Source organism: Juglans regia, chromosome 16, assembly GCF_001411555.2.
Source record: "Juglans regia cultivar Chandler chromosome 16, Walnut 2.0, whole genome shotgun sequence".
Classification (NCBI taxonomy): domain Eukaryota; kingdom Viridiplantae; phylum Streptophyta; class Magnoliopsida; order Fagales; family Juglandaceae; genus Juglans; species Juglans regia.
The window spans coordinates 25,875,009-26,016,782 of record NC_049916.1 but is presented as its reverse complement, the minus strand read 5'-3'; the positions used below and the strand labels follow the sequence as shown (position 1 = coordinate 26,016,782).

Below are 141,774 nucleotides of genomic sequence, written 5' to 3'. Positions count from 1 at the left end.
TGAGTGTGTGGATGCATTCTCAATCAGCTGTGCTATAGATAAGCCACTGTTCCCGATTGATTCGTACTTTTTTTTTAATTTTTTTTTTTCACCTATGTCCCCGTCGTAGCCCAAATCCGTCGTCGCCATCGCCAATTTGACCTCCCACCGCAGCCACCGACCACCACCATCGAGCCCGTCCTATTCCCTAGCCCGAGGCCCGTAGCTCCTCCGCACGCACACTCGTAGCCCAACCCCACTTACCCACGTCGCGGTTCACATTCCGCCACCTACAGCCGCACATCGCTACCCACAAGCATGCTGGATGTCCACCCCTCGGCCATACCCTCCTTCCCCAACCCACACTGATCATTTCTCTCTCCCTCACGGCCAAATCTGCACCACTAGACTATCGATTGCCGCCATCTCGACAGTCGACAACACCTTGACAGTCGACGCTTGAGGATGGGCGAGGGGGGGAGACCTTGGGCGACAAGGGTGGTGGGGAAAGTAAAAATAAAATTTAAAATTAGAGGGAAGTGGGTTTTGTTGTGGGATGTTTTTGATCATTTTACTCCGTTATGTTTTGGATGATCTCAAACAATGGTTGATGTCAATACTTTTTCATTCTGAATTTCTCACTCCCTCCCTATAATCTCTCGTTTTCTCTATATAGAGTTCTAGATGATGCAAATTTCACATATTTATTTTGAGAAAAAATGGATGCATCCTTAAAAAGTGTTTTTTTTTTTTTTTAAATCATCAATTTATCTATTTTTTTATAAATAAAATGTACAAAATCTGGACACTTAGAATTATATAAATCATTTATCTATTTCATAATAAGCAGTGCGGTGTATTACGAGACGGTTCTGATAAGGACAAAAAAATATTATTTTTTATTTTTTTATTCATTTTTTTATATTCTTAAATATTTTTTTTAAAATTTACAATATCATTTAAAAACTCTTCCTTAATCACTAAATATAAAATAATAATAATAATAATAAAATTTGTGGGGACCCAACTCTCTAGCATTTTTCATTTCATAATTCATACTTTTTCTATTTAATTATGATGGTACATAAAAAGATAGTCATTTTAACTATATTATCTGCTTAATTGCTTTTGAGCACGTTGGATACCATACAAGCTGTCAGGTTTATCATTTCGATGTTTTGGCAACAAATCTTCTCTCCATTCAAGAATCTCTTTGGCCAACTTGAATGATCATGGCCAGCTCCTCTTTCCTTTTTACAAGTCATAAATATTGACATTCTTCGACTCTATTCCCTCATCCCTAAGTATGGAACTAAATCATAAGATCAAGATTGGAAACATATAAATATATATATATATATATATATTTATATATATATATGTGCATACGTGGAAGGAATTTTCAGCAAAGAAGTGTAAGATACAATTTAGACAGTGAATTGAGATGAAAGTTGAATAAAATATTGTTAGAATATTATTTTTTTAATATTATTATTATTTTAAAATTTAAAAAAATTGAATTATTTATTATATTTTGTGTGAGAATTTGAAAAAATTATAATGATGAGATGAAACATTTCTTGTATCCAAACGGAACCTAATGATTTGCACAACAAGTCTAGCGCAACCCCCTTTATAAAAAAAGTGAATCCATCGTAAATAAAATAAAAAAAATAAAAACTCTTTATTTTTAATAGAACTCATTTTTTTTAACAAAGTGTTAGCACAAAACTTGTTTATTTGGAGTTAATATAATTAGCATTGCCATTGAACAAATATGAATGCCAGAAAAGAAAGCACTGCTTATTGCTTTCAAGAAAAGTATTATAAAAATGGCCGCCAACCAAAAGAGAACAGAAATGATAACCATAGATTGCAGCTCAGTGGACTCCCTAATTAAGAAAGACATGCAGTCAATAACCTAAAATGCTACCCTCTAATAACTGGAGTTATATCTACCAATGTTCTAAGGGAAGTTCATGACATTATGCAAACCATGATCTATGGATATCAACCATCGATTTCGTTTATGTTTCATGAAGTCATGTGATGATCACTGATGATGGTTGAGCACCCAAAAGTTCTAGAGAGGCTGCTTTAATTTGCTTTGCTAGTTAGCTAGGCTCGTTTAGTGGATACTAATCCCTCTCATTGCTTAGTCGATCCTTATTAGCTCGGCATGCATAGGTTTTCTTGTGGCAACATGGGATGCCCTCTCCTTACCTTCCCAAGAGGAACAAGTTCCCAAGGGGGCATGACAATGCAAATTGAAAGAAAAGCTTCAAAGCAAAAAAGATAAAAGAGAGAGCTTCAAAGCAAAACCCAAAAAAAGAATAGATCAATCATAAGGAAAAAGAAAGGACGAAAAAAACCCATGAGAAGAGACTCATGAGATGCAAAGACTAGGGAAACCAATACGCACTCCCATACATGCACACATGCACTAGGATTAAATTGGGTTTAAGCTAGCTAATTAATGACAATATTATGTACTCTCACGAGCGACCAGTCTCACAATGTTTTTCTTTTCTTTCTATTTTTCTCTACTCTTAAATGCAATAAATATTATTTTAAAGATAAAATAGATTATGAGTTCTGAACTATCTAGTTCTGTGTGTGTTACCTTTCTACTTAATTAGCTCTTTCATATATAATTTATAGTATTGTCCAGTGTCCATTCTTCAATAAATTATGCACCGTGAGAAAAGTCATATGTTAAAATTTATAATTGGTGGGAAACATTTTAAATGCCTTATAAAAAATTATTTAAATTTAAGCTAGCTTCGAAAATCTTTTATAGGTCATGAACCTTAATTAGGAACATACCTTTGAAAATTTTTTGAGTTCTCCAAAAGGGATCATCAACATGGTTGTTGGTGGAATATTGGAAGGAGCATGTAGTCTTATGTCTTATATATATATATAACCTAGCTAGTATATACACTACAAGAAAAACATGCATTTGTGACGGATTATTTACGACGAGAATGATTATTTACAATGAAAACAGACTCATTTTAACAGGAAATAATTATTTTTGTAAGAGATAACTAGCTACAAATAAACAGTTTTCTTGTAGTGATATACGACATGCTTCCTAGCTAAATAAAGGTCGACTAGTAATAAAGTACTCCATTTATTTGATTTTTTGATCTATTAATTTCGCGGTAAGAATTTATTAGAATTAATTAACTTATCTAGTCTATCTCCAGAGACCTAATTAGGTTATAAACACTAGTCACCACACTTGTCCGATATTTGTGGAAGGGAACAAAAAAAAAAAAAAGTGTTCGGATAACGTCGAATATCGTTTCCCATAAGGGATTCCTCGCCACACCACTCGTAGCTCCCCAACTATGGAAAGAAATTTTATTTCTTGCCTTTATTCACTTTGAGGAATTAAAAAAAGGCTAAATCTTTTTCCAACTTCTATCTTCATTCTTATTCCTGCTTTTTAAATCTCTCGTGATTTGTCTTTTAGACGGAATGATTCTTTAGGTTTCAATTGGGACATTTACTTGTTTGTTTTTATAACTCTTCTTAATTCATCTAATTTAATCATTTTATCTAATTATTATAATTTTTTCAAATTTTCACGTAAAATAAAATAAACAATTTAATTTTTTCAAATCTAAAAATAAAAATAATATTAAAAAAATATATTCTAACAATATTTTATTTAATTTTTAACTTTAATTTTAACTCATTTTATTTCACCTCTTCTTATTTGAAAAAACAAATGAAAGTCTTGAACTTTTAGATTTGTTCAACTAACCCCCTCCTCCATCAATCTTCTCTTAGTAACTTGTTAATCTTTTTGTTTTTCTCATCTTCTCTTACATTTTCTATGCAATCATGCAATTGGCCTCGTTCCAATGTTGATATGAGATAAGGATGAAAAATTTATGAATAGTAATAAAACATTTTATAAATAATAGTAAAATAATTTAAGTACAAATATTTTATGAAGTTTTAAAAAAGAGGAGAGAAAAATTAAAATATAAAAAATTATAAAATTTAAATATTATTAGAATATAATTTTTTTTTAGATTTGAAAAAAATTAAATTATTTTTTGTGTTTCACTGTTTTGTTTAAAAGTTTGAAAAAACTATAATGATTAGACAATGATTAAATTAAAAAATTGAAATTAAAAAATATTTTTATTGAATGATGTTTAAATGTTGAGATGAGATAATGAAATGGAATGCAACCATCTCAACATCCAAACAGAGACCTAAAGGTTTTTCCTTTCGAGTTATTAACACTGATAGAGAAGTTTGAAATAGAGATTATAATTTGAAAGTTACATTTTACAACTCAATTATTTCTAGATTCTTTTGTTTTGAATCAGGTATTTTGAGGATTGCGAAAAATTGGTATCAAAATTCAGGTCTTTCGTTCTAAACACCCGCTTACCACCCTCTCTAGTTCTAACTTCAAAATTGTTTCCTTCTTGATATATATACCTAAGGTGGAATTCTTGTATGCATAATAATAAAAGAAAGTCAATGATTGCAACTCTAGGGATTTTAATAATAGTAAATAACAATCGTCAATTATAAGCATTATCATCATGATTGGGTCGGGTGGAAAAATTTAACTAGGATACACTATACAAACAAATGTGCACAAAATTATGTTGGACAGTGCCTTCTGTATGGAGTGGAGTGGAGAGAATACAGTGCAACGGCTGAAAGCAAAGTCACTATGAAGCCAAAGAGAAAAAAAAGAAAGAAAAAACAATTGAAACCTCACCCTTCTCTCTCTTTCTATCCAAGAATATTATCGGATAGATGCGTAGCTGCATAAAATACACCTTGCATCAGCGATACATCCCTCCCCAGAAAAAGCGTGCTTTCTTTTTCTTTTTCTTTTTTTTGTTTCTGACTTGCAGAAATGCAGACTTCATGGTTATCTTAAGGATTCCTGCCGCCTAAGAGGGATGCCTTCAACATCAATTTGGCCATCCTCTTCTGAGTGCTTAGAATTAGAATGTCGCATGGACAAAGACGTTGACAAACCTGTACATGGTTTGACTACGTGATAAATTCTTCAGAATGCCAAAAATGAGTTCAACAGTTAAAAAAATCATCAACCAAGCCTACAATTTCCTAGTGTGTAGGGAAAGACATTGGGCCCCTTGTCAATTAACTATCACCAAGGCTACAAGAAGCTTTGAAGATCGAAAGCTCTCACAGGATGAGATTAGAAATTTATTTTTCACTACTTTAATTCATTGGTCGATTGTAATTGACTTTAATGGCATGTCTTTTCATGACTTATTTATATCGTTAAACTAGCTCACATAGGCCACTCTTGTATGTGTTGCATATACTCGGGCCTTTTGTCTATTTGATGCTCAATCAAATTTTGTTTATGGATCAAAAAAATTAACTATCATCATTTGATTAAAGAGAAGTGATATTTACAGTCATAGGGTGTGAAAGTCTCGCACACTCCCTTTGAAAAAAGTGAATAAATCTAGGATCCACATGAAAAAATTATTTTTTAATAATAAACCCTACTTTTTTTTCAAAGGGGGTGCACGGGATTTACACACCCTAAGACTATCTAGCATTCAGAAATTCTACATGAAAGCTAGCCTTACACCACACACCTCCACCCAATCAACATGTGATTTGTCATTTTTGTCATTCAATCTTAATGCTTAAATATGTGTTTAAATAAAATGGCAAAAATAACAAATCACATGTTGGTTAAGTGGAGGTGTGGTGTAGAACTTCCTTGTAGCATTTCTCACCTAGCATTACTCTTGATTAAGGTGCCTTTTGGATAGTGAGTTGAGATGCGTTGAGATGAAAGTTGAATAAAATATTGTTAGAATATCATTTTTTAATATTATTATCGTTTTGAGATTTGAAAAAGTTAAATTGCTTATTATATTTTGTGTAGGAATTTGAAAAAGTTATAATGATGAGATGAAACACTTTCATTATCCAAACGGGGCCTAAATGGGTTCGCAAAAACGATATAGGGAAACATACCATCCACCATATCTTTTGTTTTGTGAAGAAGAAATGTTCCAGAAAGGATGGTCACAAAGCCACACATTTCTGTGACTACCTGGGTTGGACTCTGCCTATCCCAGTCCTGAAAGTAAATTCAAATTCCACAATGTCAAAGTAAATTCAAATTCCACAATGTCATCAATTCGAGATCATAACATGAAAATTCCAAATGATTTCTAGGAAATAACAGCAATCTATAACAGGCCTATCAGAAAAAGGACATGAAACAAAGCCCAGTGGCATATTATGCAGAAAAAGCCATATGAACTTTCTTTGTCGGACCTTACTACCTAGTTTTAATTAATTCTAAAAGTTAATAGCAAGAGAGAAGTTTTGGTTAACTACAACATTCTCAATTCTCAACATTCTCAATTCTCAACATCCTACTTCACAAGCTCACCAAAACTTTTGAATTTTTTTTATTTAACACAAACTTAAGTTGATGTATCTGATCACCAAATTTATGATGTTCGACAATTTTTAAGATTTTGAACAAGGATCAATAGCAACAGATGCCCATGTAATGCAGAGGAAGAGGAAAGAAAGTGATTCAATAATACTTTTCAGAAGAAGAATATACCTTAAACATGATCACACTAGCCAAAATAGTCAGTGATGTGAACATAACATAGTATATGGGAGATACGACAGCCGTGTTAAAAGTATCAAGTGCCTGTATTGGAGAAAATAGGGAAAAAAACAATCAAAGGAACCGTTGCAAACAGTAAATATCAAACAACAGAGGCCCAAAAGGTTAAGCAAAATACTTGACATTTTGAAGTACTTATGACTGAAGAAATATAGTCGCATGCATGCTTGAGAATGAGTTAGAATTTCAGTTAACGTTTTCACTTCATTTCCTTACTTCCACAGCAGACAACTTTGAGAGGGCTCATTTGATTATACATTCCATACATCAGTCATAATGGAAGAATAAGTTTAAATACGCCATTTCCATGTGAAGTTTGATATTAAAATAATTGAAAATAGGGAAAACAAAACTACCAAAATTAAATTAAATTAAAAGAAGACAAAAGGCACAGACAGAAAATACATAGTTGTTACCTTGTTTAAATAATTCATTTGCGTAAGAATACAAGTAATTACAACTAAAGTGAATGCCCAAGTTTGGGGATAGATTAATTGATTCATTCCCGAAAATGTCAACTTCAGAGCAATTCCAAGTGCTTTGACGCTCATGACCTGTCAAGAGCACCCTTATAAAAACGCTAAGAAGATAGAAGTTATAACCCAAAGACATCAGCAAATTTTCAATTAAATACTGACACATACCGACAAAGAACCTACAAGGGAACAAACTCCAATGTAAACCATTATGTGTGTCTGGCCGTACTGTGGGATAAAGTAGAATATAAGAATAAATGCAGCTGTTATGACCAAAGCCGCATACAGGAGAAAAGCTGCAAGAGAAACAAAAAGGATAAAAATATATAAACAATATCTGAACATGAAAAGCCAAAAATGATTTAATCAATTAACACAAGCAATTCTGGGTAACATTACAATTACCTGGCTCCATGGCAAGATCCCAAACTTCTGACACAGATTCAATCTCGCGCTCTTGAGGAGCATGCAGAACAATTGTAACGGATCCCACAACACACAGAACACAACCAAGAATTCCAAAAATATGTAGCTTCTCACGCAAAATAACGTGTGCAAGTGCAGCACTGCAGACAAGTGTAATAGTTAGCACATAGCACGGGGGAATTACAGTTATTTATAAAGAAGATTTTATATCATGCCTGATGATAATGCTGAGAGCCCCAAGAGGAGTGACCAGTATAGCTGGTGCAAATGCATAAGCCGCAAAATTAGCAATTTCCCCAACGATCACTGTTGAATGGCAATCACCCATGAGTATTCTCATTCTTGATTAAAAACCAAAACAACTTTCACGAAAGAGAAGCGCTACAAATACAAATGGATTATACAAAAGTAAATGCACAAACTGAAGTGGCTTCATGTGATCTGTTAGATCTACTTTATAATAAAAGTAACTTCACAATTTGACGTACCACAACATACAACGTCATTTTGTAGACTTACTTTTATGTAATTCATTAGTGGCTAAAGTATTTCCCTCCAGGAAAACCCAAAAAACAACTCTCACAACAATTTTATCCAAACAACTTTTCAAATCTGCCCGGCCACTTTCACAAACTCCAATACCAAACATCTAAAGAAATCTTTAAAACAATTTCTCATTTTTCCTATCCACATTCACAAAACCCAATAAAAAAAGACCTCAAAAATTGTTCCAGCAATTCTCAAAATTTCTTATAACCAAAGATGGGTTAAGCAACTTTAATGACAAATAATCTAAGATATAAAAAGCTTTCTTTTGTGGCTGGTGTTTAGGAATGAACATGCAGGTGTCATATGAAGAAAGCAGTTATCAGAACTTTATCAATCAACCCTTTCAAATCTGAGGCGTCTTTTGATTGAGATTTAGAACAGTTTAGTTGTTATCATGGGTAGAAGAAAAGGCTACAGAGGTCACCTATTAATCATATTGCAAGAAAATAAATGATAACCACATAATGATTTTACTTCGACTTTAAATAACATCCCTCAATGTTGTTTTGAACATTATGTAAGCCAGAAAAGATATTGCAAACAAGCCATTGAATTTCAGATTCTTTTTTTCTTTTTTGACAAAGTACAAGAAAAACAAGCCATTGAATTTCAGAATTGTTTAGAAAACTTGTACTTTTAGTGTAACCAAGAGTGATGGAATAGAGAGAGACACTTTTGAAGCTTCTCTTTTGTTTGTATTCTAATAGGATCAAGTGATTCACAATATATATCAGGGGAAAAGAAAAATGAGAAAGGAGACATCCATATATGGTCCTTATGTCACTCATTATAAATGGAAAATTTGAGTTCATTTTCATTGTTTGTAAGGAGTTTCTTTAGCAGTCGCTGAAATATGCTAAAGCACGAGGAAGTCGCTTATTTTCTCCGCATAATTTCATTCTCATAACTGTCTCCATTGCTCTTGCAGCTAAAAGGAATTATTGAATTTAGATGTGCCATGTTGTAGACGTTTGTATCATTTTGAGTCGGTACTTATAAAATAAAGCCTTCCGCTACACAATATTTTATTTCCAAGGATACAGATAGTAGAGCAAACTGATAAAACACATGATGCATCACTTTTTACAATAGGTAACAATCTGATTCTAATAGTGCGGACCACAAATAGAAGTGAATTAAAGGGAAAGTAGAGCAGTAAATCCAGTCATTGATCAATGACCAAAGCGAGCCATAGAATACTCACTTGTTATCATGCCCACCCACCAAAGTGGCTCATATAAGTAAGAATAGCCTCCAACACCTGTTGAAGACATCAATGGACTTAATTTCAAGAATTACGCATGGCATTAACATAAAACTATATTCAAATTATCCAATAATAAAGCACACTCAAAATAAGTAACACAACTCCCACTAGCACCAGTGGATATTAAAGACGGATGATGAGAGTGCATGGAAGCTGCACCAGAAATGTCGCAGAAACTTATTCAAAGAGAACATGCAAGATGTATACATGTCCATATACACATGAGAAAAGAATGGAATCAAATTTCTCAAAATGAGTAGACTCCCTGATCCTCAATACTGCTCTACTACACATTTGCACGCACATCAGCAGAGCGATCAAATATCAATAAAGCGACACCGAATTTGGTTACTGGTCCATCCAACATTGTTATGACATTAAGAAGCATCTGTTTAAACTTTAAACACAATTTTCCACTCGATCTACTGAACATACAACTGGACATCACCCCCCAAAAAAAGAAAAAAGAAAAAAGAAAGAAAGAAAAAGAAAACAAAAGCAAAGAGGGAATGACCCATGGATTCTTCACTTCTAATTTAACCAAATTCATAGGTCAAGTAATTTCCTATACATTGACGATTCTAGTCTACGGAACACACAGCAGGCAGCGGCAATTGAACTTCTTTTCATATTGCGGGGATTATTTTTCAAAACGAGCAATAGGACCGACATTTTATCTCATTCACTCATTCAAAGTAAAACATGAAGACAAGCAACAAAGTCCAAAATTATAGAGCGCAACCACCCCCCCCCCCCCCCCCCCCCCCAAAAAAAAAAAAATAACGGAAATTAAGCAAAATGGCCGCGAAAGTTATTTGAAGAATTCAATACCTGCCCTGATTCCAGAAGCGGCGGCCTTTTTCAAGCCCTTCTTCTTGATAATGAAGCTGGCGCCGATGAAGAAGCTGGAGGAGAGAGCGAGAACGAGGCCCTTGATGTTGTCAGAGGACATGCCCTCGCGCCAACTCGTCGGCGGAGTCTGAGTGGCCGCCGAAGCCATGGATAGAGAGCAGAACAAAAACCCTAGCCTCCACCGGCGACTCTATCGGTAGAACCCTACCCCAGGGAGGATCATGAAATGAAATTTGCTGCTTATGTGACTCACTGATCTGATCACCCGGATACGGGAGTTAGAACAGTGAGTTAGATCTCGAGATGTAGTTATTGATTAATAATTAAGAGAAGGATCCTGTCGCCGCTTTGCTTGGAGCAGTCGCTGGCCTGGCCACAGCTGTGAGTTAGGTTTCTTGGATCGAAGAGAGAGATAGAGAGAGAGATTTTGGGGGTGATTCGGTGTTACCAAACAAAAAGGACTCCACTCCGACTTCGGGTCGATGACTGCTGCCTCCGTATCCCCATCGTCTTCTTTCTTTCCTTTTTAACTCCTTTCTTTCCGTTTTATTTCTGTATTTTTCTTCGCAAAAAAAACAAAAAAAAAACAAATATATATATTTATATATAAGTCTTCTATTGGATTTATGAACTTGATAAAAAATAAAAATAAATTTTGATTTAAAATAAATATTTTATTTTAAGGTAAAAACATGTCATATCAATTAACATAAAAAAATATTTATAGGATTTATGCATCCATTTTAATTGGTTTTATTTATTAAAATAAAATTATAAGGGTATGCATTAGGTTCAGGATTTTTATTTACCGTATTTATATTAAAATAAAGTTTAAACTATGGACATCTCAACTTAATAAATGCCAATGGTAAGATATTATTATCATTAAAGCATTGTCACATACTCAGATCTCATCCAAAATCTAAAGCCATGGAGAGATAAATATATTGCTCACTAAATATATTGATAAATTGGTCCAATACTAATAAAGAACTTAATTAAGATGTTAGAACAAGCTGTGGACAACAAAGGTGTTGGAGGTTGCGAATACTCATGCTCTGAGGTTGTTTGTTCTCTATTTTCCTCCTGTTTCTGTTGTTCACATACTTGATACTTCGTCCTTAAACATGAGGAGTAAGATCAAGTGAAGAAGAATTGGCTGAGTGAGTACTGAGCTCAGCCTTCATTAAATTGTCTGGACTGCAAGTTTATATGCTTTTGGATTGAGATCACTTTCTTCCCCAATATTTTCCCATTTTCAATACTCTTTATTTTGGATTCATCAACTGTAAGATCATGATTTGGATTTGTGGTGATGAAGAGTTTTTATGGGTTGCATAACATAGTAAAATAAACCTTAATTCTTCTTTACATATGGTTGAAGAAGCTCATTATTAGGGTATTAAAGACGAGTTGCAATAACTAGATGGGGGACCAAAAGGGAGAAGGTGCCCTTGGGCCAAGTTTTGAGGCCATGGGAACATGGGATTGGCAAAATCTCCACAAATTCAGTCAGACAAAATGGGAATCGGCCACTTGTCTATAGGACTGTTCATCCAGTTTTCGCCCCGAAAAATCAGGGTATACCTGAATCGGAATCCTAGTGAATCGATTCCGGTTCCGGGTTGAACCTTTTTTTTTTTTTTTCCATCATCATCATCGAACGGCATCTGATGAAATTGCTAAATAGCGGTGGATCAAAGCGTTTCATCGCCCCATCGTTCTCTCGTGCAAATAACAGAGTCACCTCGATGGTATCCACCTAGATGAGGATGCAATGTCCAATCCATGTGGGAAATCCACCTCAATTGGCAAGAAATCCCCACAAAGTAAAGTTTCGGAGAGCTTATTTCCGCACCACATGCTCAGATGGAGAGGGAGGGCCTGGAGAAGACCTTTCCGTTTGGCAGGAAATCCACTTCTTTGTTTTTAAGTGCCTGGCTGCCCAATCCAGTTGGCATGAACATGGAACCTTTCAAACCAAATCTTCTTTTATATAGAAGTGATCAAAAGGGAACCTGTTAGTCAAAATGATAGGAAGAAAACTGTCTTACTGGCATGAGTGTTAATTAAGATAGTGCATTCACTATGTCACTTAAATATTAAACTTCTCCCATAAAAAATGAATCTTGGGGAAAAAGAATAAGGTATTATTACCCTCATAAATAATAGCAAACTGACAAATCTAAGTAACATGAGATGTCTACTAAGCAATCACATAAAACAATCCCCATGGAGAGATAAATGCAGACATGTGCATGTGGTTAACACTGCAAGTACAAGGAACTAGTCTAAGAGGTAAAGTGGTTGTGGTCAGAATGTCAATTTCCTGCCCAGACATGTTCAACAGTGAGCAGCAAAGCCTCTGCACTCCCACCGTGGACCCGAGAATCTCCTTCTCCAACGACTCCTTGGAGATTCAACAACTTGCTACCAAGCATGAAAACACCTACAGAGAAGCACCCGTTTCCTCGGAATTCGATTTCTGTGTGAAAAACTACACCATGATGTCTGCAGATGAGTTGTTCTTCAAGGGCATGCTGTTGCCTTTGAAGAATAGCTGCATCAATCAGCAACGAAAGATGACTTTAAGAGATGAACTCTCTGTCGATGATGATTATGAACATGTGTCTCCGAGGATACCGAAGAATGCCACCCGGTGGAGGGAGCGGCTGGGCTTAAAAAAGGGTCTCTCCTCGTCTAAAAAATGTGATGGGAGTGATGAAGTGATGGAAACTGTAGTCGAAGAGAAGAGGCCTGTGTTTGTTCATGAGAATGCTTTCGTTAGCAAGAAAACGCAGGTAAGATGAAACTCTTTTGTTGAACTGAAACTTGCAGATCTAGATTCAGATTACAGTTTGGCAAATGCCTACTGTATACACATACAAACAGTATTTACTAGACTATTGAGATTAGTTAATTATAGTACTTTTATCTTTAAATTTTATCATTTCAACGGCACAGGTTGATATGTCACGTTTTAAGCGGTTTCAGAGATCAATCATTTAAATGAAAAATTCAGAATGAAAAACAATATTTCTCATTAGTTTTTATGTTGCAGGAACTACTTACTCTTTGAGGCCTTGACGGAAGGTTAAGTTGCAGGAGCAAATGGAATATGTTGGGATCAATAACAGATAGAAGTAAAGGAAGTTCTAAAGAAATAGCAGCGGTAATCATGATGGGAAAGGGACTGATTGTCTTATTTCTTGCTAATAATTGGTATTTCATGTTTGCTAATTGTGAAAGGTATGGTATGGAGAGTGGGATCCATGGTGTATGTTGAGGTTTGATTTAGGGCTCATTTATTTTCAAATCAAAGATGAGATGAAATTAAAGTTAAAAAGTTGAATAAAGTATTGTTAAAATATATTTTTTAATATTATTTTTATTTTGAGATTTGAAAAAGTTGAATTGTTTATTTTATTTTGTATTAGAAGTTGAGAAAGTTGTAATGATTAGATGAGATGAGATGTTTTATGAAAACAAACGAGGCTTTAACTGCTTTCTTTGCTAATTCTTTTGATTTTATCATCCCGTTTGACTCAAATAAACCCCCTCCTACCTTTTTCCCATTGGAAAAGGAAGGATTATTTGATTAATCCAAACTATCTATTCATTTCTTAACCATTGTTTCAGTGATCTATTTATGAGATGCATCATTTCGTCTTATAAAAATAATATCATTTTATATAAATACCCTCATTTTAAAATATGGTTATAAAAATATCGTAAAAAAATAATTGTAAACTTATCATTACTCTTTATTGGTTAATTCTTATTTTTGAAAATGTTGTGAGAGACTGCATTTTGAATGGAATTCTATTTCTTTCCATTTACATGAAAAGAATTGCTAACAGCCCAATATCTTTTAGCGTTTATTGGCAAATCATACATAGATCATCGCATTTCCCATCAAACTACAAAATTATAAATACCGTGGATTGCATAGATATATGTTGCATTTAGCTAACGTTCCAAGTAATCAGACCACCCCCACCACCCAACACACACACACACACACAAAAACTGGAATTGATAATTAAGAGTAAACCAAATCTCTACTCTAATCAGCTCGTTCAGAAGAACATAAATGCTAAAATTTTATAGAAATAACATCAAAATAGATTGAAATTTGCATCTTTTTTCCCTAATTCTAACGTATCCAACAGAACGCCTTCTTGCAAAAAAACATCACGGTAAAAACTCAGAAAAATGGAACATTTTTAGATAGATTATCACGCACCATTACATTGCAGATTCAAACAAATGGTATGGAATAAAGAAAGCAGTTTATTTGATAATTACTGTGTCTAGAAACACACTTTAAATAAATTCTTAAAACCAGAAAGGAGGAGGGGGGGGGTGGGCCTGTTTACTACCGCAGCACACTATTAATGCTATTTTCACAAGTTATTTGGTAAAACAAGATTTGCTGAACTATGTACAACAGAAGCAATTTCCACTATAATTGAGGCCTTGAAAGAATAACATCATGTAATCTAACTACGCATATATTAGATCACGATAATTACAAGGGAATTTTCTGTGTGGGTTGAAACTCAAAAGAATAATTGGATATTTACAGTTTGTTTGTACAAAATTACCGTCTTGTCTTGTCCTGACGGGAAAGAATCGATCGGCAGTTTCATTAACTTTACATCTGCATCCAATAAAACCAGCATAACAGCTTTGAGAAATCGGGAAGAAAATGGTATACCATGCCGGCAGTAAAGCAAGCAATTCAGTTGACAGGCAAGAAGAACGTTTCATGTATTCTAGAAACTTATCTGTTGGGTCCGCAAAAAAATCTTTAACAAATAACAATGAAAAGACTATAATTTCACACCCTTCAACCAAGTCCTTATAAAGAGTGAGTGAATTCTGGTAAAAAAAAAATCGAATAAAATAAAAAAGCAATCTTACATGATACATGGCCCCCTCCAAAGCATCAAAGAAAGCTCTTCATCGATAACCTTTTATGGATGCAAAAGCAGTAGGTCTTTACTAAATTGGTCAAGGGTACCCTCTGCAGATCGTTTCGTTTAAAGAAGAAATACAGTGGATATTATAACCAAGAAATAAATTACAGATATATAGATTGAAATCCGATGATAGATAAAATAAACCACACCATTGATCTTGTTCCGATGACTGAGTGGGACCCAAATATTTCTCCATGGACTCTTTCTTACGCTCAGGATCCAGGCTGAAAGTGTGAACACAGCAGTTAATTTTAGGCTCTAGAAATTTAAATGTGGATAAACAATAACACAATGCCAGAGCAACTAACATAACCTCAAAATAATAACCGACCTATTTCTGAAGCCAAGAAGTGTACAATGGACAGCACTTGCACATGCAGAAGCTGGAGCTATAGCAGCAGCAGGAACAGCTTGAATGGCAGATGCCAAAGCAGATACAGCACCAGCTCCACTCTGATACTTTTTCAAGGGAGTCCGGACTAAGGCAGAAGCAGATTTTCCCAAGCCATCACTAACGTTTTCATAAGCCTATAATTTTGAGAACATTAAAACCTTCACTGAAAATAACAGCACACATTGTTTCCCAAGAACAGTAGTCAATTGCCATCATCATCAGTGACATGATTTCAACATCCAACATGCCAAAATGCATATCATAAATGAAGAATCTCTCAGATAAGAAAGGAGAAATTTCCCTTAAAAAGCCTTTGTGAGACCCTAGTGTATCATCAATCCACATCTGTCTATGTAACCTTGATGCATCAGAGGCTAAGTTTTGTGACAAGAGGAGAGAATTTTTTGTGGCAAGAGGAGAGGATTGCATGAACATGAAGTACCTCGATATTATATTGAAAGCTGTAGCACTCAAAATCAAGATACTTCTCAAAATCAATCCCGAAAAAATAGACAGGGACAACATATGTATTCAACCCAAGCCTACTAAACAAGCAACTTGAGGTTAAGTTGACCAGGAAAGACTTGGAACTAAGGAAAATATGTATAGTGTATATGCAACACATACAATAAGTAAGAAATAAGGTCACATCCAAAACAAAACAAAAAAGGGAAAAATATAGATGACTGTACAATCTAGAACTCCATACATGCAATGCTAAAATAATAAGCTTTATATAAAGACACCAAAACCGAAGTTGACATCTAATGTAACACACCTCTAGGCAGCTCTTGGCAAAGAGAAGCCATTGTATATATTTATTGACTGCTAAGATCCCTGGATACAGGATGTGATTTTAATGCTAATTGCTGCAATTAGGAGTCTCAACCTTGAAATCAATTGCTTCTAATTAATGCCGGAATGTACAGAGGGTTGATAAGGGTTTGAAAGGACAAGTTCACATGAGTTTCCACGTGTTTAAGTGAACACTCGGGCATAAACACTAAGGCCCCGTTTTGGATTGAGAGATGAGATGATTTTAGATAAGTTAAATAAAATATTGTTAAAATATTATTTTTTAATATTATTATTGTTTTTGGATTTGAAAATGTTGAATTGTTTATTATATTTTGTATGGAAATTTGGGAAATTTGTAATGATGAGATGAGATGAGTTGATATCACTTCTTAATCCAAACCGGGCCTAAGGCTTACCATATCTTTTCAACTTTACAAACACACAAGTTCATCCAACAATTTAATATTGCAAGCTCCCCAAGTACTGATGTACAGTCAAAACATGAAGGGATTTTTACCCTTTGAAGTCCTTGCTGGGCATCTTTAGGCTGATCAGATCGTACATTTGTCTTCATTTTACTTCCTCCAGCCCATGGTACAGAAGGAGGAATGCTAGTAAGAATATATTCCGCTTGGTGCAAAAGGTCATGAGCCCCAGCAGCCAAATGTACTCCAAGTCCAAATGCTTCAAGTGAAATGCTTTTAAGAAATGCAGCAGTGCCTGCGAAAAACAGATTACCCAGTTGTCATTGTGGAGAATTATTTATTATTACCCATCAGATATCATGTGAGACACAACAGAGAAGATAACATCACAGATAGTAATACAAATTGATTTGACCAAAATCCCTCCCACCTCTATACATATACACTTACTCTCAAGTCTCAACTACCCAAAGCATTTCACCACTAACTAACCCTTTGAAGCATCCAAAGCATAACTGCACACTCATGGGATCATTGCAGAAAAGATCAATTGGTTGGAAATGGCGAATTACACTTGAGGCTCTCTCTCTCACACACACACAGAATAGTCTCTCACAATTCAGCCGAAACAGCACTCCAGATAAAGCTGAATGGCAGCAGAGGATTCTCTCATCGAGAAGTCTTGGGAAAAGGCTTTGTTGACTTGGTACAAAGTTTGACAGAAAACAAAGTCTGACCAAATCGAATAACAAGTTTCTCCCATCAGGGGAAAAATCAAAGTGACCAACAACAGCTATTAATCACAACCAGGCCTCCACTTTAAAAACAATTTTGCACTCCACAACAAAAATTTATGGTCATCAATTCAAGAAACATCTGTTTTTTTTTTTCACTTATAAAAGAAAATATATATATATATATATATATAGGAAAAAAAAAATCTGTTTTTATTTCTACCTCCAGTGGTAAATAAGTTTCAAATACCTCAAGTAATAAGTTCTCTTACTTACTACAATCAAATTCTTAAAACTCCAAAAAAGCATTAGGTGCTTTTGGGCTACCATGATGAAGGAGCCTGGATTTTTCGGGTAGGATGCAATTAGTTCACTGATTTACCTCTTTGCATTCCCTTGAGCACTCTCCGATCCCTCTTGTAGTTCTCAACAGGTAAAGAAACCAGCTTCACAGCACCAGAACCAACAGCAACTAATGATCGGATAGTAGGAAGGCCTTGCAATATTTTATGAACCTACATGATAGAGGCATACTAATTTACTCTTTTTTCTATCGGTAGACATAATAATTTACTTTTGATACACAATAGTTCAGAAATGGAAAGCATACCTGTTATATTCTAATTAAATAAAATGAATGCTGCTAACCTGGTTTTGTGAAATATCTTCCAACCACTCCCCTATAATTGTGTCACAAACACTGCCCCAGCCATAGATACCAACAGCATGGACATGCTTCAGTTGAAGCTCAACACCCTGTATCAGTTCAGTTAAGTATTATCCCACATTCACACATCTCAAAATAGATCTCTTATTCCTAATCTTCAGCTCCTCTTTCTCTTTTTTTATTCATAAATTTACTTGCGAACCCAAGAGGACTCGAATCCCAATCATTAAATTATAAAAAGAAGTAAAGTCTTACCTTCCAGGGAACAAGATTTACAAGTTCTACATACTTCCCACTTCTTAGTGCCGCAAGATCAACATGGTGGGGACTATAGTCAACCCGAACAAGAACAGGCCATATATCAAATTTCTGAGATAAAGTTGGATATAATCAGTATATAAGTTTTTACTGCTATAAAAAACAAATGCCCTCAATGAAGAATTGCAACATGAATTATACGGCAAACTAATGAGTTGCAGGTTCACTCGAGTTCCAAAAGAAGAGGAGATTGCCATGACAAATTTAATTCTATTTTGCCAGCTTCTGCAACACTTCCCATTAAATCTTTTATCTACCAAGAGTATATAACATATAAAGATTGACCACAAAACTTAAAATTCACAAAAACCAAAGGCTTTCTGCCAAAAAAAGGACAACGTAGAAAACCTTTAGAGCAGCATAAACAAGATATAATTCAAACCACTTGCCTGAAAGTAAGGAAGGAATGCCTCATTGGCAATTGTATGGCCATGCAACAATTTTGAACCATCTGGCTCTTCATGACAATCAGGAGATTGGTCAACTGATGAGTTCTTTGCCCCAAAAAAGTTGATGAGAAAATCAAGTTGGGACTGATGAAGATGCAATAGAATGGGAAGGAAAGCAATGCGTAACCTGAAAGGAAAATGATAAGAACCAGCACTTACAAGCACATTGGTAACCACAATATCTCCCTCCACATTTACAATCAAACATTAGAAAGGGGGAACAATCTGTACATAATTATTTTTTTGACAAGTCAGAAGATATTTTATTGATATTGAAATAGGCATAGCCCAAGTACACAGGAAGTATAGATGTGATTACACCTAGTTAGGAACTAGAAACGTTGCAAGGAAATCATGAAATCTGTACATAATTATTTACAAGACTTCAATACCACTTAGCAGCCTAACACAAGGTCAAAGACATAATCTTAATATGAACAAGGGAGAAGCAAATATATTGTTGTCATTAAGATTTAACCCCATGAATTGATATTGATTTTTTTTTTTTTTTAAAAAAAAAAAACCTAACATACAAGCCAGAGGCATTTCTTGCATACAGTCATGAAAATTATCAAACAGCTAATGTAAACCTCGTAGATAACTTCAGCTTAAAAATGAAAGTTCTGATATAGAATAACACAATATAATAGCACTCTACAGAAAGCCTAAAAGGTTAGTATCGCCTTTACTAAAGAGAATCCATATAAAACAGAAGACTTACCGGTACTCCTCGAGAGGAATTAGAGGATCTGGTCTGACAGCTTCTAAGTCCAGTTTCAATGCTTTTGATGAAGATTCTCTAGGATGATCTTTTGAAGAATTATAGCCTAGCACCTTCGAATCCAATAAATAAAGAAGTTTTCAGACTCTGTTCAAGAAAAAATAAAGGTTAAGGACATGTGAGAGTACAATTATTTCAACATTACCAGTTTCCATGGTGCATCCCTGCTCCTATCGTAAAGATGAAAATCTTGAATTGAAAGGGAAAGTTTAGACACATGTACTCCACCAATTGGGAAAATGTCATATTGAAATTCCATCCCTGATAAAGAAAGCTCCAGACACACAGTTTTGTCCCTTCCATGATACTTAGCATAATGCTCGCCATCGTCTCTAGAATCATGCCAGTCAGAACCAGCATACATTCTCCATCTGACATCAATGTTCTTCAAAAGTACACGTCCTGTAACCTTTCCGATATCATCATGTTTTGTATTGTCAATAAAAGGGAGTTTTGCTTCCACAAACTGTTTCACACCACTTTGCTCACTTGACTCTGCAATGTGGTTTTCTACAATGCTTAAATAGGTGTCCCCATACCATCCACTATTTCCTTTTCCAAGACCTTCATGCTCCGCATTCATGGATCTGCATTTAGGTAACTCAGGCATAGATTGTCTGCCTATGGATAATTCAGACAGAGGGCGCAACTCAGATAAACAATAGCCTTCTATAAATTCTGGAAAGTTTCCTTCTTCTAAAAATGAGGTTTGACTGCTTTCCAGTCCCAATTCAGGCACCGACCGATTGAAGGACAAATCATGGGATAATCTTTCAGGAGTTTCAACATTTAAGCTACATGCATCTCTAAGAAGACTTTCATCAAGTGAAACACAAATGTGGGATTCAGAAGAATCAAATTGGTAGGTATGATAGTTATCAAACTGAAATGCATCCTCACATATCTCATCCATCAAGCCAACCAACCCAGGTTCACTTATTGCATCTTCACTTGCAGTATGAACTTCAGAAGTTGATGGCCCAGATTCACCACTGACGGTTCTAGTTTCACCATTGTAATTTTTCCTCTCTTGTGCCTTCTGGACGTTGTCCCACCTAGCCTGCAAATGCACAACTGATTCCTCCAAATCAGGAGCAAATAGCTGCTGAAGTTGAGAAGCCAAATGGATCAGACCAGAAGTGGTGTCATGGCAAGTTTCCACGTAAATGTGAGATTTAGAACATTCCACCTCCCAGAGGAGACCATTCTTACAATTATTTCTCAAGATAACTTCGATGAGTGCCTCCCGAGCAACTCTAACATAGCCAACCTTGTGAAGATGTTCAACACTGTAAGTGCCATCAAGATTATTGGGCTCTGACACTGTACAAAGTAGAAGCCCAAGATCTTGCACTCTGATTTTGCACTCGTTACCAATTGAGTTTGCCATAGTTGAATTTGATACATTGAAGGAAGATGCAGCTAACAGACAAGCAACTTGCTCACCAAAACATTCTTTTTCTTTGGCACTTGAAGAATAACACTTAGGATCTGGAACTTCAATCCCGTGCACCAAATTCTTTAAGTAGGGCTCATAACTCAATCCAACATCAACCAAGTTAAGGAGAAAAGTAGATCCACATGATGCATTCAAATCCCCCTTCTGCATACTATTGTTACCTGCTTGTTCAGTCTCAGGAGAAGGCAAACTGAAAAAGGAGGATATTGCATCTAACCAATCCAAGCGACCACCTGTTGCAACAATTGTACTACATCTGACATTTATAGATGTAAAACCGTGAAAACTATCGGGCTCCCACAGGTATACAATATCAGAACCAGCCCTTCTAAACGACAATGCATTGGAACCTCCTCCATCACCACGTTTCATGGTAGAATCACTACACGATATTAGAAGAAACTCTCGATCAGGAATCCCATTGATGGAACCCCACAATTTGCCTTCTCCATGGGCTAGCCAAAAAAAGCTGGCATCCTTAATACCTCCAACGTTTGAGACAGACAGCAATTCAAACTTCTGAATTTTAAGTTTCAGACAACACCATGATCCAGGAAGTTCACGCTGCATCGAGCCCACATAAATCTCTTTCACGTCTGGGCTCATTAAAATTTCTACCGTATCACACTCCACAAAAAGTGATGTTTGAGACACAGAAGATCCTTTCCTAGAATTGGCAGCATCAGAATCCACACAAGAGAATCCACTTATCACCTCATTTAAAAAACCATGTAAGACTTTGTATTGAGAACTACCAAGATTAATTGTAACAGAACATAGATGAACATGCAGGCATAATACAGAGCTCAGAATCATCTCTTGTCGAGTTTGAGACTTTAACCCTTCAAGATCTTTAACAGTAGACACAGATGCAAACTCAAAACCCTTCCCCACAAATTTATGTCTATTCCTTGATTCTTCTAAAGTGGCTAAGAACTTTGCCCTCCTTGCTATCCAAGGACCAGTCGCATGACCCTCCTGCCAAAGCATACTAATGACAGCAAGACCACCTTTTTTGTTTGCCATAGAGAGAATGTTTTCAGAAGAAAATTTCTGATTCTTTACATTACAGGAGTCTATTCCAACCTCAGCCTCACTTGCAGGAGAAACCAAGTAAATTTTAAGATCACCAACATGCAAATGCAAAGACCTCGTAGCCGTCAAAGAATGTTTTTTCTGTAAACTTGCATCTGAATTTGAATTGCTGTCTTTATCTATTCCCTTGTTCAATGCTGACTGTGATGAAAAATCAAGAACAAGAAACTGATCCCAGGAAGAGTAGCCTCTACCATCTTCGCTGCTCTCAAAATGGAAACACAGAATTACACGAGCGTTGGGCATAAGTATATTGACACACAACCTTTCTGTTGAAGACAAGCTTGTCATGCAAAGAGTAGAACCTCTTCTGATACCATCTGGAGATGATCCTTGCTTCTCATTGAAGAGCCGGGGTGGAAACTCATTCCTTTTGCTGTCCATCTCAACATATTTTATCAATTCCACAGATAGATTCATCAGTGTATTTATTAGAGGGAAGTTCACCCAGAAAACAAAAGGTGCTAAGTTCAACGAAAATAATGTTGGCACGGTAAAACTGCCATCTGATGAGCTGGAACATGCAGAAAATTGGCAATGAGTGACCCCTGAAGTTTTAAGCAATGTCACTTTGACTATGCCACCCCTACTTCCAAAAGGAAAATCTGCAGCAACTGAACTGTTTACTTCATTTGAATAAGAATCTTCAGCAGGATAGGCAAACGGAGGAAGAGCACCTTGAACTTCAGCTTGCAGTTGATGAATCAAATGCTTTTGACTGGCATTATTATCGGTACATGTCTTCCAACCAAAGTTCGTGGCAGTATTTATACTGCTGTAGTAATGAGCAACCACAATACAATCCACCATTCCTTCAAACTTCATTTCTTGAGGGCATACCTGTTTACCTTATCAAATGTTTCAAGTAAGTGTAGAGGAACATCATGCCAAACAACCAGTGTAGAAAGCATAAAATGGACTTGAACTGAAAGCACATTTATTACCTGCAATTGAAGAACAATGTCTCTCCATTCTGAACCTAAATGATGAACATTAGCCTGATCACCTGGAGGATCACACAAATGCCTTTGGTCTTCATCATGAAATGAAAGCATGAAAGAAATTTCCGCAAGAGCTGCTCTCACAGTGGTTTTAACATGCTGCTGTTCTGTAACCAAACAGTAAAAGGGGGAAAATCAAAGTTTTACTCACGATATCTACAAGTAATTTATATAGAGTCTGAAATCATAGTTATGAATAGACTTTTGAATGAGGCCCTATTAGAAGCCTTCAGTCCCAAACTGTCTCTATCTGAAGGCTGGAAATTGCTGCTGAACCACAAAACAGAAATGAAAAAAAAAAAAAAAACCAAGATAGAAACTGAAAAATGGTGGTTCCAAAGATTTGAATGCAAGACCGTTTAGACAAAGACCATTTTATCTGATACCATATTTCAAGTAAGGCTACATAACTAAAAATATAACATAAGAAAATCAACATTTAAGGACTAACATGTATAATAAAATGTAGTAGGTATAATTAGATTTTGCACAAGCTGAATGGACCATGGCCTCACCCAGGTGTCACCCACGCACTAAAGACCATTTACAGGAAAAATACAATACAATATGATAGGTCAAAATGCAACACAACTTATATGCAACTTGAACATGCAATCGGGATTTAATATGACACCAAATCTTTTAGATATAACACGACGGTCAACATTAAAAAAGACTTGGCTTCATGTGAATGATTAATACACAACACAGAAGCTAATCTGACATGGTCAATGCTCAAGCTATATAATGGGGAGAAAAGCAAATACCAGAGGGAATATGCAAAGATCCAGAAGCAAGGCTGGATGCAGCAGTAATTGCACTGAGAACAGAAGATGTCCAGTTCCACATCCCACTGCTAGCCAAAGTCGATCGGGAACTTCTCATCCCATCAAAACATTCAAAGAATTGATCCACACTGTACACAGGAAACATAATGGCATACTAAAGGCATCTGCATTATTTGAAACTGTGATAGTTGACCACCAACCAAGGCAAGAACTAGGAAAATAGTCATGCAACAAACTATAGAGTTTGTAACATTAAGTTGTCGTTTACATGTGTCCACTACTTGGCATAACCGGGAGAGATAATATTTGAATATGCAAGTATAACAAAAGGCTGGCTCATACCAGCAAACTCGATATGCCTTTAACAAGTATGAAATCTTTTTTGTTTTTTTTTTTAAATAATGGGCAACAAGTACTGAATTTGCATGTGAGAAATTTCCAAGATTCTTTTTTTAATCATTGAAGAAAATGTATAAGTTGAAAAACTCTGACTAGAAGATTAAAAGAAACTGTACCTGGGCTATGCCTATTTCTATGAATATATTATCTTTGATTACCGATCAAAAAAAAAAAAGAAGAAGATTAAAAGAAACTCTTAATGTTTTGTACAAGAGCATCTATAAGTTTCTAATGCAATTCCAAATTTGTTACTTTTTCTTTCTTTTTGGTAGGAAGTGAGCAATCAGTTTAGCTTGATATAATCATTTGCAAGAAATATAACAAATAATCAACGTCAAGTGCCTCTAGTGAGAGTGTAAACACTAATTTCCCTCCACTGCAGCTGTAAGAAAAGCATTGATGTCTACAGAATGATCACTAACCTTGCCCCAAAATCAATTTCTTCTTCAATTCCATCTTTCTGGTTTTTAGGGATGGAAAATGGCACCCAATCTGATATGACATGTGACCCGGGTAGAAAATTCTCAGAGACTGAATCCTGCAGGTGCAAAGTAGAGGTGTCCATTGAAGAGGCACCACAACTTAGCATTGCCTTGTCAGTAACATGTCCAGTAGAAACTGGTGTTGATGAGTTGCAGTAGGATGCAGCATTGATGTTAAAAGAATTCGTTGGATTATGATGCATTTGACCCTCACAATCTTCGTCCAGTTTCTTTAAAGTTCCCCATGAAAGCAAGAGCCATTTTATTGTACTGGGCTGAAGTCTCAATTCCACAGGATCAATATGAACATCTGCATCCACTTTGTGAATGTCTAAGGACCCATTCTTCCAAGGAATACTTAATTTTACATTCCCAGAAAATCCACCCTTTTTCCCTGTCACAACAGGAGTGGTAGTATTTAAGGGACTGCCCCCTGAAAAATAGTCACCAAAGCTCGTTCCTGATACACATGGAGAGCTTTCTTTATTATTGTCACCATCAATTCGAAGAAGCTCAAGTACCGCTTCTTGAAATTTCACAAAGTTTGTCAATTGACTTATTCCAAGAAAGCTCTCAACTATTGTACCACCATTAGAATTGGCATCTTCAGAAACACAAGTTCCACATTCTGTTTCTAATATTCGAAGCACTAGGGTTGTGCGAATACCCATATTCTTTTCATCCTCCAAATATGGATCAAATGCAACTATTAACTTCTTTATCCTGACATGGAAACTTGTAAGCAACCGTTTGACCAGCTTTGCAATTGTCTTAACACCTTCATGAACATCCCCAGAAATAGGTTTAGCAGTGTCATCCACCGAGTCATGTGCAAGCTTTTTTGAGTCAGAATGGAGGCCATTGTTGCCATCCTGAACTGAACTCCAAGTTTCACTTCCAGCTGGTGAATCATTCTTCAAACAAGGAGCAAGCACAAGTTCAAGTTCATCTATCTCCACCAGACAATCTTCACCCTTCCAAGGCATTTTAACAAGTAAAGAGCCAATGGATCCTTCTCTTATAATAACTGATGTTGCTGCACCCAACTGCTTAGGGCGGGGAGGGAGGGATGGGAAGAACATGGCCATAAGAAAACAATAGAATGACAAGCAAATCAATTTGAGGGTCAAATTAAGAAAGCAATGAACAAAATGACTTAGCAACCTTCTACACTCGAAATTATATGAAACCTCAGTTAACGGTAGTTGCAGTTCTAATATACTGATATAGTGATATCCTATACGTCTACAGAATAAAATATGACCCCAAAGTCAGTTGATAGTTAATTCGAACTTTTTTTTTTTAGTAAGTGTTGGAAATTTTATCACTAGATGAATGCGCAAGTGTGAATATAAAGATTACTGATATCCATTTACTAACTTGCTCATACGATGTCACATTCAATACCTCCATATGAAACAGGCAGAGTTTTCTCCATTCCAATCCAAGAAATATTTCACTAGACCAAGTGCTACCGAACCCCCGCCCCCCTATACAAAAAAGAGCCTACAAAGCCTGCGGTGCCCAATGCATGTAACTTGCTTAACCAGCAGAAATCTCCCGTTCTTTTTTTAAATAAACATAAAGAAACTTCCAAAAGGAAAACATGTATACAATGCCAAAGCTAACAATTATCTTTATATTTTTTTAAAAACCAATCACACCTTCTCATTGAGACAATCGACATTAAGCGCGAGATCGCTAAGCTGAATAGTACCCTCGCGAAGTTGCACGTCAAGCTGATCTAGGTCGATATCCCCTAATATGAAATGCCCCAATTTCTTCTTCAACACGAACTTGCAAACCCTCTTCACGGCCCAACGCGAGAACATTGCCTCGGCCGACTTCGCAAAATTCCACGAAAACATTTTTAATTTTTTTCTATACAAATTCTGGAATTCTCAAACTGGGGGATTCCCTACTTTGCGTGGAAATTAGGGTTTTGAGGGATTAGGAAATTAAGACTGTCCCCTTCGTCGTCGTCGGTGTAGTAGCTCGTGATGGAGGTCTCCCTTCCATCGAGCATAAGAAGAGGAATTTTTCTGTCTGCATAGGAATCCGATTAAATTGTTTATATGTAATCGAAATCGAGTTTTGATCTATTAGGGCTTTAATTTTACGTTTTAAATTCTTTGAAACAAGGAAAAGTGACGGAAAGAACTTAAAAAGTTAAAATAACGGAAGGAAAATGATAGAGCCACCGCTGGTGGCTCCCGCTGGAGTCACCGCGGGCTCTATCATATGTTTTTTGATATGTTTTTTTATAATTATTTTTATATATATATTTTTAATAATTTTAAATATTTAAAAATAATAATAATAATTTATAATATTATTAAAAAATACTTCGTTATGAAATAAAATAAATATTTTTTAATAAAATACTTATGAAATAAAATATTTTTTAATTATGAAATAAAATATTTTTTACTAATTTTTTTAATTTCATAATTAAATAAATATTTTTTAATAATATTATAAATTTTTTATTTTTTTAAAATATTAAAAAATATTAAAAAAATTTTATAAAAAATAATTATAAAAAAAATACATAAAAAATATATGATTGAGCCAACGGTAGCTCTAACGGAAGCACCAGATGTGGCTCTAACAATACTCAATAACGGAATAATTTGAACGGTGACGCGTCATGTACAGTTCCAATCTCTGGCGGCTGGCCAGTTCAGGTGTTGTGCATTGCTGATAATATTTAGAAGGAAAAGCTAGATTCCATCCATTGACGTAAGAGTAATGATATATACATAATAAATTATATAATAATATTATAAAATAATATTATTTTTATAAAAATATTTTATAAAAATATCTTTTATTTAAAATATAGTTATATAAATTATTTTACAATATATTATGTATAAATTATTTTCCTTGACAGAAACCTTACGGCCCTTACCACTTGAAAAACAGATTACCACCATCAGGCTTTAATGAATAATACAAATTATATTTTTTTGATAATTCAAAACTATAATCAAAGATATAAAATATAAAATTTCTACAAATTAAAAACACAAAACATATATTTTTTCCTAATCAGAATACTAGTTTGACCGCAGAGAGAGAGAGAAATACGTCGCTTGAGAATTTTTTTGTAATGATGCATAGGTTGTATGTGTTGACATATGCACGTAAATTTTCAACACTTTTATCGTAAATATAGCTTTTAGTGTGAGAAAAATTAAAATGGTTTGACAATCAAATAGAACTCTTAGAGTATTAACATTGATTTTGTTGAATTTATCTCTAAAATTTGATGAAAAATATATATTTTTCATAAATTCAAAATCTCTCTATCCATAACCCTACATTAAATTAACCATTAGATTAGTTAAAATAATAATATAATATTATTTTTTAAATAATAATATTTTTAATTTATTTTTTCGATATTTTACAATTACACTAATTATATGTTAATTAATAATTTAATTTGACACTAAAATTATTATTTTCCAGTTTAAATATATTGTGGCTCAAAATTGGGAAACAATAATTTAAATAAATAAAATAATGATTATAGAGTGTGAATAATTAATATTCAAATTTGGAAATGAACTTAAATGTATTGTAGCTAAAAGTTGAAGATTTTAGTGTATATTGAATCCAATACAGTAATTTTAAACACAAATTCGTCAAATTTTGAATATGATACTCATTTGATGAGACCAATATCAATGCTCTTACCCGCCGCAGGTAAGATATTTCAAGAGATTTTTTTTAGCTAAAATATTTATTTTATTTTATACATGTGTGTGAGAAGATATGAGACCACAACCTCTCCATAATCTTGTTAGAAGATGAAAGAGATATGACTTTTTTAAAAAGTTTTTATTTTAAAACATAATTAAAAAATAGTTGTTTTTCCATCACTATTCAATTTTCAAAATTATAATAATTTTATTATAGTTACAAGATACAAGAGATAATATGGTGGGAGGTCCTGGTATTCATCCTAAACCAGATAATACAACACAAGGTAAAAAAAAAAAAAAGAAGAAGATCTAGGGTCAATGGCTTGACCCCTCACCCATTTCTCACGAAAGGAAATCGCATGAAACAATTTTGATACAGTTCGATAAACAGACTATAATGCTACAATTGAAAGTCACAATGAATGAATCCGTACTGCATGTTATTGATCTGGACTGATTGAATGAGACTTTCACTACTTTTTCCCTATGATCCTTAGTTAGGAGGAGTGATAATATAGGAAGATAGTAAGCGAAATAAGAGTCGAATCATCGACAGGCAACCGCCAAGAATTGCGAAGATGTGTGAAGACCACGCACCACACTAGAAGAGTGGAGGTTGGTCAGATTTAAGAAATCCGAGACTATTAACCCCAACAATGCCACGTGTGGCGGCGCGTGAGATCCATGCACAGTTTGGATTTGTGCATGAGATGCACGTGACATTTTTTTTAATGATTTGCTCATGCAGTTTGAAGGATTGGCGGCTGGGAAGTCTTACAATGCGGTGCGTAGTGATCGTGGATGGTCGAAAAGCAATAAATCGGCACTTTTCTATATTACGGTCAGAGAACGAAAAAAATCAAAAAATGACATGGTAGGACAGTGTTGGAACTACACAGAAGGGGAGAAAGGGTGAGTGGATCAGATCTGGACGGGGTAAGTAAGATTTTTAAAGGACCAAATCAAGCTTCCTCGTTTCCTTCACATATATTTTTTTTGAAAAAATCTTATTTGCAGCCTACTGTTGGGAGAAGCCCCAGCACACTCAACGTGCTGTGTTGAAAAAAAAAAAAAAATTTATGTGAGGTGTGTGGAGAGTGCAATGTACAGTAGGCTGATGAGTAGCATTTCTTTTTTTTTTGTTAAATTGTTTCCTTCACATTTATGTACGTTTTTCTAACTTATTCATGTAAAGGGCGTGTTTATCATTTTTGAATTAAACCTTTTCACCATTTACAGCATTAGAGTTATGACTACATATTATATTTATTACTGAAAACAAGGACACGACATTAAATATTTAAACAAAAACTATATTATTCAAAACTCTAGTTTCAACACCATACACTGCTATTCTTAATATTTCTTATCGATTTCTTTCTTTGGAAAAATATTCTTATCGTTTATAACGTTTCAACACCATACAAAATACAATATCAACTTTGCGTTATATTGTCCAAAAAAAGGAGATGAGGTTATTTGCAGATGATACCAATACGACAAGTGTACTGACTGCCGGCCGAGATTGAATAATGTTATAAATTGGAGAGAATGTAAATATTGTATAATCATTTAAAAAAAAATTATTATTAAAATTTTAAATTTTTTTATATAAATTATATATTTATTCAAAATTTTAAAATAATTATACTATTCTTCCATGCTCAGAATTCCAATCATCATTTTTGGATAATAAATAGTGAACATTTCTTGATCCAAACGGCCCATAATCGGGTAACGACGAAACCGAGCAGCGAGGATAGGACGGAACTTTCCAAGTTGGATCTTTCTGCCCGTAAACAGAAAAATTATTCAACTCCTCTGTTTTCACAAAGAAAAGAGTCGTCTACGCGAAAAGCTTTAACAAATTTAGAGCGTAACCTGTTAATTTTTAAAGAACAAAACGGAGTTGCGATCACATTCCAAACGAAATGGAGCTCAAACCTGGCCTATCAGCTCTGGTCACTGGTGGAGCCTCTGGAATCGGTAAAATGAAAAAGTTTTTTCGGAGTATTATTTGATTCTCTCTCTCTTTCTTAGGGAATCTAGAACTTCCTATTAACGTAGCCGAGTTGACGTACCAAAATGAGTAATATAGGCTACCGATGAGCCCTTCACTTCTTTCTTTGTCCATCGCTCGCGTTGATCTTGCAGTTGAGGGTTCTGTTCGGCTGTGAGGGTTTGGACTTGATACGGAGTTTGAATTCTGTAGTCTTGGTTTCCGTGCTTGTGTTTTATTTTATTATTTATTTCTTACTTGAGGTTCATAGGTTGTGTCCAATTTGAACTCCACTGGAAGAAGTAGCAATCGGACCGTGGCTTTAGGATGGGAGCTTATGGTCCAATTTCGAAGTATCAATTTCATGTAATCAAGCACAGCCTAGAGCGTCTATAGTTTTTACTTTCTAGTCAATAATATTTAAGCATGTATAAATACTACTAACTTACTACAAACTGATTGGTTCACAATGGAAAATCGGTAATAATAAATATATTGGCAGCTTGTCAATTCAAAAACTGCTCATAGCACCGATTCAAAATGGTGGATATCTGGCGTTTTATCATACGCAAAAACTAATATCCATCATAAACATCTTGGGACTTCTTCTACTTGCAACCTGGTCTAAAGAACACATATCGTCCATGCCACCGACATGATAGAATTTGATTTGTAAGAGAAAATAAATTTTATTTGCTTGCATATTTTACTCTCTTGAAAATCAAATTCTACCATGTCAGCAGTGCAGATAGTATAATTTTTCATATCTTGTATACTAAAAATGGAATTTATCCAAAAGATGCAGCATGTCATATAACTTGTGCATGCTCTAGATATATCATTGATGTAGCATGTCATAAAATTTGGTCATCTCGTGGCAATTGATATGTAGGTAAGGCACTTTGCTTGGCTCTTGGAAAGAAGGGAATATTTGTGACAATTGTTGATTTCTCTGAAAAGGGAGCGGAAGTGGCATCCCTAGTTGAAAAGGAGAATGCAAAGTTTCACTCCAACTTAGAATTTCCTGCTGCTATGTTTGTAAAATGCGACGTGACCAACACAAGTAAGAGAAATAATATCTGTCTCTCACAGATATTCTCGTCTCAGTACTTCTCTCACTGAGTTTTATATTTAAGAAATATATATATTTGTATGTATCATTTTAAATTATGAGACTGCTTTTAGGGTCCTGAGTTTTATGTTTTAACAATATAAATACGCACACATATGCACATATATACCACTGTTAATTATCGGTCAGTCGCAATATTACCTAACATCAAAGTTTCACAAAACTTCCACCATACTTAACCATAACATTTACGTGCTTATCTTTCTTTTAGTTGTTCTGTGATAACTTAACAACAATGTGAATTAAGATAAATATGATGAGCATTGAAGAGTTTTAAAAATCGGAAAACATTGCAACTAATCACTAGTTCAGGTGGTTTGATTGCTCAAGTATAAAATTCATTAGGATATCCAAATTGGCACAACTGTTTGGGGTGAGAAAGTGCAATTTTTCACACACACACACAAATGAAAACTTATTATACTGGAAATATGTATCTGCTTCAAGCTCAGTACTGAAGAGCTAGAGAGGGACCCTTTTATTTTTTGGTATTTCAGGGTTAACAAGGTTGCTGTCAATAATAAATTGAAAATCTAGCATGCGTTTGTGTATGCACACACAAATACGGACACGTTTGGGTTTATATTCTTTTGCTTTTGTCTCTTTTTAAACCTGTGAAGTAGATAGATAGTTTCTTCAATGTGTAGATTTTTTTCCTTCCATACGTACACTTAGCAGTGCCTTTAAGTAAAAATGTAATCTTCATGGGATGAACAGGGGATTTAAATGGTGCTTTTGAGAAGCATTTAGCGACTTATCAAGGATTGGACATCTGTATTAATGGTGCTGGAATTGGCACTTCAATACCATTCCATAAGGACCAAACTGATGGCACTCGAACATGGAGACACGCCATTAATGTAAACCTGATTGCAGTTATTAATTGCACCCAGCTTGCGGTATGTAATCTTGTAATATAATGTTTTTACACTATGCTGCCAGAAATAGTTTTGACGATGATGAGGCCACTTTAAATTCTTTGAGATGCCAAGTTGTAGAATTATACTAGGAAGTTATCATTAAAATCCCAAAAGTTTTTCCTTGACCTTATTACTGTGCAAAATTCGTTATCATTTGCCAATTCTTCACCAATAAAACGAACTTCCACAAGCCCATCTCTGGGTCATCTAACAATTTCTTAGAAAGAGTAGCTGCCTGGAGGCAAGATATACAATAAAAAAGACTTTTCTAAGTTGTATTTCCTATTTATGATTGATAAATTTTATTCAAGAAAAGAAAATGTATTGATAAGTTGGGGATGTTATGGATTCATGAGGAAAGGATTTATATCAATTTTATCATTTTATTGACTCATTGAATTGTAAGCATCAGTAATCACGTACAGTTCTAAAATCAGATTAAGAACATGGAAGCTATGCAAAAGCCTGGTGTAATTATAAATATGGGATCTGCTTCTGGTCTTTATCCGATGTACGTTGATCCTATCTACTCTGGCTCAAAAGGTTTGTTCATTGTGTTACCGATTTCCTTTCTACACTTGTTTCGGTAAATTTATGCATTTTATGATAAATATATTATATAAACCTATAATCCTAAAATGTATTTTAATATTTGATTTGTGGCTTCTTTACATATTCGTTAATACTCTGTGGTTATGTTGTTGCAGGTGGTGTTGTCATGTTTACTAGATCACTTGCACCCTACAAACGTAAAGGGATTCGCATCAATGTGCTTTGCCCTGAGGTAAGATTCTTAATGCTTTCAGTTACATGTTAACTCCAATTTTTTGGAAATTCCAGTCTTATGAGATATGATCACCATTTTGTTGATTATGGCTGATCCTGGTTGACCTGTAAATTGAATAGGCATGTGATAAACAACTACAGTGTTTTTGGGTAGATCTCTGTAAATTAACACCCCTTTTGTAATGCATCTTTTAAACTATTGATTTGCATAATAGATCTCCCTAAATTGTCATGTTTAAGGATTGCACCAATGTGCCCCCGCCCCACCTTTTAAATCACTCAGTTTGTATGATGGAAATTGTGACACGTGTTCAACACATACACTTTAAACCCACAATGCATTTGGACCCTAGTTGACCTGTAATTATTGTTAAATTTTTTTTTTGGGAGTAACACCAATTGATATGTTCCTTTCGATGGCACCAATATACCTCTTGAGTCATATTTCTTGCAGTGAAGCTCTTTTCCCTATCATATTTTCCTTCTGATTTTTAAAATAATGCAAATTTGATCCGGTATAGTCATAACAATTGCCTTGCAATATAAGCTTGTCCTTCTAACTGGAAGTAGTCACTTGTTTGTTCTGCCCAGAGAATGCCTTCAGAAAATCTTTGAGCAATTTCAAATGAGTCAAACATATCTAAACATGCCACATTTCCCTTTGGACCTGTGGCCACTTAACTGTTTAAAGATAGATGAATGCAGAGTTATCAATAAAGTCTTAGGGGGTGGGCAGCTGGGCCCCACCACCCGCTACCCCGCCCCCGTCTGCCCCACCCCACATGGAACACCCCATGCGGGGGCGGGGGGCGGATTGACCCTAGCGGGGCCCCGCCCCCGCTCCCGCTCCGCACTCCTCCCATTTTTAACATAAAAAATTATAATTTTTAATATTTATATAAATATATTGTATATAGATATATACAATTTGTTAAAAACTTGAATTCAATTTCAAGTTAATGGATTGCCTTGACCTCCTAGGCCAACCGTTATATAGGAGGCCAAGACATTACAATAGTGATAATTAAGTAATGTGGGACTTAAATATAACTCTAATGAGTTTATATTTCTTTTAATGTATAAATTTCAATTTATACTTTAAATTATATTATAATTTGGGTCTAAAAAATATTTTTAGACAATGGGTTGAGCTTGAGGCGGGGTGCGGTTTCAATCCCACCCCCCGGTAGTGGGGCGGGCGGCAGGGAAGGGGTGCCCCCATCTTGCACCATGCAGTCAGCACCCCTAAAGTCTAATTAAAGGACTAGAAAAAGAACTGGTTGAACTATGGAACTCAAGAATTTCCGTACATTTTTTTTTTGTGGTTATTATTATTATTATTTCGTTATGGGATGACAAGTAGAGTAATTTTGTTTCTCTCTGTCTGTGATTTGATAACATCAGGATTTGTCTGGTAAGTTTTATATTGCAAATAGCGGTAATGGACCTATGGATTTTGCTTGCAGTTTGTTCAAACAGAGATGGGCTTAAAAATTGATACTAAATTTGTTGATTTAATGGGGGGCTTTGTGCCTATGGAAATGGTGGTAAAAGGTAAGCCCAACGTATAATCTTTCCTTCAATGAAATTTTATTCCAGTGCTTATTTGTCAAGTAGATTTCTACTAACAAGTTGCTCTTTTGTATTTCTAGTGGTTGGAAACTTTTTCAAGCCCCTCGTACATTTCCTTTTCTTATAAGATGCAAGGTTTTATTTTTTGTAGCATTTTGATACTGACGCACTGAAATGTCTATATTACCTAGTCTCAGCTCTTTTTGGTGGTATATGTTGGGGTTGGGGCGGGATGGATCTGCAATTTTTTTTGGGGGGGAGGTTAGAATACATTTGTTTTGGATATATGGTATGATGGCTTTTCAAATGCTTGGGCCCCATGATATTTGTTAAATACAAAAGCCAAAATCAGAGAGTATATATGTCTAGCATCAGTGGCTAGGAAACTTAGTGTTTTGCATAATGTCAACCTTACATTGTTCTAAGTTAAGAATTTGAAAACTTTGAGAAAGGCCAGTGGGTAGGCTTTGCCACCTGCTTCAAATATCTTGTATATATATATCTTCGAATGTGCTAGGTTGGTACTTTAGGTATATTATTTATGCCACCATGTGTTTACTCTTGAAGTTAATAATATCCATACTGAATAAAAATCTTACCCAATTTTTAAGGCCAGTGATTTCTTAACCTAACTTCTCTAAAAGCAATTTGTGATGTTTCAAGATATTATGCCTTTTAGGTGCTTTTGAACTTATCACCGATGAGAGTAAAGCTGGTTCATGCCTCTGGATTACCAATCGTAGAGGCATGGAATATTGGCCCACTCCTGTGGAGGAAAAAAAGTACTTGGTGCGTTCTTCAAGTTTCAAGAAAAGGTTTCCGCTCAAGGTCTCATCAAATTTCCAACTTCCCAAGAGTTTTGAGAAAATGTTAGTTTGCCAAACTTTTATCTTTTAAGCTGTAAAAGAAACGAAGTATAATTCTTGGCTCATCCCTTTTGTGTTATATTGTTGCTTTATGTGAACCTATTGAGCTCCAGCGAGAATATGTACAAGCAATTTTTTATTTATTATGTAATAGTTGCTACAGCTTTTATTTGTTAGATTTCAGGTCCAACTTGACTACTTTTGTTGGTGTGATTTGAACTTGAAACTCCCCCTTCAATCAGATGGCCAACCTGACCATCCATTTAGGAAACTCTGTGTACCACAGTCCTCTTATATGCCAAGGACAGCCATTCAGTTCAACTAATAAACTCCTTCAGTATACCCGAGATATTCTTGTGATTGCTTCTATCTGTTTTGTGAAGAACTTATCCTCTTTTAAGTAGTGGAATGTGTAAAGAAAATAAATGAACACAAAAAAATTTTGGGGAAAAAATTAGGGGTGATCAGGTAGGGTTAGAGACCACATTAGATGAACTCTAGCAAAATTGAATGGAGAAGTTTGAAAAAATAAAAAGCAGCTATTAATAGTGGCACCTATGTTTTTTTTTATTTTTTTTTATAAGTAATAGTGGCACCTATGGTAGCATATTTACAGTTCTCATACACTTTGTTTGTTGCAACAACCTGTAAAACTCTCATGAGGCGGGGTTGTTTTAATCTTCTTATATCTTCACATTTTGTTACCACTTCATATCTTCATATTTTTTTATTGATTTTGTTGGCACTTCATAACTTCATATAATTAACTTCAAGAGCTTATTGTTTATTTACTCTTGAATTTCTTGATAGGCAAGTGGTTTGTTCGTTCATTTCTTTTGTTACAAAAAAGGGGTTTGGTTGTTGCATTCTGTAAGTTACTGATTTTTTTTTTTTTATTCTTGCTCTTCAGAGTTGTTCACACCTTAAGTCACAATTTTCGTAATGCTACCCGCATTGTGAGCATGCCATTGAGATTGCCCATCAAGCCAAATCATGTTCTTGTGAAAATCATTTATGCTGGTGTAAATGCTAGTGATGTAAGTAGTACTTTCCTTGAAAGGATCATTTTGAGTTTATAATTTTTCTGTTATCAAAATTACTTTTATGCATACGACTTCCTCTCCGTCTCTCTGGATATGTCTAAACTCCATCCCCCATTCTGTTTTTCTGGTTCTGATGGTTCAACTAAATTAGCAGCTGTCTTTTGTAGTAGCACTGTGGAATGTGGATATTGCTGTTAATGTTAATATTTGACTGCAAAACATAGTTAATAATGTGAGTTGTTAAAACATTGTTTCTCATGCAGTGATCTTAGGCACACTAGTTTATACTTTGTGGGAGAAGGCGTATTTTATTGTTTTTTTTAGGTATGGTATCTTGACTACATGAAAGATGTTATTTTTGTCTCTGGTAGTTTTTTTCTATTTAGTACATGTGTAGTCATCGGACTAATGCATGGTTTTGAGGACTTGCTGAGATATCGAATTAAGCATAAAGCTTGTTAGAGTTTATACCAGTTTTCTTTTTGTAATGTAAAGTTCATATGATTTGGCGACCCTTTCTCATCATCTAGTTATTTCACCAAGAGACCTTGGTAGGTAAGTAAAAGCATTAGTCTGTCTTCTTTGCTGTGGTGAGAGAAGGATTATGTTCCCCACTGGCGATGGGAATCTCTGAAACAGAAGTATAGTGAAGTGTTTGTTACCAAGCATCATGATGTCGAGTTCTTATTTCCCCATTTTGTACAATAACATTAGTCTCTCTCTCTCTCTCTCTCTCTCATGTGTGCACAATCAGTTGTTTGTTAATGTATTCTGCTGAAGACTATTTTTTTTTTATAGTTAATAAGAGTTTTTATTCCAAGTAAATAGGAATAGCCCAAGTACACAGGATGTATACAAGTGAGTACACCTAAATACAAGCTAAAGCAAAAACAGTACTAAAATAAAACATGACAAATGTTCCCATCCCTTACAAGATTCTTCACCCAAAAACTTAAAGTTCTAAAGAAAAAGTCCCTAAACTCCCCCATAGAACGTTCACAATCTTCAAAACACCTCCCATTTCTTTCAAGCCATAAGCACCAAAACAAGCATAAGGGAATCATCCTCCACACTGCTGCACTGCCTCTACATCCCACTGAACCTTGCCAGCAAGCCAAAAAATCCACCACATGGATAGGCATCACCCAAGCAATGCCTACCCTTGCTAAAATATCATTCCACAAAATTGTCGCCACTTCACAGTGAAGAAAAAGATGGTTACCAGATTCACCATCCTTCTTACACATAAAACACCAATCAACCACAAAAAAACCTCTCTTCCTCAAATTTTCTGTGGTTAATATTTTCCCAAGGACACAAACCAACAGAGAAAAGCAACCTTACTAGGCACCTTTGCCCTCCAAATACATTTCCAGGGATAGTCTTTAACTCCCTGACTAATTAATGCCTTATAATAAGATTTTACAGTAAATCTGGAGTTATTTGTTTGCAACCGCAGCAGGCTGTCCTCTCTATTCTGATCAGGGCGTTATTTGTTTGACAGGTAAATTTCAGCTCAGGGCGTTATTTCAGTGGCCAAAATAAAGACCAAGGCTCCAGTCTTCCATTTGATGCTGGTTTTGAGGTTAGGAATGAATGATGCTATTTGTCGATACTCCATCATGTGGTTGAATAGTTATTCTTTAGTGCTAGCACGCCTACCTAGGGTGGCTAGTTGATATTCATTTCACTTTGATTTTGCAGGCTGTGGGAATAATTGCAGCAGTTGGGGACTCTGTGACTGACCTGACAATTGGCACCCCTGCTGCAGTCATGACTTTTGGAAGTTATGCTGAATTCATAATGGTAAACTATCTCTGAAGAAACTGTTTTGATGTTTAGTAAAATTTGTGTTCATATCTATTTCAGATATAATTGAGAAATTCCACTTAATGTTGGATATTGTACCTGGGTTAGGTTCCTTCGAAACACGCCCTCCCTGTGGCAAGACCAGATCCAGAAGTGGTTGCCATGCTTACTTCAGGATTGACAGCATCCATTGCACTAGAAAAGGTTACTCTACACACAAACTTGATTTTTTTATCCTTTTAGATGGACCCTTATCATCATATCGGCCATTATAGCTTCCTGTTCAATTCCTTGCATATCTTTACCGTTTATTCACAATATTATTTGTTCTGAATTCCCTATTGTTTTCAATATGGTTTATTCAGGGACCCCACCTTTACCTTCATTTAACAATATTTTTCTCATGCGGAACTTTTAGGTTGGACAAACGGAATCTGGAAAAGTAGTTCTTGTTACTGCAGCTGCGGGAGGGACGGGCCAATTTGCTGTCCAGGTTTTCTTTTGACTATTGAGATACTTCTCTATGGCATATCTTTGCTATTTTATTGTTGAAGATTTCATTGTTTGTGCAATAATGAATTCTTGTCCACATGCCAGATAGTGACATAGAAAGTTTAAATGTGCAATATGGAACATAAGGAAAAAAAAGATCAATATGGAAAAGTAGACAACTGGTACCTGTACTCCATTTTGCTCTGATTGTCCTATTGACATCTGCTTTTCATATGTTATGATATTCATAATACAATTATTTATTTGACAGAAGCAATGAATGCTGGGAATAATAGCATCAGTTTTCAATGTTATTGGTTCCGATTTTTACTCATTTTTCTATTATTAAGATTATATTTCTTAGATTGAAAGGTGATTAGGAATTCATGTGTCTGCAGCTTGCAAAATTAGCCGGAAATACAGTGGTTGCAACTTGTGGAGGTGAGGAAAAGGCCGTGCTCTTGAAAAAGTTGGGAGTTGATCGGGTCATAGACTACAGAGCTGAAGACATAAAAACTGTACGTCTCTTTACTCAGTTTTCTTTCTGTTTTCCCTTTTTATTTTTTATTTGTAGTTGTACTTGGTTGGTTCAGAAGCTTTGTGACATGCACTTGGACATTAGTTGCCTGTGTTATATATGCTTTGCATCTTGCTCATCCCAAACCATGGAGTATTGCTATGTTTGGTCACCTAAGTTCATATGCAGGGAATCTTTACATCTGAGTTTTTGGTTGATGTTGACATCATTTGACTTTTCCAGGTTCTTAAGAAAGAGTTTCCCAAAGGTGTTGATATCGTCTATGAGTCTGTGGGTGGTGACATGTTTAACCTGTGCTTGAATGCTTTGGCAATCCATGGACGACTTATTGTGATTGGAATGATATCACAGGTTCTTTTTATTCTTTTTCTTTCTTTTCATTATTTATCTAGTCATCATTTTTTATCAAGCTTCTCAGATGGCTGGTGTTTCATTGACATTGATTCTGCTTAATTTATTACTTAAATGCTGTTAGAAACTGTCTATTAGTAGGGCTTGTCAGTTCATTGGAGTATGATTTAAACTTCATCTTAAATATTTCCATGTTTAGATATGGAGATCTGTTAGTGAATTCTATATGAATCTTAGTTTTCTATGCTATTCTTGAAAACAAATTTACACAGAGACACATATACGCATGGATAATTTCTTATTAAATCTAAACATAACTGGATTTGATACGAGTCTAGTTCATATAGTTCTCTTAATATGGGTGAGAAGTAATATTTCACATAGTTCATATAATATGGCACCTCCCAAAGTAGCTTTTTTCGTGTGGACAGTATCTTTGGGCAAGATTCTCAGAACTGATAATTTGAGGAAGCGGATAATTATTATAGCAGATTAGTGTTGTATGTGTTGGGGAGGGGGCGAGTCGGTGGATCATCTCTTGTTACACTGCGACATAGCACGGGCTTTATGGGATGGGGTGCTGGGTAGAGTAGAGTTGGGTTGGGTTATGCCAGAGACTGTGGTGGCAGCCTTGGCTAGTTGGCCAAGTATGGGAGCGGTACATCAGATTTCAGCAGTCTGGAAAATGATTCCTATGTGTGTCATGTGGTGTCAATGACAGGAACGTAATGCGCGGATGTTTGAGGACAAGGACAGATTGCTAGAGGAACTTATAGCTTTATTTTATACCACTTTACATACTTGGTCCTATGCTGTTGATTTCAATGACATGGCCCTTCATGATTTTCTTGTTTCCCTTTCACCCTCCTAGTCGGGGTTGTTTTTTGTATATACTGGGCCTACTGGGCTAGGCCTATTCTTGGAGTAATATACCTTATTTACGTATAAAAAAAAGTAAGTAATATTTCACTGAAAGTATTTTATTGTGATAAGTGTTTTTCTGTGGATGTTTCCTTTTATTTTTCTGAGAAGGAAAAGTTCATAAATAATTGGTTTAAGTAGTAAGGATTCTGTATAACAATTGCACTAATGGTTTATAATTTTTTAAGGCATATCACTCGTTGTTGTCCAATGAAGTTGGAAATATGAAGGAAATAAGCTTTAGACTCCAAAGTGTCATGCTCATTGTTGAAATGTTTTAGCTTATTGAATTTACCCATTAGCATACAGATCTTAAGAAGTCAATAAAGCCTTGCCACTTCACTTAATTGTGAATAGATGTGTTTATAATCGCACTTTGTATCCTGTAAAATTAATCATAGATCAGGATGTTGAATTGTAAGCTTACTTAACTTTAGGGTATGATGGATGAACAATATTACATGGATTCCTGTCGCAACCTCTAGAGTTTGGGTTAAGTTGTAAGGGCCTTGGTCTTGATGGCATGCTCCCTCCAAGTCTAAGGTTCTAACCCTGGGTGCAAACAATATATAGGGGTCACATCCCATTTGTGAAAAGCTGATGATTCACCTGATATATGTGATGGGGATGCATTACACGGGCCTGGAGTTTAACCGGATAAAAGACATGTTGCATCTACACTATCTCCAGGATTCCTCATCATTTAAAAAAAAAAAACACGGATTCCTGTTAGCAATATGTATCAATGTCTTTATATTCCTACTTCAATATCTAACAATAAGTTACCTCTGGTGCTCCTTTTCAAGTTCTTGAAAAGTCTTGTTCCACATATCTAATGATTGACCTGCAGCTTTGGAGAGCTCTCATGTATGGAATGTAGCTATCCTTATAAACTACCCCATAAAAACTAATTTCATCATTTCATTGAGTTAACAATTATAGCAAAGTAGATTTAGCACTATCTCCTGTTAGCCTTTTGTCTGTTTGATGACTGTTCTTTGGCATGGATCATCGATTAGATTTAGACTTGATAAACTGATTTATTCTGGTGTCAGTATCAAGGGGAGCACGGATGGAAGCCATCAAATTACACTGGCCTATGTGAAAAGATTTTGGCTAAAAGCCAAACTGTGGTATGTAGCTGCTGAAGGCTAAAACTGCTATTGTGGTATATTGTCATTAATAACGACAACATTTATTTTTATTTTAGTCAGATAAATTCATATGAAACAGATAAATATTAAAAATTCAAGTGAATTAGTTGGATCTATTACTATATTTTCATTAGTATATTTCTTCCAGATGTTCTCTCATTTAACTTTTTAAATACTAATATCCGATTGTTGGTAGAAATTCCTATCCTTGACCCCCGTCAGATCTAATGCAGACAAGTGCTACGCAGGACATAAATTTTTGTTCTTGCTTAATGTGTCTAGTTCAGAGAATATAACTTTTCCTGAGGTCTTATCAATGATATCATCAGTAATTAATGCATTAAACTTATAAAAAAAAAATTAATGCATGAAAATCAATGAAGATTGATTATTCCATATTTGGCTTATGCCTGTCACCATTTTGAGATTCTAACACCATGTCTCAGTATTATGCACTAAGGTAGTGTGCATACCATCAAAGAGAAGCGACAGTTCCATAAATCTTGCTTGAAAAAGAAAAATGAAAAAATTTCGACTGTTGCACTTTTTATTATTTGGCCATTAAGCAAACACTATGAAAATAAGCCTGTCAAGTTTTCTTATGATAATCAGTTAAATATTTTATTTTCTTGTTTCCTAAATATTTTGTAGTCTAACCATCCCAATTTTTATTTTTGTTTTTGTTTTTTTTCAGTCTGGCTTTTTCCTGGTACAACATAGTCACTCATGGCAACAGCATTTGGACAGGCTGTTTAATATTTTTTCTGAGGGAAAGCTGAAGGTAATGCATGTACCCTAGAATATATTTTATCTGTTACTTGAATTAGCTTTTTTTTTTTCTTCGCAAGTACTAGTTCTTTTTTTTTTTTATATAAGAAAAAATATTATATATATCAAAAGGAGTAACCTAGTACACTGAATGTATACAAGAAAACACATTGCCCATATTAGAAGCCCCTAATGACCCAAAAAGCCCGTGAAAAAACAACCCAATATACGCAAAGCCTGACCCCAACCCCTTGTTTCCTGCAGAACTAAAACTCTACCTGAAAACCCAATCCCAACCCCTTGTTTCCCGTCTTCACAATGCCCTCCCTTTAGACTTCCTTCTGGTTGAGCTATCACCCTTAGCGTCATAGTTGATTGCCCAAGAAAGACGCTGTAACTCTCTGCTTTTTTTAAAACTTGATTTGGTTTCAAACGCATGACTTGCCTCAATCGCAGTGATTAGTTTAAATTGGTCTTCACATCCGTCATGTGAAATTCCCACGAACTGCTGAATCTCGTTAACTTTAGGCAAAATCCAATCCACTATTGGAGGAAGAGAGACCAGAGGAGCAACATTATCCCCAGTCTCCCAGATATAGTATCCAACTGCACTCCCGACTCTTGACATTCTTCTACACAAGGCACCACCGTCAAACCCTTTGGTTCTCCAGCAACTCTATTGGTTCTCTCCAATAGTATCAGGGTCCCCATTGGAGATTCTGGGGTGACAGCAAGTCCCTTCACCTTGGGGATGATAGCGAATCCTACATCTCTTTCAGACCTCGGCAGTACACCATTTTCCTTCAACTCCGACGAGGGAGTCATAGTTTCTTCGGGGTCTAAGGGTGTAATACTGACTATCAGTCTATCCTATGTTACATGAGGTGAATGACATTCCATTACTGATGTCTTTACGCCGATACCCGATGTAGACCTCGCTTCAAATAACCCAGATTTCCTTTTGACCCGCCATGCTCTCTTGGATCTGATTATAGGGACAGAGCCAAATCCAATTTTCCGTTTTCCTTTATCAGAGTTTAAAAGGATTTGGCCTATCTTGTTTCTTACAATCTTGTTGCCTCCAACTGAAAGCAGGGCTATTTTCGTAGACAAGAAAGCTATCCCTGCCTTCAACTCAACAAGTTGGGTTTCCATCTCATTTAAAGAATTGTGCATCTCGACACGCTGGTTCTGAGCCGTGATTTGCAGACCCCCCTCACTCTGAACCCCCGAAGCATGACCCCTCTTCAGAGCTGTCGCATAAGAACGCCCCGCCACCGAGGATGAACTTAGGTCTTTATGATTCACCTCCAAGTTCTCACTCCCAAAACAACACCCACGGGACTGATCCACCAACAATGCCTCCCCATGAGCTATTCTCTTGCCGAAGGAAAAATCACGCAGCACCTCCCCCATGTTTCTCTAGCCACTACCCCCCTCCTCAGGAATGAAAATAAAATTCCTCCTCCCACCACCACCATACTCCTCCACCGCCATATAACGTCCTCGAGCATTTGAGCAGTGATGCGCTGTGAAACTGCGACTACCTTTCCGGATAGTGGAAAAAAAATCCTGTTTCTCATCCTTTGTGCACGCATCCATGGCCTTAACCAACCACTGTACTGTTGTTGAACCCAAAACCAACTTAGATATCAACCTTCGACTCCTTTCAGTAATGGCCAACATGCTCCCCTCCTTCACCAGTGTAAAGGATTCTATGACCAACTCTATAGAAGAACCCATACTGAGCACAAAGCCCCAAAAACAATCGTGGGTCACATACCACCCAAGAGGGTGTTTACCATCCTTGAATGGAAATGTATGGAGGAAACTAAGGATATATGTAGAGAAAACTGAAGACGTTTGAAGGCGGCCGAAAAAAGGGTCACCGGAGGGGGACCGACGTTGGAGGTCCCTGAATGGGTTCGCAGGAGCCCGTCGAAGGTTTTTGTGGCGGGAGCCCAAGAACGCCGGTGTAGTTTGCCTCTTTAAACACGACAGAAACAAATTTTGCGAAGAAACCAGGTCGCCGGAGAGAGTCTACGCCGGACGGCCCTCAGCAAAGTCGCCGGGGCCCGTCGAAACTCTGTGCTGGCGGTGAGAAGTCACTTTCCGTTCTAGGGTGGATGAGGGTGGTGGCGTGTTTAGGTTTTCAAAAGAGAGAAAGGGTACGCAGAGAGAGAATACGACCTTATTGCATACTCGTTCTTTTTTATATGGATGCTTATGCCAAGGTCGATGAAGAATATAGAGTAGAATTATTTTAATGTCATTGCTCGTTATGTTAGCCAATAAGTCGAAATTAAAAGGCTAAATTACACGTAATCTATCATTTTGTTTCGAATAACGCTACAAAGAAATATTAGAAAAGAAAGTTAAATTGCAAGTGCCTCCCTAAACATAGATGTCTATCATGAAGTGTTTCTTTCTTGCATTCTAAGCCATCCAATATTCTCTATAAGCCATGTCATTGTTTTAGCTTTCTCTGTCAGGTGTTCGGAATTTCTAATTTTTCCTGATTCCATCGTATTAGGTTGCCATAGACCCAAAAAGATTTTTGGGCCTCAATGCTGTTGCAGATGCTGTTGAATATCTACATTCCGGTAAAAGTGTTGGCAAGGTATGAACTTCTGCAAAAATGAGATGTTTCTTTACGGCCCAACTTGACCCGAAAACGTTTGTATCTTACACCAGAATACTTTTACAGGTGGTCGTTTGCATCGATCCATCCTTCAGTCAACCGACGGCAAAACTATGAGCAAATGTCAAATTATGTCCCTATCTTTGTTTCCATTTTTTAACAAAATAAATGTCAGTCTGAATAAAAGAAAATAATATCGCTGGCCAACAGTTCATACAGCTGTTACCCAAAGGGAGGATGTAAGGAAGCACTGCCGATACACCGTCTTAGCTTTTATTGATTTCATTTGATGTAATCTCAAGTTCTTGTTAGAATTTGAGGGATTCAAGTAAGAGCGAAATATATATAAATATTATAGAGTCTATTTTATGTGTTTTTCTTTCACTTAAAACTTTTAAATTCGGACAAGAACTTGAGTTAGAATTTGAGCGATTCAAGTAAGAGAGAAATAGATATAAATATTGTGGAGTATACTTTGTGTTTTTCTCTCACTTCAAACTTTTAAATTCGAACAAGAACTTGGAAGTTTTTTTTTTTTTTTTTCTTGTAAATCAAATATAGTAAGAAAAGGTTTGGTCGGTATAAATCCTGTGGGGGCGAGTCAATTGTTATGTTATCTTCTCTCACGAAATGATACAAGAATAAAAGGTGGTATGGAGTAATATTACTCATCATTTTAACTTTTATTATCTTTTCATCATTCTATGATGTGGTAATAAATGATTGGAAATTATTTATTATATTTCACTTATAAATCTATCATTTAATGTCACATCATAAAATGATGGGAGTATGATGGAAGTTGGGATGATGAATAGATTTTTTCATTTTTTTATGAAGCAAAAAGTTTCCAGGTTTGCTTTGCCTACAAAGGAAAAAGAAGCAAAAACATTAAAAAGATATAAGAAGTGGTAGCAAAATGTTCCACATCCAGAATTTCTCACATACCAAAATGGTATATGCAGCTGTTGGATGTAAACCTGGGATTTGTCTCTGGTGTTAGAGATACCGAGTCACCGACGGTCTCATAGGAAAAAAAAAAAAAAAATTTGCAACACACGCAACCGAAACTGAAAGTTGTAGCTGTTTGTTGTTGTATTTTCTTTGAGGGGAGACGAGCATAGCGAAAAAGGGGAAACAATCCTATCTAATTTGTAATCTCTGTTTAAAATGTAATCTAAGAGTTCAAGTAAAACATGTAATTCAATGAACAAAAATATTTGTTGCAACCGTCTGGTGCAACCGGCGCACAATTGACGTCCCATTTAATAAATTTTTTTTTTTTCTCTCTCTCTCCATTTTGTTTCTTCCCTCTCTATCAATACAGAGGAAAGCCGATGGAGATTTTGCACGGTTAGTGAAGATTCTGATCTCAGTTGTTCCGATCTTTGCATGCACTATCATTTTCAATACCATTTTAACCCAACTCCAATCATTCTCAGTCCAACAAGGAAGTGCAATGGATACAAGACTCACAAAATCCTTCAACATTCCACCAGCTTCACTTCAATCCATCCCCTACATAATGCTCATCTTTCTAGTCCCTGTCTATGACACTTTTTTTTGTCCCTTTTGCGAGAAAATTCACGGGGCACAACTCTGGAATTGCCCCTTTACAACGGATAGGCTTCGGCCTTTTTTTGTAGCATTTTCAAGGGTTTCAGCTGCCATAATGGAGAGGAAGAGAAGGGATGCTGCAGTAAACCTAAACAAAAAAACTATTTATTTTCTAGATCACCCCTCAATTCTTAATCTTTGGATTATCGGAAATGTGTTTCAAACTTTCAGTCGACTTTCAGTCTATTGGGTTAGATTCCATGTGCGTTTGTCAGTCGACTTCTGAGATGCTTCTTCGGCTTTTTTCTTCCAATAGTTAATGAAAGATGGAAATTATGAAATGGCAAATGCTTCTTCAGCTTCTCAGATCTCTTCTCTCTCGCAGTCGACTTCTCAAATTTTCTTTTTAATTTTTGACAGATGTTGACGTGCCACGTCAGGCCCACATGCCAGTTGTACGTAGCAATTCTAAAGCTGGGAAGAGGTTTGCTACTTTGTCAGGTAAATAGAAATTGAAGTCAACCTGAAAAAATCAAAACAATTATTGACATGTCGGTATCAAAGACAGAGAAAGAAATTAAGGCTTTTTTGAGCAGGCTACAATACATCAACAAGTTCATTGGCCCAACTTACACCCATCTATGAGCCGATCTTTAAACTACTCAAAAAGAAAAGCCCAACTTTTTTTTCAAAAAAGATAGAGAGAAGGAACGAGAATTGCCAAAAGGCGTTTGACAAAATGAAGAAATATCTACTCAATCCTCCCATACTAGTACCCCTAACGCCTGGTTGACCTCTCCCGATTTATCTGTCAATAATGGAAGCATCTATGAGTTGTGTCCTTGGTTAACACGATGAAACGGGTAGGAAGGAAAGAGCCATATACTATCTTAGCAAGAAGTTCACTGATTATGAGACAAGGTATACGGTTTTGAAAAAGACCTACCTCGCAACCAGAGTTTTTAATCTCGTTCCCTTTCGGCTGGAATGACCAAATTTTTTTTGTGTTGGAATAGTATTATGCACAGTTTGATGGGATGATTTGTTTCGAATCAAATCTCAGCCGTTCCGATCTATTTTGGCTTGATTCCGGTGTTTCGATTGGAACACATATTTCGATTTGGTAAATAATCGAAAAAAAAAAGGGACAAATTTGTAAAAACGACATCTCTTTTTCTTCAACCCTGCCACATCTCTCTCTCTCTCTCGGCTTGAAAATGAAGATTGTTACACGTTACAAGATAATAATAAAAATTATAACAGCAAAAGAAGCAAAAATAAAACTGATAAACTCGTTACTCATAGGAAGTATTTCGTCGAAGACGTTAGTCAACGTTCTAGTATTTGGGAGAAAAGAATGGTAGCAGGTAGATATGTCGTAATCAATAAGAAGCTCAACGAAATACCGAAATGAACCAAAACATATTTAGGAAAGACAAGCATCTCCCTCTCTTGTGTTTCACCTGGACCAACTCCCAAGCAGGCCTCCATCACCTTCTCCATTGAATTCAAAGTTATAATACCCACCGACAATTTCTGTTCTACTGTTTTGGGTTCTTGTATAATTTTTGTTTTTGTTTTTAGTTCACTTTCGTACGAGTTTTTATTTTTGGGACGAGAAATAGTCAATTTGCTTGTCCTTAAAGAGAGTTTGGAGTTGACATGACAAGAGATAGGGTACTGCAAACCAGAAGGCAGAAACTAAGAAAAGTTCCATAATAATAATAATAAACTAAGAAAAATAAGCATATACATGATGCATGAAACTTCTTTCAAGTCCAATCGTATATAAAATATGAGAAATAATACTTGCAGTCGTGAGCGTGCAGTCGCCGTGCAGTCGCTTTGAAAAAAGTGAATAAATAAGGGACTCACATGAAAAGAAATTAATTTTTTAATAGTGGACCCCACTCTTTTTCAAAGCGACTGCACGGCGTTTGCGCATTCCACAATTGTATGTAGCATTACTCATAAAATATCACTGCCTTCACCGATTAGATGATTTTTTTTATTAGTCACTAGATGAATTAAAAGTTAATTGAGTTTTTTAATATGTATTTTTTTAATACTTGTATTGAAAAGTATTATTAAGAATTTGTTTATACAGTGAGAAAAAATAATTTTATATGAATTAAATAAAATATTCTTATAATATCATCTTTTAATATTATTATTATTTTAAGATTTAAAAAATTTGAATTGTTTATTATATTTTGTGAGAAAATTTAAGAAAGTTGTAAAATAATGAGATGAGATGAAACCATCTTTATATCCAAACAAAGCCTAAATTTTTCAGGTATGTATAGTTTTATGACTTGTATTGATATTATTTTGGAATATAGTTTTTCTATATATATATATATATATAATTGTTTTGGAATATAATTGTTTATATATATGTGAGTACGTGCGCTCACATATAATTTAACCATATAACAATCATGAAACTGTATATCGAAATAGACCGGTATCGAAATATTTCTTTTTTGTATCTCAACCGGAATGCTCACCAGAATGAAATTCAAAACTTTGCTTGCAACACCTGCGCTACTACATGTTGAACTATATTACCATGTTTATTGCAAGGATGGACCTGCTAAAGTCTCTTTTTGGAAAGCCGGCCCTCACAAGTAGTACAACAATGTGACATATGTGACTCTCAGAGTTCGATATTGTCTATATCACCCAGAAGCCCTAAATGAGTAAGGCAAAGGGCAGGCAATAACAGACCACCTGCGAATCATCCTGTGCCTGACTATGAGCTTTAATTTTTTTTAAGGGGATGAATTTCTTGGACGAAGCTATTCTTTTTGCAGTAGGCGAAGAAGAAGACGAAACTCCTCATGATTGGCAAATGTTCTTTGACGATACAGTATATCAGAACGAAAATTGAGTTGCCTTTCTACATGCTATTTAAAGCTTGCCAAAAGGAGCCCATATTCTCATAGATGTTGAGTTGAGGTTCTTTTGCACAAACAATATCGCAAAATATTCTACGTGTATCATAGGTGCATCAAAGAAGCACCCTTGACTTGAGAATAAAGAAGATTGATTTATATGGACATTCATCACTTATCATCTTTTAGACCATTGGTGATTGGAAAAACCAAAGATCAGAAGCTCATTCCCTACCATCAGTAACTATAAATATTAGCCTAAAGTTCAGATAGATTACCTTCAATTATCTTTCAAGGATGAAGAATCAGTTTGTTAATGCATTGGCCACACTAGCTTCCATGATATCAAGTGAATAGAGTCAACAAATCGGATTGAAATCAGTGTAAAGAATAGTCATGCGAGGACTATTCAAGCATAGATAAGTAGCAGTCATGAAAGGAAGAAAGATTTTCAATGTTTCCAATGTTCGTAGGCACTAAGTAGGAAGTTGGATTAGAACTAAAGGACTTTGTGAGACCCAATTTCCTGTCTACCTCTATGGATCCTTAGTTTTCGGAGCAGTAGAGACTAACGCTTTAGCCGCTTCATCTGAATGAAGGCTTCTAGAAGTTACAACACTAGAAAGTGACAATAGAAAAATCAACATAAATGTAAGAAAAAGAGGAAACTATACATCAACGTGTTTTTCACATGATTTCTCGTTACTCATGTTAGTATTATCACTTATGATATCTCTAGGTGTTGTCACCAAAAACCTTCACCGATTGACAGAACGTCCTGTTACTGACACTTGAAAAAGTAGCTTTTAAGGTCTCGTCGCTTTGGTGAATCACTTTAGCCCTGATACATTTTCAGTGCCATGAAGCTAGACTAGTGAGCTATTACGTTTTCTTCAAATGATGGTTGCTTCAAAGCCTACATCCTATTTGAATCGGCCTAACCTCCATTGAGAGAGAGGAATAAATTCTTTTTACTCTTTTTATAGTGAGGGCACTGAGGGGAGCACTTTGACATGGCTACTGCGGTTACAGTAGAAACACTACTCCTATTTGAGAAGCGAGTCAAGATCTTATTCATCGGATCACAGAAGGGCTTAAGGACAACATGGATTTTATCCAGCTTGCTCAGCATAAACAATTAGAATTAGGCTCGGGGTCAACTGGAATATGTATTGTCCATATGAAATGCATATTATCCATATAGGGAATGTTTCAATTGAGAAGATCTGTCGACCTAAGAGACAAAGAGAAATGTCTATCTATTTTATTTAATTATTTAGTTAAACCAATGATTTGTTATTGTAACAGATAGCAACAACCACTTCATCCAACATTCTTATTTTCTTATTTTTCAATGGATTTACATCTTTCATTAATGGAAATCTTTTGATGTAGTGAGTAATATCTCTTGTTATTTGTTGTTCAAGACTTCATGTTTAGGCTGTTCATATCATCCATACATAATGTTTTGATCTAAGAATTCAATTCTTCTATGTTTTAGCAGTAGTATATTATTCCACGAAGCTAAGGTACAAAATATGAAAGAAAGAGGTGCTTCCGCGACTTTACCACCCAGTCAATTATGTTCTACTTAATCCATATTTCATGGCCACATATATTTCGACTAAGGAATGAGAAACATTTATCTCGTTACATGAATCCAATTTTCATTTAATCCAATGAAAGCCATTTTTTTCAACAATGTCTTTATCATTTGATCCAATAGCATTCCTTTAGATAGGAACATATTTGATAAATATTGATAACTCTTAGATTGAGTATTAGAACGAAAAAATCCATTAGATAATAAACTATTGGTTCTAAGCCATCTCTAGTGATAAATCAACAATTCGAAGTGCTTTTCTTGCATATTCTTGAAAAACCATCATTTGTATATAGATGTAGGAAGATCTGTTTGGGAAGTAAGAAGCCTCTTTGGCATCTGTTCATCTGCAAAGAATTGGAATTACAAGCCCCTTTGGCATTTCTTCATCTGCTCAATATAATATAATTGAAATTACAAAGTTTAGCTTTTACCTAGTCCAATCGACAACAAGGGAGTAGAATCTGGGAAAGACCAAGAAGGATTCATGGACTACATGCCATTTTCCTCCACAAGTGAAACCAAGAGGTAGAGCTATATACACCTTTTTTTTCTAAAGACCACTACTATAAATGCATTCTTACACATCGAGTTAGTAAAGAGGCCAAGCTTTTTTTTTTTTTTCAAGATGCGATAGAAATAATGCAACGAACTGAGGTAGGGTATTGGGTTTAGTGTTTTAGGGTTTAGGGTTTAAGGTTTAAGGTTTAGATTTTGAGGGTTTAGGGTTTGAGGTTTAGGTTTGGAGGTTTAGGGTTTGAGGGATTTAGGGTTTTAGGGTCTAGGGTTTTAGGGTTTTGGGTTTATAGTTTAGGGATTAGGGTTTAGGGTTTAGGGTTTAGGGTTTAGGTTTTAGGGTTTTAGGGTTTAGGGTTTCAGTTTAGGGTTTAGGGTTGAGGATTTTGGGGTTTCAATTTTAGGTTTTAGGGTTTAGAGTTTAGGGTTTTAGGGTTTAAAGTTTAAGGTTTAGGGTTTATGGTTTTAGGGTCTAGGGTTTTAAGGTTTAGAGTTTCGGTTTAGGGTTTTATGGTCTAGGGTTTTAGGGTTTAGGGTTTTAGGTTGTTTGGGGGTTTTGGGTTTTAGAGTTTTAGGGTTTAGGGTTTTGGGGTTTAGGTTTTAGGGTTAAGGGTGTAGGGGTTTAGGGCTTAGGGTTTTAGTTTTTTGGTTTAGGGTGTTAGGGTCTCGGGTTTTGTTTTAGGTTTTAATGTGTAGGGTTTCGAGTTTAGGCGGTTTAGGATTTGGGGTTTGGAATTTGGTGGTTTTGGGTTTTAGAGTTTTAGGGCTTAGGGTTTTGGGGTTTAGGTTTTAGGATTTTGGGTTGAAGGTGTAGGGGTTTAGGATATAGGGTATAGGGTTTAGGGTTCAGGGTTTTAGTTTTTTTGGTTTAGGGTGTTAGGGTTTTGTTTTAGGTTTTAAGGTTTAGAGTTTCGAGTTTAAGCGGTTTAGGACTTGGGGTTTGGGGTTGAAATTGTCTTACGTTTATTTTGTTTGTATCAGTGCAATATTATTCATCGAGTAAAGCTAGAAACAGTTATGGAGTGCATAAACGGCGCGCAATCATTTTAAAAAATAATGGAGTCCACTATTAAAAAATTAATTTAATTTTTTTCATGTGAACCTCATATTTACTCACTTTTTACAAAGAGACTATTCGGCAATTGCACAATTCATGACTACAAATATCATTTTTCTTATTCATCATTGTTCAGAAGGTGTCACCTTCTTGCTAAGCTCAGTGGTAGAGCGTCAGTCTTGTAAACTGAAGGTTACATCATTTTCTTCTTCCGGTAAATGATTAGTGTAATATGTAGAACGAACCAGATGTTGCAAAGAAGTCATCTATATAACTTTTGCAATTAACTACACAATTCCAACGTCGTCCCCAGACTACTGTACAAGTTCTTTATTTAATATTTCTAACAAACATTCAGGAAACTTGTTGCAGAATGCTGTCTTCCCACAAGTGCCAGACCAAAAAATAAATGTATGTCTTGAATAAGCAAACAGATTTTATCTAAAAAGAAAGAAATACAACACAGATTTTATCTACAAGTTCATAAGAAATAACGTAGTTAGCTTCAATCCCACGGCCATCAATGTCGTTATTATGGTTCATTACATTCCATTAACAAGCCAGGCTAACCACAAGAGAATATTTTTCAGAGGACAACAACTATACTCTAAACAGAGTTAGAGAAAAACCTCGACAATGATGAACCCTACGTTAGTTACATTAGAAGAAGTGGTGAATCCTAATCGTACCGCAGCTTTTTCTTTGAGCAAAATAAGGAAGAATCCAGTAAGACATCAAGTGTAAATACTACTTTCTGCCTGCCATGAAAATAGCAATAGATGAAAGTGAGAACTGTGAACCATGTTATATCAGTTGCTATACAAAAACCGAGTTTCAGAGTGGAAAGCAATTACTAGGTTTGATTCTTTTGGTACTCCTCTCCAAGGGCGAGACACCAGAATTCGTGTCATTTTCTTCATTATCTGTTAACTCAGATACCCTAATAATGAACACCTAGGAAGAATAAAACAGGAAAGTACCTTAAACAGAGCACCTATATGATCGAAATTTTTTACTTTAAAATCGAGAATTCTATAGAACAATACCATCTCTGAAACGAAAAATAAACTTGCAACACACTGGAAAAAAACATAACGCATGTAATTCAAGCAGACACAAGAAATGGGAAAACACCAACAAAATTAATGCTGTCTAATCATGGCCTGCCTTTCAACTCATAAATACCTCTGTTACCTCAGAAATAAACTTCATAGCATTTCTCTTGAAACACTCTCGTATATTAACAACATAAATAGATGTTTAAAGCTCTGAGTGTACCAAATAGGCATCCATCTGAGTTCAGCTTCTCACCTTGAACGTGGTAGACTTAACTAACTGGAACACCAATGCATCCCCATCAACTAGCTGATGATCAATAGCAAAACCTCTCCAACCACCGCTAAGACCAGTTTTTTTAGCAAGATATTTTGTTGGGAACTCATTGCCATCCTCATCTACTAAAGTAATCATTTCATCCTTGAGGGGAAGATGCGTCTTGCAGAACTGCACAGGTAGGCCCTATTTTATAGCAAAAAATGGGGATAAAATTAGAAGTTACACCAATTCTATACTCTATATGAGAAATCAAAATTTTACCTAGGATTGATGTTGTTATTTCATTCAACATAAAGAACAAGAAATCATGTCCAACAATTTAAAAGGAAAAGCAACCACAGAACTGTCAAACAAATGTCCAAGTTTCAGTTTTTGGGCATGAGTTCAAGCAATATTTATTGTCCCATATTCATAAACAATGTCAGTCTACAAGAATTTAAGAACAACCAGTGATTCAACACACTTGCTAAAATATATTACAGAAAGAACAGTCTTCGTTCATAGAATCATCTTTTCTTTTATTTTCTTTTCTATAAGAAGAGATTTTATCCATGCTAAGAAAAATAGGCAAAGCCCAAGTATACAAGAGGTACACATAAAAAAACAGGTTGAGAGATACAAGAAAATCATATTAAGAAAAATAGGCAAAGCCCAAGTATACAAGAAAAACAAGTTAAGAGAAACTTAACCCACTCCAATCGCCCATAGAAACATAGTATTAAAGAAGAGACTTCTACATTTCTTCCAGGGAGCATTCTCTATCTTCAAAATTCTGTTCATTCCTTTCCCTCCAAATGCACCCATAATATCATCTGTACTGTTTGTACAGATCATAGACTTACCAGCCAAAATCCACCAGTGACATGTGACTGGAGCATGGGCTTCAGAAAAGTGGGGAAGTCAGATCCCAAGCCCAATTCAATTTGTTCTGCTCTCTCAATTGCATTTTGCCGTGCTTCATCTGAAGCATAAAATCTATTCAACAGATCTCTTCGTTGGTAGCTCCTACAAGTCAACCCCACATTAGTATAGGATAAGCAACCTATGGAATACTCAAGTCTTTTGTTGAGTACAGGAATGATTTTTCAACACTGAGCTATACTGACCTTCTTGGCCTCCCCAAAGGTTCAATTGGGACCTGCCAAGAATCAAGAAGTTGGTGAACCAATAAAGCATCAATTAATCATTTGAACAGCATAAAAATATTTAGGTATCCATAACTACTCCAAACGTTACCAAACTATTCAAGAAAATAATGTAGTTTATAATTGTAACGTATCAACCCCTAGGGGTTGGCTCAAGTGGTAAAAGCCTTGGTCTTGATGGTATGCTCCCTCAAAGGTACACGGTTCGAATCTCATTGGGTGCAAACAATCTCTAGAGGCCATCGGACTGGAGATTTTTCCCTTAAATGATCCAAGGTGCACTTGTCAAAAACTTCTTGCCGAGGGCTTCTGCTCCCCCGAATTAGACTAGATGCTGTTCCTCGACACCCGGTGCAATAAAAAAGAATAATAATATTAACGTATCTAAAACTCCAAGTTAAACATCATTTAAGATGGACCCCATAATCTAGTCCTATGATCTTAATGGCCCTCCGGCATATAAATAAGGCAGCATGGACTTCAGAAAACGAAAAGGCAAGGAATAACAGCTTTATTAAATGCAAGATATAATCAAACTCAAACCTAGCGCTATATGTAGACAGCAGGTAAAGTTCTTCTATATAAATTTAATTATAGAACAAGTTTAAATTACAAAATGCATCAAATTAATACTTGATACTTAGGACTTGAAGACAAATTGTCAAAAACAAAAAAAAGAATTATCAGGAATCAACCTAGTAAACGCCTTAAATCTTCTACATCAACCTAGTGAGCACCTTAAATCTTCTAAAACAACGTGTTCGATTTATCAAGTACAGAGTAATTGTATATGTTCAGCACAAAGGGAACAAAAAAGGAGGGGGCTAACTAGCGACGCAGCTTGTAAAATGAAGAGAGAGCGAGAGGGAGCTGACTTCCTTGTAGTTGGGAGGGGTCTTGCTAGCGACGCGGCTCGATCTTCTCACCCGCACGGAAGAGGGGTCCACAGGCTGCGTAGGTCGCTTCGCCTGCTTCATCTGCCCGTAGGAGGAAAAGAATCCACCAAAACCATCAAACTCGAGAATCCAAAATGCAAAGGGAGTAAATAAGAGATAAGGAGTTATCCAAACCCACCGGAGAGGGTTTAGGGCTGGAGGCCTTGAGAGCTTGGGCGAGCCTGCCCAGATTGAGCTCTTCCATTCGCTTCCTGTTCTCTTCCAGCCTCTGTCGGCGGCATTCCTCATAGCTTCGCTTCGCGTCGACCACCATAACGATGCTCTCTCGTTCTTACAAGTTAAGGGGGGAGTGCGAAACGAAAGCAGCTAGATGACCGTTGGAATGTCCGAAGTTCGATAATCTATACCATTCTTGACAATACGACCGTGTTGGGAGCAACAAATATGCAACTATAATGCAAGGGCCTACCGGTCCAGGTTTGAAACTTCAAATTCAAAAATGTTGCTGTGTCCAACTTCGATGATAGTTGATAGCATTCTGCTATGTACAGTAACCAGCTACAGTTACTGTACAGCCGCTGACGTAAACTGCTGTCGTGGCAGCTGCTGTTAATTAAAAAAAAATAGAAGTGTAGAATCTCTAACGGAAAATATATATTACAACCTGTTGTGCGCTACAAGGCTACAGTCACAACACACTTTACTGATTGAGTGTTAAAAAAAAACAAAAAACAGCACGGGTGTGCTGCGGATGATACCCAGAATAACTCAATTTCTAATACCCCAACCTTCGTTCTTCTTCCTCTTCGTATTGGGACAAACCCAGAAGATAGGAATAAAGGGTGAATTTGCAGATCAAAATCGATTCAGCGCACAAAGAGAGCAAGAGGCTTTCTTTGGTTGTCCGAAGAAAATGGCGTGGGGAGTTTTTTCTTCTTATTATTCTTCTTCTTCCATCATGGAGACTCTCTGCCAACGCACTCTGGAGGACCTGATCAAAGGCCTCCGCCTCCAACTCATCGGCGAGTCGGCCTTCGTCTCCAAGGCCATCGACGAGATCCGCCGCGAGGTCAAGTCCACCGATCCCCACACTAAAGGTACGTTTAGATGTTGAAAAGTGTTGAGAAGTGTTGAGAATGTTTGTGAATAGTTATGAGTAGAGATTGGAATGAGTTTGTGGGTCCCATTAAGAGTATTTTGAGTTGTTTGGATGTGTGAAGTATGTTGAGTTGTTGACTTTTGAGTAGGTAGTTGAAAAATGTGTGGGTCCCATAAATATTATAGTGATTTTATTTTTAGTAATAAATATTATAATGATTTTATTATAGTGATTTTTTAATATTAATAAATATTGTAGTGATTTTATTTTACTTTATATATAATAATGATAAATAGTATAATGATTTTATTTTTAATTTATATATAATTGTGATAAATATTATAATGATTTTATTTATATATATAATAGTTATAAATATTATAGTAATGTTATTTTTTATTTATATATTATAGTGATTTTATTTTTAATTTATATATAATAGTGATAAATATTATAGTAGTTTATTTTTTATTTATATATAATAGTGATTTTATTTTTTATTTATATATTTTAGTGATTTTATTTTTTATTTATATATAATAGAGATAAATATTATAATGATTTTATTTTTTATTTATATATTTTAGTGATTTTATTTTTTATTTATATATTATAATGATTTTATTTTTTATTTATATTTAATAGTGATAAATATTATAGTGATTTTATTTTTTATTTATATATTATAGAGATTTTATTTTTTAAAGCTCTCCTACCTCGCCTCCCATCACTTCCACGACATGTCCTGGGCCACCTTCCATGTCGTAGAGGTCATGTCTTCCTCCCGCTTCTCCCACAAGAGGATTGGCTACCACGCCGCCTCTTTATCCTTCCACGATGACACCCCCGTCCTCCTCCTCACCACCAACCAGCTCCGCAAGGATCTCGCCAGCACCAACGAGTTCGAGGTAAGCCTCGCCCTCGAATGTCTATCGAGAATTTCCACTCCTGATCTTGCTAGAGATTTAACCCTCGAAATATTCACTCTTTTACCTTCCAGAAAATATATGATCAAATCGAAAAACTGAAAATTTGGTATCAGCTGGCGCTACTTGAAAACAATGAACCCAGATAGGAGTTCCAGAATCTCCTTCCCAAAACCCCCTAAGAAGCAAAGCGAGGATTCTAATAGAATACGAAACCAAATGCCGCAATTCCACGGAATCCCAACATTGCAGAAGCTTTCTTTTCCATGAATTCAGTTGTGAGCGGCTTCACTCCCCTTTTTTTGTTTTTGTCAGCAAACTCGACGAGCATCGAAAACCTAGCTTTGCAGAAATCGAAACCCTTACGCTGTTGCTCTCTCAATCGGCTGGAAATTAACGTTGTGCACTCGGAGACAAATAAACAGAGTGATTTTTTTTTCTCACACTCTACTTCCAATTCACCGAGTCTCGAAGCAAATAATCGTCCACAATCTTTGTTTTGTAGCTTCAAGTGAGCAAGATCTGCCCCAGCACTTGCAAACACACGCCCACAATTGCCGTTCTCTTACACTATCTTCGATCGAAAGGAAAACAAAATCAAAATAAATTCTTTAGAATTAAAAAAAAAAATTCCGCAACTAACTACACAAAAAAATCTCTATAGCGAAAACTCCTCCAACCTCTTTGCCAGTACATAGAAAGCAGCAACTTTTGAATCATGGAAACGACCGAAACATACACAGGAAAAACAGCAACAGGAACAAAGGGTCGAGACAGGGAGTTCTTGAGAAGAAACTCAGAGAGGGACGAACTGAGGAAGAGAGGAAATGCAGAGAGGGAGGGAATGAAAACAATAAAAAATTTTGAGGAAGCTCGTAAATTGAAACGGTTCATTTTCATTTTACCACGTCAGCAACTGCTTACGTGGTGTTTACCTGGATTGATTGAGTCTAGAGTTTTTCTAGTTGATAGATATTGAAAAGAGTAATGCTAGATGTGACAGGGTGTTTAAATTTTGTGCATTTTATTTTTTAAAAAATGTGAGGTCTATTAAGGGTGCTACCCGCACTTTCGGAGTGAGGGTACCCTTACCCGCATCTAGATATGTAAAATTTAATTGAAAAATCGGACTGGCCCAGCTTGAACCACTGGAACTGGTTCGAAACCAATTTCTGTCATTCCAAAACCGGCTAGTATCGGTCCGGTTCCAGTTTAATAATATAAATTATAATTATTTATAACATAATATTATTATAATTTATAACATAAAATTTTAATTTTAAACATGAAAATTTGATCATATGCTTTAAACATAAAATATATATATTAATAAAATTTTATAACCTAATAAATTCTCAGCATATTTCTTTTAATAAATACATAATATATTAGTAATACTAATATACATTAGTATATTAATTACATTTCGTTTTAATTAATTAGTATACATTAGTATACTAATATATATTAGTATATTAATTACATTTTATACATTAGTACTAATACTATTAAAACTAAAAAATCGGACTGAATCGGACTAGAACCAGTTAAACCAGAGGTACTAGTTTATGAGGGTAATTGGTGCGTAATCGGTTTTCAAAAATACAAAATCGGTGCATACCGGTTCAGTTTTAAATTTTGTTCAAAACCGAATCGGTTACACTCTTACCAGCACCCCCTGCACCCCGTGGGGGGGTGCCCCATCCGCATGCTAGGGGAGGATTGGCCCCGTAGTCTGTCCAGACATCCCAGCTGTCCACCGCCCACCCAAGGTGGAAAACAACTAAAAAAAAATAACAACAAATCTACAGATTCATCCCTTAAATTCACAAATCTAACATCTAACAACAAATTACAAAGTACAAACTTTGACACACGAAAAAATAAATAATTAAAAATTAAAATTCACCACCACGAGACATGGCAAGACCACAATTTGAGCAAAGGAACTACGACCACGTTTCAGGAACACTGAAAATCACGCATGAATCACTGATTTTTTGGGATGGAGAGCAAAAGTAAGGGGAGAAGATGAATAGGAGGAGGAGGACGACGACGAGGGGGAGGAGGACGGACTCGCGAAGGGAGAGAAAGAAAAGGAGAGGAGACTGGAGATGAGTAAAAACTGGAGAGAGGAGAAATGGGTTGGGAGCTATGGTTTATATATATATATATATATAAATATATATATATATACACACACTAGTTCTTTAGTATAAAATGACGTTGTTTTGGTGTTTGTCCCAAAACGACGTCATTTTATATTTAAGAACTGGTGTGTGTGTGTATATATATTAATTAGGTTGAGTCGGGGGAGGGTGGTTGGGCCCCTGCCCCCACTACTTCAAATGCTACGAGCGAGGCACCCCTCCCCCACATGGTGCGAGCGAGGTAACCCAGGCCACCCAAGCAGGATCGAGTCAGTGAGGCTAGGGTCGGGTGGCGGGGGGGCAGTGCCCCACCACCCAGTCCTAAGGTCCACCATTAAAAATTATTTTTTCATGTGGATTTCAAATTTATCTACCTTTTTGAAAATGAATGCGGGGGATATGCACATCTTAGAATTACAAATATTATTTCTCTAATAATTTATGTCAAAGACTCAATCATTGATCCAAAAGTTTTAAAGTCTTAAAACTTTTGGATTCTAATTTGGTTAAACATTTAATTCTCAAGATTATAATATTTCACCACGCTTTTAAATCTATCGTCCATGATGGCCCCTTTATCGACACTGACATGATGGTAGCCATTTTCCTTTTGACAGTTTCATTCATCTATTAGCATTTAATGACTTAATATTATACTCATACATAGTACCAATATGTTTTAATCCAACATATAGATCTCTCACTCCACAATTTGAAATCGTGAGGTAATCTTTGCTATATCAATTATTAAATACTTAACCATTAATTCAAAAGTTTTAAAATTATTGAATATTAATTTATTTAAACCTTTAACGCTAAGGCCAGCCAGCCAGCCAAATTGGCCTTCCAAATTCTTCTACGTCTTTCAAGGTATGTCAGAATATAAATTCGTTTTATTAAACTTTCTGTAGATGAAATATTTCTCTATTTTCGTGCGTCTATGTTGAAATAATGAACCACTCTCTGGATTTACACATGACCAGCTTAAGGAGCTCCCATGGGAATTTGAAGGTCAAAGCTTCAGCTCCCATGGTAATTTGAAGGTCTTTGACGTGGAAATCTCGGAGCTCATGTGAATCAACACTAATTAGTAATTCCCATGGACGCATCCAATCACCCCTACAGCACAATGCATCTTCAAGTTCACAAATTCCAACCTTGGACGGATTTTCTCATGTCGAACTACAGATAAGTATAAAATATCATTATCATTATTAAGAACCATGGCCCACTTATTTTTCAGATAAATGTCTAAATTTCTAACTTCTGTTTACAAAAATGGAGGCACAGAACTACATCTAACATTCCACTATACAATCTGAAGTAACGTTCTTTTCCATATTCAAAAAGGGAGCAAGAAAAAAAAGGACCTTACCACTAAATTTTCCTCTTATTTACATAGTACAGGTCTCCAGCCTCATGCTTGATCATTTGAAGCCCGTGCACCAAGTATTGATGCTTGAACGACAAGCGGAATATTTGAAGAGAATAACATACACTATCTGAGTCACTTCTGAATCTGCAAACATACGAGCCCTCACTAACCATAGGAGCCCTCACCTCTGAGCCATGAAAGCATACACCTAACTCTGTACGTGGGATCTTTTCCTCATTTTTCTGTAGACTTGCATAGCTTACCGAACAGGTGGGCAGGAGATCATATTCAAGCACACAACTCCATGTACCTATGATGTACATATGTTCTTATCCTAATTTGGCCGTGAACTTTGTGAATTTGCCCAAGTGCAGAAACTATTCCAGTCTTTCCCGAAGATGTCCAAAGGAACCCTACTTCTATTCACAAGAGTCAATTCATACAAACATGTACCAGAGTTTCACATGATGTAGGAGATATTAGAGTCTTGACCGACGAATGCATTTAATACCCTGGAAAGGGGACGGTCTACGAACAGAAGCAAATGGCTGCCCGTTCAGAGAGCCACCAAATTTTATATCCCAACCTTCAACGTTCTTGGGAACATAAACATCAAAGAGGATTTGGCCAAGCACACTATGTGCATTGATGCTTGACGGGTTAGGCAAAGAAATTGATCTTTCTTTTTGTTCATCTTGTAGAGATGGAGAATCTCTACCATAGTGATGTTCTGCTGAACTTGGCAAAAAGAAGTGGTCACTCGGCCCAAGTGCAACTCTTGTGAGGCTCTGGTTTGAGGTAACAGCTGCATTCTGAAGGTCACAGATTAGCTCAGATATCTCATCATGCAAACCTTCCATGCTAGTTCTTTCTCCCAGTAGTCGAATCTTTTGGGAATAAACCGAAGCTGCCTGGTCAAGCATACTGGACACAGCAGCCCTATACTGGATTGGATTATGCTTGTAATGACCTGAAACAATGTAAAGATCATGTTCAGTTCTATACAAGACACAAAGATGTAAATTGAAACGCTTAAAAAGCCATTCTTTATTACAAATCCAATATAGGAAAATCCTGATTTTTTAGCACATAGAAAGAGCACAAAAATAACTAGTAAACCTATTTTTTTATAATTAAAAAATAACCAGTAAACTTAATGATATCTGCTTTGGGAAGATTCAAACTTAAGGGTGATATGGAGACTTAAATAGATAATTATTTTCATTTGTAAAACTTTCATGCACTTTCCGACATCCCACCATCTATTATGAATGGGAGGATTAGAATTTTATTGATTAAATGAGCTTTTGAGCTCAGGAAAAATAAACAAGAAGAAGAGTTGATGAACTTTTGAAGATTAGGACCATTAAATCTGAAATTCTAAAACATTTCATGTAAAAAATTGCTGCTGTTCGTTCAGAGTAAGAAGGTATATCCAAAAGGTCAAAACTAAATTCATCCTAATTTCTACCATGTACATTGCTTAGATTGCACCTGCCACCCACCCTTTTTATTCAAATATTTTTTGGGTATCAATCACTATGATACCATCCACAAGGTGAAAGAGGGAAAATAATGCAGCTACTAAAGTTATGGTGCTTGGATTCAAGATCTTATAAGCAAAGACAAATATTCACAAGCCCTTGTGATGTAGGTTCCAATAATAATACCCAAAACTACATCATGAAGGTACTGAAAAAGAAAGAATTGTTGAGACAAACCCATGTGAGGGGAGCCATTCAATTTAACAAGCTTAACATCACCCCCAAGATCTAGTAAATGTTGAGCAAAATTGCAGATCATTTGGTAAGGTGCAAGGTCATCCTTTTCTGAGCATATAATGAGAAAAGGAGCGCTAAACTTCTACAGAAAAGAGAAGGAAATGTTATATTAACTGATGAAAATGAAGAAAGGACAAGTTTAGTGGCAAAAGGTATGATAAAAACTTACAACAGAGGAGTACAAAGCCCGCCAATACTCAATGCATTGGGATTCAAATCTAGTAAGATATAATGCATCCAAACCAGAAGCAATGCCCTTCGCCAACCAAGAAAATATTTTCGATGATCCAGGCATTCTCCTAAGAGGGGAGTGTAGTGTGAATCGTGCACCCAAATCACTTGTAAGATCTACTGGACTAGAATCATAGATGTGGCCAGAAACGCAATTTCTGATCAACTGATATTCTCCCTTCAACGACCAAAACAGAAAAAAAGGAGAAACAAAAAGATTTTAAGGAATAAAGTTAATTTGATTAAGTAGTCATTGTCCACACAAAACGCGATGTATATGCTCAGAGAATGATATCCACAGCAAAGAAACAATCCTACCGGATACCTCTCTCCACATGTTCCATCAATAACCTGTGGATGATGAAAGGCAGATATATTACGACTGCGGAACTCAAAAGGTAATTTACAATTTAAGCTCGTATAATAAATGCTTGACTTACAGTTGCATGAACCAACTTCCAAAATTTAATATCAATCATGTCAACTGAAATTTACCTGAAAAATCTTGTACATGCAAGCTTTAGGACTACCAGAAAGCGCTACAAAGACTATAGGACATGGCCTAATCCTTAGCTTCTGCACACCCAAAACCAAAAAGGGAATTCGCCCCAAATCATAAATTCTGCATTAGATTAACGATCTACTATCTTTCGTTGAAATTTCAACTGAAATATGAAAATGCATCTGAATTCGGTAAAATATTAGTTAAACTGACCTCAACAAGCTCATTGATAACAAGAAATGCCAACGACGTGGCCCTCTCTGGATAAAATCTGCAAAAATATCAACCATTAGGAAAAGAAGAGGCATTCTCATTCAAAATGCGCCAAACACACATCCTGAGATTACCAATTCAATAGAACTCCGAAGTAATGCAACAAGTATCCCAACACCAAATTAAACCACAAAACAAAAAGGAGAAGGAAATGGAGAAGTTACGCGTTGAGAAAATCGGCATGACTGACGAGGCAATTCCATCCGAGGGATGCGTACAAATCGACGTAGCACTTCAAGTGCCGCTCTTGAATCGAAGCCCAAGCGAAGATCACGGTGATTCCTCTAGACTCAGTTTCCTCCTTTCTTCCCCAATAGATATCACCCCCAACTCCACCACCACCCCACATAGTAGTTTTAGAGTATTAAAAGAAAGAAAGCACACGAAAAAAAAAAATCAAGAAAAAAGTGGAAAATGAAAAGGATTCCAGGTAAAAATTCAGCTGTGAAAATATTCAAGTATTGGGGGAATTAGGGTTTTGGGATGGAGGGAGGTGGGGCTGGTTTGAGCCACTAGAGGGTGATTTGATGGTCGTGGTGGTCGTGAGTTGAGTTTGGCTGAATGGAATCCGGAAGGGGGGCCACGTCGGATCTTACTCACCACGCGCCTTTTAGGATAAGGTTAGCTCCTAATTCTTCCGTCGGAAAGTAATTTGTATTTAGGGTGGGCAAGTACGTATTATTTTTTTAAGAAATTGAATATATTTGATTGAGAAATGATATTGTATGTTGCATTTATTTGAAAAAAAATAAATAAATTTGAAATTTATATGAAATTTTTTTTTAATAATAGATTCTAATTTTTTTTTAAGAAAAATTATATTTTGAAGCCTTACATCACACAAATCTATCTAATTAATATGTGATTTTTTATTTTTATCATTTTATTCTAATTTTTAAATATGTGTATTTAAATAAAATGATAAAAATAAAAAATCACATATTAATTAGATAAATGTGTATAATATAAAATTTTCTTATCGCATTTATCTTTTTTAAATAAAGTGCATGGAGCTCCCAAATTTTATGAGAGTATCTAATGTTTAAAATGATATTCCTACCAACAAAGTGTACCGATTATTATTATTATTATTATTTTAAAACATTTGTGTGTATTTATTTTTTAATATTTTTCTTAAATATACACAAAAATATTTTTAAAATATATATATATAACATTGTTTGGTACCTTTTTAGGTACCGATCTGGATGTAACATCATCCATTTTACATTACAAAGAGTTATAACATAATATATATACTTATTATATGTAATAGTAACACTATAATAATATAATATATAGTATTAATGGTATTAATATCACTATTTTTTAATATCAAATAAGTTAAAAATTAGAATTTTCAATTATAATTAATTGAAACAAAATTTATATCGCGTTAAATTGTAAAACAGGAAAATTTTAGAACCATTCAAAGACTAATCTCACAACTTTAGATTAGTGTAGATCATTATTGAGGAGGTGGATCTGACCACCCCAAGCACTATGGTGGCGGGCTACTCTTATTAAGTGGTCCTCGCGAGGGGTTTTTTTAACTTTAATTTTTATATTTTTGTGATATTTAGATATAAATAAAATTATGAAAATTTGTGTTAATTTTAGATCTCATATTTGTGTCCAAACATCCCCTAAAAGATATAGTTTTAACAAAGAAACACACTAGTTAGTTTGGTTTCACGATGTGACTCTCTCGATCCAAGTTAATCTGAATTCTCCCATATTTTTAAGTTTTAACAAAATCTGAATGGAAATCAACAATCTTGGAGCAACAAAACACATTGTTAATAGAAATTTCTATACCTAAAAGTTTACGTGGAGTGTCAACAATGTAGAAGTATACTTTTCCCGTAGAAACACTCCTATGTAAGCACAATTAATATAAGTCTCGTAAAGAGAGAAATGGGTGAGAGACGGCAAAATCGAAACCAATATGCTTTGGTTAATAAATCAGCAACATTCTATTCCCTAACTATGTATGTATCTATCACTCTCACCTCTCTATCTCCGTGCAATTAATATGAGGGGCGTCAGATCCAAAGCAAGCCAAGTACAGGAGACCAACAGACCACAACTCCACCACTGCACGTGCTGCCACCCCTTTTCCATGTATTTTCTATCTCCTTTTTTCCCAAATTTCCCTGATGTATATCTCTCTATCTATGAAGCTTTTTTCGCCTTTGTAAAATTTATATCTTTTTGTACTTTGAAGGGTAGAAACTAAAAGCTGAAAATGGAAAACCACCCCCCCCACCACATGGGATAAGACTGCTTTCTCTTTATCTGCCCCATTTGGAAATCCCTCCCCCAACGCCCTTTCATTTTGGTTGTAATGCTTGAAACTTCAATAGTAGAGTGCATGTAGTGTCGGCATTATTTGCAGACTCAAGAAATCGATAGCTCTATGCACATCTTATTTTATTTGGAGCCCGAATATTAGTACTACGCGCGTACTCCACTCCACACTGGCCTGGTCCCATCTATCATCCTCAACCCATTGAGAGAGAGAATATTCCATAAATTGGCTCAAATTATTCTCACACCAAACCGTAAAAAAATTAAAATAATGCTATTCTTCCTCTTATCCTTAATTAATTCAATCAACAAGGCAAAGAATATTTCTCTTTTTAAAAAAAAAAAAAAGTAGCTGAAACAAATTTTAATGTGAAGAAAAACAGCCACAACAAATGCCAAGACGAAAAAACGCACTTTCCACATCCCAATTATACATCATTCATCAATGACACACTTTCAAAAACACAGAACAAAAATTAAAATAAAAAGAAAAATGGATGAATGTTACTGTACGGTATCGGTGAAACTCAGAGGAAGAGGAAATTTTTTTTTTTTTTTAATATTTGTTTTTGAAATTATGCTTCATTCCGAAAGGGATGTTTGCAGATACTGAAGCTTCTTTTAGAAGTTGTAGTACAAAGGAAGGCAGAGCTTCGTTCCTTCTTAAATAGTAATAGTACTACTACTAGTAGTAGGTAGATGACAGAATGCTGTACAATAATAAACCAAAAAACCGCCTTCTAGTTCTACCTCCTCCTCAGGCTCAGCCAGCCCAAATCAGATAAATGTAGTCGCATGCAACCCTTCTATGCTACCCAGTGTCAGTTTAGCTCATCTTTCTCCTTTTTTTTCATGGCTTCAAACGAACCCACTGGTACCGACCCTCCATGGGCACATCCTTCACAATGTCATAGTTGTACCTGCAAGGAAAGAAAAAGTGGGGAAAGTTGTTAGTTAGTTAGGGTTCGATTCCCTCTGCTAAAATGCGCTTCTAGTGTGCAACCGCATATTCCGTGCGCACTCTCAGTCTCACTTCTCTCAGGCGCACACAGAAGAGAAACCACTCACTTCTCCGCGAACCGCTTTTGCTCGTACTTGTCGGCCGTTGCAAAGAACTCCTCGATCTCCTCCTTCGGTGGAGCCTTCGCCACCAGGATGCTCGGCCGATGATTCTCTGCCGAAGGTTTCCTCGCCAGCGAGTCCATTTCGTCCGAGTCTCCGCAGAGGTCGCTCGACGGCGTCGTCTCTCGGCTGAATAGAACAATATTATTGAAAGAAATTACGAACCGTCACGAAAGATTTCGTTTCAAATTCGAACAATTTGTGTGCGTGAGAGAGAGGCATTTAAATAAACCTGAGTTTGTTGTTGATGTACGTTGAGTCTACGGTTTCGAAACTGATCTTGGCCTGCAATTGCACATTCAAGAAGCATGAGTAAATATATAATACAAATATGTAACCAATTAATACAAGAAATTAAAGTCGGGGAACCGAAAAATCAAACGCAGGCCGGTGAAACTTCGTTTGGTTGCTGAGAGGAAAAAGAAAAAAGAATGTAAACAAGAACTTCAGCTCAAGTAAGCCTAAATATAACGTTTCCATTACTTGTGTGGAGATTTTTCAAATTTCTTGGGACAGAAAAAGCAACAAAAAACCATGAGAGCTCAAAACTTTGTTTGCACAGACTTTTCCACCGCTTTCTCATCAACCTCACGGGAACTAGCCGAGAAAGTGGAAACCAAATTGACCTACGTGACCGCGTGCACTAAATTGAGAAATTCAAATTTGAAATTCACCTCCAGATCCATGAGCCTCGAGTTGTCTCTCACGTCCTCGTTCGACTGATCATTGCTAGAGCAACAAGACGCCGTGAGCTGGTCCGTACAAAAGCTCGAGCATAAAACACCGACGTTTGCCGCTCTGGAGTCTGCTGAATTAGCTGGAGCAGCCGCATTCTCAGGCAAGTCCACGAAGCTGGAACGAGCTGGGTAGCTCTCGAGCTCAACATTCTCGTCAGGCAAACCAACGATTCTCCTCCTCTTCGACACAGCCGTGGCGCCGGTGCTTGAGCCCTCCAATGGTGCATTTCGCTTACAATTCCTCGTACAGTCCCCCATTTCTCTCACTCTCCTTCACTACTACTGTTCTTTTTCCTTGCTTTCTGTTGTAAATGTTTTCCTTCGGCTTTGAAGGGAAAGAGAGTGGTGGGAGATCCGAGAGGAGGGAGGGGCGATTGAATTAGATGGACGGTTGAGATTCGATGCAAAAAGTGAGGCTTTGAGGTTTGTTAATCTGTTACTGTAAAATTCCTTATAAGAAAAATAGGAATCTGTTACTGTATCTTCGGGTGGGGGTGTGGTCCAGAGTCTGACTGCGTAAACGGTGACAAGACGGCGCGAATAGTAGTGCTGCTGTCACCGACCGATCTGGGCGGTTAAGGGATCCCATGAATTCATACCCTATATATACATACATACATATATGATATATATATATATATACACATTATAGCACTATTTCAGATCTTTTAAAAAATAATTTTCTAAAAAATTAAATAAATACTGAATTTAATGGAAGCAATTAATACATATTGTATTTTTAGAAACTCATTAGGTGTAACTTTTATTTATTTTTTTCAATAAAATTAGGTACCGTTAATTTCTTTAAAAAAAAAAAATCTTTATTTATTCTTTACCAAATCTTTTTCAAAATTTTCTAATTTCCTCCTTGCTTTCTTCTTCTTTTTTGTGTCTATAAAATTTTGCCTATTTTTTTGTTACCAGATAAATATGTGTGTATATACTTAATGGAGAAAATCTATTTATAAATCTTATTTCTTACGCATCCAACATATTGTTGATACAAAATCTTTTCACATTAATTATGTTAAAAAGTAATTGATATTTTAATTTTTTTAAAAATTATATGAATCTCACTACAAGTGATGTGTTAAATATACGATTTATGTTATAGCAAACATCTTCTTAACTTGATAAATATATTACAGTATATATGTTTTTATCATATATTTTGTATATTATGTACACCACCATACACATGAAAAAATATAGTGATAAAAATACTTAAGTAATAATATAGATTATATCTCAATGATAAATTTCTAGAATTGCAACCAAGCATTGTATTGGGTTTTCCCTATGAGTAATGTAGATTTTATTATTCAATGTAATAGCGTTCACATAAAATGTCTCTGAAAAAAAATCCCTCAAGATTCAAAAATAACTTTTGAGAGCGTAAAGTGAAAAAGAGAAAAACATATGAAGTAGATTTTATAATATTTATTGAAAATTTAAGACTATACAAGAATATTTATACGTGTAACAATAAATTACATAAGACTCATTTCATATGTTTATCGTTCTTTACTAAAGAGTACTCTTGAGTTCAAACAAAATTTTGAAGAAAAATATGAAGTACTCTCAAAATACAAAAGATGTGATACTCATATTCTATCACCGCTCGCTACATAATTAAAATTATTTATATAAGTATTAATTTTAGTTAATGTGACATCTTATAATAAGATATGAGTACATATGTTTGTACTCATATGTCCTATTGTTGATTAATATATGTAATGGTAGCTGATTTTTAATAAGATATTGCACTTTTCGACTAAAATATGTCGCTCGTCACATGCAAAGCCCAAAGGTAGTCATTTTGGCCTAAAGAAATGGCAACTAGAAGTCTTTCAAATCTTCTAATTTTTTTTTAAGAAAAATGATAATTATAATTGTGAGTGTGTAAGTACCGCACAATTACTTTAAAAATAGTGAATAAATATGTGATCTATATGAAAAAAAAATTAATAATAGACTTGATTTTTTTTTACAATAATTATATGATATTTATGCACTTCACGATTATACATAGCATTACTTTTTTTTTTTTGATGATATTGATTGTATCGTTGTGTTCTTGCAAGACCTCTCTCATGTTTTCATCCGGTATTTATCGGTACTGAAGCTGGGCTAGCACTAGCAGATCCAATTGAGTTGTTTGTTTTGAGGTTTGTTAACCGAACAAGATGGGCCGTTTCTCTTGCGGGGAGGAGGCCGAGCCCAGAAGGGCAGAGCACAAGGGGCCTTCTTCAGTTCTACGGGCCTCATACGTATAGGCCTCTCTGGATCAAGTTCAATACATTGCTTTACCACAGTTTCCATTCTCTGTATCTACTCATCAACATGCATGTAGTTAGGACCAAGGATGATAATTTTCATCTCAAATTTTACCATTTCGGCATTTTTAAATAGTTTTATAAGTCAATCGCACTCAAAAGAAATATAATTAAAGTGCTATAGATCGGCTAACATAATTGAAAAGATAAAATTTAAAATAAGGAAAATATTAAATGTATTTAAGAAAAACTTACAAAAAACTTAATTTTCTACGTGTCAGTTATTAATAAGCCGAAAATTATGAAATTTAAAATTAAAAAAAAACTAATAAAATAAGTCTAATAAGTAAATTATAAATAAAAATAAAAGTACATCTAGAATTACTCTTAAAACAAACAACAATATTTATCATTTTTAGTATCAAAACCCAAAGAAAGTAGATCAAAAGAAAAAGTTGCACTCAGCTTCTGATAAGTTTAGCTTCGGGTCCTACTAGTTAGATAAGATCAACAATTAAACAAGTTCTGCCTATCTCACGAAAGAGTACTTTTAATGATAAGAAACGTTTCAATCAGAAAAAGCGAAAGCATCGGCTAAAAAACAATCGTATATAGTTTTGGAAGTACGCAGGCAGGCAGGCCTCCGCATGAAAAACATTAACGATCGATACACACAAAAAACGTTTGATCTCTGCATCTCAACGAATAAAAAATCCTTTACACTGTAGAGATCGATTTCAGCATCCTGAGGAGATTAGAGGGTATGTTACAGTACTGTTACTCCTAGATAAGGACAGCATTTAGCGCATGTAAAAAGGTATTCCTCCATTATTAAAATTTATGCAAGTTGGGTCATATTTTAAAAATATATGTTATTGATTAAGTGCTGGTTTGGATAGTTAGATGAGATGGGATAATTTTAGATGAGTGAAATAAAATATTATTATAATATTATTTTTTAATATTATTATTGTTTTAAGATTTGAAAAAATTAAATTGTTTATTATATTTCGTATGAAAATTTAAAAAATATTATAATGATGAGATGTGATAAAACCAATCTCTCTGTATCCCAACAAGTCCTAATTCTAATAAAAAAAAAAAAAAAAAACTGGTGGGTGTAATCGCATTGCCGTCTACCAATTTAGACACGAATTCATCCATGGACCTACGATCATATCATCTTTCATTCGAAAGGTCATTTGAAAGTTGAAAAGTTGCCACAAATCACATTGTTTTTCTTGGAGCCTATTCTTCTTTGCTTATCTAGTCCCTAAAAAATGTTATTAATTTCCTCTTACCTATCCCACCCTCCATCCCTCATATGATAATAGACTAGTTGTGATTCACGTGAAAAATATTCTGCAAACAAAGCGTACACGATTAATTAATGGGTAACCCCTCCTATAATAAGACTAGTAAATTGTGTACTCCTCCTTACATGAGCTTCAACAATGGATTCCGTGAGAAGTAGTACTTCTGAAGTTGCACACGAATTCCTCCCATATTTCCGCGCATACAAAGATGGACGAGTAGAGAGGTACTTCGGTACCGATATAGTCCCTCCATCACTCAATTCCCACAATGGGATTTCCACCAAAGATGTTCAAATTTTTCAAGTTGCAGGCCTCACAGCACGCGTTTACATCCCAAGCACCATCAGCCCAGGCCAGAAGCAGCTTCCAGTTATGGTGTATTATCATGGCGGAGGCTTCTTCATGGGCTCACCATTCTGCGCAACGTATCACAACCACGTTGCCTCTCTCGTAGCCGAGGCATGCATCGTTGCGGTATCCGTTGATTACAGATTGGCCCCAGAACACCCGGTGCCGGTTGGTTATGAAGACTCTTGGGTTGCACTTCAGTGGGTGATTTCCCATTTTAATGGTGATGGCCCTGAAGCCTGGCTGAGAGAATATGCAGATTTTCAGAGAGTTTTTCTGGTTGGGGACAGCATAGGTGGCAATATTGTGCACAACGTGGCTGCGCGGGCTGGGGTTGAAGGTTTGGCCGCAGGTGTAAGAATTGCAGGAGCTTGTCTGGTTCAGCCCTATTTCGCAATGAAAGAAAGCGCCGGTACTGGCGTGGAGGACAGATCGTGGCTTTTTTCTTGTCCAACAACAAGCGGGTTCGATGATCCGAGGGTGAACCCGGCCGAGGATTCGAGGGTGTCGAGGCTAGGATGCTCTAAGGTGCTAATTTTTCTTGCGGAGAACGACGATATGAGAGAGAGGGGTTTGCTCTATTGTGAGACGTTGAAGAAGAGTGGGTGGGAAGGTGAGATAGAGATAGTAGAGACGGAAGGAGAGAAGCACGTGTTTCATTTGTTCAATCCAAATTGCGAGAAAGCTCTTGCCTTGTTGAAGAGCTTGGCTTCTTTCATAAACCAGGACAAGGCTACTTAACCAACCATGCATGCGGTATTACTTCCGAATTTCGAATCAATTAATGTTCTATTTGATGTATCAATAAATGAGTTTACATGAATATAATTTTTGTGATCTCTTATGATCAGTACTTCCTCTTTTTGGGTTGAGATGTCGAGAATTAAGGTCTAATGCAATACTTTAGTCGATCGCTGATAAAAGACAGAGGACAAGGAAAAAGAAAAGCAAAAGAGGATTATTATTGAGCCATATGAAATTTATCGCTCGTATGGCCTCCTTGATGTGGCATTATCATGTTGTGACACATAGTTTATAAAAATTAAAAAAAAAAATCAAAATGACATTTTAATAAATTATGTGGCATCATATAATAGTACTACATCAAGAAGATCATCTGAGTGATAATTTTCAGATGGCCAAATGAATACAATAAAATATGGGAGGAGAAGAGATCAAACAAAAGAGTGAGCAAACTAGCTTGAGATCGAACAAAAAAGATTCGAGCGAATAAAAGGATTCAACGTAATTACGTTTCTTTCTTCTGTCGGTCCATTCAATTAATCTAATATAATCGTAAATGCGAAAAGGGTTTTGTAGTTTTGTGACATTATATTGGGTACTTAGTCAATGCATGATCAGCTCAATGTGAATGAAGAAATGTTTAGTCATTTATAAAAGTATTATATCTTGATGTGATATGTTAAATTTTAAAGTTATTATTATTGTAAGTAGATCTAACGTATTACATTAAATTATGTAAATTTATCAATTTATTTTTATAGAATATCTTTATAACTATAATAATTTTCTAAATAATCTTTTATTGAGATTATCTGTCGTAGTCGAGTTGGAAGAAACCAGTGGTTGAAATAAACTGCTATTAGGACTACGTGCTCAATTTGCTTTTAGGAGAGTGACTAGTAGGCACTATACATTCAATCAGGCTGAATAGTCGAATAGATACCATATACTTTCAATATCAATCAAATACCAAACAACGACCCTTGCATGCATATGGGTGCACATGACCCAAAGCCAAATGGACCCAATTTTCTGGTACTGCAACCAATGTTGTTTCTGTGTCTCTCAGGGCTCGCGCCAATTGATGAAAGAAACAATCCGGTCGAGCATAGCCACAGCATTTTCACCATCTGGGTTGTCCAAATGGAACACATGGCCCTCCCCCGATGTCTCCATGACCTCAACAACCCCTCCCCACTCACTATTCTCCAGTAATTCACGGTAATACAACCCTCTATCCCTCAACAAATCCTCCTCCGCAACACAAACCAGCACTTTCCCACATCCCAAGCTCCCCAGTTTGGGATCCGTAGCTGGATTTATGTTCGGGTCATCGCACCCACTTGTCGCTGGGAAAATAAAACGCCACAAAGCATCGATTTTTGCTTTCTTCTCAGCCTCGGCCACTTCGCCACCAATTGGTTCTTTGCCCCAGAAATATGGATGAACTAACACAATCCCTTGGAGCTTGACACCACTCAATCCTTCTGCGCCTACTCTCAAGCCCATGTGGTGCGCAATAGTAGCCCCAGCGCTGTCCCCGGCAAAAACCACTCTTCCAAAATCTACAAGCTGGTTTTTTAGCCATTCATCTGGACCCTTACCACCAACATGGGACGCAACCCATTTAAGCACATCCCATGAATCGTCGTAAGCAACAGGAACAGGGTGTTCTGGGGCCCTCCTATAGTCGACAGAGACAGCAACAACATTGGCTTCGGCAACGAGGGAGTTAAGGTACCTATGGTATCGGGGAGAGAAAGCAGTGTCGACGCAAAAGCCTCCACCATGAAAATAAACAAGGAGAGGAAGTTTTTTCCGGGTCTGGCTGGTGGTATTGGGTCTGTAAAGCCTGGCAGACACGCCTGTTTCTGGGGAGATAACGACGTCTTTGGATTCAACCCCTGTTTGGCGATCGAGGGATGGAGGAACGACCTCCGTGCCTACCATTCGCTCTACTCGACCATCTTTGTAGATTTTAATAAAGGGAGAGTAGTCAACTGCAATGTCACTGCTGCTTGCATCGATATCAAGGGAAGAAGAACGAGGACGAGGAGAAGAAGAAGAAGGAGAAGAAACTACGATATGACTTGCTTTTCTCTGGTTTATGGAAGATCTGAAAAGGACAGGGTTGGATAGAGATAGAGCAGACGAAGCATGCGCATTCGAGTGGAGAACGCCGGGTCTCCTCCGGGGTATACAAAACTTGGAGGGAATCAGAGATAAAGAGAGGGAGGAAGAGAGAGATAAAGAGAGGGGCTGATTCATTTTCCACCCTTCGAATTTTCTTCGAACAAGACTTCTGAGATGATAGACAAATAAATAGGCTAAAGTGCCTTCCTTTGGATGCTAGCGGACTTTCACGTTCGGTGAGGATTTATATTTATTTACACGTTTATAACATTGGACATTGAATAGAACGCCTGTTTAAGGTCACTTTTGGTTCCAAATAAAATGAGATGAAAAATAATAGTAGTGAAATGAAATCAAGTTCTTAATATATCATAATCACATGCAATAAATAAAAGCCACCAATTCTCACATTTTTCAAGTTCAAAAGGTGTTTCAACTCTCTGTTTAGTGATATAAATTATAATTAATATATCCTTCCATTCAATGAGATGCCATATTATAACTTGAAGTTAGTAACTGATATATTATGCTCAAAACACAATCTTAAATTCTTAATTTCTTTAGGTGAGAGATAAATATATATTGGGATCGAAAATTTGACATGAGAAACTATAAGTATTAATGCTTGTTTTATATAGATATCTATTTTTCTCACACTTTGAGACTCTTAAATTCAAGCAGAAGAACTTGTTTATATTTTTTCTTAATACATACCCAACCCCCTCTCAAAACAAAGCATACATTCAATCATCCATCAAAACCACTAGGTTTTTAGCTGACATGAGTCTATAATTAATAAAAAGAGAATTCATATATTTTTTTTTTTTAAAAAGATGATGGTATCTCAATTTTATTGATAAGTCCTCATTTATGACAGAGGAAAATCGTGATTACATCACGACACCTAAGGACTACAATAAAAACCAAAAAGAAAAAAAAAAGACACAATCAAATCCTCGAAAAAAATTACAAGAGGCCAAAGTGGTAGTAAGATTTTATACTCTCCTTCGATAAAAACATCTCCAAAAAAACTCTCTAAATATAGACATACTTCTGATAGATACTTATAATAAGTCCCACTATTTTACAAATCTCATAAAATCCATAAGTTTTTTTCCAATAAAATTTTACATGCTCCTAGCCTTGCTTGACGAAGGAAGCCAACCTGTCCACGAGATCTAAAGCTTTCTCGCAGTTGGGCTTTCTCAGATGGAACACGTGGTCCTCCTCCTCATGTTCCACGATCTCCACCGTTCCTTTCCACCCACTTTTCTTCAAGTCTTCATGGTAACCCGTCCCCCTCTCTCTTAAATGGTCTTCTGCAGCCACAAAAATCAGCACCCTCTCACATCCTAGCCCGGTTAGATCCTCTGCGGCTGGTTTCAGCCTAGGATCCTCCGGACCTCTATTCTCCGGAAACATGTACAGCCACATCTTGTCATCCTCCGTACCTCCAAAGTACGGGTGCACCAAAGCCATCCCAGACAGTTTTACACCGGGCAAACCGCATGACCCGAGACGAACGACCAGTTGATGCGAAATGTTTGCCCCGGCACTGTCGCCCGCCAAAAAAACCCGCCGGAAGTCCGCATGGTTATTCAACCACGGATCGGGACCATCTCCATTTGCATGGGATGCCACCCACTGAAGCGCGGCCCACGAATCCTCGTAACACGCCGGTATCGGGTGCTCGGGGGCTAGCCTATACTCCACCGAGACGGCTATGGCTGAGGCTTTGGCCGAGAGAGCGCTGACAAACTTGTGGTAACCAGGATTGAAAGCGGATTCAATGGAAAACCCTCCTCCATGGATGTAAACAAGGAGAGGTAGCTTCTTGTTCGGTTCGGGTATTTGGGGCAAGAAAATACGCGCAGAGACTTGGGGTTCGGACGAGATGACTACATCTTTGGATCGAACGCCAGTGCGTGGGTCATCAGAAGGAGGGACTTTCTGGGTATCAGAAAGCATGAATCTTTCCACACGACCATCTTTGAAAACTTTGAAGAAGGGGAAGAACTCGTGGGTTATCTCATCGTTTCTTGATGATTCCATTCGTGTAAGTATGTAGTTAGTACGAGGTGTTGATCGGAACAACAAACTCGACGATATTTAGGGTTTCCAATAAGAAGTTAGCAGTGGGATTAGGTACATATATAATATGGTCTTGTTTGAGCTACTTCCATTTTTTGCCGTTTTCTTTTGACGTGGAATCGCATCGTCGCCTAACTGCAGTTCATACCCGTCAGTCTGCATTGCAAAATGGGAGGGCTAGATAAGATTGGTAGATCTGTCAATATATTTTGCCATTCTGTGAAAATAGCAGTAAGATTATAATAATTTGAACCTTCATTCGAAAAGAAAGAGGAAAAACAACATTAGAATCGGAGTTTTGGAGTCAAACCTGGAAATTCAGGTGAAAATGTTGTTGGGGCTGGAATCGCTGGTAGCTGGGATTTTCTGTCGTATTATAAAGGGGTCGATCCGCATGGCCAACAATCAAGTTAGAGAAATGATTTGAATAAGTTTTAAATAAACAAAGTTTTATATCAATTTTTATAAAAAAAATAGATTATATTTTAAAAAATTATAAAAAAAATTATTATTTATTAATAAGATTTATTATTTTATAAAAGATCTATTTAAAATTTATATCTGTCAAGTTATCTCCTGTTTCAAAGAAAATTTGTCAGAAACTGTAGTGTTATTCGTAATAGCATAACTTTCTGCCATTTTGTCGTCTCTGTTTTTGCTGTCCCTGTTTTTTTTCCCCATTATGCAGGGTGGAAAGCGAAGATGATGTAGTGTTCAGAACACCAAAAATCTAACAGCGTAAAAGAGGAAGGACAGGGTACGGTCCGAAACATTTAAGAAATTCTTGATTCGCCCTACACCTATTTCTTCTAGTGTTTTGAAGAGTGACTCTTGTTTAATCTCCATGGTTAGGGAAGGACAAATCTTTCATTTTCCCCTAAAAGCTCCAAACCGCCATTTTGGTTACTGCATTTTTCGTTCTGCGTCAAAATTCAGCTAACAGATCCATTAAAGTTCTAATTTTGAGTTCATTTTGGTTTGAAGTTCAACTGTGAGAAGCAGTCTACACTGGGTAAGGTGGTAACCTCCAAATTACAAAAAATAGAATAAAATAAAATTAAAAAAATTTCCATTTATCTTCCGATTTAGAACTCCACTTCTGGTTTGAAATCATAAAACTGCACAACTCGATTCAATTTCTGAAAATGGGCAATTCAAGCCAAAAAGAAGTAGGCGTTCTAAATAAGTGACTTGGGTATAGAGTTTAATCACCTAAATATTAATGGTGGATTTCATATAGGTCTGGTGCTTTAGATGGACATGGATGAATAATAATAATAATAATAAAAAGGTATGCCTAAACTTAGAGCTGGGTTTTTGGGAGTCAGATGTATATGATTTTGGAGCGAAAAATTGAAGGAACTCATGTAGATACGAAGTCAAAGATGAGATTGCAAAGCAGGGATTTCAAGATCAAAAATTGTAATGGTGGAACTCGGAACTCGGGTATGGGTCTTTCGTAGGAAGAAGATACAGCTTTTGGGACACTGGGCATTTTTCATTGGCTTGAAAAGAGAGAGTTTGAAGATGGGAATAACAAACAGAACACGGTAGGGGACGAAGAGTGCACAAGCAGAAGGGACTTGCTTTAACCATAATTGTATGTTATAGTGCTTTGCTTATTTGAAACCCCTTGCATGGGACCTAAATGATGGGGAGTCGTACGCCCAACTAAAGACAAATTTTAGCTCCAAGTGCGAAGTCGGTGAGTAGGGATAATGTACATTAATATCATATTTTCATAATTGTAAATTTGTAATTATTAAAATTTAAATTTACGACTTCTTACCTGTCAAATTATACGGAAGTAAGTCTTTTATCAATAAACCAATATCTATGATAAATAGAATATAACTATAAGTAATTGATCTAAAGTTGAACTTCGCTTGAGGTCGTCTCGTTTGTTTTCGTAATTGAAATGAAAAGAGTTGAGATTAAAATTAAAAAATTAAAAAAATTATTTTTAGAATATATTTTTTTAATATTATTTTTATTTTAAGATTTAAAAAAATTAAATTATTTATTTTATTTTATATGAGAATTTAAAAAAAAATATAATAATTAAATGTGATGAGATAAAATAAATTGAAAAGTTTTTAAAAACAAAACGATAAAAAAAAAAAACACAAGCAAATTGCAATCATTACGTGACTAAAAAAAGTAAACGATTTATATTTTAGCCACTCGGATGCATCGAGTTCTGTCAAATGCCATTAATTTTGTTTGGGCCAATGGCCCCGAAAGGGCCCATATCAAAGGGATAAGAGAGTCAGCCCGAGTACAATGTTCAAAAAAGTGAACCATAAATAGAGTAATGGATGAAGAGAAAACAACCTTAGGAATCTGAAGAAACTCTAGAATGGATAATGGGCCGTTGACCCATGGCCCATATGAAGGATTCAAAATTTTTTTTTTTGAAACGATGAAGGATTCAATTATTGAAAGAAACATAAGGGATGATGGGAAAATTGTAGAGGAAGCAAAACCAAAAGGTCAAGGAAACATAGGGTTGGGGTTGTAACTAAACAATTGATTAAAGAGCTTTATGTGCGAAGCAATTAACTTCAAAATAATCAGTCAACGCCGTACCGTTTCAGTGGGGAAATGTAGGGCAGCCCATTCAGAACGACGCCGTTCAATGATCTATCTCATTTCCTTTTCTCTTTCCTCTCCGCGCGTGTTGGTTCGAACCGTATACCAAATTACTAACGACAGGCGCACAATATATTTCACTGCACATTTCTAATTTCTTAACGCATATATATTGTATTGTAAAATGAGAATATTTTTATAAAATTATAAGATATTTTATAAAATAGTTCTATTATTTATTTTATAAAAATATATTTTTATTTATTTTATAAAAATAAATATAATGTTTGATATATATTGTGAGGATATTGAATATAATTTTTTATTATAAAAATACGTATTCATCGGAGTGTTTAATCATTTCGCATGCCAAATTACCGACGCTTAGGGTAAAAAAAAATTACCGAGGCTTAGATTGCGCGCAGTCGGTGTGAATTCTGAGAGAATAGATGAGTGAGTGAGAGAGAGAGAGAGAGAGAGGGAGAGAACGTGCAACGGTCGAAGCATCTAATCATTTTGTTCTGCACACGAGAAGATACTCATACCTATCAAACACCTCTCTCTATCTCTCTTGTATTTTCTTTTTCTTGTTTTTTCAGGCTTTCATTTTATGGGCAAAAATGAGAGATAAAGCCGTAGAATAATAAAGGAGAAAGGAGCTGCCAAATGCCTTTTCTTCCGCTTCCTTGAGCTTCAATACAATGGCTGGCAATCCGTTTTCCTTCATCAAGGTCAGTATTTTCATTATGGCAATATTGTCTTTAATACATTTATATTTTTGTAGTGAATTGCATGTCTCTTTGTTTTGCTTAATTTGGTGATAATAGAATACTCGGCATAAGATTCCTTGTGTTCTGATTGTTTTTAATGGGAAGCATGTGAACTGTCCGATCCATGTGTTGGGTAGTCAAACATTTTTTTTTTTTTTTTTGTTTTTATTTCCTATGTTTTCGGCTTTTGCTTTTATCAATGAATTTCAAGCTGAAGCAAGCTGAATTTTTATGATATATCTTCTTCTCTTCTGCAACAAACTAAGCCTTTATGGGTATTTTGTTTTCTTATTTGTACGGAATCAATTTGCCCTATCTTTAGCTCAATCATGTTTGAATTGTTGTTCCTAGAAGCAAGGCATTTAGACCCATGTCATATATTCCTGTGATGATTTAACGTCTGGGTACTCAGTCAGGCGGGGTTGTCAATTTCAGGCTTTTGTTGATCCAATTTGGTCGATTCTCGTACTTTCTCTCTTGCTACGTGGATAAGCTTTTTAACATCAGTCAGTTGGTAAATTACAGGATATTATTGCAATAAAGACCCCCAAGAAATCTACATTGGTGCTTAGGATGATCGTCTTCGTCTTTACAATGGTGTGTGGCGTGTATATATGCTCAATTTGTCTAAAGCAAATTAGCACTCACGGCAGGGCCGGATTTCTTGATGTCCCAGTGATTCAAAAGCCATGTCCAGAACCTCAAATCGAACCATGGGAAATTCCTTATGTTCACTACCCTATACCTAAAACCTATAGCAGGTAATTGCTACCTGTTTAATCTTGTCTTCGGGTACTAGTTACATTTCACTGATATGAACTTACTTTTTTGGTGCCTAATTAGGGCTGAATGTGCATGTAATCCTGTTCGATATTTCGTCATTTTGTCAATTCAGAGATCTGGAAGTGGATGGTTTGAGACATTGTTAAACAATCATACTAACATAAGCTCCAATGGGGAGATTTTCTCTGTTAAAGTTAGGAGAAGTAATATTTCAACTATTGTTGAAACTTTGGATAAAATTTATAATCTTGACTGGCTCAGTAGTGCCTCAAAGAACGAGTGCACAGCTGCAGTTGGCCTAAAGTGGATGCTTAATCAGGTGAGTGACGTCTCTCTATTATTCAATCTATACTTTCTGCAAATTAGATATGTTATTTTTTTGGCTGAGGAGTGAGGGGACATAGCGTGCATCTATTGATGTACATTTCCTTGTGTGGAGCAGATGCTTATGTCTCCTTAGATACTCATCTTCCTTTATGCTTACACATATTATAACAGCTATTGAAATTTCCATATAGGTTCTAATGTCCCTAGAAGATAGTTCTATTTTTTATGTGCATGATTATGGTGACAAGAAAGTGAACTCTATCAACCCTCTTTAACCATGGACATTTCTGTTTCTTCAAACCAAAAGTCCATGATCCTGCATCCTACCCAAGTCAACCAAAGATCAGGCTCCCTCCCCTCCACTCTTCTCTGTATTGGCAATCAAATTCATTCTCAACCCAATAGGTCTTCAAATACATTGTTTTCAGGGTAGCAGAATTTTCAGATTTCTCTTGTTCAATGCATTTGCTATGGTTGTAAACTACAAAACAAGCTCAGTTTTCTGGTTAAACTCAAGAGCCTAATCCATACTGTTCTACTTAAGATATGCTAAATTATATATATGTATCTATGTATGTATGTACGTACATATAATGCTTCATTGTCCATTCTAAATCCTCGTAGTTAGAAGTTGTTTTTATGGATAAACAATTCAATATGATGATGACATTCTGATCCCTTTTTTGTTTGTTTCTTGGATAAAAAAGATGTACACTTGGATCTGTCATAGTGGTGCAGTATCTGTGCATCATGAAGTAATACTAACACAACAGAGCTGGTTAGTGTTGATGCTGCCAAAGAGATTTAAATTCAAACTTACCCAGTTTTTCTTAGGAAATGGGATAACTTTTTTTCTGAAAAAGTAAAAGAATGTGTTCTATTACATTTTATCGCTCTATCTGGCAAGTTATGGACTTATCCTTCTTGTGTCTTTCTTATAAATACCAAATGAAAAGGCCTTTGCTTTGCTTTTGAATATTCCTTCTTTCCTTACTCCTGGTAGGCAGAAGACAAAAGGGTGAAATTTAGAAAATCTGAGCCAACGAGCTTTAGCTCAAATGATATTTCATTCCTTATGAGTAAAGGATGGAGAGTAAGGTTATGGGTTCAAAATACATTTGAGTTCATTTTGTAGCGTACCAGGAAGAAAGAAATAAGTTTTCACGATTGGACTAGCTTCTGACTAGTGTTGGTGAATGAAAACCTTAGCAACAAGTAGGCAATCCTCCAGATCTTGTGGGGTCTCAGTAGTTGGGAACTAATTCAGAATTATTACTTAGAATAAAGTTCCCAATGTGTGAGCTTTTCTTTTGGGGGTGCAAAATTATGTGTTTGTATAAGACATGTTGTGCAGATGAGTTTCTGTGTACTTTGCTACTTACATTTGGTCTGGTAGCATTTTGTAGTTAAACACACAAAACGGTATGCATGTTATACTGGTCTGTTTTATGATAGATTTACTTTATATTGGTGTATTATTGTAGGGTTTGATGCAGCATCATGCAGAAATAGTAGAGTACTTCAATGCATGGGGAGTTTCAGTTATATTTCTCTTTCGAAGGAATCTTTTGCGTAGAATGATTTCAGTTTTGGCAAATTTGTACGATCGTGATGCTAAGCTTTTAAATGGAACCCACAAATCTCATGTGCATTCACCACATGAGGTCTCTCTCTCTCTCTCTCACGCGCAAGGCTTTCAACTTCCTTTTTTCGGAATTTGTTTATTGTGGTTTCATATATAATATTTTCAACCTACAACCTATTAAGAGAAATGATTTCAGGCAGAGATACTTGCAAACTACAAGCCTATGATCAATGCAACGTTGCTGATACCCAATCTGAAGCAAGTAGAAGAAACAACTGCCAAAGCTTTGGAGTACTTCAAGAGCACCCAGCACATCATTGTATACTATGAGGATGTAGTAAAAAACAATACTGTAAGTCTTAACTAATCAGCACATAGCTGCTTTAACTTAACTGTTTATGATAGATAGTGTACGCATTATCAATCTATTTATACCTCTAAATTGAGGTTCAACGTTTGCACTCAAAAGTGAAAATGAAGATTCGAAAATACCCTCTAAAGGTTTACATGTTTGCAGAAGTTGATAGATATTCAAGATTTCCTGAAGGTTCCACGTAGGCAATTAACGAGTCGTCAGGTGAAGATACACAAAGGATCCATATCTAGTCAGATTACGAATTGGGATGATGTCCAAAAGACGCTCAAGGGGACTCATTACGAGAGTTTCCTGCATGCAGATTATCGAAAGTAAAGCATTTGCGGCTGTGCGGGTGATGTATATACCATGCACCCTTCTCTAACCATTTTTCTTTTTATCCTTGAGAAGTTTTGCCAACAGGACACCTCACTTGCATTTTGCTTTCAGCTTCTTTGTTCTTTGTGATCCCAGCTAATAATATTCTATTGATTCTTTTTTTCTTCCCTCTCTCTTTCTGGATGAACTGGGGTTGTATATGAGCTGATCAAGAAAGAGAAGTGCTAGTTCACTGAGGAAATTTTGTGTCCCTAAGGATTTGAATGTTGTGTAATACAGGAGAATCTGATTTCGAGGGAAAGTTGTATGTAATTTGCTCGTGTTATTAGAATGTAATTAGAATAGTTAAAGTTATGTCTTTTTATCGGCTTAAATTTTGAAATCAAACCGTGAGTTAACATGATATTAGAATAGAAGTTCTACTCTATAACTAATGTTTTTATTTTTATTTTTATTTTTATTTTTTGGAATTAATGCAGGCCATAATTGTTATTTGCAGTGGAGTGAGTTGGTTGCAAATTAAAAACAGATAGAGCATCCTTGAAGGCAAAGCAATTTGAATTCCATAACATCTACCAAGCTAAGAAGTTTGGCACGTGATCATTTGGTTACATGAATAGTCAACATGCGTTCAAAGGTTGTTCCAGATGGCCACGTTTGACTGGTAAACGCGACATGTAGGGTCTAGACAGCCAATTTCTTACCAAACCACGAGCCGTTTTCAAATTCAAAAATAAAAATATAAAAACTTTTCGTTGGTGGAGATGAAGATGAATCCATGAGCTTGTCAAACGGCCAAAGAGTTTCTAATTCTTTGGAGAACGCCTCTGACTCTTTCTATATCTCCAGCGCTATATTGATAAAATTACCAAATTGTATCTCCTTCGTCAATGAATTAATTATATAAACTACTTGATAGAAACATTTTTAGCTGACTGATTCTTTCTTCAATTCAATTATTGATCGAAGAGTTTTTGTATTCTATTTATAAGTTAAGCCGGTGTATAAAATATATTATTATAAATGATAAATTTTGATTCGTAAGATTTAAATTAAACGTTTTGTTAGATGTGTTATTCACGTTGATTTATAAATAAAATATTATTAATTAGAAGAGATATTATCATGTATCATGTATTAAATAAATTAGCAATATCATAAAAAATAAAATTTATTTAAAATAAAGAAGGAAAACTACGACTTCAACATCAAACATTCTTATTATTAATTTGCGAAAACAAAATTAGAGGATAACCAGTTTTACCGAGCTATAAAAGGTTGAATATAAAAGTCCTGAAGTGGACGGTAGAGGCATGATGATTGAATCTACACCGTCAAATACGATGGTGGGCCTCGCCGATAAGGGGTCCCACGCGTCAGCCGCGTTGCTGACGGTGTAAACAAGGGGGTGGGGAGGGTTCTCAATTTCTATACTGTCTACCGCTCAGCACTAGGGAGGACCCAGATCCGCCGCCTCCTTTTAAAGCTTCCTTAAACCGTTTTCAACCTTCTCTCTCTCTCTCTAGCTTCTCCCCTGGTCTTGCTCGTTCTCTCTCTCTCTCTTACACGCGCATCATAAACCTCAGGACAGAGAAAAAGAAGGAGAGAGAAGCAAGACAAGAGAGCATGGCGCAGTCAACGAACGGCGGTGATTTGAACACGCAGCAGCAACAGCAGCAATGGATGCAATCGCAGCAGCAACAGCAGCAGCAGTGGATGGCCATGCAATACCCGGCGGCGGCCATGGCGCTTATGCAGCAGCAGCAGCAGATGATGATGTACAATTACTTGCCTTACGCCCCTCCTCCTCCTCATCATTATCAGCAGCAGCAAGCTCAGATGCAGCATCAACATCAGAAGCATCTGGGTTCCCCGGACGAGGTCAAGACCATTTGGATCGGTGACCTCCACCATTGGATGGACGAAGCTTACGTCCACAACTGCTTTGGTCACACTGGCGAGGTCATCTCTCTCTCTCTCTGTTTATATATTTATTTTATATATATATACACACACACTCAAACGTATGCAACTGTGTTTTGTATGAACGTTTGAAGAATCTGTGGATAGTGATTGAATCCAATTGAGTTGTAGTAAAGTCTGTGGGTTCTGATACATGTTGGGAATTTTACAGGCTCACTGGAAAATTGAAAAATTTTAAGTATTTGGCACGATGATGGTAATTGACCCTTTTTAATCTAGAGTGAAGGGGAAGTTCTTGTGTGTTTAATGATAATAAGTTGGGGAAGAGGGGTGTTACAATGAGCCTCTTATGGGTTTGTGTGGAAATTGAGAATGAATATTTGAAATTACATAAGATCAAATCGTATCATAACCTGTCGTTACAAGTCATATGATACTCAAATCTAATGCGGAAGATTGCGATGTGCCGATGTGTACACAGATTATTAGTCGGGATATCCTATACACATTATTATTCTGCTATGTACCGCATATTGCACTATGGATATTTGGAATTACAACAATAGTACTGGCACTGCTAATTTTACGAATGTAGAGAGAGGAGGAAATGCAGCAGTGTCCTTAATTATACGAATTAGCACTAATTCAGGTTTTATTATGCTGAAGATATTTCACAACTGAATTGGCTTCTTTATCAAATTCCTTGACCCATTCTATAGATGTGGGTACTATTGATTTAATTGCCTCTAATGCCGCTTCTGGCTTGCAGTTGTAGTAATTGTACGCTGAGGACTGCACCTCTTGACTCTCTCTCTCTCTCTCTCTCTCTAACTTCTATGTATGACTTTATACCACCTTTCATTACACCCTTGCTTTCTGACTTTCGATGCCACAAAATTTGCAGGTAATCTCAGTAAAGGTCATACGCAATAAGCAGACTGGTCAATCAGAGGGGTATGGCTTTGTTGAGTTCTATTCTCATGCTACTGCCGAGAAATTTTTGCAGACCTATAATGGTGCAATGATGCCAAATACAGAGCAGCCATTCCGTCTAAATTGGGCGACCTTTGGTGCGGGAGATAAACGATCAGATGCTGGTTCTGAACTATCCCTATTTGTTGGGGATTTGGCAGCAGATGTAACAGATGCCATGTTGCAGGAAACCTTTGCTACTAGATATCCATCTGTTAAAGGAGCGAAGGTGGTAATTGATTCAAATACTGGTCGTTCAAAAGGTTATGGATTTGTTAGGTTTGGTGATGAAAATGAGAGGTCAAGGGCTATTACTGAAATGAACGGCATGTATTGTTCAAGTCGGCCCATGCGCTTAGGTGTTGCAACCCCCAAAAAATCAGCTGGACATCAACAACAGTACTCCTCACAAGGTATCTTTTAGACCTTTCATCTTCTTCTTTTTAACGCTTGTAAGATTTATGGTGTTAATCTTCTATGTAGGTCCGTGGCTTCAGTGTTTCTTAATATAGTCATTTCTGCTTGACCTAGTCATCTTACTGTCAACATCTCACCGTCAACATATTGTTTACATCATTGTAACCCTCCACCCAAAAAGGAAACAGTTAAAGCAGTAAAAAAAAAAGAGAGAAATGACATATATACTCTTCATTACTATCTGTTTTTGAATTTTCTTGAGGAAATTACATGCTAGTCAGTCCTCTGTTCAATAAATGTTTGCTGTTTCTCTGTTACTCATGGTGAGCACAAGGATTGGAAGTGTTATCATCGTAACAATCATTATAATATCTTTGGTGGCCGCCAACTTAGCTTCGTTTCCTTACTTGCTCTTGGTTCCCCTCCAAAACTCAATGCACTCACTCAACTGAGCTTTGATACCTGATTAGCCTCAGCTACATGAATCCTTCTCCAAACTAATGGAAGTGGGCCTCATCCCAAATGGTTGGAAGTTTTATTAATGTCATTTGTGCGTTGCTGATTGTTTTCGTTGAAATCCTGTTGATATCACTGGTGATAAGTCTCGTAATGTTGCCTAGTTCATCTTTTGGTACTCATAACATCCTTAATGAGCTACATCTTCTCTTCTCTTCCTCATTCATCCATTGCAACAATGACAGCAAATACTACTACTTCCTCGACTGCTTTATGGTGAAAAATGCAGCTCTAGTGCTCTCCATTTTGTACAAGAAGTTAGTTCTTTTCCAGAAATTGCCTTTACTCAATTGATTCAGCTGCCATCATTTCTTCTATAGATTTAATATTCTATTTCTGATCGGTAACTTAGGCATCTGATGAGTTTTGAACCTATCAACCTTCCTCGACTCTATTTCTATGAGGAAGAAGGTAGCGTTTGAGTTAGAGCTCGTTTGCTTGTACTTTAACTTTTTAAGCCATCATCTCCTTGTTTTCTGTTTAGTTGACCTATTCTTTGGGAATTAATTCCTTTATGCTAACATATGCTAACAATTACTCATTCTCGAACAAATTAGCTATGGTGGTATGGCCATTCCAGTATCTACTACTGGTACAATGTCTATTGGGAACTCCTGCTCTATGAAACATGTTGATTGCCACATGTTATTGTTTGGCCCGAGGAGATGAATAATGTTCAAATTGATCTTGCAAAGGTGGTCAATAAAATCATTTCATGTTTCTTATCTGGAATATTTTGCAGCTGCCCCCCCCCCCTGTCTCTCTCTCTCTCTCTATATATATATATGTGTAATATTTTCGTGTTATATGTCAGTGGATCATTCACCGGATGAAACTGTGTTCTTTGCATTTTTTGTTTGTTGACACTAGGTGCTGATTTATTTAACTATAACTTTCTCAAGATTATTATCTACAACGTATCAAAAAAAAGATTATTATCTACATGCTGTGTACTTTATAGAGATTATCTTCTAAATGCAGAGTACTTTATGTCTTACTCTCTGAAATTGGGCTTTGATTTGAAAATCGTATTCTGATTTTCCTTATATAGCCTTGGTGTTAGCTGGTGGGCAAGCATCAAATGGTGTCATACAAGGTTCTCAATCTGATGGCGAGTCAAATAACACAACTGTAAGTCCATTTGAAACCCTTTTATGTGACCTATCTCAAACTTTATAGACTATATGCGTATAATTAAGTGCGCTTGTAGATCTTTGTTGGAGGGCTAGACTCTGATGTCAGTGACGAAGATCTTCGGCAGCCATTTTCCCAGTTTGGCGAGATTGTCTCTGTGAAAATACCAGTTGGAAAGGGATGTGGATTTGTGCAGTTTTCCAATAGGTACTCTATTGTCTTAGAGTTTTTTTTTGTCTTTGGACATAAATTATAAATAACTAAGCATTAAAGTATCAAATAAATTATCTGAATTAATTATAGTGCGTTATGTTCTTTTGGGAATGGTCTAAGGTTTAACTTATTCAAAAGCACTAGAGCAAAGGAGATGCTATAGGTCATGAAGGTCCTTGCCTCTGGATGACAACAGAATCGTTATATTTGAGTTTTCATTGAAGTTACTGTGTACTTACCCCCTTCTGTTGTCTGTGGCCGTAGAAAGAATGCTGAGGATGCCATGCAAAGTTTGAGTGGAACAGTCATTGGCAAGCAAACGGTTCGTCTTTCTTGGGGCCGCAGTCCAGCAAGCAAGCAGGTAAGATCGTAATTAGCAGATGGTTAACAGTTAACAGTTAACAGTAAGCATAAACCCCTGACCACCTCCTCCCCCTCCACAATATCTCTCCTCTGACCAGTTTATCTTGCACATCTGATTTCTTATTTACATGGGGCTTGGCAGTGGAGAGCAGATCCCAGTAACCAGTGGAATGGGGGTCACAGCAGAGGGCAAGGCTATGGTGCCTATGGATATGTTGCGCCACAGACTCAGGGTCTGGGGATGTATGCTACAGCTGCAATTCATGGAGCCTCCTAGTCCTAATGAGGGTGAAGCTATCACAAAATCGCTAAGTATTCTGAATTTATGAGAGTTTGCTGTATTAATTTAGTTATCAAGGACATGATTGAAGTAGCATGGCTTTAGGTAGCTGCACTTCCTGTAGCTGGATTAAATTTTGATATCTTGGCCATTTTTTTTTTTTTAATCTTTGAAGATTGTCTTAATACTTCATTTACAACTTCGATCGTGGTGGAAGGTTATGTTGATGGGTGATTTTTTTTTTTTTTCTTCTTCTTCTGGGCGGGGGCTTATTTCAAAATTAAACTCACTAGCATTAGCATTGGATCGGTCATCCCAATCTTCAAAATTTGAAGAATATGTAACTTTTTAACTTTTAGCTAATCATTTAACACTTAAATTCTACATTGGATTAGTCATCATATTCTCTATAATAATAAAATTTTATTATTTTTTATTATTTATATTTCTTTAATTACTTTTTATTTTTTAATTACTTATTTTATTTTATGTTTCATAATCTTTAATAACTTCCAACAATTATATTCATTTTTATTTTCACAATCCAACAATTTATAATTTAGTAATCTCATATGTATATATATGGTAAAATCTCATATATAGATAAAAATTTCATATGTACAATCCATAAAAAGCTCATATCTATAATATAATAATCACAAAATATATTAAAAAATATATTTAGACTTGATACAATATATTTGATATTTGAAAAGAATGATAGAATTATTGTAGCTCATATTTTAGATGAAATCAATTTGACTAATTCATTGTGGGCCAAATGTAGATGATATTTAGCTTAATTTGAAGATGAAAAGGCATTTGGCTAAACTAATGCCAATGCTCATTGGCTTGGCCAAATTCATATTCAAAATTTAGTCAATATCACACTTTTTTACATTTGTCTATTCCATTTAATCTCCACATTGAATTATCTATTCACTCTCTATATAATAATAAAATATTATTAATTTAATAATTTTTTATTTAATTTATTTTTATTACATTTTGTAGCTCTACTAATTAAATGTTAATAATAATTATATTTTAATTAAATTAATATTTAAAAAATCATATTTTCAAAAGTCATTTAATGCTAATAACAACAAATATTTGATTAAACTCATCTAAATTTCTTAATTACAAACCAAATAGTATTTTTGTTTGGAGTGAGAAATTAATATTTTAACATTTATTTTAAGTGAAAAATTAATATTTTAATATTTGGTAAATCAATTATAGTTTTCCATCTTTCATCAATCACTGTAGTAAAAATATAAATTATTTTAGATTTGTTTAATTTAATGTGAAATTTTTTTATATCAATTATATAAATTTTAGCCAATCTTCTCATTTGATCCAACCAATAAAAATGCTTTTAAAATCGTAAAGATATCAAATGATATGCCTTGACATGCCACATAAGCAGTCAACAATGACCTGTTGACCAAGCCATGTCAATTCATGCACAACGTCGTGCCTGAAGCATTTTTGGGTACGATGATACATTCGATTGTTGGGCCTTTAGCAGTCTAGCAGTGCTTTCACTCTTCTTTGATGGTTTCAAGTTTGATTTTAAGTTAAATTTTCCTAAAGTAAATAAAACAAATAACTATAATATATAACCTTTTTCGGGTTTTTCCTTTACAATCAGGCTCAATATTTTTTTCTCAAATCAGACTTAGGGTGGGTTTGGATGTTAAATTGAATTAAATTGAGATGATAAAATCTTGTTAAAATATTATTATTTATTATATTTTATGTTAAAATTTAAAAAAATTATAATAATAAATTAAGATGAATTTAACTTCCAAACGAAGCCTAAAGTCTTAAATGATGATTCAGCGTACAGCTAAATTATTTGCAACTACTTCCCACCGGAAGTATCTGTGCAGCTAAGCAACCTTCCTGTTCGTAGTTACGGTAGATTTTAGGACGATCATAGGATAAATAATCTTTCATATTAAGTTTGGTATATTTTATAAAATAAATTAAAAAATTAACGTGGTTGTTGAAAAAGTTATGCATGTATCATTATTCTTAAAAGTTAACTCTGCTATAAACAATAAACAGGACAACTTTTATTTATAATTTTTTTATCATTATTTTCTCCACTTCTCTAGACATAATATTAAATAATTACCTACAACAAATATAATAGATAGTTTTCAATTATTATATAATTAAATAATTACCTACAGCTCTGGAGCGATTCAAGTTACAAACCTCAGTGCCGACTTGAATTTCAGGATATCAAACAAAATTTGAAGCTGAAATCACAATTATTACACTTAGCTCACGTTCTTGGGTGACCAATCCATCGATAAAACCAGCATCATCACTCGCTTCATGTACGACAAGTTCGACAACATCTATAAGGTTGAAGTTTTCTGAACTCGAAAATGAACACCTCAATTTGCCAATCTTATTAGGGATCGGAGGTTTGGAAAATGAAAAAAACTAAATACAGTTGGGTTGCTTAAGCGCGGGGGAACCGCGGTTGATGTGAAAAATGAAGCGTACCGTTTTGTGTTTGTTGTAAAATGGTGCATTTCATATCAAAACCAATACCCACGTCTCCCTTCATCTCCACGTCTCCCTCCCTTCGATTTCTCCCCCTTATTTGTGTTAGACAAGATAAATAATGCATAACAAAATCTGACTCTAGAGATCAACTTCAATCAGCTCCAAAAGCTATGCAGAAATTCTAGGAATAATAGTTTGCATTTATCCAGTTGTTGTAATATTTAAACTTTGTATTTCAAATGTTTTATCTTATCTCTGTATTCAAATATGTAAAGATCATTATAAATACATCAATACATATCAAGCTAGTATCACTTGAACCAGCCTCCTCAATTCTTCTAGCTTGGTATCAGAGCCTTCTGGCTCACCCCACCCGATCCTATATGGCCTCTTCAAGTGCTTCCTCCACTACATTTGTTATTCCCAATATTACCCCTTTGCTCCATCGTTGCTTGGATCCTCATTATGGTCTTGTTTATATCTCAAGACATGTGGTGTTTGATGAACTGAATTTTGCAGCACAAGACATGCTTACTCGGCGTGCAGAGATTGCTACTCCTGGTTCCACACTTCCCATTGCTATGAGTTTGTCTCTTCCCATCTTTGGTTCTTCTATTGATCTTTCTCTTCCTTTCAATGCTCTTAATCCTGCTTCTTACATTCAATCTCATGCAGTGGTCCCAACAGAATTTGATTCTCCTTTTGAGTCCTCATTAGATCACTCACCTGTGTCTTTGACTCCATCCAATTCTCCCACCAGTTCTCCTGCTACTCTACCTTCACCTACAAAACCTAATCCCTCCCTACCTTCTCGTATGGTTACCAGGTCACAAACAAACTCCTTAAAGCCAAAACAGTTTCCCGACTACAAAGTTTTTTACTCCACTAAACATCATCTTCAAGCTTTGTCAATAGTTACTCTTCCTCTAGAACCAAAAACTTACTCTCAAGCAGTAAAGGATAAGAACTGGTCTGATGCTATGCAGGCTGAATTCACAGCTCTTTTAACAAATAACACATGGACTTTATGTCCACGCCCTACAGTTAAGAAAGTAGTGAGGAATAAATTGGTCTTTAAACTTAAACAAAAATCTGATGGCTCCATTGACAGGTACAAAGCACAGCTTGTGGCAAAAGGATTTGATCAAGAACATGGCATTGATTTCAATGAGACCTTTAGTCCAGTTATTAAACTAGCAACTATTCAATTGGTTTTAGCTCTTGCTGTACACTACAACTGGACCATTCGACAACTGGACATTTCTAATGCCTTCCTTTATGGATTTCTTGAAGAGGAGGTTTTTATGGAACAACCTAAAGGCTTTGAAGACCCTCAGCATCCAGAATATGTTTACAAACTTCATAAATCATTATATGGGTTAAAACAAGCCCCTAGGGCCTGGTTCATGCGTCTCTCACAAGCATTATTAGAACTTGGCTTTATTGGTTCCAGTATTGACACTTCTTTGTTCACTTTTCATCATCATAATATATGCATTCATGTCCTTATTTACATGGAAGATATAATAGTTACAAGTAACTCTTCTGCTGCTGTTTCTTAACTTGTTTCTACCTTGAGCCATGAATTTGCAGTCAAAGATCTCGGTTCACTCTCCTTTTTCTTGGGCATTCAAGTCACACACACCATTGATGGTCTTCATCTTCATCAGGGAAAATATGTGACAGATTTACTTCATCGAACTAAAATGGTTGGTGCCAAACCTGCATCAACTCCTTGTTGTTCAGGTAGTAAACTCTCCAAGTTTTCTAGTGAACCTTTGTATGATCCTACGGAATATAGAACTATGGTAGGTGCTTTGCAATACTTTACATTGACTCGACCAGATATCTCTTATAGTGTCAACCAGCTCTGCCAATTTTTGCATTGTCCAACATCAGTCCATCTCACTGCTGCTAAAAGGGTCTTAAGGTATCTTAAGGGGACACTTCAGTTTGGTCTTCATTTCACAAAGGGCTCTCTGCAACTCCATGGCTTCTATGACTCTGATTGGGCTAGTAGCCCCGATGATCGTAAATCAGTCACAGACTATGCTATATATCTTGGTCCATGCTTGATTTCGTGGGTTGCAAAGAAATAACCTGTGGTAGCTAGATCTAGTACTGAAGCTGAGTACAGATCCATGTCTATCACAGTGGTTGAGTTATATTGGCTGCGAATGTTATTTCGTGAGCTGCAAATTCCATTAACTTTTTCTCCATGCTTATGAGTTGACAACATTGGAGCTCTAGCTCTATCTTCTAATCCTGTGTTTCATGCTAGGATGAAACACATTGAAGTGGATTATCACTTCATCCATGAGAAGATTTTAAACAAAGATTTGCTAGCTCATGATATCTCTACTTATGATCAACCATTGGACATATTCACCAAGGGTCTCTCCTCTTCACATTTCTTACCACTGCGAGACAAGTTGATGTTGTGCTCTCTCCCCATCAACTTGCGAGGGAATCTTAGGCAAGATAAACAATGCATAATAGAATTTGACTCTAGAGATCAACTTCAATCAGTTTCGAAAGCTATGCAGAAATTCTAGAAATAATAGCTTGCATTTTATCCAGTTGTTGTAATATTTAAATTTTGTATTTCAAATGTTTTATCTTATCTCTGTATTCAAATATGTAAAGATCATTATAAATACATCAATACATATCAAGCTGGTATCACTTGAACCAGCCTCCTCAATTCTTCTAGCTATTTGGGTCTGTGCCAAGTGAGATTGGGAAGCTCAGATACCTCCAAACCTTAGATTTATCTCAGAATTTCTTCGATGAGTCTTTACCTAGTTCAATTATTCAATGTAAGAGACTCAAAACCCTTATTTCAGTCCAAATAATCTCACCGGTACTCTGCGAGAAGAATTTGGAACTGATTTAGTTTTTCTGGTAATCTCACTGGTACTCTGCCATAAGGATTTGGAGCTGATTTAGTTTTTCTGGAAAAACTTGATCTTTCATTCAATAAATTCAACGATTCCATTCCTAATGACTTGAAAGGCACCGTTGATTTGTTTCACAATCTTTTCTCTGGTTTAATCCCAGCCAGCCTTGGAAACCTTCCTAAGAAGGTTTAAATTGATCTTACATATAACAATTTGAGCGGGCCTATACTCCAAAATGGTGCTCTAATGAAAATAAGGCCAACAACTTTTATTGGGAATCCTAGGTTTTATGCCCCTCCATTGAAGAATACTTGTTGTTCAGATACACCTTGTGCGAGCTCTCATTCCTTCATTCCATTTTTGTCGGAGAACGTACTTGAGAATCCTGATGATAGTGCTGGAAAGAGCCAGAAAACAAGATGGTTAAGTAAGAGCACTGTAATTGCGATTGTGGTGAGTGATGTAATTGGCATTTGCCTCGTGGGGTTGTGCATGTGGTAAGGGTAAGGAAGATCACCCCTCCCTTCGAAGACGAAGAGCGCACTTGTTTTTCATATGACAAGCTGACATGGCAGACTCCCTCACGATTACATCTCCCGTCTGTACGTTGAAAAAGTGTTGGAAAATTTTGTCAGAGAGATGTTACATTTGCAATCTTTTTTCTTTTGTTGTTTTCTCTGCACCTAGTACTTGTCAAGCACCTGTCTCCTTCTAAACGAAGCGTCATATTTAGCTGACAGTGCGCGGCGACTGCAATAACATGATTAAATTCATAATTTCTCTTTCTAAAGTATGAATACGGTGGTGAGCAAGCATACTTGACTTTGATAAGTACTGTTCAATCTCAAACGGCAACTCTCACATGATATATCTATTATTTACGTAAATGAAATTAAGTAAATTGAGGTAAAAATTAAAAATTAAAATAAAATATTATTAAAATATATATTTTAATATTATTTTTATTTTAAAATTTAAAAAATTAAATTTTTTCTTTTATTTTATATAATAATTTAAAAAAAATTATAATGATTGAATAAAATAAAATAAAAATAATTATGAAAACAATTATAAACACTTTTTGGTGTGTGATCACATCTAGCGCTAAGACCGACATGATAATTGCATTATCTGTTGGTGCTAAAATAGATAGCTACCAAAAATAGAGTTGAGGTGGAAGACAGCTACTTGTGTTAGGATCAAATTCAGTTTTTTAAATCTATCGGTCGAATAATGTTTTTCATTCTATTATTTAATAATAAAAAGTAGAGAGAATTTCAAACTTAAAATTATAGATATTACAGCCGAAGTCAATATATTTCCTAGGATGAATCATATGGAAAGTTGAAGCAATATCCTTTTTTCACATGTAATGCTTTACATTGTTTAATATCCGACAAAATATTTTTATAATTTGTCGGCTCCCAGGCTGGACCCATCGGAGTCCCTGTTTTAAGAATAAGACAGTTTGCGAAAATAGAAAATATGTTAATAATATAAATGCTATTGTAATTTTTAAATTTTAAAATTTTTAACTTATCATTAATTTACACGTGAAATTAAGGCCTCTTTCAATTACACAGTTTAGATAAAACAAAATGAGATATTTTATTAAAAATTAAATAAAATATTATTTTTATTTTAAAATTTAAAAAAATTAAATTATTTATTATATTTTATATAGAAGTTTAAAAAAATTATAATGATTATATGATATGAAATGAAATAGTTTACTTTTGTGTAATTAAATCAATCTTAAATTTTTAATAATTCTTTTTTTTAAAATAAATTAGCATTTATAATGGGCTCCGTTTGGATTCAAAATTCACATAAATTTATCTCATCTCATCATTACAACTTTATTAAATTCTCACACAAAATAATATTAATATTAAAAATAATATTTTAACAATATTTTATTCAACTCATCTCTAAATTCGAACGGAGAGTCATCGCCCAGCAATAATTGTTGGGTGTGTCGCAAAAAACAAATTTTTATTTTTATTTTTTCTTTTCATATATTTTTTATATATATATTTTAAATATTTTTAAGAAAATAAAAAAATTCTAATATTTTTTATAAATATTTTTTTAATTACTAAATAAAAATAAAATTCTAACAATAAAATCAATAGTGAGAATATTATTTTTCTTAAAAGATTATAAAAAACAAAATACTACACCCACTGCAGGTAGCTTCTTGGACCAACACAAGTTATTTTGGTTTTTTAAGGAGACGTTTGGATTTAAAATCCATCTTAATTCATCTTAATTAATTTTATTTTATCTTATTATTATAATTTTTTTAAATTCTTACACAAAATATAATAAATAATTTAATTTTTTTAAATCTCAAAACAACTTCTCTAAATTTTCATATAAAATATAATAAATAATTTAATTTTTATTTTACTATTTATAAATTATTTCAATCTATTTCAATTTATTTTTAAATTAAATCTCTTTTAAATGTAATTTTTTTTAGTATTTTTATTTTTTCTATAAAAAAAATTATAATATTATTACAAAATTATAAATAAATAAATAAAGCGAGCGGTAGGGAGGCTGGGAGATTTGATGGCAGGGAGATGACGGTGAAAGACAGACAAGGGCGAATTGACAGTGCGAATCTTCAGTTTTGGCTGAAGAGCAGATTTGATCTGTTCACAACACACAACACCAAATTTATATGATGTTTCGCCGCTTACCACGTTTTATTTATTTTTTTTTTCCAAGGAAGGTTGCGGAAACATCGTGTGCGCCGGCTGGCTGCCATTCGTTCTCGCTTGTACTGCACATTTACTTTTTTTTTTTTTTTTAATTTTAATAAATATGTAGTATGGGACTGAAGAATAGAAACACTTAAAACTAATTTGATAAGAGTAAAAAAAAATTTAAAATATCAATAATGTACTGTATAGGCAGCTCTAGGGCATTCCTCATGTGATTAGTAATAAAAAATAAAATAAAAATTTAATAATAAAATATTAAATAATAATAAATATATAAATAATAATAAAATCTTCTCATAACACTTTACTATCCAAACAGAGTAGTATGAAAGGAGATGTAAATATCTATGAATATCCTTTCAGGTTTTGCTTAAAGAAATGGTTGCAAAAAATTATATGCATCCAAATTTCAGCTCATTTTGAAAGTGAGATGAGGGAAAAATTTTATAAATAATAATAAGATAATTTGTAAATAGTAGTAAGATAATTTGAGTTTGATATTTTTTAGATTTTAGAAAACGAGAAAGAAAAAATTGAATAAAAAATATTTTAAAATTAAAATATTATTTTTATTTAAAGACTTTAAATTTTTGAATTTTTTTATTTTTTATTTAAAAATTTAAGAAAATTGTAATGATTAATTTGAAAATATTTGTATTTGAATTATGTTTGAGAATGAGATGAGATGAAATGAAATGATAATTTTAAAATGAGATCTATTTTCAAACAAATCCTAATCTTGAAAATGAGATCTTGCCAGACATAGATTCACATTCCAACTTAATATTTGTAGATAAAAAAAATGAAGAACAAATAAAAACTATGAAAGTTGATATTTAGGGCAGGCTTGAGGGGTGTGAGATGAGATACAAAATTATCATTTTATCTTATCTCATCATTACACATTTTTCAAATTCTCATACAAAATATAATAAACAATTCAACTTTTTCAAATCTCAATTTAACTTTTTCAAATCCTAATACAATAATAATACTAAAACATAATATTTTAAACACTAAAATAAAATATAAAATTTTCATCTCACCCCTAAAACCTGTCATAGATTTTTTTTTATTTTAAATAATTTTATAATTTCAGTAAGAAAACGGGATGTATTAGAAGTTTATACTTAAAAAAGGTGATTAAGAAAATTGATAATTTGAAAGTGATTATAAATTCAACCAAGTTTAAGGTCTGTTTTGTTTCGTAAACTTTTGAAATCATCTCATCACTTTTTATTTAAGTTGTGTATGAATGTTGAAGTGAGTTGAGTTGAGATGATAAAATATTGTTAGAATATTATTTTTTAATATTATTATTATTTTGAGATTTGAAAAAGTTGAATTGTTTATTATATTTTATATTGAAATTTAAAAAAGTTATAATGATGAGTTGAAATGAGTTTAGGATCCAAACGAAACAATCTCATCTCAATATCTAAACACTATTTAAATATAAACATTTTTTAATTTTTAATTTTTAACTTTTTTTATCAAATCATTAATTAATCATTACAACTTTCAAATAAAATATAAAAATTAATTCAATTTTTTCAAATATAAAAAAAATCATATTTCTAACATTCTTTTAACTTTATAACTTTTTTATTTAACTTTTTATCTTTTATTTTTCAAAATTTTTAACTCAAATTATTTTATTATTATTTATAAATTATCTTATTATTATTAACAAATTTCTTATCTCATTTTATATATTTTATATTATCTGTATAATCAAAAGAAGTATAAAAATAACGTATATATTCCCGTAAACATTAAGAAAATATACAAAATAAAAAACCAGACTTGTCATTCAAAACCAAACCACCAACTCCCAAAAAAAATAAAATACTATCTATATTTTAAATTTTATTTGTATAATCATATATAATTTTTTAAAAATGATAAAAATTTAAAAATAAAATTATCATTCAATATTTTATAATATTATACGTATTTTATAGTACTGCCCAACAAAAAATGAAAAGCCCAACCCATCGAAGAAAAATAATAATAATATATGTACGAGGCAGTAATACTTATATACATATAAGTATTACCATATCTCTTTCGAGTCAAAATACTCCGCCCCTTCTTCTTCTTCTTCTTTCATTCCTTCCTCCCCCTCCCTCTCTCTCTCTCTCTCTCTCTCTCTAGCACAGTATTAGTAATCCTCACCGTCCAGCCGTTCCCCACCTTCTCATTAGACCTCAACCTCAAGCACACGATCGAAGTCAATCCAATAATGGAGATGGAAGTGGTCGTGCCACTCCCTCCCGCAGACTTCAACTTCGACAGCGGCTGCTCCTCTCCATATATGACAGCTCCCTCCAGCCCTCAACGGTTCGGTAACTTCTTCTTCAGCGCCCCCACCAGTCCTTCCCGCGCATCTGCCTTTTACGGCGACCTCAATAGCATCTCTCTCCAAGACATGGTCCCCCGAAACTCGGCCTCTTCAGTCCCCTTCAACTCAGAAGAAAGGCCCGGAATTCTCAAATCCAAAGCTACCGACAATGGCGAAATCAATAGCGGCAACGATGGTGGTGAAGATTTTGAGTTCAATTTTAGTGGGCAGTTAGAGCGAACTTCTTTGTCGGCGGACGAGCTCTTCGTTGGCGGTAAGATTAAGCCTCTAAAGCCACTGCCGGCTCGATTACAAGTCGGCGGCACCGAATTGAATGATTCGGTGTCCAATGTTTTATCTCCAAGGTCTCCAAGATCAAGAATTTCACAGGGAAAGAGGATGGTCCAAGAAGCAAAATCACCGAGTCAGAAGAAGGATTTTGATCCATTCGCTGCGGCGACAGAGGAACCCCGAAAAAAAGGAGAGCCTAACCAGCGACAGGGACGAGAACATGAACAAAAACGAGGGAGAGAGAGATTCTCTGGAGGGTCATCTTCGTCAAGTTCTTTACGTAGAGGAACAAGATCTCTGTCTCCTCTGAGAGTCTCTGACAACACTGTTTTAGAAGGCGAAGAGAACTCGCCAGAAGAAATATTTTCTTCAACAGAAAGCAACCCTAAACCTTCTACCTCCTCTCCTTCTGCAGCACATTATTCATTTTTGTCATCCTTTTCCTTCTCCAAAGGTTACCGAAAATGGAGGCTGAAAGATTTTCTGTTGTTTCGGAGCGCGTCGGAGGGTCGGGCAGCGGGGAAAGCTCCATTATTGAAAAAGTACGAGGCTCTGTCCAAGACCAAGCTGACTGAAGACGTAAAAAACTCGAGCTTCCGGTCAACGGACAGTGCTGGATCGGTGTCAAGCTCGAGGAGAAGAGAACGGCTTTCTGCCCACGAGTTGCATTACACGGCGAACAGGGCAGTTTCAGAGGAGATGAGGAAGAAGACATTCTTGCCTTACAAGCAGGGCCTGCTGGGGTGCTTGGGGTTCAACCCTGGTGTGCATGAGTTCAACAGGGGTTTTGGATCTTAAACGTTGATGATGATCCAGATCTCTCTTCTGGGTCCTATATATATATATATACATATATTCTCGTTATATGGGTAGCTTCTTATATTTGTTCTTTGATTCGCGTCTCTATCGATATAAGGGACTGAAATCGTATCGAAATTGTTTGTTTCGATTATAAAACGACTTACAACAGATTAAGAGATCTAGCAATTGGTTGTTTTTGGTTGGTTCAAGGTATAGAAGATTTCAAATGGAATGAAGTTTTACTTTTTACGTATACAAGAGTGTTCTGATATATGCAAATTGATGTGGAAGCGCATTTTCCTCTCCACAAATTATAATACCCTAATTTCTCAATTCAAACCGGCGCCAAGTTAAAAAATTAAATAAAATATTATTAAAATATATTTTTTAATATTAATTTTATTTTATATTAAAATTTAAAAAAATTATAATGATAAAGATGAAAAATTGGGAGCTACAGCAGAATGATCAGCATTTTCCTTGCTTTTAATGCAGGCTTATTTGTTCAAAGAGGGAAATCTGTATTCGACATTGCTCCAATCTTATAAGAAAACTCTTGTTCATTTCCAGGTAGTTCTCCTGAACATCATTGAGATGTTGGGAAATGATACACACTAGTTGGCTTAGGCCAGAAACAGAGAACAAAAAAAAGGTAAAAAAAAAAAATTAGAGAAAAGCTTGTATGCCGCCTGGAGTTAACTGTTACAGTGTATTGCTCTGATTTTTTTTTTATTTTTATTTAATGATTAAAAAAATAATTTTAAATATATTGATATATATTTTATTATTATTTTTAAAAATTAAATATATAAAAAATAACTAGCTATATCAAAAAAATATTAGCATGACTTGGTACCAAAAGATATTCTCTATAAGAGTAATCATTAGATTGTGGAATAATAATGATAATGATGCTGTACAGTGTAAAGTTGAAGAGCCAGTCGGACGAACAGAGTGAATTTAAAATTTAAAGAAAAGATCAAACAAAATAAACCTTTTTCCTCCATTTGTAGCCATCATTCCTCCGTATCACTGCAAATCGCAATGAGTAACAGTAGTACAACAACACCTCTAATTTCAAATGTTTAAGGCCAAAGCATCTGGAGTGTCTAAAAACAGAGGAATTTAACATTGTATTGTACTTATTAAAGTTGAATGCCCCTAATAGTTAATACAAAATAAATGAAAATGGCAGACATCCAACTCTTTTTATAATATTTTATATAATTAATTACATTTTAAATGAAAAATACTTTTATAAAATAATTTATTAAAATAACATAACATTACATAAATACTTTCATTTTAAAATATGATTATAAAAAAAAATTGTACGTGTATCATTATTTTTATAAAAGAAAATGTGATATAAAATTTAAATGTTAAATCCCCGAGACACTTTATACTCATATTAGTACTAGCTATAAATCCATTCAAAAGCTAATATAAATTACCTCGACGAAGGTCTGAATTCAAAAAATGGGGTTACAACTACAAAAAAAACATTAATATATAAACAAGTAGAAAATACATTATCTCATGGGTTAATATTGTGTAGGGAAAAAGGGAGGGACGATCGAGAAGCCATGCATGCATGGAAAACTAGCTTTATGTAAAGGGGAAGACTACACACGTCCATGATAGAGGAGACCCACGTGAAACTGGTAATTATTTCATCTTTGGCCGCACCTTTTCCCTTTACTCTTTGGAGTTTGTCATTTGTTAAGAGGGAAATTAAAGGTAAAGGATGTATGAGAAGAAGATAACCATGCATGCATGAATCTAACTATGGCTGATGATTTTTAACCAACACAAAATAGTAAAAATAGTTTCTCATTTATGACGATAGATGATAATGATCATGTCGAAAATGATGATCATGATGCTTGATGCTATAGTGACATGCTATTACGAAGTAGTCTTGCGTGGTTTTTGGTGATAATTAATGAGGGTAGTTCTTCATGAGTGCATGTCTAAGTTTGATAGAAGAAGACATTGATGTTTGATTGATCCCACATACTGCATGCACCATTTATGGATTCTCCCCCCCATTTGAACCACTCATTTTCTTCATAGAGACAGAGTGATCTTCAATTTTTATCAACAAAAAGAAGTACTTGACGAAAAATAAAGGAACCATGCCCACCTTGGTGCTTGAAAAAGAAAGCCACGATACTATTAGCTTATACTTTACCAAACAACTTTACCCAATCATTTCTACTCAATTTCCTTGATTAGCTTGGAATGCAGGCCTTTGACTGCTTTATTTGGAGGCTTTCTTCAGATAATAATGGATTGATGTGCTTCACAGTAAAGTATTTGGTACAAAGGACATGATTTTGAAAGTAATAAGACAAGTCAAAAGTGGTCATACAAAATAAGCGTCTCTATCTATCTCTTGTCCAATGGGTCGGCAATTGTAATTGGTTTTAAGTCTTCAAGCTTTAGCTTCATGGAAATTGGCAATCAAGAGCATCTCTATCTCTTTGTCCAATGGGTTGGCAAGTTTTTGTCTGTATATAACTCGTTGCGACTGCGAGACGATTAAATAATTAAATAAATTAATATTAGATAAAAATATCTATTAGTGGATTTTGTTCCGTAATAAATTGCCCTATGGCCGTGGACTGCGTGGTCAACCGCAGGCCGGGAGACCATAGATCACGCCATTCTCATGTTTAAATGCGAGGGTCGGCCGATATTCTTGACCACATAATTAAAGTAAATTGAACCGGAAGATGCACGCGAGCAATTTCCCAGAGTCATGGCAGCCTGCAATCAAACCTTGTGCCCACCAGATGATGGACGCATGTATGGAAAGTCCAAATATTCACATGCTGCTCCAAAAATTAAAATTTCCTTATCTGATTTTAAATATCAATAATTGGGTTTTCTTTTCTTTAATTAATATGGAAATTTTGGATTTAGTAAAGTATTTATTTAGAGATAATGGAGTAATTTCCCATTTTATTTTTCTTTTATTTATTGCTTTGTATTATTTTGTTTGAGGTATTTGTTGGGTCATCCTCCCCATTGTCTGCACCATCCTTTAGTTTAATATAATGTCTATCTATTGTTTGAGTATTATTTTATTTATTTCCGATAAAAAAAATTTACAACTTATTTCAAAATCAACTAATGAAAGCATATCACTAAATTAAAAATAATATTTAATTTTACAAGACTACCCTTTCTTTAATACAGAATTCTAAGCTAAATCATTTTTCTTTTCCAGATGTTATACACCATAACTCATATATCTGTATTGTGACGCCTCTTAAACTCTTTCCCTTGCTCTCCATCTGTTCCTCGTATGCAACTTAATGGGCACAAGAGCAGCTCTATGGGTAGCCAGCCCTATATGTCATCCTATCTACTTACAATACAACAGCTTCCAAGTAGAGTAAGTGAGGAAGGATATTATGAATTAGAGAACTTCGGTTTTGGCTTCCACATGCAGAGCTTGCAGACACTTGATAATATCCCTTTTGCCATCTTCTGAGACCCTATGACATGAGCAAGAACAATATTTCAGGAGTCAGTTGACTACCTACACCAAAGCAACTGGAAGAGAGTTCTCGAGTCTCAAATAAGCTACCCGATTATCAATCCGTCTAGTAAAGTCAATCTCCAACTCAAGTAGAACAATGAAGACATCTGAATTGCTGAACAGTGATACCTACAAAGATTATTAGTTTTGCATCAGACATAATCAACAAACCGATGAGAAAACAAAAAAGGATAATTATACAAGCAGCAAAGAGGGAGAGGAAATAAAAAAGATAAATAGCTAGGAAAAAAAAAAAAAACAGTTTTGCCGAGGTCATAATACTTGAGGTGTGCCCCCATTGCTGGAGACTTTTATTTTTTTTATATGAGGGGTGTAATAGGAGGACTTTCGGGGAGGTCATTCATCCTAGAACTCTATCAGCCCTCTTGTAGTAGATTTTTAAGGGAAGGATAAGAATTGATGATTTTGGTCCTTCTGGTGAAGTGCAATTTGTATCAAGGAGTGCTCCTCCTACTCCAAGGATCATTCTTCTTTGTATCTATATTCTATTTCCACCAAAAACATAATAAAATAAAACCACCAAGAATAGATTACGGCTCCAGGAGGTCAGTTTCTAAGAATAGAGGAATTAGAAGATCAAATATAGAAGAGGAAATAAGTAGATACAAACCGACTGACCAACACAAATAGCACAGTGCAAAGAATAGAGTGCACGCATCCAAGCACCAATAATCGAATACATACTGAGATAATCACTAGGTAGCAAAAAATAAATTTCGCTAAAGCCAGTTGGCCCCATATAAAGTTTTGTACTGTACTGCTTAAGCAAGTTCATATGATCACTTACTTTTAGGTGTCGGTATCTGGCAGGAAAATGGAAGTGCAGTCACAAATTAGTAATGTGAATCGCACTTGAAGCAAAACTGGCAACATACCAAGGAAGAATGAGATGAAAGAGATAACGTTCCCTTCACATAGCTCTTCCTATCTCGTTGAAGATTAAACTTTAAGTTAAGAACCCGTGCGCTTCAGCCTGCTTTTATCATGTTGTCTACTTAACTTGAAAAAGTGGGCTCCATCGTCTACATGGACAACATATTCAAATATCCAATCAAGCATTTTAACACCCAGCATAACTGGTTCTGCCACTATTCGGAAGGAGGCCATCCTTAGCCATCTCGGTAAGCACATTAAATACTGCATCCATGTTCCCTTCTTTTTGGTTAATTTCAACAAGTACTTTTGCAAGTTCAGCGTCAGTGAGCCTACAACTTCTCAATACGTTCCCTATGACCTCACTCAACTCCTCATTCATCCCTCCAATGGAAAGCGCTTTAACTAGAGCAATGATAGTCACAGTATGAGGAACAAAACCGGAATTCAACATGTCCTTGTACAGACTATATGCCTTCTGAACATTTCCACCTCTACAATGCCCGTGGATGATAACATTATAAGCTGCTTCGTCAGGCTTGTGGTTTCTCTGAAGCATTGACTGAAAAACTTCATCTGCTTCATTCATCAAACCCTTCATACAAAATCCCTTGACAAGAGCTACCACACTTTTAAATTCAATGTTACTACAGTTTTCTATCAGAGTATTGTATGTGACATCATTTGGGATGGACTCATCGTAGAACAACTTGAGCATAATCCTTTTTGCTTCCCTTGTCTGAGCCTGTTTGTTAAGTCCGTTAATAAGCACACTGTAGGTCACAACATCAGGTAGAAAGCCCTTTTCTATCATCTCGCTGTGCAAATTAAGTGCCTTATTTAAGTCCCCTTCTACACAATAGGCATTTATCAGAGTTGTATAAGTAAATTCATCAGGGCGCAGACCTATATTCAACATCTCTTGATATAGATCGCAGGCTTTTATCAGTTTTCTTTGCTGGCAGAGACCGTGAATAAGTGTTGAGTAGGTAATGGCATCAGGTCGAAGGCCCTTCTCAACCAGCTCCAACTTCGTTTCAAATGCCCTTTCTACCTCCCCATTACGGCAAAATCCAGATATAATTGTACTATAACTTACCACATCTGGAGCCAACCCTTTGTCTATCATCTCTCTTATCACTCCTTGGGCCTCTTCCATCTTCCCCAAAATGCAGTGCCCATTAATTAGGGCATTGTATGTCACAATGGAAGGTGAGAATCCTCTCTCAGTCATTTCATTCAGAACCCTGTAGGCTTCACCCAAGAATCCTTTTTGTGAGAACCCATCGATCAATGTCGTATACGTCCTCTCATTTGGTCTAAGTCCTCGAACACGCATCTGATCAAAAAACTCCATCGCCCGATTTAAATTCTTAGCCTTACACATGCTATTAATTAACGCTGTGTAAGTAACAACATTAGGAGACAATCCATTCATAACCATCTCCGCATGCAAAACAAGTGCTTGGTGAAAATCGCCCAACTTACAATACCCATTCACGAGCGTATTATACGTCACTTCATCACAAACAAAACCCTTTCTGCTCATCTCCTGCAGAACCTGACTGGTCTCCTTCATCCTCCCCTCTCGACACAGCCCATTGATGATCACATTATACGAAATCAAATTTGGCTCCAGACCCTTCAATGCCATCGACCTCAGAAAACTGAACGCCGCATCAATCTTCCCCGATTTACAATACGCATCCATCAATGTATTATAGGTAACAACATTGGGCAAACATCCATTCCTCTCCATTTCACTGAAAAAACTCAAACCCATTTCCAAATTCCTCGCCCCGCAAAAACCCCTAATCAAAACATTATAGGTATACACATTTGGCGAGACCCCGATCCTAATCATTTCACCAAAAACTTCCTTAGCAAGCTTAACCGACCCTTTTGACCTTATTATCGCATCAAGAATGGCATTGTACGACAACACACCAGGCATAAAGCCGTGGGATTTCGCTAAATTGACAATGTTCAAAGCCTTATCAATCAAATTCAAGTGCGAATAGGACTTTACTACCAAATCGAAGACTGCGGAGCTGGAGTTGAAGGAATGGTACGAGTCTTTGAGGCAGTTGAAGACCAAATTGCCAGTGTTGTCAACAGTATTGACGGCCACGTCCTCGGCGAGGGTCTGGGCGGTCTTGTACAGCTTGAACCGGGTGAGGATGTGGAGGGAGAGGCACTTGCATTGAAAGGTGAAGAAGCGATGCGGTTTGGCCCAGTTCAAGAACTTTAGGGTTAGGGTTTGGTCGAACTGGGACTTGAAGAGTAAAAAGGAGGCCGCTTCAGGGGTAAAATGAGAAGCGAGGGAGTTGAGCTGGAGGGTGTGGCGTTTGAGGTACGTGACTGCTTTGTCGGCTAGGAGAGCATCGGAGGAAGAGCAGAGAGAAGAGAGCGGACGACGGTGAATTTGGGGATTAAGGAGGGGCATTTCGGGAATTGGAAAAGGCTAGCTAGGGTTTATCAGACACGATCGCACGAGGAGAAAGAAATACACAGGAGAGACCCATTTGGAAGTGGCGATTCGCTAAACTTGTTTTTTCCCCCTTTAAAGTTTAAACATTCCTTTTCTTTATTTTTCATAAATTTTAATTTTATAAATTTCATTTTTTTTTCGTTTCAAGAATGTCGTCGTCATCATCGTTATTTTAATTATAATTTGTAATATTCATCATACATCATAGATAATAGAATGATGATAGTTTTTTTAATTATTGAACTTCAATTAAATCAAAATTATGCTTTCTTTTAGGTTGAGAAGAATTTAGCAAATCTTTTAAACTCTATTTAAATAGTAAAAAGTATTTTATCTCATCTTATCATTACAACTTTCTTAAATTTTTACACAAAATATAATAAATAATTCAACTTTTTCAAATCTTAAAATAATAATAATATTAAAAAATAATATTTTATTCAATTTTTATTTTTTATTTAAAATTTTCTCATCTAACTATCCAAACAGCACCTTATTCTATTTATCATCTTATTCGAACTCTCACTTAGAAGTAAATATATAATATTTATTAATTATTTGATGTTGTGTATACCCACTTCTTATATTGATTTATTTTGAGTCATTACTTGTTTATTTTCATATATGAGATGAAATGAGTTGATATTAAAATTAAAAAATTAAATAAAAAATTATTAAAATATATTTTTTAATATTATTTTTATTTTTATATTTCAAAAAATTGAATTGTTTATTTTATTTTATATGAGAATTTAAAAAAATTATAATGATAAGATGAGAAGTTTTCAATTTTAGTCTTGAAAGCAAACCAAGCCTAAGTTCCGGCAAGAATTTAGAATATATTTTTCGACCAAGTAATCCAACCAAAACACTTCAGCATGACGATTGAGGTGAGGATCAGGGGCAGGAAAGTAGAGATATCACGAGGGCAAGATCAAAGAACTAGGCATGAGGAACACCCCCATTCCCCCCCCGCCCTCCCCCCCCCACAAAAAAAAAAAAGGTGGGACACAGATACCACGGCCAACGTAAATTATCTGTGACTGATCAAAGTTCGGTAATCTAGTTTGATTTTCACGTCTAAACTTGATGGATGTCTGCAGGATTATATGTAAACAAAATTTTTTAGATTAAAATGTTCACCGAGGAGACATTTCATCAGTGTCAGCCAGTTCTAGATTAAAGGCCACATTCCTATGAAAAGTCTATGAATCGGTTCAATCTTTCATTTTTGTATAATTGTATTTTGGTGTGAGAGATCCGGTTGTTTTCCACAGTTTCCTGAAAAGTAAAGGATTCAGCTCATTAGGAAGAGATATACAAAGATATATGCAAAGCAGCACAGATGAAGGAGATATATTAGACTGCAGCAAATAGTCTTGGTGGCCATTCATAATATCAAACAAGTAAAAGACACATTTTAAAGGCATTCTAAGCATACCGGTCGAATGCCTATTGGAACATCTTGCTGTAGGCCTTTCTCTCCTGATTACGTCTGTCTGCAATCTGCAACATTCAAAACCCAGTCCACCTTTAAAAATTTATTTCCATTCTAAACCGCTACAATCTGCCTTGATATACCAACCTTCTTCTTAGCAGCAAAGAACTCTCTCTTTATTCCAGCTGAAAACAAAAACAATCAACCAAACGAATTACTAAGTACGCTTTGAGCAGGCCTAACTTCCAATTATAGAAGAAAAAACATATGCAATTATATCATTTATTCATCCTAAATTTATGATTATGTCGATCATACGTGTTAGCATAAAAAGACTACATCCCATATTAGAAATATTTCTTGACTGTAAGTGTTAGTATAGTTTAGGTTTAAGCTTTTAAATTGAGTGAAAATCTGACGTATTATATTATGGTCAAAGACTTTAAGTATTCAAATAAAACACGGACCGACTTTCAATCCCGTAACAGTGTAAACTTGAAGTTCACTATCAATATAAAGTTTATGATCAATAAACATACAAGTAAAACTTCTAACAGTAATAATCATCCAGCATTAAGATTGATTTCTGGCCAAAAAGAAAATATCATAATGAAGGCTGAAGTGTCGCTGACCATCATTTGGCTCCAAATCTAATGCCTTCTTGAAGCTTTCAACAGCAGCATCAATGTCATTAAGGGCCATGTATGCCTGATGGATGAGGAGACCATTATTACTAGAATCACCCAAAAAAATAAAGCAATATATTTGCAAAGAAACACCATCAAGCTTCAGGAATGGAGGCTATAGAAAGTATGTAGGACAATACTTGGGGAAGCCAATCAAAATTAAGGCCAGCCAAGCACAGATACCATCTGAAATTAAACACCTCAACTTCAAAATGACGCACTTTCTTAGACATTTTATCTGCCTATAGACATATGATTTTACTTGGAAAATTATAGAGAGTACTTTCAAATGCAGAAATAGGAGCAACAAAAAGAGACAAAGATGAAAGCATATAAAAGCATCTAAGCAGACTTCTTCACCAGATATTTCAAGTTCCCATCCTTTCAGTGCTAGATATTGAAGAAAGTACCAACCTGACCCTGGCGGAACAAGGCTTTCACATTGTTGTCTCCATCACGCATTGCAAATTCTGTGTCTAACAATGCTCCTTTCAGATCCCCAAATTTCAACTTACAAGCCTAAAGCAACAAACCGCAACAACTGTCAAATATACGATATCGGCACTGGAAATAGAATGATGAAAAAGGTAAATATTTGAGAATGGTATAAGCCAGAGGACTGATATGTTACCTAAATTGATTCAAAAAATATATATATATGTTACCTAAATTGAATGGAGGGATATATATCTGGAGGAAAATTTTAAGTGACAGTGAACAGTTTAATGCACACTTACAATTTAGATGTGTAAGAGACATATGTCACACTTTAATATTATGAAACATATGCAATCAATCAAAGGCATGTGTAATGCTGATCTTACCCAAAACTAAAAAAACACTAATAGGTGATTTCTGACACAATGTTTCTCTTTAAAGCAACTTTAGGTACATGCTGCTACAAACAAGCGATTGATACCACCATTGTACGGTTACTGGTCTTCATCCTCAATAACTTATGGAAGAGAGGAAAACGCAGATGCTTGTCCTTGCCCATGATATCATTTCCTATGTACAACTAATCAGGTGTTTGTGTACAAAACCAGCTCACTTTAACTTTGCAATTATAGATATGTTTATTTGAAGAATCGTTCCCACAGCTCTTTTTTTTATTTGGTAGGCCAGGTAAACAGCTCAATTATCAGTACTAAAAACCAAACAGTGACTTACGGAGCTGTTAGTGAAAATTTGTGACTTCATCTTCCTCAAACATGAACTCTTCTCTGCAGCAGCAAAAATAAAGCATAAGATCAAACTAAGGCTTGGGGATTTGCTAACATTTTCAGATCATCGTCAGTGCAGAAATAAACTACATGAGAGAAGTGATGGCTCACCTTCATCAATCCCTTCTTTCTCCCAACAGATATCCAGATAGCGTAAAGCCTTCCGATACTTTCTAAGAGCCATCTTAAAGTCTTGTTTCTGTACATGGGAATTATTAGTACATTGGAAATGCAGGAGATATATGTAATCCAAAAGAAAGAAGAGAATGAGGTCATGGAACAGAGCTAACAATAACTGGTTTACCAAATTTCCTTCCCACTCTGAGGATTTATATTTCAACCAAAGACTCCAAAGAACATTTTGTAAAATAAAAGAGTAACGTTGAATGCAACTAGTACAATCTTTACCTTGTAATGTTCATTGCCAAAAGACTTTACAGAATCAACAGCATTCATCCACCAGGAGATATCATTAGGACTCTCATCAAGGTCAGCTGGCCAATCAGGATAAATATCACCATCTCTGAAAAAATTAGCCATTCCATCATCTGCCCCTTCAGGAACCTCTCCAGAGTCCACAATTAGAACTTCAGCAATAGGACGGTCGCCATCAGTCACAACATGCTCAATTGATCTCACTACTCCCATCCCTTTAATTACCTTCCCAAACACAACCTGTTTTCCATCTAGATGAAAAGTTCGAGTTGTCGTGATGACAAACTGAGACCCATTTGTATTAGGGCCAGAGCTAGCCATAGATAACATTCCTTTCCTTTCATGCTTTAATTCAAAATTCTCGTCTTCAAATTTCAAACCATAGATAGATTCTCCCCCAGTACCATCACCAGCAGAGATATCTCCACCTTGTACCATAAAGCTTTTGATAACACGATGAAAACGGCTTCCCTGAAATGACGATACTCATTGGTAAGAAATTAGGATACGCATCACCAAGCTCGAACTTCTTAAGCAGGAAAAAGTAAGTATCTACCACTAGTGTACCCATCTATTCAATCTTCTTTTTTTTTCTTTTTTTTTTTTATTGGCACCAGGTGTCTAGGAACAGCGTCATGACTAATCTCAGAGGTGCACCGGCCCTCGGCAAGGAGTTTTCCACAAGTACACCTCGGGTAATTCAAGAGAAAAATCCCCCAGTCTGATCTATTCAATCTTTAAGTTATGCTTGTTTTGTAATTGACAAGCATCACAAGCACATATGTGGACTTTCCGAAAGGCTGTAGTCAACCAGCCTTAAACTCAAGTCATTAATTCCAGAGTACAAGATAACACAAGGAATATTGCCTCTATCTTTGAATCACAGCAAACTTGAATAGATTTTCAAATTTGGTACTTCAAGAACATTTTTTTTTTCCCAACGAAAACTTAAAAGAGTGATTTTCAAATTTCAAAAAATTGCTAACTTCAAAACAGAGCAACGATTTTATCAAATATCAAGGGCGTCGACATATTTTGCCTTTGCTACACCCAGAAGAAAAACTGAGATCCCGTTTATTACTACAGAACGCAAAGATGTACGGACATTGATAACCTCGAAATCGATGAGAAAGCGAGTACCAGCCAGACAGAACAAAAAGAAAAAGAAAAAGAATACCCAGCATGATTCTCAATATCGCCGATTCGCCAAGGACACCACCGTCATTACATAACCAAGCAAGAAAGCTAGCCTCAGCCCCCATATATACACTTGAACCAGAAAAACCCCCAGTACACATACAAAGACGTATAATAATAAACCCAAGTACGTATATACCCACATAAAACAAAAGCACATACGTATATAGAAGCAACAGAGGCATTAACACCCCTGAATTTTCATAAACAGTCACCAAACCATCACTAAAATAAAAACCATCACTTTACGATTAAGAACAGCAGAGTCTTTTTCATCACCAAAACACAAATACCAACCTAGATCCATCTAGTTAAATACATATACTTCCAGGCGATGAAAGAGAGGACCTTGTAATGGAGGGGAAGACCGGTATTGTTACCAATGCCCTTCTCGCCAGTGCAGAGGGCCCTAAAGTTCTCGGCAGTTTTGGGCACCACATCGTTGTAAAGCTCCACTACCATTCTACCTTCCAGCTCTCCTCCTATGCTTATGTCCAGAAAGCACCGGGGCCTCCCCATCTCTCTCTTTCTCGCTCTCTAGGTGTTTCTTCTCGACTCTTCTCTGACCGAACTCTCAACAGTCGCAGAAAGGGCGAAAATGTAGCATAGTGACTGCCGTTGGCTATTTATATACTTCTCTCCAACCTGCCAAGATTTTCAAATGAATGCCTTCTTATTCTAATGACCCTCCAATAATATTATCTGTCGCTAAGTTGGGCCGTACAAGGTATCGGACTTGTTTTCGCAGCGGCCATTGATTCTTATTTCCTACTTTGTAGTTTGTAGTTGTACTCCCTATATTGTTAAGAAATTCGATTGATTCCTCTATCCCTGTGTTAAAAAAATATATATATTCTTGTTTGCTGCACGAAATTAATCTACAAATCCTGTTTTTATCCAAAGTTAAATAAATTAAGTCTTTAATAATTAAGGCTTGTCATGTCTCTCAGCTGAAGTCAGCATAATCATATCATGCCAACCTCACACCCAAGACTTTTCTGCAATCATAATGCCAATATTCGTGTGCAGGAATTTTCATTATTTTCCGAGAAAGATTAAACTCTGCAAAGATACAACCCAATAGAACTTGTGAAAAAAAAAATGTAAAAATAGGTGGAAGGCAAGGCAGGTTTGTAGAACGAGGAGCCCACGAATGCGGGTGGCCCAGTGCGCCCCATTTCAGCTGGGATGTCACCGTCGTTGGTGAAACTGCGCCGGAGGGTCTTTTCTGTCTTGTCTTGGCGTTCTCATCCGTTTACTGTCGACAACAGATTTCCTGTTGGTTCTTTTTACATGAATTTCTGTATCATGTCTATGAGCAGTTTTCCGTCTAAATTAACAATTTTTTTCAACCAAACAGCAATCCAATAAGATAAATGTTGTTCTTAATTTGTAATTTTATTGTTTTAGGTCTCACGATAATTTTATAATTTCATTCAAAATATAAATTAATATATGCCATCAGAAATTAAAAAATTTAAAATGAAGAGTAGTAGTTTTTTTTTTAAATAATAAGAAAAACAACCAGAAAATTAATACAAATAAAAAGAAATTTTGATTTATATATACACTAGCACTGCCCCCTTAAAAAAACAAGTAAAAGAAAAAGAAAAAACACATCACCGACCGGAGGGCCCAGCCCAACGTGAGGGGATAACGTATGTAAATTGAGCCATGACTGACCATTAAATTAGCATCAAAAGTCATATGTTTTCCTTCCCATGGGCCCATTAACAGTAAAAACAATGCTAAATTTTCAACGGGGAGTTCCAACTTGCAAGTTTCAACCACTAACAAAGATTTAGGTTCAGATCTTAGAACATCTCATATAATTGGTAAATAATAATAAAATAATTTATAAATAATAATAAACTATTAATAAATAGTAATAATTGTGTTCTCAAAAACAATCTTACTGTATCTCTTTTTGCAAAGACTTCCGTACAGTAGATATAGACAGAGGAAACATATAAATGCATAAAAACAAGCGATTAGAAAACTGTATAAGCTTTCCAGCAGCTGAACTACTGTAATTTATTTTGTCATGTTGGTACAATATATATTTTTTCTTTTATCGTTACTATTTATAAATTATCTTACTACTATTTACATAATTATCATATCATCTCACTTTCCAAATTAGCCCTTATTTTAAACTTCCAATCTCAAAATTTTTTGAAAAGTTTCTAGTCGGAATAATTATGAACAAACTTTACAGTTTATTAATTGAACCTCATTTAGATAAACCAGTTCACTAAATTATTATTATTTGTTTTTCATAAAAACAACCATTTAAAATAAGTTACATTAATATTGTAAGGGTAAAATCAACAGCTTATAATTTAGTCTCGAGATAAGGTCAAAGATCAAGCTAAGAAATAAAATCATGAAGAGAGAAGACAAGTTGACTCAGACTCCTAAACGGAAAAAGATTCAGACACCTAAAATGAAAGACATTCCAACCCTTAAGAGGAAAGGAATTCAGATTTCTAATAAGAAAATGCTTCACAAGACAATTTGGACCTCTATATATATGAAAGGATCTCCCACAAGATGAACGAACTCTCCATAGATTCTCCACAAACTTTCGACACAAAAGCTTCACCACAACTCCAAGGAATTTTTCTTAAATTCCTCCATTGTATTGTGAAATGTGTGAGGTCATGGGAGATTGTAAAATCATCCATTATAGTGAATTTTACCCCCAAACAATATATGGACGTAGGCATTATGCCAAATCACGTAACTCTCTGTATCTCTTTTTATTTACTTTTATTCGCTTATTTATTATTTATGTTTTGGATGAACACGACGAGCATCGTATCGAAGCCTGAATCATCTTGTGGGTTAAGGATGATTCTTTCCTCCCTTTTGGTTTGTTGTGAAATCTTCAAGTGAGCTCCTCACCACTTAGCACAAAATGAACAACAAACCATAGACCAAATGGGAAACTAGTGACCAATTTTCTAAATTTATTCTATAGATTATTGACTCGAAAATTCTCAGGGCCTTCTTATACAACAAATTGTCCTTAAGAATTGCAAGCATTTGTCGAGGTCAAATTAGCCACCTATAATTTAGTCTCGAGATAAGGTCAAAAATCAAGATAAGAGTTAAGCCATGAAGAGATAGGACAAGTTGACTCGGACTCCTAAAAGGAAAGAAATTCAGACTCCAAAGAGGAAGAAAATTCAAACTTCTAACAAGAAAAAGTTTCACTAGGCAAGTTGGACCTCTATATATATGAGGGGATCCCCCACAAAGCGAACGAACTCTCCATAGACACTCAACAAGCTCTCTACACAGAAACTTCATCACAACTCCAAGGAATCTTCCCTAAATTCTTCCATTATATTGTGAGATGTGTGAGGCCATGGAAAATTGTAAAATCGCCAATTGTAGTAGATTTTACTCCAAACAACTCGTAGAAGTAGGCATTATGCCGAACTATATAAATCTCGTGTCTCTCTTTATTTATTTTTATTTACTTATTTATTATTTATCTTATGAATAAACATGATGAGCATCATATCGAAATCCGAATCATCTTATGGGTCCGGGATGACTCTTTACACCCTTATGGTCTATTGTGTAATTTTTTAGCATTAACAAATATATAAGATTCGAGATAATAAAATATAGGATGAAAAGAAACGTTTATCGAAAGAAGCATTATTCAACGCGTCAAACTAAAAAAACTGAGTGAGATATGAGTGTATGGAATAATGGAGTGTTTTTCATTTTTCAATGGTTCCCAACGTTTTGTGGCCGTGGGCCTAAGATGGGCGGGCTGGCTAAGAAAGTGTGAAATCTCATCCCGCCTATACGGCGTTAAGCCTAGGAAAAATCCATACCGCCTCTTGGATAATTGCCTACTGTTCGGTGTAGGATTTTTTCATCTTGGACCAAACCGAACAGTTTAAGAACCGGTCCGGTTAATTCGTTCGGTTCAATTTTTTTAAAAAATATTGATTAATAAAAAAAATTATTTAAAATGTTAAATTAAAATTAAGTATGGTATTAAATAAAAATTACATAATAAATTGTACAATTATTAATATATACTAGTATTATATATTATAGTTATACATTAAAGAATATAATAATACATTAATCTAAATATATATAATTATAGACTTAGTACCAATACTATAACTAATAACTATACTATTAGTATTACTAATATACTATATGTTAGTGATAAATTGATAATACACAACTAATACTATATTAAATAATACTCTATGTAGTTATAGTAATTTAATACTAACATATTAAGTTTTTTTTTTTTTTTTTGAAAAAGAAACCTCTTCGTATTCATTTAATACTAACATATTATGTTGACTATACTAATACTATTATAAATTTATACATATACTATAATTTATACTATAACTCTTATAATATGTTAATATACTAATATATACTAGTACTATTTATAGTTATACATTATAATATAACACTCATGTAATATTGTGATATATTAATAATTAATTATATAAAATTAATTATATAAATAATATATATAAATAATAAAATATATTTATATTTTTTTAATTTTCATTCCATTCGATCCGATCCGATTCAAAAATTACCGATCCGGTTGGTTTCCTCTATCCAGACCAACCAAATCTCACACCTAGAATTTGTACACATTGGGTTCAGAGTTTGAACTCTGTAAAGTTTGGACACGTCACACATTGTTTTCTTTCTTGTTCTTGGCCAGAGTGTTAATTTGATAGGGAAGAGCTGTAGACACAAAAATAAAAAATAAAAAAAATAAAAAGGTAAAATTATGAAATGACGAAATTTATATAACTCGTTAGATTTATATTATCATAAAAATAATTTTATAATCTAATATATCACATCGGTCACGTTAATTTATGGATTTAATTTTATATAATTTATTTATGACTAAATATTTCTATTTTTGAAAAGGAAATTAAAGATAAAGACACCTTTAATAGGAAATTTTTTGAAAAAGAAAAAAATATTGTTATTGGTTCATTTATTTCTTTCGATTATTCATAGGATTAACTTTTTTATAAAATATTATTGAAATTGATTGGTAAGACAATGATTCTAAAGTTATGATATTTAGAAGTTTAATGTGTAATAAATCACTTATTATAAGATTTATTGTATTTAAAAAAATAAAAAATAATAACACTTATTTTATATATGACGTGGTTAGTTTGTGAATGAAGAAAATTACAAATAGATTTATTTTTATATCTAACCTTCAATTTTTAAAAAATGAAGAAATAAATCTGTGCGCTAGACTTAGATAGAGTCCTTTATGTATATACAGGCTGTAAGATCATGATCGGACCTGATCGAAAAAGTCGACCGGATTAGATTGATAGTCATTGTTCGATCTCGGGGAGTGGTAATATTTTTAAATATTAAATATATATAATATATTATTTTATATAATTGTTGTATAAATTAATTATGTAATTTTTATTTAATGAATCATCATTAATCATATATACTATAAAATTATTTAATATTCGTGTTAAAAAAATCATTTAATTTCATTAACTATATATATACAATGAAAAAAATATTTATAGACCGAATCAGACTAAATAGACAGATTTGACCGATAACTAACAGTCTAGTTCAGCAAAAATAATAAACTAAAATTTTCGATTCATTATTCTCTCCGGACCGAACCAAACCGAATTAGACAGATTAGAATCCTTTTAAGCGGTCGCGCTGTTATAAGAAGTAGAACAGCTCTCATATCAACTGCTGTTACATCAAAAATCACACAATAATTTCAATACTCTCAACCAAACAGAATAGATCATTTGTAAGATATAGATCAACCAAACAGAATAGATCATTTGTAAGATATAGATTTCACTTACGAGCCCCTCCCTTGCATCTTTTCTTCTTCCATCTTCCACTGATCACAGACCCACCATCCATTTGCACCGATTTCACCTTCTTAAATTGTAATGAAAAATTAATAAAAATATCTTCACTCGCGAGCTACTTGAACTACAAAACCCATTTTCCCTGCGAAACCCCTTCCCCAATATTTTAAACACTGACTTTCCTCAAACAGTTAGGGGGTTTAAAACAAGTTTCATAAAATAACATTGGCCGAAGCATTCAAACACTGACTTTTGTTTGTATACATGCAATGTAAACAAGCTATAAGTATTTAAAGACCAAAGAGAAAATTTATGTATAGATATTAGAAATCGAAAGCAAATGCAGAGGCAAAAAACGTTCTGGGTCGAAAGCAAACTCAATAAACTCAGAAATCGAGGTTCTGTGAGGGTTGATCATGCATGCGAGAGTCGCCAACCGTCGTTTGCTTATTTTGTATAGTTTATGGACCTTTCCAATCGATATAATTTTCTGTTTTCTTATTTTGTAATTTTTCTCGATACAATGAAAATTCTATAGATGTGTATAGTTTCTGGATCCTTTCAATCGATATTGTAATATCCTCGAACCCTTTCAAACCGGTCAAGCTCCATCGTGGCTCGATGGCAAGGTTTGTTGGCTCTGTATTTTTTGCACTTTCGTTGTGATGGGTGCTTTAGAGGAAGAGGAATGAGGACACATGAGAGAGAGCTGTGATGAGTTGTTGATTAGGTATAGATAAATACACCGTATGTAAAATAGAAAACTTACGAGGATCGAATAAAAGCAGCGGAAGCGGTTTGAAGGAATTCTCTAGACAGATTATACTCTACATATATTGTCCTCACATCGTTGACTGACTCTATGAAAGGAAATTTAAAATTTTAAAATATAAACTTTGTTTTTTATTTGAAAAGAATTTCTATTTTCAGAACTAATTATTTTCTCCACGCTGTGACGGAGTGACGTTTGCATATACGAGGTTATAAATTATACAAAAATGCTACAGTCACAGAAGGCTGTTTTCGATTGGGTCCGACAATTTTTTTTTCCTTTTAGCTTAGAGAAGTGTGGACCATGCATAGACCTAACTCTATTTACACGTGGCCTCCATGTATTCACCGATGGAGCATACTGCAGCTTCCAAGGTACATCTTTTAAGGAAACTGGCCAGGAAAAACCATGGCGGTTTTACTTTAATTAAAACTAGGGGCGGTTTATCTACGGCAACATTGTATAAAGAGCACTGCTATTCCTACATAAGTTTTCCACCGAAAACTTCTACCGAAAGGCAAAAATTTTTTTTTTTTTTTTTTTGCTTTTTTTTCAATTATTTTTTTAAACACTTTAAATATTTTTAAAAAATATAAAAAAATCATAAATTCATTTAAAAACATTCCTTAATCACTAAGTTAAAAAAAAAAAAAAAAAAAATTGCCTTTCGGTAGAAGTTTTTCCGAAATAGCATTTTCCTTGTATAAATACCCCCATAATCTTGGTGTCCTCCATTGTCTGCATCATAAAGACGGAAATTAAATCGGAAGAACACAAAAGAGTTGGTTGAAAATGGTGGCTGGCGCAGTAGCGGCAGGTGTGGCTGTGTTGGTTGGTGCGGTACTTGCTCTTCTATTAGCTAATGCTGTAGGCTCAGAGCAGCTAGTGGCAACCGCAGAAGATACTCGCAATTCCAGGAACCCCAAACGCTACTTTCAACAGGATCGTAATGGCCAATGGGAAGTGAAAACATATGACTGAGACTAGTAGTTGCTGTTTCTGCTGCTTACTTTGTGTGTTTTCTGTTTGGAATATTAATATTTCCTATATATTATGGGTTTCGTTTAGTTTGGATGATTTCCTTTTCTTTTAATTGCCTATAAATTCCTAGTATGCAACCCCAATGGAGTGTTGAGATGCATCGCGTTCTGATCTCTTTTGATTATTTTATCGTCTTCTCTGTTTCATTTTTTGGTATTTTTTTTTCTCTCATCAAGTTGTTAACAAAGGAGGGCATACGTGTATATATATATATATATATATATAAGGGTTTGAATAATTTGTTGTAAAGTGCCTGATGAATTAACTTAAGAGTTAAGTTAATATAATTGATTTTTTTTAGAAGTTGAGAAAGGATTTGCATGCTACTGTCAACTGTGTAGCAGCTATATAAAAGAGAAGGCTGAGAAAATAAGTGAAAGTGTAAAGCAAAATGCAAAAACAAATAAAAGTATATTTGCCCCATTCTTAAGAACAAAAACTCCACTTGAAACTGTCATCAATGCTAAAAATATTTATTCATTTAAGTGGCAACTTCGAAATAAAGTTGCTTAACAAGCAACCGGCATCTTAAAGCTCGACAATAAAGATAAAGTGGCTAGCACTAGCAGAATAATTAAAGAAGCGATTTTGACTGCATAGAGGACTCAACAAAGTTCATTGCAGTGAATCCAACAAAGTTATAATATTTTTAACATTGATAATAATAAGGACATGTAAAAGATTGGATAAAGAGAGAGAGATTGTGAAGGAGCGGCAAGGGTGGTTAAGCTTATGTGATTCATATGCAAACCTGTCCTGTTCAATCTGGTCACTGTTAGTATATTACTTGGAGTCGACTGTTAGATTATGAAAATCATGCGGTAGATGAATTTTAGAACCAGTATCAGGATACCAATTTGCTTTCGGTGCGGAGGATGAAGCAGTCAAATAGGCAACCATGTTGGGAGGTAGACCTTGGCAGGATTGGTTCAGAATACTAAATGGCTATGTGGCCAATCTTATCACACACCTGTAGGCCAAGGGGTGGCATAGGAAGACTGAGACTGGCCCGAAGATTGAGACTTGCCTAATGAGTGGGATTGGTTCCCTTGTCTACAGTTGCCACGACTGCATCCACTGGAATAATGGCTCTGGCCATCGGGTGGTTGGTGTTGCTGATGAGGACGTGTTGTTTTCCACCTCGATTGCAAGAATCATGTCGAGTAGCAACATTGACTCGGCCAATCGTGGCTCCAAGGGTAGACTGAAGTTACTCAAGACGAAACTCAAAATTGAGAACGTAACTAAACATCTCTTCAATAGACATTTGATCGATGCGAGTAGATATGGAAGTCACAATTGCATCATAAGTGAAGTCAAGATCGTCAAGGATATAGGAAATGAACTCTCTTCGAGTGTCTGGATAAGTCTTCATTTTCTGGAAGTAATTGGAGATGGTCATGCTTCCTTTATTGGTTGTTGCCATGAACTATCGAGTTTGGATAGCTCGAATAGTTGAATGAGCAAAGAACATTTTCTCCAACGCAAGCAAAACTTCTTTGGAGGTGCAGAGTCCTACAATTTGGGCCAGGATGCCTTATAACAGGGAATACACTAAGGTGGTGAGCACCGCCTGGTCTTAAAGAAACCAAGTGTTGAACTTTCGAATTTTTGGAGGGACATCGGACGATGATGCAGCTTCACGATTGGATATGGTGGTAGGGGAGAGGGGTTTGATCCATCAACAAAACCAAACAAGCATTGTCCACGCGGGTAAGGGATGATTTGAGTTCTCCACAACAGGTAGTTGTCTGTGATTAGCTTTACTGTAACTAGGCTCTGGATATTCATTAGGTTGAGAGAGGAAAGAGCAGATGAAGAAGATGAGGCCATTTGAGCAAAAACAAAAAGAGGTCACCAAGACGCTATGATATCATGTAAATAACGAGATAATGTTGGGTAAAACTCTCATGTTGATGTACGTCGAGAGATTATAGATTTATAGCCATAGCTATGCACATCGTGTATAAAACAAACTCTCCTAGAACCATGTACATGTCATATATGTTAGGCTTGACTTATAGGGATCCTATAAACAAGGGTGCGTAAGTCAAGCTCTGGAAATCACGTTACATGTGAGTCATCTTGATGGCAGTCTTGGGTGTCAATTGGACTGGAGTTTCCTTAATAGAGAGGTTTAGTTTTCTACTCAGTTTACTCGATTGCTTATGGCCTTGCTGCGTGCATGGGAGGTCGATATGGATGAATTGGAGGAGAGAAATAGTGAAATAGAGAGAAGTCTTGGGACTGGGTGGTGTACGACAGTGGCTCGAGATGGCCTCTGTGTTAAGCTTTTGTCGGTGGGCGCTCCTTGGTGGCACGAGGGTTGATCAACGTAGGAGAAAAGTGAGAGAGGAAAACAGAAGAGATGTTGGCAAAATATACTTAAAAAAAATAGTTAACAAAATGCGAAAAATCTATGAGAGATGAAACGGACAAATCTGTGAGGGATAAAATTGTGAGAAAAAAGTTGAACAAAAAAACACTACTGCAATTCACGCTTTTATATATAGAAAATATTATCAAAAAAAGTTTGTATAAATTATTATAAATTGCCTCATGATGGCTTAAGTTAGAGTTAAGATAAAATAATTAATTGGTTGCTTTAGAAATCAAGAAAGAATTTCCATATGGTTGCTCTACAGCCATCGCTGGGCTCTTACTTGTTTATTTTACCTTTTTGTTTTATATATATGTACACTTTTATATTTTTAAATAAAATCACACCATTATTAAAAACTACTTACGAAGTGAAAAAAAAAAATCAGTGATAAGCTCAAGCGGGAGCTACCAACGGGTTTTCCTTTCCATATTTGCTATTGTGCAGCTAGAAGAAAAGGCTGAGAAAAATACGGAAATTAAAAGCAGGCCAGGGTCCCTCACCCATTGAATATTGAAAAATGATAAATACATAATATTTTATATAACATTTTATATAATAATATTTTAAAAAGAGGGGTATTTTGTAAAATATCGTATAAAATTAATATTATTTTATAAAAATATCCTTATTTTATAACATGTGTTGTAAAAAATATTGTATATTTATCACTAGTCTTGAATATTTTCCATTTAAATGAACAAACTCCGCTTGAAAGTATCACCATTAATGCTAAATGTTCATTGAAGAAATTAACAACTTGAAATCAAGCAATCTCTTCAAATTCCAAAATAAAGATATAGTAGAGAAGAATATATAATTAAGAGAAATGATAGAGCCATTGAAAAAGTTTACACTGATTTTGCATGGAATGTTTTTTAATTGTTTTTTATTTAATGATTAAGATAGTGGCCTTTTAATGATTTTATGAATTTTTTATTTTTAAAATTGTTTAAATGGGTTTAAAAAATTTTGAAAAAAAAAACAAAAATACCAAAAAAGTTTAACAATTCGGTAGAAAAAATATGTAGAATTTTCTGTGGGGGTAATATTGTTTGAAAAGCTTGCGGAGAATAATGCAATACAAAGCATACACAAAAGGAAAGGATGATGCTACTGGGATAATGTTCCAACCAATAAGTACAATTCCATTTTTTTTTTTCTTTTCTTTTAAATATTTTTTTAAAATCTTTAAATATTTTTTCTACAAAAAAATACGTAAAGTTAATAATATTCACTTTTTTAATCACTAAGAATTTTATTTTTAGAAAAAAAACAAGCATCAATCAAAATCATCGATACTTCATCGGTTTAAAAAGCATTATGCATAAGAATAGAGAGGTTTTGATAGTGAATTGAGAAAAAAATTGAATAAAATATTATTTTTTAATATTATAATTATTTTGACATTTAAAAAAATTAAATTATTTACTATATTTTGTATAGAAATTTGAGAGAGTTGTAATAATTAAATTAGATGAATTGAGAGTATTTCTAGATTCAAACGGGTACTAATTATTGATGGGATCTATTACTTTTCTAACTTTCTATAAAAATATTAAACTTATATCAATTTATTTCATACATTTCAACCTAAAAAATTATACTCATCAAAATCAAAAAAGTTAAATTCATCTTAATAAAAGTCATAAATATTATTATTCACCACAAAACTCAGAACTTATTTTACCTTCCAAACGTAACTGAGGAGGAAGAGAGAGGAAAATAATGTTCGTGAGTTTTATCCAGTGTTTCTGCATCTAGAGTACGTATATTCGAAAGTTGACGTGCTTGTGTTCTCTTGGAGAGTATAAAATTGGTTTGATAATGTGATGAAATAAGATGAGATGAGATGATTTTAGATGATTTAAATAAAATATTATTTTTTAATATTATTATTATTTTAAAATTTAAAAAGATTAAATTATTTATTATATTATATATATATTTATAAAATTATAATAATTAAATAAGGTGATATGATTTTGAAATAAATCTGTATGGCCAGACTTGGAGGGAATTGTTTGACTTACATATAAGACTGTTCATTCGGGCCAGATTTTTGTTCGGCCCGATCCGGGTTTGGGGTTCTGGTTACAGGTTTCGGCCCGGATACAATCCGGGCTGGAACCCGCATCACTCCTAATCGGCCTAACCTGGGCCGGTTACGGTATTACATCCGGGTACCGAATTTTAACCCCGGTACTTGGTTATAATAAAACAAGCCTAACTATTAACTAAGCCCCCCCCCCAACCAAGCTTAATCGTATCTCACTTCTCTCTCTCTCTCTCTCTCTCTCTCTCTCTCCCCGAGCCATGAAAGTTTGAAACCCTAGGCTTCTCCTTCAAGTTTTGCCGCCGTCTCTCTCTCTCTTGCCGTCGTCGCTAGCCGGACTTCTGATCGTTAAGTCTCTCTTCTCTCTCTCTCACTTCGGTAAGTGTCTCTGCTCTCGCTCTCACTTCGATAAGTCTCTCTTCTCTCTCTGACTTCGGTAACTCTCTCTCTCTCTCTCTCTCTATCTCTCGATCTATGAGCAATGCCTTTGGACAAATCTTATGTGGGTATAGAGTATATGCCGTTATTTTTCTAGTTTTGCTCTCTTTTGTTAAACATGCTTTTTTTTTTCCTTCTTTTTTTTAAAGTTTTTGAGGGTTTACGTTTTTGTTTTCTGTTTGTTAATTTTGAAATTTTTTTTTTATGAGAATGTTTGAATGTTTGAGGAGTATTTTTATGAGTTAGATCCTCGTGCCGTCGTCTTCATCCGTGGGTATGTTTTATTCTCCCTATATCTTTTGTTCTCTGTTTGTTGATTTTGGATTTATTTTTATGGGTTAGATCTGTTTAATTTAACAAAGGAAAATAAATAAACATTTTCTACGCACTTGAAAATTGGGTTTGTTGCCATGTACATAAAAGGAAAAGTAAATAACAAACCTGTTTAGATCTGTTTAGCTGCAAAATGCTAGAGCCGTGGGTATTGAATCCAAGAAGTTTTAAGACCATTGAGAGGTGGGTTGGCTTCAGAAATATGTTGAGTAAGTTTCAGAAGTATGGCTTATGTCCGGTGTAAAAACATATATAATTTTGAATAAATATGACCATTGGATATGGTTGTTTGAAAGTTTCTAAACTTGTCTGTTTTTCAATGGGCTTCATAAGGTCTAACATGAGAATTCAAGATAATGGTAAACCACCAAAATAGAGATATAAAATATTTGAATGAAAACTCTACAAAATATTTGTTAGCGTGGGTGTATTTGGAGAAAAAAAATGTTATGCTTGGATTCTAGGTAATAGTTGAACATACATGTTGTAGTTGGCCAAAGTTGCATCTTTATGCTTGTAATTCAATGGAACTGAGTATTGATCAAGTCTGGATCTCCTACCACTTCATGTGCTTCCCCTCAACTTTGATTATCTACCTATTTCTTTGACTTTTGGTTTTAATATATAAAGTTTACTAACAATTTCTTAAGCATGAAGTAATATATATATATATATATATATATATATATGTTTTAAAAGTCATAGTGGTAGCACAACAAGAAATAAATATATTTGTAGCTACATTTTCAAATGTCATTTTCATTTTATTTTGTGAGATTCTGGATCACATGAAGAACATGACTTAATCCTTGTATATATAATCCTTGCTTGTTGCTTTCAATAAAGAAATTTCTAATGATTTCTCATAATTAAGCTTTCATTTTAAGGATATGATGTCATTAACTCGCAGTTTTTATCTTTGCATAGAAGCATTGAGCAAAGCTGATTTTGTTCTCATCTTAATCTTTAATTCAGTAAGTAGAATTTGTCTTAATCCTTGTATATATAATCCTTGTTTACTTATCAAAAAAATATATATAATCCTTGTTCAAAACTTTTTGTTTTTTGCATGATCTCTTTCAGTTCAATTACTTGAAGTTTTCTATTTGGTGTGGAGATTAAATCATTGATGAATATGCTACTGATTTTGTAATTCATATATTGTAATTTTATATTTTGAAATGTAATGTATAAATAACAAATAATGTCATATGTAGTGGATTGTATTGTGATGCATACATTGATGAATTTATGCGTATTTAGAACACAAATATTATGCTTTCCAATTTGACTTCTTAGAATTGTTTTTAATAAAATAAAGGCTTTTATATAAAAAATGATTATGGTTTGAAATTTTTGAAATAAATATAGGTTTTTGCATAAAAAGAATTATGCTTTCAAACGTATTTTTCTTGAAATAATATTAATAAAATATAGGTTTTGACTTGAAAAAGAGTTATCCAGGTATGAATCTTTAGTAAAAAATATCAAATATGAACCTTTAGTATTAAAAATAAAATAAAAAATCAGGTTTATGAGTTTCAAAAATTCGGATCCATCCGAGTTCCAGCCCGAGTCTAAACCGGATCAATCCGGTCTAAGTTTTGGTCCGAATTTAAAATCCAGATTTAAGTCCGAATATACCCGAATTCCCGAATTTAGAACCGGATGAACACTCCTACTTACATAGAGGTGACGTCGTCGCATATTTGACAGACTATGAAATAAATCGGTGCAATATGAATTGAGATAAGTCTTTCATTATCCAGCACTCAGCAATTTCCTAGAAGAAAAGGAAGAACGTAGTACACTTTTACTTTGCCGGGTTTCTTTTTGAAAAGGAAAAGAAAGATAACGACACCTTAGGCAACTTTTTGAAAACGAAAAAAAAAAAATATTGTTATTTGTTCATTTCTTTCTTTCGATTATTTATAGAATTAACTTTTTTATATAACATTATTTAATTTATTCATTATTTTAATAAAAATTCTATTTATTATTTATATACATTACGCACTATATATTTGTTTTTAATTTCCTCTTATCAAATATGTGATATATAAATGATGAGTAGAAGAATTCAATTAATATTTTAAGAAGAATAAAACCAAATTAAAAAAAATTAAAAAAATTATGAAGTGTTGTGCGTAAGAATGATAAATATCAAAACTCTTATTGTTTAATTAATCACTTATTAAAATATTTATTGTATTTATAAAAATAAAAGAATAACATTTATTTTATATATGAAGCAGTTAGTTTGTGAATAAAAAAAATTATCCAATTGATTTATTTTTATTTCTAACATGCAATTTTTTAAATAATGAAGAAATAAATCTATACGGCGAGACTTAGATAGAGTCGTTTCCCTTAGAGCGTCCTTATTAGTTTGGCCAAATAAAAAGATTGATTAAAATTTATATAAAATATATAAAAAATATCTCATATTGAATTGGTCAAATCTAAAATAATTTAAATTCTTATTATAGTGATTGACTAAAGATGAAAAATTAAAATTAATTTATTAAATATTAAAATATTATTTTCTTACTCTAATAAAAAATACTATTTGATTTGTAATTAAGAAATTTAGATAAAATTTTAAATGAGTTTAATCAAATATTTTTTATTATTAGCGTTAAATGATTTTTAAAAATAGAATTTTTTAATATTAATTTAATTAAAATATAATTATTATTAATATTTAATTGGTAGAGTTAGAAAATGTAATAAAAATAAATTAAATATATAATATTTTATAATTATATAAAAAGGAATAGAATGTGAGGATTAAATTTAAATAAAATAAATAATTATTTACATATATAGAGAGTTGGTGTCCCCACGAGTCACATCTTGGACTGACTGAAAGGAAATTTAAAAATTTAAAATATAAATTTTGTTTTTTATTTGAAAAGAAATTATATTTTCAGAACTAATTATTTTCTCACTCTGTGGGGAAGTGACGTTTGCAGATATGACGCTCTAAGGGTTAGAAGTATGGACCATAGACCTAACTTTATTTACACGTCGCTTCCATGTATTCACCGATGGAGCAACCTGCAGCTTCCTACAAGAAGGGCAGAACATACAGTACATCTTTTACATGGCCATTGGCCAGTGTGAAAAGTTAAAACCATGGCAGTTTTACTTTAATTAAAACCGTGGGCGGTTTATCTACCACAACATAGCATAAGTACCCCCATAATCTCCGCGTTCTTTATCGTCTGTGTCGGAGAGCCGGAAATTAGATCCGAAGCACACAGAGAGTTGGGTGAAAATGGGCAACAACGGAAGCACTCAGAACGACACTCAAACCGAGGAGGATTCCAGTTCCTATGCAAAAGCAGCGAAGGTGGCTGGTGCAGTAGCGGCAGGTGTGGGTGTGCTCGCTGGTGCGGTTGCACTGCTATCAACTGTAGCCTCAGAGCAGCCAGGGCCAACCGCAGAAGAGAAAATGATGAAAGCCCCAGGAAGGGAAGATACTCACATTTCCAGGGCTCACTTTGTAGAGAACCCCAAAGGCTACTTTCAAGAGCTTCGTGATGAGAAGAAAAAACAATCCGCGGAAGATAAAACGATGAAAGCCCCAGGAAGGGAAGATACTCGCATTTCCAGGGCTGGCTTCGAAGGGAATCCCAAACGCTACTTTCAAGAGCTTCGTAATGAGAAGTGAAAACAAATGTCATAGCTGCTGCTTGCTCTATGTGTTTTCTGTTTGGAATATTAATATTTCCTCTATGTTATTGGTTTCGTTTAGTTTGGATGATTTATTTTCCTTTTAATTGTCTGTAAAATAGTATATCTGCACCCACCATCCCCGAACACACACATATCTATATATATATTATAAATGGAGTGTTGAGATGCATCTCGTTCTGATCTCTTCCGGTTATTTTCTCGTCTTCTCCGTTTCATTTTTTGGTTTTTTTTTTTTCCTCTCATCAAGCTGTTAACAATAAGGGTTTGTATAATTTGTTGAAAAGTGCCTGATGAGTTAACTTAATAGTTAAGTTAATATGATTGATTTTTTTTAGAAGTTAGAGTTGAGATAATATAATTAATTGGTTGCTTTAGAAATCGAGAAAGAATTTCCATATGGTCGCTCTACAGCCATCGCTGGGCTCCTACTAGTTTATTTTACCTTTTTATTTTACATATATGTACACTTTTATATGTTTAAAAAAAATCACACCATATTTGCTATTGTGCAGCTAGAAGAAAAGGTTGAGAAAAATACGGAAATTAAAAGCAGGCCAGGGTCCCTCACCCATTGAATATTGAAAAATGATAAATACATAATATTTTATATAACATTTTATACAATAATATTTTAAAAAAAGAGATATTTTGTAAAATATTGTATAAAATTAATATTATTTTATAAAAATATCTTTATTTTATAACATGTATTGTAAAAAATATTATGTAAAATATTATATATTTATCACTACTCTTGAATATTTGCCATTTAAATGAACAAACTCCGCTTGAAAGTATCACCATTAATGCTAAATGTTCATTGAAGAAATTAACAACTTGAAATCAAGCAATCTCTTCAAATTCCAAAATAAAGATATAGCAGAGAAGAATATATAATAAAGAGAAATGATAGAGCCATTGAAAAAGTTTACACTGTCAACTGTGTAGCAGCTACATAAAAGATAAGGCTGAGAAAAATAAGTGAAAGTGTAAAGCTAAATGCAAAAACAAATAAAAGTATATTTGCCCATTTTAAAGAACAAAAACTCCACTTGAAACTATCATTAATGCTAAATATTTCATTGAAGAAGCAACTTCGAAATAAAGTTGCTTAACAAGCAACCGGCCTCTTAAAGCTGGACGATAAAGATAAAGTAGCTAGCACTAGCAGAAAAATAAAAGAAGCGATTATGGCTCCATAAGAGCATCCTCATCCGGATGCCTAATACACTGTTTTCTCTAAATTATAGGAAAAATTATAGGAAAAAGCTCAAAAACCCCCTCCCATCCCATTCCCTATTTTAGGATTTTGATTTAGGAAATGAACAGTGGTTCCTTAAATATAGGGAACCACTATTCATCCCCTAAATCATTTTTTATTAATATTTTATTTAAATAAATAAAATAAATTCTTTTTTCAATCAACTACATTTTCTCTTATACTCATATTTATTATACTTTTAAATAATATTTTTAAAAATAATTTAAATAATTACTAAAATATAAAAATAATAATTTTAAAAATATTATTAAACCCTTAAAAAAATTATTTAAATTTTTATTTAAAATATTCACTATAATAATAGTTCAAAACATAAGAAAAAATATTAAGTAGTGAAGTTTGAAAATGGAAGTGAGAGAAAAAAGTAATAAAGAAATAATAGAAGAATATTATTTTAATAGAATAGAGAAAGGATAGGGAATGGGATGTAGAAGGTTTTTTAAAAATGAGTAAAATTTAGGATAAAATTATAGGGAGTGTCCTTTTTAGCTAAAATTTAGAGAAAAATTTAGGGAATCGGATGGGAATGCTCTAAGCTCTAGGAAAGCTGGTGTGATAAAGATAATTGCTATAAATAAGTGTGATTATATAAAATAAATTCATAAAATAAGGTGAACTGAAATATATAGATTATAAAATTATTTTTATTATAAAATAGATTTAACAAATTATATGAGCAACGTCAATTGTGAATTTGCTTTTATATAATGAGTGGTGTTATTTGCCGCTTTCATGTGTTTACTCTGTGTGCTATCTAGTTTAAATTATATTTTTTTAAGTATTTTTTAAATATATTTAAATATTTTTAAAAAATAAAAAAAATTAATATAATAATAATCACTTCTTTAACCATTAAAAAATATTTAAAATAAAATGAAATATATGAGCTAGCATTATTATTATATAATCTCCTTATTTGTATAATTTGTGAGACTCTGAAAATGATAATTGGGAGGGTGGGATATTGTTTGAAAAGCTCGTAGGAAGAATAATGATCAAATGTACAGTTCGCTGATCAGAAGATAATTTACTGAGCCACTACCATTTTCACACTGCATGATACACTTCATGAGGGCAGTAATTATACATGTATTAGTTTATGAATTAAAATTTCTCATAATCTGCTATAAATAGGGATACTGATCTTATTTGTCAAAATAATCCTAGAAAATATTGAATGAATTTGGTAGACAAGTGAATTTAATAAATTATAATTTTATATTCCCCAAATCTGAATCATAAACTATAAATACAAAAATACATAAAAACAAGCGATTAGACGACTGCATAAGCTCTCCAACAGCTGAACTATACGGTAATTTCTTTCAATTTCTTTTGTCATGTTCGTACAATATACATATTTGATTGTAGCCTCATGTGGGGCTTCAAGGGATAATGCTAACCTATTAGCAATAGAGGGGCACTATAGCCACCGAAAAAGTGTCTTGATAAGTGCATTTCACTTTTTTATTTTTTTTATTCATTTATTTTTTAATCGTCATAGATCTTTTTTTAAAGAAATAAAAAATTTATAATATTATTAAAAAATATTTCTTAATTATTAAGTAAAAAAATAAAAAACAATTTCGAGAGAAATGCTCGGGATCCATTATTGCGATCCCAAGCATTTCTCTAGTAGTTATCACGTGGAAAACTTGCTGGAGGAATAATAATGCATGAGATTGGGCATCTGTGTCCCAATCATGTCCAATTCAAGCAGTATCAAATGTGCAATTTTTATATAATTATCTATTTTATAATAAAAGTAATTTTATAATCTAATGTGTTACATCAGACTACGTCGTTTTGTGGGTTTACTTTTATGTATTTTTTTTGTAGCTAAGTATTTCACTTTTTGAAAAGAAAAAGAAAGATAATTAAGACATCTTTAATATGAAATTTTTTGAAAAAGGAAAAAAATATTGTTATTGGTTCATTTATTTCTTTCGATTATTCATAGAATTAAGTTTTCTATAAAATATTATTGAATTGGATGGTGAGACGATTATTCTAAAGTTATGATATTTAGAAGTTTAGAAGATAATATATTTTTGTATAATTTCTTCGTGCTTAAGTATTTCTCTTTTTGAAAAGAAAAAGAACGATAATTAAGACATCTTTAATATGAAATTTTTTGAAAAAGGAAAAAAATATTGTTATTGGTTCATTTATTTCTTTCGATTATTCATAGAATTAAGTTTTCTATAAAATATTATTGAATTGGTTGGTGAGACGATTATTCTAAAGTTATGATATTTAGAAGTTTAGTAGGTAATATATTTTTGTATAATTTTTTTGTGGATAAGTATTTCTCTTTTTGAAAAAAAAAAAAGAATAAACACACATTTAATAGGCAATTTTTTGAACAGCAGAAAAAAAAATTGTTGTCGGTTCATGTAGTTCTTTTGATTATTCATATAATTAACTTATTTTTTAAAATATTATTGAATTGATTCGTGAGACAATTATTCTAAGTTATGATATGTAGAAGTTTAGTGAGTAATATTTATTTTTGTGTAATTTCTTTATGGTTAAGTATTTCTTTTTTTGGAAAAGAAAAGAAAGATAAAGACACAGGCAGTTTTTTTAAAAGGGAAAATATATTTTTATTGGTTCATTTATATCTTTCAATTATTCATAGAATTAAATTTGTAATAAAATATTATTGAATTGATTCATGTGACATGATTCTAAAGTTATGATATTTAGAAGTTTAGTGCTAATATTTATTTTTGTATATTTTTTTGTGACTAAGTATTTCCTTTTTTGAAAAAGAAAAGAAAGATAAAGATAGCTAGCTTTAATAGGTCATGGAATTAACTTTTTTAAAAAATATTATTGAATTGATTCGTGATTATTTTAAAGTTATGATATTTAGAAGTTTAGTGGGTAATATTTTTTTTTATATAATTTATTTGTGGTTAAGTATTTCACTCTTTGAAAAAGAAAGAAAGATAAAGACACTTTTAATAGGCAATTTTTTAAAAAGGAAATGAAAATATTGTTCTTGGTTCATTTATTTGATCTTTCGATTATTGATAAAATTAACTTTTTTATAAAATATTATTGAATTGATTCGTGAGACTATTATTCTAAAATTATGATAAAAAGCTTACTGGGTATTAAATCACTTCTTATAAGATTTCTTGTATTTATAAAAGAAGTTAAAAAATTATTATTTATTTTATATATGACGTGGCAAGTTTATGAATAAAAACACCTACAAATATTTCTAACATGCAATTTTTTAAATAATGAAAAAATAAATCTGTACGGCCAGCAGATTTTGGCCTCGTTTGTATTCGTAACTCATCTCAATTCATCTCAACTCATCTCATTTCATCATTACAATTTTATCAAATTCTCACACAAAATATAATAAACAATTCAACTTTTTAAAATTTCAAAACAATTTTCTTAAATTTTCACACAAAATATAATAAGTAATTTAACTTTTATTCTTTTATTCACAAATCATCTCAATCTATTTCAATTCATCTATAATCCAAACTACTTCTATGTGTCTAGATTCGGATAAAAATAGCATTTGATCTTATACAATCTCATGATCTCAATCTAATCTAATTATTATAATTTTTTAAAATTCTCATACAAAATATAATAAATAATTTAATTTCTTAAATTTAAAAATAATAATAATATTAAAAAATAATATTTTATTAAATTTTCAAACTTTCATTTTATCCCAACTTTCAACGTAGAGGTGATGTCCTCACATAGTATCTGCGAACAATACATGTGACTTGAAAACTACAGATTCCTTAATAAGGAAGCCTTCCTAGAAGAAGGGCAGAACATGGTACATCTTTTACATTGCTAGGTTTTCCACAAAGGAAAAGCGGTGGTTTTACTTTAGTTAAAGGAAAATTCTATTCATAGTCCGGTCTACCTTTTTATACTCCACACGAAAATTCATCTGACAAACCGGTTCATGTTCAACCTCCGGTCCAATTCGGAATTCATCTGTTCTCCCGAAACTCATTTCCCTCTCATACAAATCCTGAATCAACTCCCCTCCCCACCCACCCTCGGCACCGACACTCCCTCTCTCACTTCCCTCGCCATCTCTCGCCTCTCCCTCCCTGAATCAGTTCTCTTTTTTCTTAGTTTCTCAGTCTGGGTTTCTTCTGGAAGCTTGAGAGTTTGATCATGGATGATGTGTATGCAAATTTCATTGAGAGAATGAACCCAACAAGGCATGCTTCCCTCTCTTTCTCACTCTTTACATACAGCCTTTATATCTCAACTTAGTTTCTGGGGATTTCTTGGGGATCATGTATTTGACCATTTGAAATAAGTCTCATTTGGCTGTCTGGTTAATGATAATACACAATGAAACACACACTCCCCCCCCCCTCCCCGGGCGCGCGGATAGAGTTGAAAGGTTACAAACTATCAAATCTTCCTCCATTTCTAATCTAGGATCTGGCTTTTAAATAGGGAAAAAAATCTAGGAAATGGGTTTGGCAAAAATCTAGAAAATGGATTTGGAAAAAATTAATGAGTTTGGGAGAAATATGTTAATGATGAACTCTGAGAGATGGGGTTTTTTTTTTTGGTGGAGAAATGCTACAACGTACCAGGAATTTTATGATCTGATTTGCTACTCACCTGAAGAAGAAGACGAAAATCTCATCTTTCATCTTTTTGCTTTGCTTCTTCTTTCATTTTTTCTTTCTTTACTTTTTACGTTTAAATTTTTGCATTTTAACAAATCCCCAGAAACTTCTGATATTGCCTAGCGGATAGAAGATATTGCCTGGTGGAGGAAGAACGTGGGCGTAGGGGAGGGGGAATAAATTCGAAACGCACACGTGGCCTTTGTGTTAATAAAAAAAAAAAAAAAAGGGTCTACATCACGGTTTCGTGTGGTGTTTGAGAAAAAGTGGAAGGTGTATAGAAGAACTCTTAGTTAAAAGCATGGGCGGTTTATTACGACAACATGGTGTTAAGTACCCCCACGCACCAGTAACTTAAGGGTGTAACTTCAAACCGGAAAATTAGACTGGACCGGATCGGTTTTATCGATCTTGAACCGGTCCGGTCTGGAACCGATTTTTAAAATGTAAAAACCGGTCAATTCCGATCTGGTTCCGATTCTGGGATTTTTTGGACTGGACCGGTTGATTAAAAAAATAAAATTTTTATATATAAGTTTTATACAAAATATTATATATATATATAAAATATTAATATATATAAATTTTATATATAATGTATAATTATAAATTTTTATGTGAAATTTTTATATATAATATATATAATTATATATATATATTCATATATGAAATAATTTCTTATTATAATTTATAAATTATTACATAAAATGTTAATACTATATCACTAAAAGTTTATAACTTATACTAATATATAACTTATAACTATACCAATAGTCTAATATTAATACTATTATATAGTCTAATATATTAATAAAAGTATAAAACAGTTTTTTCTAAATCAGTTTTTTTTTAAAACAAAATTTTAATTACAAATTGTGAAACTTACATTTTAATAAAACTGGAAAACCGGACCGGACCGGACGGAAAACTGGTAAAACTAGAAGTACCGGTTTAGAGGGGTAACCGGTACATAATCGATTTTGAAAAATACAAAATCGGTACATACCGGTTCAGTCATAGATTTTATCCAAAACCGGATCGAACCGGACCGGTTACACCCCCTACTAGTAAGGGCACGCACCCTGTGCCCGGTTGCAAAAATATGATAATTATTATTAATAAATATATATAATTATGATATGTAATAAGTGTTAGTATTGGATAAATTTATATAAATGAGATATGATAGTAAATTTTAGATCTTATTTAGCTACCTATCACTTCACAATGAACAACAAAATGAGAATTTATATTCATACAAATTCAAACAGGTAATAGATTTATACAAGTTAAAGTAAATCTATACAAGTTATAGGAGTGACAGATCTATACAAGTTTGGTGGATAAGTAAAGTTACAAACTATAGGAATTTAAATAACAGTTTTGCCAACCAACACTTTGCGTTATGTTAATGTTTTATCTTGTTATATAATTATAACAATGAAAAGTTTGATTAGTTAGGAAAATGCCTAAAAAATTGGCCACATAGGAATTATATTTTTGAACTTTCTAAATCATGCTATATTGAAAATAATAGAATCATTTGGATTATGTGGGCACTAAAACCCTTTGGTACATAAATAGCTATTGTTTCTCTCTTTCTCGCATCACACATAAAAGCTGTCACATCTATGAACATGCAAACAAATTTTAATCATATTGCAGCTGAAAAAATTTAATTATAAACGATTCTACGCATTAATACGTCTATTCATTCAATATGATTGATCAGAAAGTAAATTTTATTGAAAATAATGCTAATTTAAATTTAAAATATGAAGATAACAATATTAATATGTAGATTAGTATGCAAACTTATTTATACATAACAAAACTCATTACAGTTAGAAAGCATCCCCATAAACAAAATTATTGAGATTTAACAAATATTTAGATCTATTTAAGCTTTGAATCCAACAAAAACGTGCTGAAATAATTAGTTCTATTTGCTCCAACAAAATATTTTTTTATATATTTTTCAGAACTAATTATTTTCTCCACTCAATGAGGAAGTGACGTTTGTTTTTTTGTTTTTAATTTTTTTATTATTTTAAAATATTTTTAAAAGATATAAAAAAATATCAATTCGTTATTGTTTTAATTATTAAATAAAGGAAAAAATTAAAATATATAAAGTTTGAAAATGAAGAGATAAATTAAGCGAGAAAAGTAACATTTTTCAAAAGTTAGATAGAGAAGTATGAACCATAGAACTAACTTTATTTACACGTGGCTTCCATGTATTCACCGATGGAGCAAACTGCAGCTTTCTACAACAAGGGCAGAACATATAGTACATCTTTTACATGGCCAGGTGTGAAAAGTGAAAACCATGGCAGTTTTACTTTAATTAAAGAGTACTGATAGGGATCAGCCACTGTAGCGGTGTGCAATTTTGCACACCTTACGTGGCAATCGGTTTTTTTTTTTTTTCCTCCCTGCGAAACACACCGTTTTTTATAGTGTTTTCATATTTTCTTCCCAATTCGAATTCGAGCCCCCCACGTCTAATTCGAGCCCGCGTCGTGAGCCTGCTTCAAATCTCCTCCCCGCCCGCGTCGCTCCTCCTCGCCGCTTTGAATCTCCTTGTTAGGCCCCCACGTAGATAACACTCCTCCCCACCACCACAGGCGACGCCGTCTCTCTCCCAGTATTTTGGTCATCGTCCCAGGTCCCCCAAGTGCGTTTCAGCCCACGTCGAATCTCCTCCCCGCCACTTTGAATCTCCTCCTCACCGCCACCGGCGACGCTGTCTCTCTTTCATGTGACAGCGGCGACGTCGTCTCTCTCCCAATATTTTGGTCATCGTTCCAGGTGCGTGTGCGCATTTCTCTCCCTGATTTTCTTTGCTTCATTTCTGTTTTAGGCATTTGAGATTGATTTTGGGAAATACATGTCGCATGGTTGCTAACTCTCATTTTGGTTCCCCTGCTTCAGAATCGACATTAACGATCCAAATCTACATCTCGGCAGCCAGGTGAGTGGTTTCTTGCCCTAGAATTCGTCCCTCCCTAGGTGGTTTGTTGGTCACGTTATGGTGATTTGCTGATTTTTACAACCAAGCATTTCTTAGTTACAATTTTCACAGAGAGAAAGAGAGAGAGAGGTTTGACTATGAAGCTATAGTGGGTTGCTTTCTGTGTTAAAGGGACAAGTCTCTTGGTTTCTGAGTCTTAAAGGTTGGTTCTTGAAGCTATTCTTGCTTGCTTTCTTTGATGCTCACTTCAGAAAAAAGTGATTTTTTTATCATTTTTTTTCGATATTAATTTGCTTTCTGATACTTTGGAATTATATCTGGGCTATGTATCATTATTGCTTTCGTTTTATGTTCTTCTCCTCACACCAGTTGACGCAGAGTGATAGTGAGAGTGGCACGATTTGGTGGCTTTTAATTGTCGAAGAACCCCAAAAGTTAAGGAGATTGAAGACAATTTGAGGTAAAAGAAAAATGAAAATAAAACACTGTGGGGTTTTTCCATTTCAAGTAAATTTAACTACACTCAATGGAATACATCTGCAGATAGATACTTCTATCTTCTCTTGAAAGGAAAGTCTCTGTGTGTTTGTGTGTGTGACCAGGAAGGTCCATTTCTGGGGAGAAAAATGGGAATACAGCCCAGAGTCCAACATTTCCCCACATAAAGTTGTAGCTTTAATTTTTACTTTCCACAAAACGCCACATAAAACACTATAGTATTAGCACTAACTATCTAGTATGATACTGGTTGTACTAAATATGTTAAAGGGGCTGGTTTGGTATTTGATGAAATAATCTGCCGAAGACTTTGTAATTTGACGGCTAGCCATTAGAAGTAACTTCTTTCGTTTTCATCGACAATACCTTGAGTAATCAATTCCAAATAATGTTAATTTTTTGGAATGCTTTCCTTGGAAAATAATGTTAATGTTGATGAATGCAGGAATGATATAGTGTCCCCTTATGCTTAACTTAACTATTTTTTATTTTTTTTACTTTTCAGATTCTTTTTTCTTTTTATTTTTTTTATTGTTATCAATTATGAGACTTTAATGTTCATGTTTTACGAAGTTGGAGTTCAGTAGACACATTTTTATGCAAATCTAATTATTCAAGTTAACATTAAAAAAAATCAGTTAGAAGCCCAGAGTCAGTTTTTATGCAGAATGCATAAACATCATAGGTCAAGCCTTACTCCAGCCATTGTACTGCTGAATTTGGTTAATTTCTGTTTATCATTGTTGTCGTTTAGCAAAGTATTTTGTTACTGAGAAAAGAGAAATGTTTTCCTTTGAGGCTAATGCTTGATGTTGATATGTCAAAGGTCATGATTGTTGGTTCTTTGAGCTTATGAGCCTTATAAGAGGTTCTGACTCTCTGTTTATAAGATTTCGAGGTGTTTTTTTTATTATTTATTATTTTGTTTTTACATTTTCTGCACAATATAGGGATATCTATGTGCAAGACCAACTTGAAAACTTTTTTTTTTACTACTTTTATGTCATTTGGTGGTGTCTAATCAGAGCATTTATATTCAACACAAATGCATATATGAGGTGATTATTTCCTCTCCAGGTTGTCAGTACTACTTATAATTAATAGTTGAATCAACTATATGAAGTTTGTGTAATTTTTGTACCTCTTGGAGAGGATGTTTTGGTAGCATTTTCTGATCACGTTATGATGGTATTCTTGTAAGTCCAACCTCTTTTTTCTGGTTTATCATTTGTCAAATGTTCCTCATTATGGCTTTCTCGTATGCTATAGTAGAGTTCGAGTTGCTTCCACAATGCTAAAGTTGTTTTTTTCCTCTCTTCAACTTTACTGCAGCATTCAAAAGGTGGTTGACAGATGAGGAAGAACAAAAGACAGCGGACCACCAACCAAGCAGTAAAGTGGTTAAGTGGACTCTGAGAAAACAAAAAAATGCAAAGAAAAAGCTACACAATTGTGCACTAAAAATGCCATGTTGATGTTGAATTTACAGTTTGGTCCATATAAATGTAACTAATTTAGACACATTCGTAGAAGGAATTAAGTTTTGAATGGCTTTGTGT

General features: G+C 34.7%; 15 protein-coding genes and 1 non-coding gene across 24 annotated transcripts; 6 read left to right on the top strand and 10 right to left on the bottom strand.

The window, feature by feature from the left end:
* Positions 1–4,489: 4,489 nt before the first annotated feature.
* On the bottom strand, positions 4,490–10,777 carry LOC109002319 (probable magnesium transporter NIPA4). 2 transcript variants are annotated; one of them, XM_018980007.2, is made up of 10 exons: positions 10,677–10,777; positions 10,208–10,597; positions 9,314–9,370; positions 7,776–7,866; positions 7,540–7,700; positions 7,303–7,430; positions 7,075–7,212; positions 6,590–6,682; positions 5,986–6,091; positions 4,490–5,001 (listed from the first exon to the last, which is right to left on the bottom strand). In XM_018980007.2, the coding sequence occupies exons 2-10, from the start codon at positions 10,374–10,376 to the stop codon at positions 4,892–4,894; spliced, it is 1,053 nt and encodes a 350-aa protein (XP_018835552.1). In that variant the 5' UTR covers positions 10,377–10,597; positions 10,677–10,777; the 3' UTR covers positions 4,490–4,891. The 2 variants fall into 2 exon arrangements, with proteins under 2 accessions (XP_018835552.1, XP_018835551.1); XM_018980006.2 differs by having other exon boundaries at positions 10,208–10,764.
* Positions 10,778–12,445: 1,668 nt separating this feature from the next.
* Positions 12,446–13,547, top strand: LOC109002323. The gene is made up of 2 exons (XM_018980011.2): positions 12,446–13,029; positions 13,290–13,547. Exons 1-2 carry the CDS (start codon positions 12,481–12,483, stop codon positions 13,305–13,307), a joined length of 567 nt encoding a protein of 188 aa, XP_018835556.2. The 5' UTR covers positions 12,446–12,480; the 3' UTR covers positions 13,308–13,547.
* A 1,301-nt stretch (positions 13,548–14,848) lies between these two features.
* LOC108981416 (autophagy-related protein 2-like) lies at positions 14,849–27,092 on the bottom strand. Its single transcript, XM_018952565.2, has 15 exons — positions 26,668–27,092; positions 24,944–26,049; positions 24,102–24,250; positions 23,278–23,441; positions 19,925–23,173; positions 19,720–19,832; positions 18,939–19,125; positions 18,487–18,600; positions 18,213–18,320; positions 17,947–18,079; positions 16,923–17,125; positions 15,545–15,741; positions 15,363–15,437; positions 15,155–15,257; positions 14,849–14,891 (listed from the first exon to the last, which is right to left on the bottom strand). Coding segments are annotated over exons 1-14 (6,003 nt in total). The 5' UTR covers positions 26,872–27,092; the 3' UTR covers positions 14,849–14,891; positions 15,155–15,256.
* Positions 27,093–30,482: 3,390 nt separating this feature from the next.
* LOC108981417 (prostaglandin reductase-3) lies at positions 30,483–46,072 on the top strand. Of its 2 annotated transcripts, none has more exons than XM_018952567.2 (18): positions 30,483–30,702; positions 31,608–31,778; positions 32,565–32,746; positions 33,205–33,310; positions 33,475–33,551; positions 35,020–35,107; positions 35,805–35,994; positions 36,902–37,028; positions 38,539–38,619; positions 38,739–38,840; positions 38,952–39,047; positions 39,262–39,336; positions 39,734–39,853; positions 40,096–40,224; positions 42,201–42,278; positions 42,994–43,080; positions 45,601–45,687; positions 45,775–46,072. In XM_018952567.2, exons 1-18 carry the CDS (start codon positions 30,648–30,650, stop codon positions 45,823–45,825), a joined length of 1,902 nt encoding a protein of 633 aa, XP_018808112.1. In that variant the 5' UTR covers positions 30,483–30,647; the 3' UTR covers positions 45,826–46,072. The 2 variants fall into 2 exon arrangements, with proteins under 2 accessions (XP_018808112.1, XP_018808113.1); XM_018952568.2 differs by lacking the exon at positions 30,483–30,702 and adding an exon at positions 30,974–31,081 and having other exon boundaries at positions 45,775–45,968.
* Positions 46,073–53,667: 7,595 nt separating this feature from the next.
* On the bottom strand, positions 53,668–57,210 carry LOC108981419 (B3 domain-containing protein At3g19184-like). The gene is made up of 7 exons (XM_018952569.2): positions 56,893–57,210; positions 56,694–56,795; positions 55,780–55,811; positions 55,516–55,678; positions 54,650–54,856; positions 54,193–54,292; positions 53,668–54,096 (listed from the first exon to the last, which is right to left on the bottom strand). The coding sequence occupies exons 1-7, from the start codon at positions 57,025–57,027 to the stop codon at positions 54,086–54,088; spliced, it is 750 nt and encodes a 249-aa protein (XP_018808114.1). The 5' UTR covers positions 57,028–57,210; the 3' UTR covers positions 53,668–54,085.
* A 4,890-nt stretch (positions 57,211–62,100) lies between these two features.
* On the bottom strand, positions 62,101–65,597 carry LOC109006952. The gene is made up of 7 exons (XM_018986408.2): positions 65,216–65,597; positions 64,992–65,049; positions 64,772–64,852; positions 64,595–64,627; positions 64,215–64,454; positions 63,986–64,127; positions 62,101–63,234 (listed from the first exon to the last, which is right to left on the bottom strand). Exons 1-7 carry the CDS (start codon positions 65,398–65,400, stop codon positions 62,744–62,746), a joined length of 1,230 nt encoding a protein of 409 aa, XP_018841953.2. The 5' UTR covers positions 65,401–65,597; the 3' UTR covers positions 62,101–62,743.
* A 2,298-nt stretch (positions 65,598–67,895) lies between these two features.
* Positions 67,896–69,605, bottom strand: LOC109006958 (cyclin-dependent kinase inhibitor 7-like). Its single transcript, XM_018986417.2, has 4 exons — positions 69,158–69,605; positions 68,716–68,768; positions 68,430–68,612; positions 67,896–68,281 (listed from the first exon to the last, which is right to left on the bottom strand). Exons 1-4 carry the CDS (start codon positions 69,476–69,478, stop codon positions 68,212–68,214), a joined length of 627 nt encoding a protein of 208 aa, XP_018841962.1. The 5' UTR covers positions 69,479–69,605; the 3' UTR covers positions 67,896–68,211.
* A 3,239-nt stretch (positions 69,606–72,844) lies between these two features.
* LOC109006955 (probable carboxylesterase 7) lies at positions 72,845–74,005 on the top strand. Its single transcript, XM_018986414.2, has one exon. The coding sequence runs from the start codon at positions 72,954–72,956 to the stop codon at positions 73,902–73,904; it is 951 nt and encodes a 316-aa protein (XP_018841959.1). The 5' UTR covers positions 72,845–72,953; the 3' UTR covers positions 73,905–74,005.
* Positions 74,006–74,814: 809 nt separating this feature from the next.
* Positions 74,815–76,350, bottom strand: LOC109006953 (probable carboxylesterase 7). The gene has a single exon (XM_035686415.1). The coding sequence runs from the start codon at positions 76,173–76,175 to the stop codon at positions 74,973–74,975; it is 1,203 nt and encodes a 400-aa protein (XP_035542308.1). The 5' UTR covers positions 76,176–76,350; the 3' UTR covers positions 74,815–74,972.
* A 511-nt stretch (positions 76,351–76,861) lies between these two features.
* LOC109006956 (probable carboxylesterase 12) lies at positions 76,862–78,585 on the bottom strand. The gene is made up of 2 exons (XM_018986415.2): positions 78,442–78,585; positions 76,862–78,287 (listed from the first exon to the last, which is right to left on the bottom strand). The coding sequence occupies exon 2, from the start codon at positions 78,090–78,092 to the stop codon at positions 77,178–77,180; it is 915 nt and encodes a 304-aa protein (XP_018841960.1). The 5' UTR covers positions 78,093–78,287; positions 78,442–78,585; the 3' UTR covers positions 76,862–77,177.
* A 2,601-nt stretch (positions 78,586–81,186) lies between these two features.
* LOC109006954 (nodulation protein H-like) lies at positions 81,187–85,770 on the top strand. Of its 6 annotated transcripts, none has more exons than XM_018986411.2 (7): positions 81,187–81,454; positions 82,019–82,254; positions 82,337–82,595; positions 84,088–84,267; positions 84,385–84,540; positions 84,706–84,903; positions 85,382–85,770. In XM_018986411.2, exons 1-6 carry the CDS (start codon positions 81,425–81,427, stop codon positions 84,877–84,879), a joined length of 1,035 nt encoding a protein of 344 aa, XP_018841956.2. In that variant the 5' UTR covers positions 81,187–81,424; the 3' UTR covers positions 84,880–84,903; positions 85,382–85,770. The 6 variants fall into 6 exon arrangements, with proteins under 6 accessions (XP_018841956.2, XP_018841955.2, XP_018841957.2 ...); XM_018986410.2 differs by having other exon boundaries at positions 85,362–85,770; XM_018986412.2 differs by lacking the exon at positions 85,382–85,770 and having other exon boundaries at positions 84,709–85,313.
* A 549-nt stretch (positions 85,771–86,319) lies between these two features.
* On the top strand, positions 86,320–90,934 carry LOC109006960 (polyadenylate-binding protein RBP47-like). Its single transcript, XM_018986418.2, has 6 exons — positions 86,320–86,844; positions 87,710–88,190; positions 89,762–89,841; positions 89,921–90,051; positions 90,322–90,418; positions 90,563–90,934. Exons 1-6 carry the CDS (start codon positions 86,509–86,511, stop codon positions 90,695–90,697), a joined length of 1,260 nt encoding a protein of 419 aa, XP_018841963.1. The 5' UTR covers positions 86,320–86,508; the 3' UTR covers positions 90,698–90,934.
* A 10,012-nt stretch (positions 90,935–100,946) lies between these two features.
* On the top strand, positions 100,947–102,498 carry LOC109006961. The gene has a single exon (XM_018986420.2). The coding sequence runs from the start codon at positions 101,104–101,106 to the stop codon at positions 102,289–102,291; it is 1,188 nt and encodes a 395-aa protein (XP_018841965.2). The 5' UTR covers positions 100,947–101,103; the 3' UTR covers positions 102,292–102,498.
* A 2,919-nt stretch (positions 102,499–105,417) lies between these two features.
* On the bottom strand, positions 105,418–109,274 carry LOC109006963 (pentatricopeptide repeat-containing protein At5g39710). The gene is made up of 3 exons (XM_018986422.2): positions 106,653–109,274; positions 105,893–105,973; positions 105,418–105,800 (listed from the first exon to the last, which is right to left on the bottom strand). Exon 1 carries the CDS (start codon positions 109,182–109,184, stop codon positions 106,926–106,928), a length of 2,259 nt encoding a protein of 752 aa, XP_018841967.1. The 5' UTR covers positions 109,185–109,274; the 3' UTR covers positions 105,418–105,800; positions 105,893–105,973; positions 106,653–106,925.
* A 958-nt stretch (positions 109,275–110,232) lies between these two features.
* Positions 110,233–115,004, bottom strand: LOC109006964 (peptidyl-prolyl cis-trans isomerase CYP40-like). Of its 2 annotated transcripts, XM_018986423.2 has the most exons (9): positions 114,557–115,004; positions 112,985–113,482; positions 112,688–112,775; positions 112,524–112,576; positions 111,768–111,872; positions 111,300–111,375; positions 110,815–110,852; positions 110,671–110,735; positions 110,233–110,510 (listed from the first exon to the last, which is right to left on the bottom strand). In XM_018986423.2, exons 1-8 carry the CDS (start codon positions 114,725–114,727, stop codon positions 110,682–110,684), a joined length of 1,083 nt encoding a protein of 360 aa, XP_018841968.1. In that variant the 5' UTR covers positions 114,728–115,004; the 3' UTR covers positions 110,233–110,510; positions 110,671–110,681. The 2 variants fall into 2 exon arrangements, with proteins under 2 accessions (XP_018841968.1, XP_035542311.1); XM_035686418.1 differs by lacking the exon at positions 110,233–110,510 and having other exon boundaries at positions 110,670–110,735.
* Positions 115,005–123,133: 8,129 nt separating this feature from the next.
* LOC118344902 lies at positions 123,134–123,268 on the bottom strand. Its single transcript, XR_004798633.1, has one exon. It is a non-coding gene; the product is annotated as a small nucleolar RNA Z247 (small nucleolar RNA).
* Between the last annotated feature and the right edge of the window lie 18,506 nt (positions 123,269–141,774).

What these genes read in the sequence shown, in the direction of transcription:
- LOC109006954 (XM_018986411.2), top strand. Translation starts at nt 81,425, where the DNA reads ATGGCTGGCAATCCGTTTTCCTTCATCAAG. An exon ending in ATACCTAAAACCTATAGCAG is followed by an intron (nt 82,255 to 82,336) that starts GTAATTGCTACC and finishes GTGCCTAATTAG; the next exon opens with GGCTGAATGTGCATGTAATC. An exon ending in ATGTAGTAAAAAACAATACT is followed by an intron (nt 84,541 to 84,705) that starts GTAAGTCTTAAC and finishes ACATGTTTGCAG; the next exon opens with AAGTTGATAGATATTCAAGA.
- LOC109006961 (XM_018986420.2), top strand. Translation starts at nt 101,104, where the DNA reads ATGGAGATGGAAGTGGTCGTGCCACTCCCTCCCGCAGACTTCAACTTC.
- LOC109006963 (XM_018986422.2), bottom strand. Translation starts at nt 109,184, where the DNA reads ATGCCCCTCCTTAATCCCCAAATTCACCGTCGTCCGCTCTCTTCTCTC.
- LOC108981416 (XM_018952565.2), bottom strand. Translation starts at nt 26,871, where the DNA reads ATGTTTTCGTGGAATTTTGCGAAGTCGGCCGAGGCAATGTTCTCGCGT. An exon ending in ATCTTTGCATATTCCCTCTG is followed by an intron (nt 23,442 to 24,101) that starts GTATTTGCTTTT and finishes GTTTGGTTACAG; the next exon opens with AACAGCAGCATGTTAAAACC. An exon ending in CCCAGCAAGGACTTCAAAGG is followed by an intron (nt 15,742 to 16,922) that starts GTAAAAATCCCT and finishes TCAAAATTATAG; the next exon opens with GCTTATGAAAACGTTAGTGA.
- LOC109006952 (XM_018986408.2), bottom strand. Translation starts at nt 65,400, where the DNA reads ATGTGGGGTGGTGGTGGAGTTGGGGGTGATATCTATTGGGGAAGAAAG. An exon ending in GCATGTACAAGATTTTTCAG is followed by an intron (nt 64,628 to 64,771) that starts GTAAATTTCAGT and finishes CATCATCCACAG; the next exon opens with GTTATTGATGGAACATGTGG. An exon ending in CATGTGGAGAGAGGTATCCG is followed by an intron (nt 64,455 to 64,594) that starts GTAGGATTGTTT and finishes TGGTCGTTGAAG; the next exon opens with GGAGAATATCAGTTGATCAG.
- LOC109006956 (XM_018986415.2), bottom strand. Translation starts at nt 78,092, where the DNA reads ATGGAATCATCAAGAAACGATGAGATAACCCACGAGTTCTTCCCCTTC.
- LOC109006958 (XM_018986417.2), bottom strand. Translation starts at nt 69,478, where the DNA reads ATGGGGGACTGTACGAGGAATTGTAAGCGAAATGCACCATTGGAGGGC. An exon ending in TACATCAACAACAAACTCAG is followed by an intron (nt 68,613 to 68,715) that starts GTTTATTTAAAT and finishes TGTTCTATTCAG; the next exon opens with CCGAGAGACGACGCCGTCGA. An exon ending in CAAAAGCGGTTCGCGGAGAA is followed by an intron (nt 68,282 to 68,429) that starts GTGAGTGGTTTC and finishes CTTTCCTTGCAG; the next exon opens with GTACAACTATGACATTGTGA.
- LOC109006953 (XM_035686415.1), bottom strand. Translation starts at nt 76,175, where the DNA reads ATGAATCAGCCCCTCTCTTTATCTCTCTCTTCCTCCCTCTCTTTATCT.
- LOC108981419 (XM_018952569.2), bottom strand. Translation starts at nt 57,027, where the DNA reads ATGGTGGTCGACGCGAAGCGAAGCTATGAGGAATGCCGCCGACAGAGG. An exon ending in CCTTTGGGGAGGCCAAGAAG is followed by an intron (nt 55,679 to 55,779) that starts GTCAGTATAGCT and finishes GTTGACTTGTAG; the next exon opens with GAGCTACCAACGAAGAGATC. An exon ending in TTAAGTCTACCACGTTCAAG is followed by an intron (nt 54,293 to 54,649) that starts GTGAGAAGCTGA and finishes TATTCTTCCTAG; the next exon opens with GTGTTCATTATTAGGGTATC.
- LOC109002319 (XM_018980007.2), bottom strand. Translation starts at nt 10,376, where the DNA reads ATGGCTTCGGCGGCCACTCAGACTCCGCCGACGAGTTGGCGCGAGGGC. An exon ending in CGCTTCTGGAATCAGGGCAG is followed by an intron (nt 9,371 to 10,207) that starts GTATTGAATTCT and finishes TGTCTTCAACAG; the next exon opens with GTGTTGGAGGCTATTCTTAC. An exon ending in CTAGTGTGATCATGTTTAAG is followed by an intron (nt 6,092 to 6,589) that starts GTATATTCTTCT and finishes ATTTACTTTCAG; the next exon opens with GACTGGGATAGGCAGAGTCC.
- LOC109006955 (XM_018986414.2), top strand. Translation starts at nt 72,954, where the DNA reads ATGGATTCCGTGAGAAGTAGTACTTCTGAAGTTGCACACGAATTCCTC.
- LOC109002323 (XM_018980011.2), top strand. Translation starts at nt 12,481, where the DNA reads ATGTGCATGTGGTTAACACTGCAAGTACAAGGAACTAGTCTAAGAGGT.
- LOC109006960 (XM_018986418.2), top strand. Translation starts at nt 86,509, where the DNA reads ATGGCGCAGTCAACGAACGGCGGTGATTTGAACACGCAGCAGCAACAG. An exon ending in TTTGTGCAGTTTTCCAATAG is followed by an intron (nt 90,052 to 90,321) that starts GTACTCTATTGT and finishes CTGTGGCCGTAG; the next exon opens with AAAGAATGCTGAGGATGCCA. An exon ending in GCAGTCCAGCAAGCAAGCAG is followed by an intron (nt 90,419 to 90,562) that starts GTAAGATCGTAA and finishes GGGGCTTGGCAG; the next exon opens with TGGAGAGCAGATCCCAGTAA.
- LOC109006964 (XM_018986423.2), bottom strand. Translation starts at nt 114,727, where the DNA reads ATGGGGAGGCCCCGGTGCTTTCTGGACATAAGCATAGGAGGAGAGCTG. An exon ending in GAAAGAAGGGATTGATGAAG is followed by an intron (nt 112,577 to 112,687) that starts GTGAGCCATCAC and finishes TTGCTGCTGCAG; the next exon opens with AGAAGAGTTCATGTTTGAGG. An exon ending in AGATTTGGAGCCAAATGATG is followed by an intron (nt 110,853 to 111,299) that starts GTCAGCGACACT and finishes TTTTGTTTTCAG; the next exon opens with CTGGAATAAAGAGAGAGTTC.
- LOC108981417 (XM_018952567.2), top strand. Translation starts at nt 30,648, where the DNA reads ATGGAGCTCAAACCTGGCCTATCAGCTCTGGTCACTGGTGGAGCCTCT. An exon ending in TCAATGTGCTTTGCCCTGAG is followed by an intron (nt 33,552 to 35,019) that starts GTAAGATTCTTA and finishes TTTTGCTTGCAG; the next exon opens with TTTGTTCAAACAGAGATGGG. An exon ending in CATTTGATGCTGGTTTTGAG is followed by an intron (nt 38,620 to 38,738) that starts GTTAGGAATGAA and finishes TTGATTTTGCAG; the next exon opens with GCTGTGGGAATAATTGCAGC.